At 38.9% G+C, this 144,179-nt stretch overlaps 2 protein-coding genes across 4 annotated transcripts; one reads left to right on the plus strand and one right to left on the minus strand.

The window, feature by feature from the left end:
• Nucleotides 1-28,874: 28,874 nt before the first annotated feature.
• Nucleotides 28,875-53,901, minus strand: FANCB (FA complementation group B). The gene is made up of 9 exons (XM_080795729.1): nucleotides 53,809-53,901; nucleotides 46,173-47,190; nucleotides 41,603-41,755; nucleotides 40,767-40,859; nucleotides 35,023-35,151; nucleotides 32,394-32,560; nucleotides 31,307-31,764; nucleotides 30,951-31,188; nucleotides 28,875-30,415 (listed from the first exon to the last, which is right to left on the minus strand). Exons 2-9 carry the CDS (start codon nucleotides 47,118-47,120, stop codon nucleotides 30,004-30,006), a joined length of 2,598 nt encoding a protein of 865 aa, XP_080651855.1. The 5' UTR covers nucleotides 47,121-47,190; nucleotides 53,809-53,901; the 3' UTR covers nucleotides 28,875-30,003.
• A 387-nt stretch (nucleotides 53,902-54,288) lies between these two features.
• On the plus strand, nucleotides 54,289-113,241 carry MOSPD2 (motile sperm domain containing 2). 3 transcript variants are annotated; one of them, XM_080795803.1, is made up of 15 exons: nucleotides 54,289-54,381; nucleotides 54,538-54,607; nucleotides 72,037-72,192; nucleotides 73,824-73,910; nucleotides 75,578-75,732; nucleotides 79,032-79,092; nucleotides 81,740-81,778; nucleotides 94,228-94,352; nucleotides 97,120-97,296; nucleotides 98,280-98,392; nucleotides 100,425-100,521; nucleotides 101,388-101,484; nucleotides 102,016-102,145; nucleotides 110,009-110,111; nucleotides 110,688-113,241. In XM_080795803.1, the coding sequence occupies exons 1-15, from the start codon at nucleotides 54,373-54,375 to the stop codon at nucleotides 110,823-110,825; spliced, it is 1,557 nt and encodes a 518-aa protein (XP_080651929.1). In that variant the 5' UTR covers nucleotides 54,289-54,372; the 3' UTR covers nucleotides 110,826-113,241. The 3 variants fall into 3 exon arrangements, with proteins under 3 accessions (XP_080651929.1, XP_080651930.1, XP_080651931.1); XM_080795804.1 differs by having other exon boundaries at nucleotides 112,314-113,241; XM_080795805.1 differs by lacking the exon at nucleotides 110,009-110,111 and having other exon boundaries at nucleotides 112,314-113,232.
• The last annotated feature ends 30,938 nt before the right edge of the window (nucleotides 113,242-144,179 follow it).

The following is a 144,179-nucleotide window of genomic DNA, read 5'->3' on the forward strand; positions in this document are numbered from 1 at the left end:
GGAGAGAGAGGCAGAAGGAGACAAAGAGACTCTAAGTTTTAAGTTTAATATTTACCAATAAATAGATGATAGATCAAACCATTTGAGTGAGTGAGATCATCCAGGAAGGTATTTCGAGTGAAAAGACAGGGGCCACCACAGGAACAATAGATTTCCAGGGTCAGATAAGTCTTCAAAGAAATGCTTCCAACGGGCAAAGAGACTGAACCAGACAGGTTAGATTTGTTCCTTGGCCTCATTCACTCAACCAGCATTTACTGAGACAAAGGTCTAGGTGTTCACATTCTAGAGAGAAGGCAGGTGGGCTGCCCTGGAAGAGTGCACTGCTAGGCTCACAGCCAAGACTGACTCCCAGATGGCTCTGCCTGCAGCAGTGTCTCTGCCCTACACCACAGGAGTCATGTACAGTGTCACCGACAGTGCTTTTCGCCTTGGAAATAGATCAGTCTCAATCCTATCCTGTTTCCTCCAAGTTTCATTCGCCATACGTAAAAGTGCTCTTCTTACTTTTCCTAACAACAACCAAGTAATTCGATTCCCAGCTTAGAGGGAAAAGACACGTGAGCGCTGTGTGGAGTTGGTATAATGGAGACATCTTCCTCTATACAGTAGTGATGGTGCAGGAGCAGGCGAAGGGCTTTGGGAGGCCAGCTGGTGTTGGTCTCCTGCCCATGAGCTGTTGCAATGAGATGGGTAAGGGAGTACAGAAAAGCCACAAATTATGAGGCAAGAAAATTCAGAAGACATTTGGTTCAATAGAAATTGATGACACATTATACCATTTAACATTTGAAAGGAGTAGTGCTCAAATTGAATTAGGATAGAAAGGTCTAACTTTAGAACTTCTCTCCCCATAGAAATGTCACAGTATTTTCCATTAAGGATCAAAAGGACCCACCATACTTTCACCTGCTCTAACAAGAGATTTTTAATGCTACCCTGGTAAAAAACTGCACTTTTCTATTTGTTAGTTATGAAACTTCCATTTCCCCTACCTTACAATTTGAAGGAACGCGTAGTATTCTGAGTTCAAACTGTGAAATACAATAGAGATAATTACCCACTTCAGAAACATAATTCCTTCTATTGCGTAACTGACTTTAAAAAAAAGATCTTTAAAGGAAGAATTTATTCATTAAATCTAACCATTTGTACAAAACAATGTTCTCCCTCAATTCAATCTTTACCTCTCTCCTCCCAAATTTTTCATAAAAGATATAACTCAGTCTCATTAACTTTACACTTCTCTCAATGACATTCAAGACTTTGAAATGAGAGAACCATGGAACACACAATAAGGGAAAGCAGTTGCCTGGAGTGTCCATCTTTCCCCGCCACCTGACATCTCCTACGTGTCATCTATGTGCCAGTTAAAATATCCCTCTGGGAAAATGGAGCTGACTCGTGTGAATTTCTCTGGGCCCTTACAACACCTCTACTCTCTTGGAGAAATCTGCTTGCATTTTTCCTACTTATGAACACATCTGCCTGTGCCAAGCCTTCAGGGCAGGACCCATATCATGCACATCTTTGTATCTCTGGAGATTAGCCCAGTAACTGGTCTAGGAAGTACCCAATAAATACTTGTATAAGAAATAAAGAACAGGGGGCGCCTGGGTGGCTCAGTGGGTTAAAGCCTCTGCCTTTGGCTCAGGTCATGATCTCAGGTCCTGGGATCGAGCCCCGCATCGGGCTCTCTGCTCAGCAGGGAGCCTGCTTCCTCCTCTCTCTCTGCCTGCCTCTCTGCTTGCTTGTGATCTCTTTCTCTCTCTCTGTCAAATAAATAAATAAAATCTTTTTTAAAAAAAAATTAAAAAAAAAAGAAATAAAGAACAGGGGCGCCTGGATGGCTCAGTCAGTTAAGCATCTGTCTACGGCTCAGATCCAAGGGTCCTGGGACTGAGCCCTGTGTTGGGCCTTCTGCTCAACAGGGAGCCTGTTTCTCCCTCTCCCTCTGCCTGCTGCTCCCCCTGCTTGTGTTCTCTCTTTCTCTCTCTGACAAGTAAATAAATAAATCTTTAAATATATATGTATACACACACACATATATGTATGTATTTTAAAAAAAGAAATAAAGAATGGATATATAAATGAACAAGTATTCGACTAAATTATAAGAAATGGATTCAGAGCTGGAATTCTTAGCTGTATTACATTGAACAACTCATTCTACCTCTCTGAGCTTTCATTTCCTTATTATGAAAAAGAGAAATAGTGGATTGCCTGGTGGACTTCTCAGGGCACTGGAAAGCAGCACATCTGATAATATTTGTGCAAGCTCCTGACAAATGATAAAGTACTACGCAAATGTTAGTTATTGTCCAGTGTCTTGATAGAGCCATAAAAGCCTAAAGCCTGGCCAAGTGTAGAACAGGGATAGGAAATAAATTCCCTACATGTGGGAATGGTGTTATTGTGACGCAGATCCCAAAACAAAATCGTAAGAAACATCCTTGACTCCTCCTTCTGCTTACTCCTAACACCCAAATGGAGCCGGTATCACCTGTTTCACCATCACGGGGGAAATACAGACATAAGCAAGTATACATTCAAGCCTCCACCCCTCCTGGTAGCAGCAAGTCCACTTCCTCCCTTTATATCACATCTCCCCACAACTGACCAAGACCTCCAGGGATTCCTCAATCCAAGGAATGGGATCAGGCTGGGAAGGATGGTTTTGATTCTTCATGTAAGTGGGGAACCAGCTAGATAACTGGTATCTGACAGACTTCTCACACAATTTTGCTGCTGTAAACAGGTCCTGCATGGTTGACTGCTGGAACGACTGGTCAAGCACCCATCTCTGGTTTTGAGGAATGCCATATCATGCACCACCAGGAAGTTAGGCCTGAAGGAGGGTCCAGCACCAGCCACAGACTATGCCCCAACCAGACCTTCCCCATAAACTCCAAAACCCTTCTCTCAGTGGCTGCTCAGCAACCCCCTTGCTTCAGTCCTGTTTACAGGATGTCACTGCCCATGTCTACCGCTAGTTCTTGAAGAGGTATTCCTGGCCTATGTTTACAGGTCTCCTTAACTTTGAACCTTGGGAAGCAGCATGGTATTCAAGTGTCTTTTCCCACACTGAATAATGGATGCCTTCTCCTCTGGATATTTACATAACCAAAGGATTTCAGTAGGTTTTATAGAACAATAAAGATCAGTTGCAAGGACACCACCCGCCCGCCACAGGTACCCTATTCGATATCTGCCTTGACAGGCCATCTGTCATGCAGACGGTCCCAAAGTTCTGCCATTTTGATGCCAAAACATTCCTCAGCTCCATTAATTTTTCTGGCCACTACCTTGTTTGGGCCTCATCTTTCACCTGGATTACTGGGGCGGTTTCCTAACACCGCCTGCCTTTTATTACTGCTCTCCCATCTACTCTCTGGATGGCAGCCAGAGTACTCTTTCCAGACACAGAGCAGATCCTGTCCCCTCTTTGTTTACAACAAGTGCAGTGCTTCTCGTTGTCCACCTAGTAAACCCCTTGACATGTTTTTACAAGACTCTACTTCTACATGTCCTCTTTCCCTGCCTTCCCCACCGCTCACCGATCCCTTTCCTTCTCTCCTAGTCCTATCCTCTCATCTTCCAACAGGAGTTTCTTGCTGCTCCCTTAATCCCTTTGACTTATCCTTAATCCACCCTTGAAGGAGGAGAGAATGTCCCCATGAGAAAGAAAAGACAAACATCAGGATGCTCTCATGACTTCTCACTTTGAGAAATCACCTCTCTTCTCATTTTCCTAATAAATCCGTGTTTCTTCTAAAGAAGCTGGAGGTAGGTGATGGTCACTGAATCAGTCAAGATATGACTATGACACCACCTGTCTTTAGGATGACGGGACATCAGATACCCATGGACATCAGCTTTGGGGGCTTCATGGACCCCCAGGTGATAAGAAAAGCCCCATTTAATATCACTTTACATTAGTTGAACTTGGCCTGGTTATGTGACTGTATGAATTCGGAGCAGACTAAAAGAGAACTGAAATAATCATCTTTTAAAATAACTAAGTTATATATGTCATAGATTATGTTAAATATCTTGTCCTATTCTATGGAATATTTTATGCCATGTCAGATGTCAGAAAGATAAGTCAACTGTATGACAGAGGGGTAATTTGTTAGAAGGCAACATTTTATGAATATGTATTTTAAGATGTAATGAAAACATGAAATTAGACACTTTTTCTTCTGCTTTACTGGCCTTTATCAAGCTTATATCCTCACCATGGAGCTTTGCTTCCCACAAGATTTTTTTTCTCCCTCTCTTAAGGGCTTTCTGTATCGATACACATAACCTATTACCAACCTGTGGTACAATTGCAGTGTATTTCAACTACACTGATGTAGTAGTTTATTCCCTAAAAATAGTATTTTAGTTATTGTAGAGATTATGGAGTTTTGAGAATCAAAGCTGTTTTTGGTAAAACGTCTTAATTTTCCATATCTGCTTTTATCTTTACAGTAAGAAGAGAAAGTTTTAATAGACCAAACTCATCATGATGCTTTTAGTAATGCAATGGAAAGAATATTTTAGGCACTCAGAATACATCTCTGAAATCCTTAATCTGTATTAATTTCAGAAAATATTCAGATTTTCATATCTGTGGCTTGACATGTTTGTGGAATTTTTTGGGAGAGGATTAGATAGCTAAGAAGAAGAGAACACACACACAAAAAGCATATTTAAAAAATTTTTAGATCATTTTAGAGTTCTGAAGGGTTGCAAAAATAGTACAAAGTTCCTGTGTACTATTCCCCCAGTCTCCTTATGTTAACATCTTTCATAACTATAATAAAATTCATTTTAATAAAAATACTATTTTCATATAAAGATCTGTATAGCTGAGATTATTGCCATCTGTCTTTCTAGTTATCTTTTTTATTTTATTTTTTTCTAGTTATCTTTTTTAAATTTGAACTTCAAGAACGTAAAATACAGGGCTAATCAGATTTGTACCGTGGCAAAGGCTATTTATTATCACCACTCCATACTTAATAGTTCAGTTACTTGTGATATTATATTTTATTCATTTGTGTGACATTTTTATTCTGTACCTCCTACGGTGTAAACTCTTACAAAGTCCCTGCCCACAAAGAACTTCCCTTCTAGGTGGGAAACACGAAAAGACAGAACAAATGAAATGGACAATTACAATACAATATGAACATGATGGATGTTCTAATACAGTAAAATTACTTCAGTAGTTAAGGGAGCATACAAGACATGACTCTAACCTAGTCTTGGAGAATCAGCAAAGACTTTCACTGAGGTGGCTTTAAATTGTGACATGAAGAGAGTAGGAAGTATATCAGTCAAGAATAGAAGGGAGATTATTTCAGGCTGGGGAAAAAGAATGAGAAAGTCTGGGAAGTGAGAGATGGGAGAGGGAGGGAGGGGAGAGGAGAGAGAGAGAGAGAGAGAGAGAGAGAGGTTATTTGCCAGAAAGGGAAAGTAAATTAGGAAGCAAGGACTAGGAAAGGGATCGGTGAGCGGTGGGGAAGGCAGGGAAAGAGGACATGTAGAAGTAGAGTCTTGTAAAAACATGTCAAGGGGTTTACTAGGTGGACAACGAGAAGCACTGCACTTGTTGTAAACAAAGAGGGGACAGGATCTGCTCTGTGTCTGGAAAGAGTACTCTGGCTGCCATCCAGAGAGTAGATGGGAGAGCAGTAATAAAAGGCAGGCGGTGTTAGGAAACCGCCCCAGTAATCCAGGTGAAAGATGAGGCCCAAACAAGGTAGTGGCCAGAAAAATTAATGGAGCTGAGGAATGTTTTGGCATCAAAATGGCAGAACTTTGGGACCGTCTGCATGACAGATGGCCTGTCAAGGCAGATATCGAATAGGGTACCTGTGGCGGGCGGGTGGTGTCCTTGCAACTGATCTTTATTGTTCTATAAAACCTACTGAAATCCTTTGGTTATGTAAATATCCAGAGGAGAAGGCATCCATTATTCAGTGTGGGAAAAGACACTTGAATACCATGCTGCTTCCCAAGGTTCAAAAGCCAGCAGTTAAAGTGGAGTCCCAAGAAGTCATTTCTCACCCTGATCATGAAATGTGGCTGCACTAAAGCTTCCACAAAGATCTCCAAAAAGCTCACACACACAAGCTGTGAAATACAGAGCCTGCATTTAGGACCTGCTTCGGTGACAGAGGTCCCAACAGCTACCAATCCATAGGGACTGCTCTTTGCCTCGAGTCCCCATGTCAGGAGCCAGCCAGGATAGCACAGCATAGGAAGGTCCCCAGTCGAATCTATTCCCCTTCCTCGCTGCTGCTCTACAGACCTGGGGGCTGGGCCCGAACTCAGAAGAGGGGGGAAAGGTCGAATTGAATGAGATATTAACTTTTAACAGTTTATATTTTAAAATATAAATGTATTCATCTCATTTTTTTTATTAAAAAAACACCATAAAAAGATCAAAAAGATCATTGGTGAAAAATCTTCCTTCCAGCTCTACTTCAATCACCCAATTCTCCAAAGAGGTAATGACCTTTGTTAGCTTCTCAATTAGTTTCTTACGGCTACTGTAACAAAGTACCACAAACTTAGGGTTTAAAACAACAGAAGTTTATTCTCCCAAATTTCTAGTGGTCAGAAGTCTGATCTCAGTGTCACTGAAAGGAAATCAAGGTGTCAGCTGAGCCACGCTCAGTCCAGAGGCTCTAGGGGAGACCGCTCCTCGCCTCTTCCAGCTTCTGACCCCCATCGGCTGCCTTCCTGGTCACAGTGCCTTCACCTCTTCCGTGTATAATCACTCACTGCCTCTCTCTTATAAAAATGCTTGTGATGGGGGCGCCTGGGTGGCTCAGTGGGTTAAGCCTCTGCCTTCGGCTCAGGTCATGATCTCAGGGTCCTGGGATCGAGCCCCGCACCGGGCTCTCTGCTTGGCGGGGAGCCTGCTTCCCCCTCTCTCTCTGCCTGCCTCTCTGCCTACTTGTGATCTGTCTGTCAAACAAATAAATAACAAATCTTTAAAAAAAAAATGCTTGTGATGGCATTTAGAGCCCCTCTGCAACCTCCAGGATAATCTCCTTAATTAATCACATCTTTTCCAAGTAAGTACCAATCATAGACTCCAGAGATTAAGAAGTAAGTGTATCTTTAGTGGCCATTACTTAGGTTACCACAGACTCCTACTCTCCAGATAAAAGCAAATGTAAGCACATAGGAAAATCTACCCACCTTTTTTCACTTTTGACCGCAAAAGGTAATTTACCATATAAGATCTTTATCTTGCTTTACTGACTGAACAATATGTTGAGATCTTTCCCTATCACTGCATAGAGAGCAACCTCCATGTGCACATGTGCACAGAGCAGCCCCGAATACATGTATGCAACTTATTTCATCCATTCCATTCAGTTCTCTCTTTTTTTGACATTATAAACAATGGCGAAGGAAACAACTTTGTAGGTGTGTACACACATACATAAACACACATGTTTGAAAATATAACTTAGGAATTTTAGAAATTCCTAGAAGTAGAATTTCTTTGTCAAAGGGCATGGGCACTTGGGGGTTTTCTCTTTTTATTATTCAATTAACGTAGTGCTATATTAGTTTCATGTATATAATAATTCAACAGTTCTATACATTGCTCAGTGTTCATCAAGGTAAATATACTCTTATTCCTCTTCACCTCCTTCACACATCCCCCCATGGACCTCCCCAATGGCAACCACCAGCTTGTTCTCTATAGTTACGAATTAGATTTTTTGTCTCTTTTTCCTTTGTTCACTTTTTCTTCTTAAATTCCACATGAGTGAACTTATATGGTATTTGTCTTTCTGTGACTTCTTTCACTTAGCGTTATACCCTCTAGATCCACCCATGTCACTGCAAATGGCAAGATTTCATCCTTATGGCTGAGTAATATTCCACTGTATATACATATATATTATATCTTCATTATCCATTCATCTACCAGTGGACACTTGGGTTGCTTCTCTATCTTGGCTATTGTAAACAATGCTGCAATAAACATAGGGGTGCACAAATCTTTTTGAATTAGTGTTTCTGCTTTTTTTGGGTAAATATCCAGTAGTGGATTTACTAGGTTGTACGGTAATTCTATTTTTAATTTTTTGAGGAACCTCCGGACTGTTCCACAGTGGCCACGTCAGCTTGCATTCCCACCAAGAGTGCATGAGGGTTCCTTTTTCTCCATATCCTGGCCAACAATTATTTTTGTGTTTTTCATTCTCACTATTCTCACAGGTGTCAAGTAATGTCTCATTCTTGTTTTGATTTATATGTTCCTGATGACTAGTGATGTTGAACACCTTTTTGTGTGTCTGTTGGCCAACTACATGTCTTTTTGGAAAAATGTCTCTTCAGTCCTCTGCCCATTTTTAATTAGATTATTTGTAGGGTTTTGGGGGTTAAGTTCTTTATATAGTTTGGATATTGACTCTTTATTGGATACACCATTTGCAAATATCTTCTCTCATTCAGTAGGTTGTCTTGTCATTTTTTTTTTTGATGGTTTCCTTCACTGTACAAAAACTTTTATTTTGGGATAGTCCTAATAATAGTTTAATTTTGCTTTTGTTCCCTTTGTCAAAGGACACATATCTAGAAAAATGTTCCTAGAGCTGATGTCAAAGAGATTATTGCCTGTGTTTTCTTCTAGGAATTTTTCAGGTCTCACATTTAGGTCTTTAATCAATTTTGAGTTGATTTTTGTGTATGGTGTAAGAAAAGTGGTCTAGTTTCATTCTTTTCCATGTAGCTGTCTAGTTTTCCCAACATTATTTGTTGAAGAGACTGGTTTTTTTCCTGTTGTATATTTTTACCTCCTTTGTCATAGATTAGTTAACCATAAAAATGTGGGCTTATTTCTGGACTCTATTCTGTTCTATTGATCTATGTGTCATTTTTTGTGCCAGTACCATAGTGTCTTGATTATTATAGCTTTGTGTTATATTTGAAATCTAGGATTGTGATACCTCCAGTTTTGTTCTTTTTCAAGACTGCTTTGGCTATTCAGGTTCTTTGTAGTTCCATACAGATTATTTGCTCTAGTTCTCTGAAAAATGCCATTGCTATTTTAATAGGAATTGCATTAAATTTTTGATGCTTTGCAAAGTATGGACATTTTAACAATATTGGTTCTCCCAATCTATGAGCATGGCACGTCTTTCCATTTGTTTCTGTCATCTTCAATTTCTTTCATCATTGTTTTTATAGTTTTGGGCATACAGATATTTCAAACTCCTTCGTTAAGTTTATTCTTAGATATTTTATTCTTTCTGGTCCAATTGTAAATGGGACTGTTCTCCTCATTTTTCTTTGTACTACTTCATCATTAATGTATAGAAATGCAACAGATTTCTGTAGATTAATTTTATATCCTGAAAATCTACCGAATTAATTTACCTAGTAGTTTTTTGGTGAAGTCTTTAGGGTTTTCTGTATAGTATCATATCATCTGCATTCTCCCCCAAATTTCATGTATTTGCCATCCCCAGAGTTCTCTGAACTCAGTCCTTTTGGGTTTTAATGGAGGCTCTATGACATAAGCATGATTGATTAGAGCACTGGTCATTGGTAATTGAACTAAACCTACATCCCCTCTCCCTCTTCCTGGAGGTTAGTAAGTGGGACTGAAATTTCCAACCCTCTAATCATATGGTTGGCTTCACTGGCATCCTTAGGTCCAAAAGCCACCTCATCAACACAACAAAAAACACCTCATCACTTTCAACACAGGAAATTCCAAGGGGTTTAGAAGCTCCATGTGAGAAATGGGGACAAGGACCAAATATATATATTTCTGATTATGTATCACAAAATCATAACAAGGACTTTTAACTCAGAGACAATAACATTAAAATAACAATACAGACACTTATTGGGAGTTTACTATGTGTCAGTGTTTCTAAACATTTTATATGCATAATGTCATTTATGGTCTTCATTTGATCATTAAAATTGAGGAATCCAGCTTCTGGTGAAAAACCTATATGTGATTTTTCAGGCCCAACAAAGGCTTTACCTGGCAGGCCCCAAGAGGGAAAGAAAAGCTACTCTCATCACACCAGACAGTGTACAACAAATCCACTGCAACCATGTGGAGGGAGTTGCATTCCAGAACTCTCTTACATTGTTTCTGTATCTTGCCTGCTGTGAATAATGATGCAATGAACATAAGACCACACACAGATGTCTATTCAAGATAGTGATTTTACATCATTTGGATATAAATCTCCAGAGGGATTGCTAGACCCTATGATTTTTACATTTTTAATTAGTTTCCATTTTTAATTTTTTGTTGACCGTCCAAACTGTCTTCCATAGTAGATGTACTATTTATGCTCCCACCAACAGTGAACAAGATTCCCTTTTCTCTACATCCTCAACAATGCTTGTTACCTCTTATCTTTTTGGTAAAAGCCAAGCCATCTTAGCAAGTCTGAGATGCTATCTCATTGTGGTCTTGATTTGGATGTCCTTGATGATTGAAGATGTTGAACACCTTTTCATGCACTTGTTAGTCATTTGTATGTCTTATTTGGAAAAACGTCTATTCAGATCCTTTGTTCATCTTTTAATCAGTTTTTTGTTGTTTTTTTTTTTTTTTTGGCTATTGAGTGGCATGTGTTCCTTATAAATTTGTATATTAACACCTTATCAGATACATGGTTTGCAAATATTTTCATCTATTCTCTATGTTAACTTTTCATTTTATGAATGGTTTCCTTTGCTTTCCTTTTTAGTTTGATGTAGTCCCACTGGTTTATTTTTTGCTTTTGTTGCCTGTGCTTCTGATGTCAATTCCAAAAAATGATTGCTAAGACCAACGTCAACTCTTCCCCATGTTTTCTTCTAGATTTACAACTTCAGGTCTTACATTTAAGTCTTTAATTTTGAGTTGATGTTTATGTAGAGTTTAAGTGACCAATTTAATTCTCTTGCATATGCCTATCCAGTTTTCTCAGCACCATTTATTGAAGAAACTATCCTTTCCCTATTGTATATTTCTTGGCACCTTTGTTGAAAATGTCTGTTTTTCTGCTAGTATCATACAGTTTTGATTGTTGTAACTTTGTAATATAGTTTCAACTCAGGAAGGGTAATGCCTCTAGTTTTGTTCTTTCTCAAGATTGTTTTGTTGGCTGTTTGTGGGTGTTTTGTGGTTCCACACAAATTTTAGGATTTTTTTTCTGTGAAAAATGCCATTGGAATTTTGATAGGGATTGCATGGATTCTGTAAATTACTTTGGGTTGAACAGAGATTTTAACATTATTAATTCTGCCTATCCAGAACACATAATACATTTCCATTTATGATTTCATTCATTCATTAGTGTTTTATAGTTTTCAGTGTACAGATCTTTCACCTCCTTGGTTAAATTCATTCCAAAGTATTTTATTCTTTTTGTTGCTATTATAAATTGGATTTTCTTAATAATATTTTTTTGATATTTCATTGTTAGTGTATAAAAAAGCAACTGATATTTGTATGTTGATTTTGTATCCTGTAACATTACTGGATTTGTTAGTTTTAACAGTTTGTTTTTTTGTAGAGTCTTTTGAGTTTTTTATATATAAAATCATGTAACTACAAGGAGAGATAATTTGACCTTTTCCTTTTGAATTTGAATGCTGTTTATTGCTTTTTCTTGTCTAATTGCTCTGGCTAGAATTTCCAGTACTATCTTGAATAGAGGTAGTGACAGTGGAACTCTTACATTGTTCTTGATTTAGAGAAAAATCTTTCAGCCTTTCATTGTTGAGGATGATGTTAGCTGTGGCTTTGTCATGTATCTCCTTTATTATATTGAGGTCATTTATTTCTATTCATACTTTGGTGAGAGTTTTTATAATGAAAGTGTATTGAATTTAGTCAAATGCTTTCTGTGTCCATTGAGATAATCATATGATTTTTATTCATCGTTCCATTAATGTGGCATATCACATTCATTGGTTTTCATATGCTGAACCATATATTCCTTGCTTCCCAGGAAGGAATATCCTATGGTCATGGTGTATGATCCCTTACTGTGCTGCTGAATTCATTTGCTGGTATTTTCTTGAGGATTTTTGAATTTATATTCATCAGGGACACTGGCCTGTAGTTTTCTTGTGATGTCTTTGCCTGGCTTTGATATCAGAATAGTATTGGCTTCATAAAATGAGTTTGGAAATGTTCCCTTCTCTTCAATGTTTTGGAAGAATTTAAGAATGTTTGGTGTTAGTTCTTCTTTAAGTATTTGGTAGAATTCACTTATGTAGTCATCTGGTCCTGGACTTTTCTTTGTTGGGAGCGTTTTTGATTACTTAATCCTCATTGTAGCTATAGGTCTATTTGAACTTTCTATTTCTTCATGATTCAGTCTTCTTAGGTTGTATATTTTCAGGAACTTACTCATTTGTTCTACACTATCCAGTTTGTTGGCACATAATTGTTCAGAGTAAATTTTTATAATCCTTTGTTTCTGTGGCATCAGTTATCTCTTTTTTTCATTTATCATTGTATTTGAGTCTCCTCTTTTTTTCCCTTAGTCTAGCTAAAGTTTTGCCAAGTTCTTCTTTTCAAAAAACCAACTTAGTTTTACTGATCTTTTCTATTGTCTTCCTAGTCTCTATTTACCTTTGTTATTTCTTTCTTTCTACTAACTTTGGGCTTAGATTGTTTCTAAGTTTCTTAGATAATTTCTCATGGTGTAAAGTTGTTTGAGATCCTTATTTTTCTTCATGTAAACATTCATTGTTTTTCTTTTTAAAGATTTATTTATTTGACAGAGAGAGAGACAGCAAGAGAGGGAATAAAAGTGGGGCGGGGGGAGAAGGAGGCTTCCCGCTGAGCAGGGAGCCTGATGCAGGGCTTGATCCCAGGACCCTGGGATCATAACCTGAACGGAAGGCAGACACTTAACAACTGAGCCATCCAGGCACCCCTAAACATTCATTGTTATAAACTTTCTTCTTAGCATCGTTTCTCATGCACCCAAAAGTTTTGGAATATTGTGCTTCCATTTTTGTTAATCTCAAAATATTTTCTGATTTTCCTTTTGATTTCTTCTTTGACCTACTGGTCGGTCAGGAATGTGTTTTTCAATCTCCACATTTTTGTGAATTTTCCAGATTTCCTCCTGTTACTGATTTCTAGTCATACTACTGTGGTCAAAAAAGGCACGTGATATGACTTCATTCTTCTTAAATTTGTTAAGACTTGTTTTGTGGCCTAACATTTGATCTATCCTAAAGAATGCTCCATGAGCCCTTGAGAAGAATTTTATTCTGGTCCCATCATATGGAATTTTTTTTTAAGATTTTTATTTATTCATTTGACAGAGAGAGAGAAAACAAGCAAGGGGAGTGGCGGGCAGAGGGAGAGGGAGAAGCAGGCTCCCTGCTGAGCAGGGAGCCTGATGTGGGACTTGATCCCAGGACCCTGGGATCATGACCTGAGCCTAAGGCAGATGCTTAACCTACTGAGCCACCCAGGCACTCCTGCATGGAATGTTCTGTATATGTCTGTTACGTCCATTTGATCTAAAGGGTTGTTCAGGTCCAAAGTTTGGCTAATGATTTTCTATCTGGATAATCTATCAATTATTGAAAGTGGGGTACTGAAGTCCTCTGCTATTTTTGTATTACTCTCTATTTCTCCTTTTAGATTTGCAATAATTACTTTATATATTTAATTGTTCTGATGTTGGGTGCATGTATATTTGCTATTGTTATTTCCTCTTGATGAATTAACCCCTTTATCATTACATAATGACCTTTTTCTCTTATTATATATTTGACTTAAATTATACTTTATCTGACATAGTTATTACTGCTCTTTTTTGGTTTCAATTTCCAGAGTACCTTTTTTTCCATCCCTTTATTTTCAGCCTACATGTGTCCTTAGGTGAAGTGAGTCTCCTGTAGGCAGCATATAGTTGGGTCTTCTTTGTTTTTTTTATTGATTGAGCCACTCTGTCTCTTGAGAATTTAGTCCACTTACATTTAAAGTAATTCTTATTTTTTTTTAAAGATTTTATTTATTTATTTGACAGACAGAGAGCACAAGTAGGCAGAGAGTCAGGCAGAGAGAGAGAGAGAGAGAGAGAGAGGAGGAAGCAGGCTCCCTGCTGAGCAGAGAGCCCGATGTGGGGCTCGATCCCAGGAGCCTGGGATCATGACCTGAGCCGAAGGCAGAGGCTTTAACCCACTGAGCCACCCAGGCACCCCTAAAGTAATTATTGATAGATAAGGACTTACTGTTGTCATTTGGACCACTGTTTTCTGGGAGTTTTATAGATCCTTTGCTCCTTCCTCTCTTGCTTTCTTCCTTTGTGATTTGATGATTTTCTATTGTGATATGCTTTGACTCCCCCTTCTCTGTGTCTTTTTCTGTATCATAAGATTTTGCTTTTGGGTTACCATGAGGCTTACACAAAACATTTTACAACAGTCTGTTTAAAGCTTATAACAACTTAAATTTGCACACAAAAGCTCAACATTTTTTACTACCCCTCTCTCAATTTATATTTTTGGTGTCACAATTTACATATTTTTAATATTTTGTATCCATTAACAAATTACTGTAGCTACAGTTATTTTCAATACTTTTGCCCTTTCACCTTCACACTAGTTATAAGTGATTCGTACACCACAATTACAATATTAGTACATTCTGAATTTGATTATATATTTTTTACCAGTAAGTTTTACACTTCCATATGATATCATCTTACTAGTTACTATCCTCTCCTTTCAACTTGAAGAACTCCCTTTAGCATTTCTTGTAAGGTAGGTCTGTTAGTGGTGAATACCTTCAGTTTTTGTTTGTCTAGGAATGTAATGATCCACTTATATTTAGTCCATTTTTCATTTCTAGTCCAAACTTCAGTTTAGTCCAAACTTTCACTTCCGAAGGATAATTTTGCTGGGTAAAGTATTCTTGGTTTTTTCCTTTTAGCCCTTTGAATGTATCATCCCACTCTTTCCTGATCTGCAGAGTTGCTGCTGAGAAATCTGTCATAGGTCTTATAGGGAGGTTCCCTTAACCTGGGGCCGGGGTTCGTAGGTGAGAAATTTTCTTTTGCTGCTCTCAAGATGTTCTCTGTCTTTGATTTTTGACAGTTTTATTATAATGTGTCTCAGTGAATTCTTCACTAGGCTGAACCTGATTGGGGACCTTGAAGCTTCCTATACTTGTATGTCCATATCTTTCCCCAGGTCTGGGAAGTTTTCAGCCATTATTTCTTTAAATAAGCTTTTTGCTCCTTTATTTTCTTTCTAGGATCCTATAATATGAATATTACTTTGCTTAATGTTGTTTTATAGTCCCATAGGCTTTTTAAAATTCTTTTTCTTTCTTTTTTCTTTTTTCTCCGCTGACTGGATAATTTCAAATGGTGTATCTTCTAATTCACTGATTTTTTTTCCCTTTTGCTTGAGTATGCTACTACAGCTTTCTTTTGCATTTCTAAAATTTCAGTCATTTTATTCCTCTGCAAAATTTATTTGGTCTTTTTAGTGCTTTATCTCTTTGTTGAACTTCCCACTTTGTTACTTTATTATTTTCCTGATTTTTAAAAAATTTCTAAGTTCTTCTGTAACCTCTGAGCTTCTTTAGAACAATTATTTTGAATTCTTTGGCAATTTATGGCTCTCCATTTCTTTGGATCAGTTACTGAAAGCTTATTGTGTACTTGGTGTTGTCATGTTTCCCTGACTCATAGCAATCCATGTAGCCTTGTGGTATGTGTCTGCACATTTGAAACAATCACTTCTTCCAGACTTTATGAATTGACTTTTGTTAAGAAAAACCTTTGCCTGTGGGTCAGGACATGTTGGAGCATGTTGTGGCTCTTGGTCTAGTGGTATGGGACTCCAAGTTGGGGGCATGTGGTACCTCTGGGTCTGGGGAGGGGTGTGCTGTCTTATCAGCTCAGGCAGCTGTTTTCCACAATGACAACTGTATGATCCTTTGCAGTAAGACATGCAAGGTGTCTGTGATGGCTGCAATGGATGTTGGGGTAGAACCTCCAGATCCAGAGGCAAGGGACCAGAGCTGATGGTGTGCACATGCTCAGCTGTGGGAAATGGCCACAGGTGCCTGTGTGGTGGCAGGGGCCAGTTGCTAGCATATAAGCACTGGCAAGGGCCAAGGCCAATTTCAGAGGCCAGGGCCAACTGCAGACACAGAAGCGTCTGTAGGCTCCCAAGGTGTTTAGCATGCCCTTGCAAAACTGCAGGGGCTAGCCAAATGTACATGCATGGCAGCAAGGTCCAGTAAAAGGAATTAGGGCCACTAACGTGCAAGCATACATCTGCAGGGGCTAGCTGCAAGCATATATGTTGATATAGGCCTGTGACAGGGTCAGGCCCAGCCCCAGGCACCCAAGCAGTTGTGAGGCTCTTGATGTGCACTCATGCTACTATAGGAACTAGTCCCAGACACACACACACACACACACGGCAGTGAGGATCAGCGATAGGAGTTTAAGCAAGCAACATACAAGTGCACAACTACAGGGGCTAGCCACTAGTGCATGAGGTGGTGTAGGCCTATGACAGGGGTTGGGACTAGCTCCTGGCACACAAGCAGCTGTTGCTGTGCAATCATATGGCTGCAGGGGTTAGCTGTGGGCATGTCAACTGTGCGCAATGAGCAGTGGAAAGTGGTGATAGAAATGAGGCTGGCAGCATGCAGGTGAAGGGCAGCTGTATTGCTGAAGCTTCTTAAATGGACTCCTGAGCTCTTTCGGAGCTATTTTCACTTGTGGATAGCTGTCCAGTTGTTGTTCTTTGTGAGGGGATGGAGACTTTGGTATCCTACTACACCATCTTGGTGATGTCACCCTGTTGTTAGGCATTTAAGTTCTACAAATGATTTCAACTCAAGAATGACAATTACTGTTTTACGCAATATTTATTCATGTATAATTTGCTCATTATATCTTTTCCTATGGTCTTCATTCCTTCCCACATTTTTGTTTCTATATAGTTTCATTTGGGTCCTGCCTGAAGAAATCCATTTCTTCTAATATAGGCCTGCTAGCAATAAATTCTCTATGTCTTTATCTTCATTTTTGAAGCATATTTTTGCTACACATAGAATTCTAGGCTCAGTTATTTTTTTATAAGCAGTTTAAAAATGAAATTCCATTGCTTTCTGGTTTCAATTGTTTCAGCTGGCTGTCAGTTATACTGTTGTTCTGCTCTTAACTACTGTTAAGATTTTCTAATTGACTTTATCTTTGTCACAATTCACATGTGGTTTCCTACCTTTTCTTCCCCCTATCTGGAGTTTTCTGAGTTTCTTGAATCTCTTGGTTGATATCTTTTCATCAGTTTGGAACAGATTCTCAGGTCTTTTAATAATGCATTTGCCCCAATCTCTCTTTTTCTTCTTGGAATTCAATTACATGAATTTGAGTATGTTTCATCTGTCTCCTTTTTTCCACCTTTTTTCCTCTGCTTCAGTCTGAGCATTTTCTATTGGCCCATAACCCAGTTCACTAATTCCACATCCTGCTATGTCCCCTCTATTGCTAAACTCATACTTCTTAAAATTTCAGGTACTGCATTTTTCAGTTCTAATCTATTTGATTATAGATTCCAGTTGTCTTACATTTTCCATCCTTTCATATATTTTGTCTTTTTCCTCTACTTTGAGTATATTTTAGAGTTCTTATCAGCTAACTTCAGTATCAGCAACACCTGTGGATCTGTATCTTTTTTTTTCTTAATTACTATACAGTCTTGCCTCTTTGCTTATGTAGATATTATTTTACTGTGTGCCAGATAGTATGTATAGAAGAACCACCGAAGTTCCATGGAAAAGAGGGTTTCCCTTTTATTTCATTAGGCAGTTAGGTTGAGTAGTTAATCAGCTCAATCCAGTCAGAAACTGAGCTTGATCAGGGACCTGTTACAAGTTTAGTAAGATTCAATCTACTTCTGGTCTGTTCTTGTTCGTAGATTCTGGAAGTACAGATCTCAGCCCTAGAAGAGATGGTTCTGACCTTCAGAAATTTATAGCTTAGCCCTTTAAGCTTCCTAGTTCATTCAACTTCAAAACTTGGCAAATGTCTTGAAGGGGAAACCAGCCATGTGTTTGAAGCAAAGCCCCTCCCTGGAAGCAGTGTACAATTGAAAGAGATTTCAGCCTTCCTTTTAGAAGTTTTTGTGCTGGCTGCCCCCTTTCTGGTGCAGCCACAGAACTATGAAAATATCACATAATCAAAATTATGTGCATTTAACCCTCCTTAATATTTCAATTCATCACTACAGCACTATGCAACTCCTAAAAGACTGCTGACTTCTCTGTCCCTAAGCAGAACCCCTTTGTCTAGACCAAGCCTGATCAACAGGTAAACAAAAGGCTGGAAATATCAAGTCACTTTGAACCAACTTTCCTTTTTCTTTATTTTTAATCTATCCAGTCCTTGTTTCCACAGCTTTCTGAAACCTTTAAAATGTGATTTTTGTAATGTATCCAGTTTTGCCTAACAGGAGAGTGGGCCTGTGGCAACCTATTTCATTTCACTGTTACATGAAAGTCCAGTTTTTTTCAATGCTATTTTACTTTGTGCTTTGCTCACTGTGTGAAGTTGCACATGTTGTTAAATGTTTATTTGCATTTCCTTTTCTATTAATTTTATTTTAAAGTTTCTTTGCCCCCTTTTCTATTGATGTCTTTTCTTATCATTTTTCAAGACATTTTCTCTGTATTACGAATATTCACCTTTATTTTGAGAAATGTCACAAATAATGTTTTCCAATGCTGTCTTTTGACTTTTTTTTTTTTTTTTTGAAATAAAGATGTTTTGACTTTCTCTTAATGTGAACAAATTTTAGGGCTTCTGAATTTTGTGGAATACATTGATAAGTCTTCCCCCACTCCAGGTTAACCTGGAAGACATCCTTTGCTTTTCATACAATCTGCTTTTGTTTTCTTTCTTTATGCTTGAAACTTCAAACTATATCAAATTAATCCTGGTAATAGGCTCATTCTCCCCTTTCCCAGGTGGCTACTTGGATTTCCTAAGACCATATTTTCCTCACTGAAGTGGAATTATATCCTTACCTGGCAAAACAAAAAGTTGTCAAATCTATGCTGGTCACTGCAATTTCTAAAATTACACCTGCTGACGTGATCAAAGTCTAAAAACCACTGATTGAAGAATTAAGTAGAAGCCTCTCAATGTAACATGGGAACATGGAAATCCTCCCCTCTACCACACACGCACACAAACACACTCTTGGTTGGCTCTTCACTTAAATTTCTTACAACTATATTTCACTTATTTATGTTTTCTTTTTTAAAAAATTACACTAATATTAGTTAAGTACCAATTACATGCATAGTACTACACTAGACAGGATATAAAGCTGACTGAGACAGAAAATGGACTTTGCCTGTAAGGAAGTTAAGAGTATGAGGTTTTATATTTTGGAGCTAACACCCCTGATTTCAAATTGGAGTTAACCACAGTACCTGCCTATAATTACTTAGTGATTAAATTATAATTACAGTCACTGGAAAGAAGTATAGTATACTACAAAACTGTATACAGGGGGACTTGAGCTGATCTTGGAGAGTCAGAGTTCATGAAGAAGCAAATTAAGAACTGAGATCTGAAGGGTGACTGAGCATGAGGTGAAGGAGAGTAAGACTGAAGAGAAAAGCAGCACAGGTAACAGGAAAAGCACATGCACAGTTTGAGGTAGAAAGCAAAACGCTGTGTTTGAAGAAAGGATAGGACGTCAGTGATTAGTGTCCACAGGAACAGAAGCAGAATCCTAGCTAAGCGCATGAGGTAGGCTGGATGACACCATATTCCTAACATGCCACATAGAAATTCTGAGTTTATTCTAAAAGTAACATGGGAAGCTACTGAATGAACACTGAAAGAATGGAAAGATGATGAGCGGCTTTTCTGATCAGATTTGTGCTTTGACAATTGTTTACTGTTTCGAGAACAGGATTGGAAGGAAGCAAGAGTAAAACCCTGGAGACAAGTTGGAAAGCGCTGAAATAATCCAGGTGACTAATAATGGTAGCATGGAATAGAGGGGTAGCAATGCAAATGGGGGGAAAAAAACTTAGTAAAATTAAAAGATTTAGGAGGACGGACTGACCAAATCTTTAACACCAACAACCATCTGCCTTTACTCCTATACAAACATCTTGCTATTTTTTCATGGCCCTCACAATGACCCATCCACCTTCCTCCAAAATACCCTTGATTTTTTTTTAATTTTTAAACAAATGTAATGGGTAATAAGTCTGGTATTAAGTTTCCTAGAGCTGCCAAAACAAGATGCCACAAACTGAGTGGCTTAGAACAACAGAACATATTGTTTCACAGTTCTGGAAGTTAGAAGTCTGAAATCAAGTAGTAGGCAGGCTCATGCTCCCTCTAAAATCTGTAGAGGAGTCCTTAGCTTCTGATGGTTCACTGGCAATCTTTGGAAGCCCCTGGCTAGCAGTTACATAAATCCAATCTCTGCCTATGTTGTCACACTGCATTCTTCCCATGTCTTCACATCTTGCAAGTTATGGGCACCAGTCATACTGGATTAGGGACCCACCCTCCTACAATCTCATCTCAACTTAACTAATCACATCTGCAATGTGACTGCAGATGTGAAAACAAAGTCACACTCTATGGTACCAGGACGGGAGGGGTGTTAGGACGTCAATGTATCTTTTTGGGGAACACAAATTCAAGCTTTAACAAATGCTTATATAAAAACGTTTAAGTAGTAGTAAACAGTGAAACGTCTCCTTCTCATAACCCAGGCCTAAGCCAATCCATACAGGGTATTCAAATGGCCATAGACCATTTTGGGACTGAATGTGTGACTAAATGTGGGCAGTAAGACATGAGGCAAGATTTCCCTTTGGAAAAGAAGGTTCCTTGCTCTTCTGTAAGTTCTTTCTGGATAGAGTGATGTGCAGATGTATACTCTGGAAGTCTTGCAGCCTTTCTGTACTGTGTGGGGAGCCAACCTTAGAATAAAGATGAGAACATCCTTGATACCCTGCTGAGCTGCTAAACCAAACCGACTCAAGCCTGCATACCACCCACCAGTTATAACCAGGACATCTCTTTCACTCGTAAATTTGGTTTGAGTTGGGTATTCTTTCACTATAAGTCCTAATGGATAATGGGTGCCCTTAGGCATTGTACAATCATCATCTTTCCATTGTTTCAGTGTTCAGGGTAATTTTTCACTATTAGGAATTAAAGAGAAGATATCCTTCCACAATGATTATGGATAACAGGCATGGAAGATAACCTAAATTGGAAAATGTCAAAGAAGAAAGTAAGAGTCTTATGTATCCTTTGGTTTTCCCTTCATCATCAAAGATGCTGAAACACAGATAATGCAAGGCAATACTTCTGCACAGAATTTGTATCAATGGAAGCACAATGCCAGCAGAGAGGGATTACTTTGTATTTAACCATTCAAAAAAACACATCAGACTGTGAGAACATATGGAATGACAACAAAACTGTATTTTGAAAACTTGAATTTTCCCCAACATACAAGCCTTGATTTTGACAGTAAGATAGCGTGGCTTATCACCCTCGACCACAAGTGATGTCCATGAATCAGCAGCATCAACATCATCTCTGTGCTTGTTAGACCTGCAGTCTCAGGCCCCACCCTAGACCTGCTGAATCCCAATGCAGAGTTGAACAAGATCCCCAGGTGACTTATATGTACATTAAAGCTTGAGAAACAATGGGATATTACACTGTTAAGAGAAAGATGCACTGACAAAGAAAAATCTGTGAAGATATGCCCCCCTGAAATGGTCAAGTTAATTCACTGCTTCTAGTAAAGTGGTAGCTCTCAACCCTGGATGTACATCACAATCACCTGGAGCTTTTACACCTTTGCCAAGGCCCAAGGCAGAACCTAGAACAACTGGATCAGAATCTTTGGGGCGGGGCATAGGATCAGCAAATTGCTCCACGAAGTCCTCAGGAGATACCTACGTATAATAACTGCTGAGAATTATCAGTGTGGAGCAAAGGCAGAGGAGAGGAGGAGGGAGAATTAATGTTTAATGGGCACACAGTTTCAGTTTTGCAATATCAAAAACTTCTAGAGATCTCTTGCACAACAATGTGCATACACTTAACACTACTAAACTGTACAATTAAAAGTGATTGAGATGGTAAGTTTAATGTTATTCTTTACTGCAATAAAATAGATAAAATCATTCAGATAATCAATTTAAGGAAATTATTTGCTTTAACCTACATGGATATATTATTTTAATTTTCAGAACAAACTTGTTTTGTTCCTTTTGTTTCTAAAAGGGTTTTGGAGTGGTGACTGGGTGGCTCAGTCAGTTAAGCAACCAACTCTTGATTTCAATTCAGGTCATGATCTCCAGGTTGTGGGATTGAGCCCTACCTGGGGCTCTGCACTCAGTGGGGAATCTGCTTGAGATTCTCTTGCCCTCTTCCTTTCCTCCATTCACCCCCCCCAACCCACTAGCGCTCGCTCACATTCTCTCTCTCATTCAAATAAATAAATAAATCTTTAAAAAAATAAAAATAAAAAATGGTTTTGGATAAAATTATTTTATGGGTTCACCGATAAGGCCAATTTTTCAATCAATAAGTATTTCAAAACTGCATGATTTAAGTATTTTAGAGCCCTTTTCACTGAACCAAGTGCTCTGGTTTGAACTTCTTCACGTATACATTTCTCTCTGCACCTTCCTTTATGGGGTATGAACAGGTCTGGCAGATGATCCCTGATTCAGGCAAAATTCTGTTATGTTACAACAACACTTTAATCCACAGCTACTTCCAACATGAACACCTTTAGTTTTTATCAGATTCCCAAAAGTCCTGTTCCCCCAAATTAAGAACTCTTGCTCTCAGATGGTGCCCCTCATGGGCACAGTGCCTTATAAGGGTATTCCCATGGAACCCCGGTATACTTGTATGAATTATCTCAGCGTAACTCGCGACTCTATGTCACTGTCTCTCCAATTAAGTTTGCAAGCTCTTTAAAACCTAAGAAGATTTCGTATTCATCTTTATATACTCAGCACCTGCTTATACACCTGGGCATGACAATGTATTCAATAAAATGTCAATAAACACATGACTGAATGAAAATCTCTATATTCTCTTCCACTTCATACGCCACTGATATTTTGAAAGAGGTGAAATGTTTTCTAATTGGCACATCATTTGGAAGGATTAGAGCATGGCAACAATTAAAAAAGAAAATAGAATTCCACTCTTTTTCTTCTTAAGTGATGTAGTAGTCATATGGAATAAAGATCTAAGTTTTCTAGGCTAGAAAGCTTACAACTTTTCCTGGAATTCCACTCTCCACCACAGTGATTCCCTGCCAACAATAAACATTTCAGAGAATTTTAAGACCTCCTAGAGATAGCTCAAAAAGAAGTTACTTAAGGGTTAAAGAACTGACACTCTCATTTAAGGAACCCCCAAATATGACGGAGCAATGGTAAATTGCAATATTTCTGGAGAGTGATGGTTCTAACAAAGACAACTGAAAGGAAATAGGGAAGAGAGACTCAGGTATTAGATATAATTGGAGGGAAGCAGTCAAAAGATAAAACTCAGAGAGGGCTATCAATTAACTCTAAGAACTTGTCCATCACAGGACTGAAGATAACATGGACCACATTTTCCCTGATATTTCAATTATATGAACAAATTTATATTTTTGTTGTATTGTACATTTCTTTTTTTTTAAGATTTTTTATTTATTTGTCAGAGAGAGAGTACACACAAGCTGGCAGAGAGAGAGGAGGAAGCAGGCTCCCCGCTGAGCAAGGAGCCCCATGCGGGACTCGATCCCAGGACCCCAGGATCATGACCTGAGCCGAAGGCAGCCGCTTAACCCACCGAGCCACCCAGGCGTCCCTGTATTGTACATTTCTTATAATCTTTTCTTCCTCAGAGATAATTTCAATGTGATCTTCAAATCTTTTTTTTTTAAAGATTTTATTTACCCATTTAACAGGCAGAGATCACAAGCAGGCAGAGAGGCGGGCAGAGAGAGAGGAAGGGAAGCAGGCTCCCTGCTGAGCAGAGAGCCCGATGTGGGGCTCGATCCCAGGACCCCGGGACCATGACCTGAGCCAAAGGCAGAGGCCTTAACCCACTGAGCCACCCAGGCACCCCTCAAATCTTTTTTTTTTTTAATTCCTCTTTGGATATTTTGAGGCTATTTGATTTTTTTTTAAGATTTTATTTATTTATTTGACAAAGATCACAAGTAGGCAGAGAGGCAGGCAGAGAGAGAGGAGGAAGCAGGCTCCCCACCAAGCAGAGAGCCCGATGCGGGGATCGATCCCAGGACCCTGGGACCACGACCTTAGCTGAAGGCAGAGGCTTTAACCCACTGAGCCACCCAGGTCCCCTCAAATCTTTTTTTTAACAATAGTTGTGTTTTGTTCATATAAAACTGTCAGAGGACATGGCACTGTTTTATTACAAACTGGCTTTATAAGCCAAATAACTTATAATTATTTTTCCATTAGTTCCAGGCTAATTCTTTCCCCTTCCAGGTGACACGCTATAGGAAACACCAGACCATCTGTACACCAAACCCCACCACCCCTATTCTGGCCCGACACATTACTACATGTTCACTTTCTCTGAGAATTTTGCAGATTATCAAGAATACATTTGGTCCTGGCTCCCTTCAGATGCTACTGCCTGCCCCAACTCCCAAAGTTTTTACACATTTACCGGAATCTTTTGAGTATGAGAGCATATTTGTTTCCTGTTGGGATAACTGATAAGAGGATTTTATTATTGCACTTGACATAAATAAATTACTTAGTAATTCTAAACCTTAAAACATCTCATTGGGCTTACAAAAACTACACTAAAAATTTCCATTTTTTTTTTTGGTTATGAGGTTGAAATGAATGATGTTAGAAATGGTTATCTTCTGTTCCTTAGCATATGTTAAAAGGCAACTGTTCATGCTCTAGTACATTTATTTGTTACCTTTGAAAAAGCTACAAGCTCTAAATTGGTAATGCTGTGCATCTATTTGGTATAGCAGTACTACTCTATTTCCAAAACAGTCCCATCATATCAAATCTGTTTTTCCTAGCACAAAGACTCTTAGAAAGACAAAATTGATAAAGACTATTCTCTTCCTACTGGAGAGGATACAGCTAGGATTATAAACACACTAGATACGGTCCTTACATGTATAATCTTACCTTCTTGTCCACTACAATTCAATGAAAAGTTTTCTACAAATTAAAAATAAAAAGCAAAATTTGATTAAAAAATAAAACAGGAAACATGAACAAAGGTTAAATAATCTGACACAAATCTCTAACCCACTGAGGAAGGCATCATTGAGCAAGTGGCCTGGTGTAATACGAGAGGGAAGCTCAGCTAAGGAAGAGAGAAAAGATAAACAATTTTTAAAAAACTAAAGCCTATCTCAGATATAAACTACCATCCCGTGCAGACCAAAATGAGTTAAACTAAAAAAAAAAAAAAAATCAAAAAGGAAGACCAGGGAGCCACTGCCCAGAAAGCAAAGGAATAGGAAGCTCTTTCCCACTCTTCTTTCAGCAAGCCCAAGCATCCTGTTTCTGCAGTAACCTGTTCCTGTCCTGGGAGTCCACAGGTCCAACAGTCAATTCTGTTCTCTGGCATTCTTTTCCCCATGTCTAGCAGTTAGAAACGTTTTCAAGTGCAGTTAACCAAAACCTTGATTTCTGTTAGAGGGGATTTTTTTTTTTTCTGAAGTAATAAGTAGTCCCAGGAAAGGGTGGGATTTAGGTTTGATCCAGCAGCACAATAAAACAATTTTGCAGGCTGTAATATCAGATTCATTCTAAGCCTAATTTCCTGTGATTTTTAAATTAGGGCCACCCACTTCCCCACAGGACTGAAAAGCCGCTTCCTCTCCCAAAACCCAAGTTGTTTCAGGCCCTCGGTTCAATTAGGCCCAATTTAGGTCTCGTGCTCACCCCAGAGCAATCACAGTTGCCAGGCAAATATCTTACATTAACTGGCTTATACTCTTCAGGACTAACCTCTGCAACTGGGGATAGGGTCTACTTTCCCAGTCACATGAGCTGTAGAAAGAAGTTTCTTGCACAAAATGAGAGTTCCGGCACAAGAAAAGGAAGAAATCAATGTGGAAAAGGCAATCAACAGTGCACCTTACACTTCCTTCCCATTCCTGACTGATTGACTGGACATCTAGTGCTAAATGTTTTAGCTGTTCACTAATGGCATGCTTTACTGGCCCAGAACACTGCTTGTACTTTTGCGGTAAGTGACAGCTGCTGTGAGGACACGGATAACTAAAGATAAAGCTTAAGATGCTAGGGGCGCTGGGTGGCTCAGTGGGTTAAGCCTCTGCCTTCGGCTCAGGTCATGATCTCAGGATCCTGGGATCGAGTCCTGCATCAGGCTCTCTGCTCGGCAGAGAGTCTGCTTCCTCCTCTCTCTCTCTGCCTGCCTCTCTGCCTACTTGTGATCTCTCTCTGTCAAATCAATAAATAAAAATAAAATCTTTTTTAAAAAAAGCTTAAGATGCTAAATAATTTGCCTAGCTGAACTCAGGACCATTACATTGGTTTCGATGATGCACAAAAAATAGGATCAGTGAGGGCAAAGTAGATTTCTGACTTTCTGCCCTTATGACCACTCACTGTCTGATAGTGCCTGTTACCCTACTGAATAAGAAGGCAAGACAGGATTATTGAAAGAAGATCCCAGAAAGGGGCCAGACCAATGGCACAATGAAGATATTCAACACGGCAGGATTTCATAGGAGAGGGTTATTTTGCTGAGGCAGAAAGCAATTCAAGTAACAGATCCAGGCAACTCAAAAAGGGAAAACAGAACGAACCAAAGGATTCAATTAAATACAGTTTCTGGATCAGCATTCTTTCCATTACACCATACTGGCTTTGTAAGCAGAAGCCTAACTTTGTCCAGATGGGGTTACCCAAGAAATAGTTTTCACTCTCAAATTCTTAGAATGGAAAATAATGTCCCACAAGTTTGAATATAAGGAAGAGAAAGGATACCTCTCAATATTTGGTACTGTCCAAGTTTTACGCAAGAGAGAAAGCATCACATAGGTTCCTAATCCGGACAGCTGACTCTTTGCCTTTATCGGAAAGAGCAAGCAGAAAAATAAGTTCATTAGATCTCTTCTAAGACTGGGAAAACTGAGCATTCAATTTTATATAGTATAAAGAGATGTTATCAGGACAATAAAAGATTCACTTATATATTATTAGAATTCTAAAAGGATCTGCTCATTTTGAAAATCTTTGCAACAAGGGTAAATAGCATTAACTTGCTTGCGTGAACCCCCTTAATTTGGTCTAACATTTTGTTCATACTGGAGACAGTACTAATAATTACATTTTATGGGCTGCTGTAAGGATGGAGCCATACGTATGTATGGGTATGGACATTTGCGTGTATGTGTGTTTCAAGCTTACTACTGTCTGGCATATAGCTGAAATCAATAAATGTTACATTTCTTCCCCCACCCTCGACCTAGTCACCGAACAGAATAACGTCATACCTAAGCTGCCTTGCATGCATTCCTTAGTTAAGGGATTCAATTAAGGAGAACAACAGAAAGTTTTGTGTCCGAAAACTGTGGTGTGCTCTGTTCTAAAACAAAACTCATTTTCACTTCAGTGTGGATTTGGGAGAAGCACGTTTTTGAGGGGAACCTCAGAATCACGACGATGACAGTGGTCCGAGGAATGTGCTTACGGGTACACGCAAACACTACTGAACCATAAGAGAGAGGCAAGGGCAACATTTCCTCAAACTTTGGCTGTTCTTGTTGGTAGTAAGTAGGAAAAATATACTGGAGTACAAAACTCACTTGCAAAGAGGTTATTTGCCGTATATAGATGACTACTTGCTTTTATAGATAAAAAAATCAGCAACACGCTTTTTTGTATTATCCTAACTTTCCTACAGATAAACCATTACAATTAAGTTTTGTGTACTTTTTGACAGCCTCCATTTTTCAATTTAGTTCCTATATTTTACACATTGTTGTTGTTTCAGAATATGTCACAGGTGGTTTCAATGTACCTACTGACACATACTGCTTCCAGATCTCCATAATTAATCCTGAAATTACACCATTTCCATTTCCAGAAAGTCTGAAATCTTTTCTGTTGATGTTTCAAAGAACTAGAGCTCTAAGGTTCTCTCTCCATCTATAATGGACTACTAAAACAAGAGGTAGCATATTATATAGACAATCATAAAAAGCAAGACAGGAAAATAATAACCTATATTTCCTAAACCCCATCTGCAACACCAGATCATTAAGTACGAGCATTTTGAAGGCATGGCGGGAATTAGCACTTCAGAGCTGCGAGCATGAAATGCCACTTTCTATAATCATCTGTTTCTTTCAACTCAGATCAAAACTTCCATCTCACTTAAGGAGTTTAGAGCAAAAAGAATCAGAATGGATAAGGAAGATGTAGTCCATATACACTATGGAGTATTATGCCTCCATCAGAAAGGACGAATACCCAACTTTTGTAGCAACATGGACAGGACTGGAAGAGATTATGCTGAGTGAAATAAGTCAAACAGAGAGAGTTAAGTATCATACGGTTTCACTTATTTGTGGAGCATAACAAATAATATAGAGGACAAGGGTAGATGGAGAGGAGAAGGGAGTTGAGGGAAATGGGAAGGGGAGGTGAACCATGAGAGACTATGGACTCTGAAAAACAACCTGAGGGTTTTGAAGGGGCGGGGGGTGGGAGGTTGGGGGAACCAGGTGGTGGGTATTAGGGAGGGCACAGATTGCATGGAGCACTGGGTGTGGTGAAAAAACAACGAATACTGTTACGCTGAAGATAAATAAAAAATTTAATTAAAAAAAAAAAGAATCAGAAACATTCCTCTTGGCCCACTATCCTTTTGTGCCTTCCCCTCTACTGATATTCTCTTATTACTCCAGCATTCTTATTTTTCAAACAAAAGAATAGGTTACATTTTTACCCCTTTGAAATATTTCATTGGACCCCTTAAAAATCACTTTTTAAGTGTTAAGTGAATTTCCACTTATTTTTAAGTTTCTCAGTCTCTAAGGACCATCATATTCTTTAAGTTACTTTAGTTAGAATTCTATATTTTAGCTTTGCCCAGAGCTGGAATTACAAATGGCTTAAAGGCATTTTCAATTTTTTTCAAATAGTGGACCATGTGGTATGCTTAGCTTTTTGAAAGAAATAAGCTTTTCAGAGAAATGCCCTAAAATTTTCATATTCCTATAGACTTACACAATTTCAGAGAAGCTAACAAAATTTAAGTTAACAAGGGGTTCAAAGCTTTTCATTTTAACGGTCTCACCCAGACACTCTGCAATTTCAATTTCCACAGGAGCTTGATGTTTACAGAAACTTGTGAATCCTACCAACCTTGTTTATCTGTTTGAAGCTAATTTTTATATGCTAGGTTTTTACTAAACAGGACACAATAAAAGGACTAATTTAAGTTTTTTGAAGATTTAGACCAAAGTACTGTTAGATCACTTCTGCCTTCACTCAAGTGGTAACTCTAAGGCAGGACTTCTCAACCTTGGCATTACCGGCATTTTGGGCAGGATCCTTCTTTGCTGTGGGAGCTGCCCTGTGCCCAGTAGAATGTTTAGCAGCATCCCTCGTCTCCGCCTACTAGATGCAAATAGCACCCCAACCCCACCCTCCCCACTCCCAATTACTTCTCACAACTAAAAACAAATGTCTCCAGAACCTGCCAAATGCCCCTGGGTGGGGGGAGTGGAAAGAAGAAAGCAAAATGGCCCCAGTTGAGAACTGCTGCACTGAGGCATGCTATTTCTTACATCAGTACCTACAATTCTATAGGCCTCAATCTTTATTTTTGCAAAGGAGGCATATAATGTAAAATGAAAACAAATCTGGAACCAAAATATCCTGGTAGAGAAAACACATTTTAAAATATAATCAAATTAAGACTATAATTATAAACCAGCCAGTTTCTGTGCAGCAAGGTCTGATCTCAGCTGAACCTCAGCTAACTTCAAAGTCATTTCTCTATAAAGGGCACCACTCACTTTTAGGTCCGTCCCCAACGTTTGCTTCTTTTCTCTCTTTAGTTCTTTTCTGTAGGGATGGACGTTTTTCTCTCTGTCTGATAAAGCCGCCATACCACTACTCTTTTCTTTGCTTGCTTCACAACTTTGCACCAAGTTGTTTTCAACCTTAACTAAGGCAGAAGAAAGAGAACGATGGGTAACCAATTCCTTCTCCAAAGTTAACGCCAAATGATTAATTAGGAAATCAACACTTCCAAATTTTAGATTTTTGAAGAAACAGTTTATAGGGAGAGCTCTGATGAGATTATGAAGGCACTGGAACAAAACTGTTTGATTCCTGGAATAAAAAAACCAAACACAATATTACAAAACTTGGGACAGCACGTAGCAGTTGTATACAACTTACTGCAGTAATTAATACTCATTTATAAATACTCTCATTATGAATAGACCCAATAATGCATGCATGAGAACTTTGACATAATTCAGTCTGTAGCAATCAAATATACATATCCTATACCAAGTCAGTTAATGTTTATCATTTGCTTCCTGATTATTTTTTTTCTCTGAGTAATAAGATTAATATTATGCTTTTTAAAATGTCACTGAAGGGGAAAGGTAAGTGGAAATCTTAAAATAACTACCAGGCCCTAATCAACCAAAAAAAAAAAAAAAGAAGCCAAAAACAAACATCAGGATAAAACAGCTTTAGTTTCCACACGAGGCCACCTGTCTACTGAGGCTATACCAGGCAATGACCTGGACATGTCCCACAGTGACAAAGATCTCTACTGTGGAAATGGCTCTTGGACCACACGGATATGCGCTAACTTCTAGCTTCTCTGGATGTATTCCAATTAGGTATGCATTACCTGGAATAGATTATTAAAATCCCTTCAAATGGTGTTTTTTGTTTCCACTGGAAGAGTGTCCCATAGAAATTCCCTGGCATCTTGCAAAAGCAAATTTCTGGAAATTCTTTGATTTCTTCACATTTCATGTATTCTAGGAGCCACGTCTTCATTGAAGTCAGAGAATAGTTGGATGATGCGATTTGAAGACAAGTTTTTTTAAACACTGTGAGAAGTGCAAACAGATCTTCCATGTGTTCTACAAGGAAAACACGTCACAAGCTCTGTCATTAAACTGTCCATTATCAAATAAAAAGGGTTCTTAAAATATTCTAATTCAATTAGGCATATGATTAAGAAGTACCAACAAAAATTACCTATAGGTTTCTTCTTTGGAAATATCAGCAGGTATTGCCTACTTGAAAGGTCTTCTAGGCTTAAAAAAAGTCTGCCACACTGAATATAACGATCTTCAGAAGAGTTACTGTTTTCCCTCTCCCTAATTTGTAGCAGCACAGTACAACAAAAATTACTGAACGCTAAAAGTGGTGAAAGAGATGTTACAGCAGTAATGACCTGTACATGCTCTTTCTCAGATGACTGTTCACAAACAAAGCTTTCCTCTTCCTTTTCCTCTTCCTCTCCCTCTTCCTCCTCACTATCAACAGTCAACTTGATCCTTTTTGCGTCTGATCCTGTTTCACATGGCAGTGAGCATGGTGCTGGGAAAAAATCCCTACTCAACTCGATCACCCTATTTTGACACTTAATAAGCCAACAGCTGGAACTATGAGCTTGATCCAATAACAGCGATAAAGTCACATGATTCAGGGACCTGTAAAAAATCCAGAGTTGAGTTGAGTCTAAAAGCTCATTCTTTAACATCAAAGAAATGATTAAATGTTACACAAACAATAACAAAATTTCTCTTTTCCTAGGAAACATTTTAAAAGTATATTAGAAAATCAAGTATATAAACCAAACACATTTTTAAAGATCCTGTAATAGCACTTTTCTTGAAATAGGAAAGCAGAAACATTGCAAATATGTTGAACTGTAGGAAAATAATTTTCTCAAGAGGAAGGAATGGTAAAATAATGCTGGATTTTATTTTTGAGGTAGGTTCCCCCTTTTCTTTTTAAACAAGAAAAAAAGTACTCATTTTTTAAGTTTATTAAGTTTATTTTGGTAATAGTTTAGAAGGCAAATAACTCTAAAGTAAAAACTGCATTCTATACTCCCCTAAATAATTTGAATAAAATCTGCTTTTTAATATGGAACATTGTGTATCCCTCAGCAACGATACTGTTTGGGATACAATATTGTGAAAATTAATTTCACCTGTTTCTATTTACATTTTTTAATATGGCTAATTAGAGCATTTAAAATTACTTATGTGGCTTATATTGTATTTCTGTTGGGTAGTGCTATTCTAGACCATCAAGATAATGTTATGATACTTACAGCTTCAAAGAAGATGTGGTCTTCACTCCAACAACCAAGCTGTCATCTATTACACGATACCATATCTTCTCTACTAGCTGTTCTGAATCTTGAAAATTGTCTGGTATCTTTTCATCAAAGGTACAGACAGGATTTTCTTCTTTACCACAAAGAGTAAAAAGATGTGCCTTATAGAAAAATATGTTAAATAACTGATTACCAAAAATACTACCGCATGTGGCAAAACTACAAAAATAATGTAAGTCAGTTTTTAGTTAGGCCTTATAGCTTACATATCTTAAAATAAACCGCCTTCGGGGCGCCTGGGTGGCTCAGTGGGTTAACCTTCTGCCTTCGGCTCAGGTCATGGTCTCAGGGTCCTGGGATCGAGCCCTGCATCGGGCTCTCTGCTCAGCGGGGAGCCTGCTCCCCCCACCCTCTGCCTGCCTCTCTGCCTACTTGCGATCTCTGTCTGTCAAATAAATAAATAAAATCTTTAAAAAAAAATAAACTGCCTTCTATAGTATTTTACATTGCAGATTATATATAAAGCACTAAAATGAAATTTATAGAAGTTACATGTAATTAACTATCTACTCAGATCAGGAAGCATGGCCTGAATGGAAATAAGATGAGGTATCCAACACAGAGCCAGGAAAGACATAAACTTGGAATCCATTTTGAAAAAAATCTGACAGTTTGTGTCCCAGGCATGCTGAAAAAAATCCAATCATTATTAAAGTGACTTGTACTAAACCTATAACTGTAAAATTTTGTACAAATGAAACTGATTATCTTTGAACTGATGATCAATTATGGCTAAAATTGTATCCTTAAAGTCCAGGCCACACTCATTCATTTCCATGCATAGATGGATTTATAATAACAATTGAAATGGTGGGAGGAGGAGGAGTAATAATCATGATAATTCACAAAACTTACTGAATGCTTAGAATGTGTCAGGCACTGTTCTCAATGCCGTTCATGTTTCAACTTGGTTAACCTGTACAAAAAAAAAACCCCTCGTACCCTAGGTTGGTATTATTATCTACACTTTTCAGATAAGGAAAACAAGACACAAGGAAGCTAAGTACCTTGCCCAAAGTCACACAGCTAACAAGTGGCAGAGCTGGGATTTGAATGAAAACAAACTGGTTCCAGAGCCCATGTTCTATCTTAACCACTACTCTGTATTGCCCCTCTAGGTGGGCAGTAATTACTGAAAAGATAAGGGCACTTCCATTCTAGTGGACAAAGCAACTTCCTAGGAATCTGATGCTTCAGCTGGTCGCTGTGACCTGAGGCAGGCCATTCTCTGAAACCTGGGGAAATTTTTGCTACCTGCCAGAATTGTTCTTAAAATTAAACACATCAACAGCCCCAAATGGTGCCTTGCAGACAGAAGTTTCAGTGCAGTAACTTCTAAACATTTCTTCCCCTTTTCTAATATTGGCAAAGTCAGGGAGTCTGGGTGGCTTAGTCAGTTAAGCATCCAACTCATGATTTTGGCTTAGGTCATGATCTCAGAGCTGTGAAATCAAGCCCTGTGCTGGGCTATGCACTAGGCATGAGCCTGCTTAAGATTCTCTCTCTCCCACTCCCTTTGCCCTTCCTCTCTCTCTCCTGCTCAATAAAACTAATAACAACAATAATAATAATAATACTGGCAAAAGAGTTGGGGTAAGTTAGCGAAGGGAAATGAGACTTCAAAAATGATTTTCATGAGCTTTCCCAAGAGACTGGAACTGTGACACAGAAAAGCAAAACGATGTGCTTCTGTTTTGATTCTTACATTAACGGAATCATATTTTGGACCCAAGTCCTCATATTGCTAAGACTGAAATATAGACACAAGGGGTAGACTGCTATGAAGGAAATCAGAGCTAGGCACTAAGGTGACTTGAGGGAAAGAAACTTACCGGAGTAAGTTTCTCAATGCTAGCTTTTCTTGATTTAAAGGTAACTTTGCTATGCTGTCTTTCTCTGTACGGAATTAATGTGCATAAATACTATTTTTTTGTGAAGTCAAGGGAGCTTTTGCTAACTTTCCACATTACTGTACTGACATAAGCAAATGCGAGGTACTTGAAGAGGTTCCTATGCTGGCAACCACAAGGAAAATGAGAGTAAAATTATAAAAAGCAGATATAAACACTAAAAAAGCAGAGCAATTTAGGGGCATTAACCAGAGGAATAAATACCCTTAGAAATGAACATCGCAACAGACAAAAAGAACAATCAGAATACTGATGAAATTATGTATTCATTAATGAAAGGCTGAATAATACTCTGCATATTCTGTTTAAGGAGTGAGAAAATACATAATTCACTTATGGGTAATTTCTATGCAAATCATACAAACAAAAAAGTTTAATAAAATCTTTTGAACAAGAGGATTTGTTCCCCAAGGTTCCTGATAACTGAGATTTTAATATCCTACAGAATAATTAGCAAATTGGTAAAATATTAGCTCATTAATCAAATATTTTCAAGTCATAAAAGTCCAGCATTATAATCCCTGCCACTTTGCTTCTTGGATCATTGAATGGCATTTTCTAATATATCCAAATATTCCAATTAAAGCAACACTTCAATAGCTTGCAGATTTTCAATTCATAAAATGATAAAATGGTCACATGATTAATTTTACCTTCTCTGCACTTGATGTACTATCATCTTTCCCTTGAACCAGGTTTATTAAAGTTTTGTAAGATTTTGAAATAATTTTTTCCTTAAGCAAGAGATGCTGCTGCAGTTCCTGAATACAAGTGAAACCAACCTGTAAAGTAGAAAGAAAACCCATTGTCAGAGACATTTCAAATGAAATCTGACAATACCGTTAATTCAGAAAGTACTCTCTCCAAATTTGCTTATTAAATTCATTTTTCTGTAGAAAAGCAGAGAATACTTCTCAGAGCAAAACTATTTTCTTCACAAATGTTAAGTAATTATAAAGGAAATGAACACGGCAAGAAAGTGCAATAGAGTTTATGTACCCAACTGGGAGAATGCCAACGTGTTAGCATGCATTTCCCCGCTGAATTAAGTAATCAATCAATATAAATATGGATGTCTAATCAATAGGACTAAAAAATCAAGGGCTACCAACACTCCTACCCCCACAGGTAAAACTATTTTTCTTGTTGTTGAAATAGTTTCTGCTTCAAAAAGCACAGACATCATTATGAGTAGAAATGGTCACTTTCAATTTGATACTATTTAATCCTGTTCATATAACATTTATAGGAAATTTTAAAGATAACACATAGCTCCCAAACTGTCACAAGTTTATTTTTGTGCTAATAAACTCAGCGCTAAAGTGGGCTCTTAACTACAGGAAACAAAGCTTGGCTGTCAACTGGGCAGGGAGCAATCCATTCCTTTTATTACACCAGATCAAGAGATTTCACTACCAAGGACGAAACATTCATGAAATGTATTTTGCTACTGAAAATATAGTCATGTCACTGAACTAATATAAGCGATTTCATTTCAGATGGATATCTGAAACTGTTTAAGTATTAATCTAGCTTTTAATCTAACATGATTTTCTAGACTGAAAACACAAAACACATCCTGTTTCTTAATCCCTTTCTTTCAAATTACAGTTTCGGTCAGGTAAATTCCTTTACTCTTTATTGTTGAACAGAAGCATGAAAATGAAGATTGAATTATATCTTACCTCATTGCCCAAAACATGTAAAGTGTCTAACTAGTATTTTAAAACTTCACCTGTTGACCTATTTCTGCGGGCTCCCCATAATTCACACTCATTCGCTGAGTAATTTGTGACTTAGGGAAGGGAGCTGTACACATCAGAGGGGGAGAGCCAAATGGGAGAATCCTGGAGGGGCAGGGAGTAGAAGAGAGGAACATGTGGGCAGACTGACAATGGAGGCATCCTCAAAAATTATCTGTGTTCTCTCTTCCCCACTCTCCTCAAAATGCCCCCTGCCCCATTCCAGGACTAAGCGGTGAATCACTAGACTACGTAAATATTCTATGTTGTGAAGTTTTGTTATAAACTACAAAAATAACCATATGATGAAACATTTAAACAGCATAAAAATACTTCTCAACTTCTCTTTCTAGACCCTCAATTCCATTTGCATAGCCAACAGATTGTTTACCTTTACAGAACCTTTCTCTGTGTATGCTAAGGAATCCTTGCTTTCTCCTCATGACAAACAAGCAAATAAAACCTACCCCAAACCAAATACAGGAGCATACTGCACTGCAGGACAACAAATCTTGTTTTTTTGGTCTTTTTTACTGTGATCTCTCTCATACACACAGAAAAGGGCATAATACAAAAAAAAGAGTTTACAAACTACCCAGGTAGTTACCCAGGCAACCGTATGCAGTCAGCGACTTCTCTTGTTTCAATGGAAGCAACGCTACCCTAGCCTTTTATTTTTTTCAGTGGGAATAAACTTTTATTGGAACACAGCCATACTCATTCATTTGCATATTTTATGTGGGGGAGTTGTGACAGAGACTATGTGGCCTGTAAAGCCTGAGATATTTACTATCTGGCCCCTAACAGGAAAAGTTTGTTAACCCCTGGTCTTGACCCTTATCACACTCTGTACCCCATTCTTCACCTTCTCCAACTCACGTGACAAATACCTCCACAACAGTCGGCTCCTCTCCCCATCTGGTGGGACTCTAGGCTTCTGCCTACCCACACTAATGCCCTGCCCCAGGGCAGAGCGGGTCTAATAGGACCCTGACTGGCCCACACCTGTGCCCCCAGCCCTGCCAACAATGAGAATGGCTCAGGGACAGGGTGTGAGCTTTTACCCTAGCCTTTTAAGGTAACTTTCTCGTATGTCTTCATAATTTTACCATTACTATATCTCCTAAAGACTATTTTTAGGTTTTTGTGTTTTGCTTAGGAAACTTTTATGAATGAAGTTATTCTGTATGTGCTAGGTTTTTAGTCATCCCATTTGTCACTAGTAGCTGTAGTCTGTGACTTTCACTGCTTTGTAGCATAATATCATATGACCATACCAGCTCGCTTTTCCATTCTCCTGCTGATGGACACCTGGGTTATGTCCAGGCATGCATGGACTATTACAAACAGGGCTGCCGTGAACATTCCTGTACATGTGCACAAATTTCTCTAAGGTCCTGGTTTCCCCATTTCCCCTCCAATTGGTTCCCTTCCAACTTGCTGGAAAACAAATTCCACAGGGGAAAGAACAGTGAAACAGACACTGGTTCTAGCTCTGCCTGTCCCTTAACCTTTCTGGTTATTTGTTTCCTAATATGTAAAATGGGGGAGGAGGGGTAGACTTGTTAATCCCTAAAAGACCATCCAGGAGTGCCTGGTGGCTCAGTTGGTTAAGCATCTGCCTTCAGCTCAAGTCATGATCTCCAGGTCCTAGGACTGAGTCCCATGTCGGGCTCCCTGCTCAGTGGGGAGTCTGCTTCTCCCTCTCCCTCTCCCCACCCCCCATCCTGCTCATACTCCCTCTCTTTTTCTCAAATAAACAAATATCTTAAAAAATAAAATAAAAATAAAATAAAAGGCCTACTAATGTTTGGAAATATTTTTATGTGAATTGGGAGCTAGTGATAACATGTGGATACTTGAAACAAAATGGACATGAAATTCTCACTTACCCCTTCCATATGCTCCTGCCTTCTTTCTGTGTTCCTTTCTTATTTTACTTCTATGAGTCTGTGCTACCTCCTGAGTACTTTTTTTTAGGATTTTAATTTATCTTTATTTTTTTATTATGTTCAGTTAGCCATCGTATAGTACATCATTAGCTTTTGATATAGTGTTCAATTATTCATTACCTGCATGTACAACCAGTGCTCATCTCAACACATGCACTCCTAGTAATTTTTGTAACACAGTTTGGTTTGCTTCTTTGCTCTGCATCTCTTTGAGTGAACTCTTAAACTCAGCTGATGAGACTTTTTTATTTCAATGTATTTTTCGTTCATAGATAGGCTATTTGGTTATTTCCTGGGGATAACTGCTCACGATGTCTTATTTATGTGCTTAGTTATTCTGTGAGTGGTTCATTTTCTTTGAAAAATTACTTGTGAGATTTATAAGAGGCCTAGGATAAAAAGTGTATTTTGAGAGAGGATTGTATGTTTGTTTCTGCCAGCTGTCTAGAGTACTACTGCTTTCAGTTAAACACAAATGCTCCCAGGGCAAAAGTATTAATAGTGTTCTCTGGTTCTCTCTGGGTTCCAGCCTTTACAGTTTGGCCTGATAATTTATTCTTATATTTTCAGCATTTTGAAGCTTTTAGGGGAAAGTTTAAAAACATATTTCAACTATGATTTTAACTGGTTTTTATCAGAAGACTTGGTCTAAATAAATTAGGTAACACATTAGTAGAGGTGGAATTTCTGAAAGTCATACTTCATAAATTCTTTTGGCAACATTCCTAAATCAGTATAAAGATCTACTGTTTTTTGACAGCCGCACGCTATTCCATACTTCAAGTATATTATAACTGATCTACCAAACACCTAATGATGGATATTTAAAATGACTGCATTTTGTCATCCTTAAATACTACATAAACATCATCTTTTTTCATTGTACAAGTATATCCTTAGAACAGATTTCTAGAAGTAAAACTGCGAGAGTAAAAAGATATCTCCAATTCACATTTTAATTAGCAATAATAAAATGTTGAGGAGGTTGAGCCACTTTACGTTCTCAAGAATACTGTTTCAGAACACATATCTACATCAAAGAAATTCATCCTCTGTCTCTTGTTACAATTTCTATTTACACAACTTGTCTTTTTATATAATTTACTTTGTCCAGAGAATCAGTTTTTAATGTATTGGTCTTTTCCTTTATGGTTCTATGCCCACTATGATATCTTACTATCTATTGACCACATTAATACCTGTGTTCAATACGCATTTAGTAAATTCACTTTCATAATTAAAATAGTTGCAAAAAATTTCTTACAGAACCCTACAAAGTACAAATATTTACTATCTGGCCCTTTACAAAAAAAGTCTGCCTGGGATAGAGGAAAAAGTTAAATGACACACAAGGAAACAGACAAATCCACAAAAAGGGACAATTGGCCTGGCCTCCTCATTAGTATCACCGTAAGAAAGTGGGGAAAGGCATTATTCTAGATAAAAAGACCAATAAGACATATAATAATCAAGTACAAGTGTAAACCTTGACTAGATCCTGAAAAAAAGCATCTATAAAAAACATTTTTGTGGTAATTAAAGATGTCTGAATACGGAAATAGTAAATAAGAGTAAGAGATTATTATTAATTTTCTAACCGTAACAATAGTATGGTGTGTTTACGTAAGTGAATGTCCTTATTTTTTAGGCAATCCCTGCTAAAATACATAGGAGTGAAGTTATGATATTTGCAATTTTCAAATGGTTCTGCAAAAATGTACATACACACATGCGTATGTATATAAAGCACAGATGAGGAAGACAGAATTTTTTTCAAAAGTACAAATAGTTAAATCCATGTGAGGACTAGAGATAACTACAGTGCTATTCTTTGAACTTTTCGGAATACTTAAAAATTTTCATGAAAGGGGTGCCTGAGTGGCTCAGTTGTTAAGCGTCTACCTTCGGCTGAGGTCATGATTCCAGAGTCCTGGGATCAGGCCCAGAGTCGGGCTCCCTGCTCAGCAGGGAGTCTACTTCTCCCTCTCCCCCTCCCCCTGCTTGTGTTCCCTTTCCTGCTGTCTGTCAAATAAATAAATAAAACCTTTAAAAAATATTTTATGAATGAAAAAAGGCAGGTTACAAAAGAACGTGGATCTTATAATCACATTTCTATGTAAATTTGCATATATTCATTAAAAAATCTACAAGAACATACATGTCAAAGTTGTTAAAATGGGTTGTATCTCAGTAGTGGACTCGTAAATAATTATTAGCTTCTTTTTAATATTTCTTTGTACAGTCTGAGTATTCTACAGGGACTATGCATTACCTTCATACACTTTGAAAAAACCAAAAGCTCTTTTTCAGAGAGCTTTGTATGGAAAATTTGAGGGCAAACTGTTCATGTTTGGGACATGTCATGAGTCACTATATTTGATGCTCCTTTAAGAGATACTATGATCCTTAAGACCAGAAAGAAATGTGTTTTCAAAAGTGAGCTTCATATATTTTATCTTATGAGTCTTGTGAAATTTATAATCCTACTACAAAAAGGTAACATTTTTAGATAATACATTTATAAGTAATGTCATAATACTTTTTACAGAGGTATTAAAAAGGCAATGATCCTTTGAATTATCATTTTTTTCTCAATCATTGTGTTGTTTACACAGTAAGATCCTTTCTTTCAAGGTTCTTTGCATCTTTTAGAATAGCACTAACCCAAAAAAGCAAAAAGAAAAAGCAAACATAGACACTAACTTTCAATCCTCTTTCCAGAGGTGGAACCATCATATAACGATTCCGTTCTTTGTCTTCAAATGAGTCCTCTTCATTGCAATCCAATGTTTCGTTCTAAGGAATTAAAAAAAAAAACCACTAAAATGAAATTTTGAAATAAATTGAAAATTATAGGATTAACAAAATATAATTAAAGTTTATCCAGAGGGCAGTTTTCCATGTTACACACTGCTATATAAGAGACAGAAAATATGTATTTTCCCCATCACTTCTTATAACTAGAAAAAACTACTAGTACTATTACCAGTGACCTAACATTTATATACTGCTTCAAAAAGTACCAGTTTACTAAATTTTTATAAAAAATCCCACAACTAGAGAAAGTAAGAATGATCTTCATTTTATTAAGGAAAAACATAGACTCAGATATTTTATGCAGATCTGAAACTCCAGGGGTATTATTTCCTTTCTGTCCAAGATCTTAAGATGAACTATTAATTCTTTTAATAAAGCAGGTTCATTTCATTTTACTCCTTAGTTAATCCAATGTTATCATGTTTATTGGTATAAAATGTGATTTTCGAAGCAATAATAAGTTAATTTACAGTGTTACTATCACTATACTCCAAATTTACATCAAAAGCATAGTCATTTTGTATAACATTTCCTGAAAGGGGATTTGATGTATAATTTTAAAATTTCAATCTATGTATTTCTGAAGTTCAAAATGTTTACTGTAAGTATGAAATTACAAACATTGACACAGTGGGTCAAAAGCTTTAAAGCTTCAACTTTCTAAAATGGTTCTTAAAAAAATTGGTTCTTAAAGTAATATATATTAAGTATACAGAACTTACTGAATAGTTTACGTAGCCAAGATCTGTTATTGTAAATGAACTCAGGCAATCTGAATTCAAGGACTCCTGAAAAAGCAGCAGTACTTGTTCACTTCCAGTTCCTATAAAGTCATCTATCAGTACTGATCTAATTTTTTCCCACTTAGCAGCAACCTGAAAGAAAAAGAGTAGAAAAGAAAAACAAAATCAGACGTGAAATAAACTGAATCCTTTTGGTGCATGTAGGTGTGATGTGTCCTCTTCAATCTTATAAACAGTAATGAAAAATGGTAAACATTAAAAACTAAAGATATTGGGGGATCAGACAACATAGTTACAACAGTTTTACAAACAGCAAGATACTTAAATTTAATGTTCTATCAATGTTTGTCCAGGGTCTGTCATATTTCTGCTTCTATATTAAGATTTTATTATGATTTATAAATTCTAAACTTCTCATGACTATTTTGGAAACTTTAGGTAATTAGAAGGTAGTGGTAAACACTCAAAAATTCTCAAAGCAGAATAACTTTTCTTAATACACTAAACTCTGGTAGAAGAAAACAAAGCCAATATTAGGGACACAGAATGGGAGGGATCCTATTAGTGAGGCACCCAGAACCATCCTAGCCAACTGGAATGATTTGATCAGTTTATACCAGAACATGGGACCCCAAGTTTAAAACAGAAGACAACTTCATAAAGGTCCATGAAGCTGAAAGCCTCCACATTGGTCCCCTGGAGAACTAATACCATGGGAATTAGCTACCCCTTCTCCTTTAGACAGAAAAGCTAAAATTCCCACTCAGAATCCTGGCGGTAGCAGAGATAGATGATAGCGGGTGGCATGTATTAGAGCAAGACTGCAAGTAAGACTTCAATCTATATAACCCAGTATTAATCTTTCCTATATAAGGCTGATTTCCAAAGCCAGGATTTTTCATGTATGCAGGGAGAAAGCTGATTTGTATACTCATATCCTCCCTTCCTCCCACCCCACCCCCACTCCCACCATGAGGATCAGGAATACAATGAACTATGCGAAGACATTAGAGGTACGAAATGTACTCAACGGGGGCACTTGGGTGGCTCGGTTGGCTGAACGCCCAACTCTTGATTTTGGCTCAAGTCATGATTTCAGGGTCATGAGATGGAGCCTGGCATCAGCTCTGCACTCAGTGGGGAGTATGTTTGAGATTTCTTTCCCTCTACTCCTCACCCCACTCTAATAAATTTTTTTTAAGAAGAATGTGCTTGACAAGAAAACATGATAGACCTATGTGCTTCTGTATGCACACACACACACATTTATAATCTATAGCTCTAGAATAGTGCTGTCCAGACTATAGGAGAGAGACAATGCAAGGCATGTATATTTAATTTTAAATTTTCCAGGAGCCAATAAAAGAAAATTCTCTAGCGGCACTGAAAAGAAAAAGGTGAAATTTTATATTTAATTTGATGCGCTATATCCAAAAATTGCATCATTTCAATTTAATATTCTCAATTAAGCTATTAATTAGATATTTTCCTATCATTTTTTACTAAGCCTTTAAAATCTGGTGTGTATTTGACACCTATAGCACATTCCAATTCAGACCTGCCACATTCCAAATGTTGAATAACTACATGTGGCTAGATGCTATCATATTAGACAGCACACCTCTAGAACATACAAACCACTATCTGCAACATACCAATATCTGTTTTAGGTATACAAGACAATGATTCAGTTTCGAAATACCTGCTACATAGATTCTTGTCAAAACTTACAGAGATAATTTCTACTCGAGAGAGAAAGCCTAAGAGAAAAGTTAATCATGCATTTGTCTAACTCAGCTCTGTTTCAAGTTCTATCACTCTCTATCAAGTTCTATTAAACATTATACCTGGGGCTTTTATGAAGGGCTGATCTGAGAACATGCTAACCTTGATTTTTAATATTTATTCTAATTTATGCTTATTTGCACTTTACCTGTCTTTTAAGCTGCCTTAATTCTTTTATAGAACGAGGTAGTCAAAGGATGGTTGGATGAATCCATAGCCAACCCAAAGGAAGATTGTATCTATTGTTTTTTTCCCATTTTGGAGCAAAACTGCTATCAGAGACACCATTTTATTATTCAATAATGTATTCACTTTATTATTCAAAACCTCTTACATAATACCACAAACAGTAAATCCATCTCAGAACTCAATGTTAGAAAAAAAACTTTCCCTCGTCAGTATGTTCCAATCAGTTGTAAAACCTGCTGTATTTGTTTTTCTGTCCTAACTACTAAACTAAGTATAATTCCTCAAAGGCAATCACTTCCCTTAACCCAGGTTTTCTGACATGGTCATCTCTCCTCCTCCTTAGTTTGTAGATCCTTAGCCTTTATTCCTGTTTTTAAGGTAACTGCATATTTTACCCTAAGATATATATTTCTTAAGTAGGTGAATATAAATTTAACACCAAGGTTAAGGCAAGAGCTGCAAAATTCCCAGAGTAGCAAGGTTACCAAAGGAATTTATGAGCACTTAATTTGTGGATATCAGGGTGTAATTCCAGAGCTTTTGATACAGGGCATTTGAAAACAACTTAGACATACAGAATCCCTGAAGAAGTAGCTTAAGAGGTGTGTCAGTAGGGACTTAGGCAAGTAACTTGTGCAAAGGATGATGGTGCAATGTAGAGAAAGAAACCTAGAACACGGTTTCAAGGCAGCAACAGTACACAGACTCACTTACAGAGTGGCACAGTATCCCTCTTTGGGTAATGTGTTAGCAGCAGAGCTTTATAGCATCCAAGCAGGCGACCCACTTAAAGTGTATAAGGACTATATTACACTGAATTAATGAGGCACAAGGGGACTGTTTTTCCTTATCCAGGTGAATAAGGGACTTCAAAGGTCCAAGTCAATGATGACAGTCCTAGCCCTTGTATAACATAATAGCTACTTACTGAGCTTCTCCTGTGTGCCAAGCACTGTGCAAGACACTTTACAATGTCATTTTCTTTAATTCTCTGCTCTCAGAGGCAGGATGATCCCAATTTCATTAAGACAGGAAAGGAGTTCACAAAAATTCAACACATTCCTTAAGGTAAGACTAGTAAGTGGCTCAGTTGGGATTTAAACCCAGGTTAAGTGTGCTCTTTCCATTACCCGGACCCCAATAAGGATTATAGGCTATGCTAGATGTTTCCCTGCTACCATTTCTGGAAAGGAAAAGAGAGTAGAGAAAGACAGAAAATGTTACTTTCCAAATAACCTTCAAATAAAAGTACAATATGCTTTTAAAAGATCGCTTTCAAAATAAAATAGGGTACTTTTAAATTACTTTTCTTTCAAAAATTCAAATTTACTTATTTATTTTAGAAAGAGAGAGCAAGTGCACACAGGGGGAGCAGCAGTGGGAGAGGAGGGCAGAGAATCTTTTAAGCAGGCTCCATGCCCAGTGCAGAGCCCAACCCAGGGCTCAATCTCACGTCTCTGAGATCACGACCTGAGCCTAAATCAAGAGCTGCATGCTTAACTGACTAAGCCACCCAGGCACTCCTTTTGAGAATTTAAGTTCTGTATGTATTACAGAGGTTAAATATGGTTACATAACCCCTATTAACACAAAGGTGATTTACAAGGCAAAGCTTGATAAAACACAATCTCAACCTGATACTTTCATACACACAAGCAGAAACACACAAAGTAAGGATTCACCTAAAAAATGGATGTCCTGGTTGGTTAAGAGTCTGACTCTTGATTTTAGCTCCGGTCATGATCTCAGGGTCATGAGACAGAGCCTGGCATTGGATTCCACGCTCAGCACGAAGTCTGCTTGAGATTCTCTCCCTCGCCCCCTGCCCCTCCCTCCGCTCACACACTCTCTCTAAATAAATAAAATCTTGGGGCGGCTGGGTGGCTCAGTCAGTTTAGCGTCTGCCTTCGGCTCAGGTCATTATCCCAGGGTCCTGGGATCAAGCAGTGAGTCAGTCTCCCTACTCAGTGAAGGGGCTGCTTCTCCCTCTCCCTCTGCCAGCCACTCTACATGCTTGTGAGCTCGCTCTCTCTCTCTCTCTCTCTGTCAAATAAATAAATAAATAAATAAAATCTTTAAACAAATTAGAAAGTTATATTAAAAGACAAATAAATATATAATAATTGTAGCTATATATTTATATATTTCCAAACAACGCAAAGGTTTTATGACTCAAAACGGCAAGGCAAAACCTTTATCAGGTAGTATTCAGATAACTTTAAGAAACAAGAATGATGCAATATATATGATTTTAAGTGCAGCACTAAAAATTGATTTGGATAATAAGACTCCAGGATATGGGTGTGTGGGTGACTCAAGTCATTTAAGTGTCTGCCTTCAGCTCGGGTCATGATCCTAGGGTCCTGGGACTGAGCCCGCATTGGGCTCCCCACTCAGCAGGGAGTCTGCTTCACCCTTCCCCACCCCCACCCCACTGGAGCTTTCTCTTGCCATCTCTCTCCCCCCAAAATAAGTATTTTTTAAAAATACTCCAGGATACACTCTCTGAAACATATAAATGTGTAAAAGGTCTAAGGCTACACCAATGGAATGATTATAAGAATAAGTACTCTACCTGAAAGTTCTCTTTCCAAACGGCACAAGCACCACCAGACCTAAAGGATACGATGAAAAAGTCTCCTCTGCCTGAATCCATAAGTTGAACTGCACAAGGATCTCCAAATGGAAGCTGGCACACGCTTTTAGGAGTCCCATTTTGAAATAAAATTAGCTGATTCTTTCGAGTAAGGGCAATCAGAGACATTCTTAACTGATTGTTGACAATCTCAGTTGTACAGACATGCACATAAGTTATTACACTGGTATAAGCAGGAGGGATAATGTATGCATCACTTACTACTTCTTCATTTTCAAGGGAGTATACACAAAATTTGGTATTCCAAATTGCATAATCTGATTTTGAAAGCTTTTGAGTGGATCCTTCTTCAGATAAAAAATCTGTCTTCGGTCCTAATAAAACCATACCTAGATTTTCAATCTCCCCTGCCCACTCAACAGAGGAAAAATTAAGAGACACAGTAATAACTTTGCCTGTTTGGGAAGAGATACAGTAGAATGTTTTGACATGTCTCCATAAAATTAACGGGCCATTAAGGACCCTTACACCATCCTTCAGCTCATGGCTTAGTCTAAAGCTCAAACGCTTTTCGAATTTATTGGTACGGTGAAGAAATAGAATAACATATCTGAAGATGTTATTCTTTTTATTGCATTGTATCATAATATAAGGGAGATTAATTCCAGTTCTGAAATCTGACACACAGTTGCAACACATAATTTTTAAGTGAGAGTTTTCTTCCTTTAGCATAACGGATCCAGTGGACTTCTGAACAAACGCTCTTGTTCTTCTGTCAAACACCATTCTCCTGACATGTAATACAGGTGTTTTTGCAGGCCCTTTACCTGCAAAATGTCCCTCAGACAATCGAAAAATAAGGACTTCCCCATTATAACACAAGAGCATTTCTTGTGCCTTAGATGACACTGCTTGTTTGCTAGACATTCCACAATATCAAGTCTTTGTGTTGGTCCAATTTTCGAATGCAAATGGATTCCAGTTGATGCTTTTAAACCTAAAAATGTAATGAGAAAAACTACCATCAAGAAGGCAGTGGAAAACACATTTCTGCTAGAGAACTATTAAGTTTTATGAACATTTTAAAGCTTTTTATGCTATCTTAATAATGTTATACTTATCAAAAAACTACATCCCAAATATCATCTTTGTATAGTTAAAAAACAGAGTTTGCAAACCATGCAAATAACCACATCACAAAAGATAACTGAATGTGTTAACAGCATCTATTAAAAGTTGTGGGTAGTCTGCTGAAAGTGCCTGAAGACGTTTTTCTGGTTCAGGGGATTTCTTAAGGGTTCCACTTCTGTCTCTCTTTCAAACCTACCAACCTAATCTGGTTTTCCCATTTTCTTCCAACCCCGCCCCCCTGCCATTTTCTACCCTGTTGACTCAAACCTGGTTTTTTTTTTCTCTCAGCCTTACACCCTCAACAATGACAACTGAGTAGTCAACAACTCAGATTGACTGCTACCACAACCCAGGCACTTGGGGTCCTGCTTTCCTGAAACAGGAGCTCATACAGACTCTATGGCCAAAATAAAAGAAAGAAAAACAAAGGATTCTATGCTATAGTTTTTAAAAAAAATCTCCATAGGAGTAACAGAAATATTAAATCATACTCTGCAAAAACAATGCAACTTTGGGACTTTAAGTCATTATTCCTCTTACTAGAGGTATAACTTTGGCCAAGTTACTTAGTCCCTCTATGCCACATATCCACCTATAATGGGGTTGAGTACTACCCCACAAGGTATTGAAATTAACTAAAATAACCCACTTAAAATAGAACCTGAAACATATATATAAGGTGCTTGATAAAGCTTAGCTGCTACAGTTGTCCTTATCATCACCATGGCCAGCTCTGGTGTATATAGTACCTAACCTCTGAAACATCAGTACAGTTGCATACTTAAGTTTGTGAATGCTGAAAGGTCCCTCTCCACTACAGATAACTCTAACTCATATTCTTTCTTTTCTCCTACTTGTTGATCATTTACACCAGGAAATTCAACTATTTCAGAAAACTACGTCATTTGTAATTAAATAATGTTTTCCTCTGCTGAATGAGAAACAAACTGCAAAGGCTAAGGTTTTGTTCTTTTATTATAAAAATCTACCAAGAGTCCAATTAGAAAAAAGTTACCACTGAACCATCTACAAATTTAACTTAATGTAGCATTTTGTAGAAATGACTTTAATTTAGAGGCAATTCTATTAAAATGCAGACTCGATTAGTCAGCATCTACTTTCAAACTGGAGATTCTGTGGCTTATTGTCTAATTTCCAAATACATCATTTGTTGTGCTTTTTTTTATTTATTTGACAGCGAGAGAGGGAACACAAGCAGGGGGAGTGAGAGAGGGACAAGCAGGCTTCCTGCTGGGCAGGGAGACCGATGTGCGGCTCAATCCCAGGACGCTGGGATCATGACCTGAGCCAAAGGCAGATGCTTAACGACTGAGCCACCCAGATGCCCCCATTTGCTGTAGTTTTAAACGATGTTCACAAATTCTTTGAAATTCCTTCTATCAATTAATTCTTCTCTCTTTGAATGAGAGCTGGTCATTATGATTCACTTCTAGCCAACAGAATACGGCAGAAGGGACAAAGTGAGACTTCCAAGAGTGGGTCATAGAACATTGTGGCTTCCTTGTTGACTTGATCCTTGGATCACCTGCAAGGAGGAAAGCCACCTGCCATATTATTAAGACACTCGGGCAGCCCCATGGAGATGTGTACACAACAAGGAACTAGCTTCCTGCCAATGGTCAGCAAGAGACTGGGGCCTTTTAACAATAGCCATGTGAGGGAGACTTCTTGGGATCAGATCTTCTATCTCCAGTCAAGCCTGCAGATGATTCAGCCCCCTGGAGAGCTCCTGAGTCAGAAGAACCAAGCTAAGCTGCTCCCAAATTCTTGATCCTCGGTAATTCTGAGATATGTTTGTTGTTTTAAGCTGCTAAATTTGGGAATTATTTGTTATACAGTAACAGATAAATACATTTCTCTATGGTAATCTGTTTAAGTTGATGATATTGTTTTTGAGAATTTCATGAAACCTATTACTTGAAGGAACTGAAGAAACTGTATCATAATACAAACTAGCAGAAGTCACTGGCTTACTGGTTTGTTGTTAGGCAATTAATGCAAAGATCTGGGACAACAGGTATCATAAAGTAGTTTCAGCTTTATGAGTAAAGAAGATAAGTAAGTAAATCAAAGGTGTGGCTTTTACTTATGAAACTATCTTTTAGTTTAAAGGTAATATTGTATTACAACAAAATGTATGAATAATAATTTATTTAAAATTTCCCACAGATATGTCAGATCTCTTAGATTGCTAAAAGAAATTTCCTTTTTCAGCATTAAATGATACATTGTTCTTTTAGCATTAAAATGATATGATCTGGGGCACCTGGGAGGCTCAGTCAATTGAGAGTCTGTCTTCGGCCCAGGTCATGATTCCAGGGTCCTGGATTGAGCACCGCATGGGGCTCCCTGCTCAGCAGGGATCCTGCTTCTCCCTCTGCCCCTCCCCCTGCCCATGCTTTCTCCCTCTAATAAAGAAAAATCTTAAATAAAATTATATAATCTGAGGTAAATGTATAAGAACATGTCTTTTACTACCTATATGCATGAAAAGCTTTTCATATTTCTTAAGTACTAAAAACAACCAAAAGTAACCTCTATACAGAAAAGGATTTTGGAAGAAATGTGTGAGACCCTTAACAGAGAGATAAAGAATAACATAACAGAGATAAAGGGCTCAATAAACGAAATGAGAAACACACTTGACAAAATAAACAGCAGGCTGGAAGAAGCAGAGGAAAGAATTAGTGACCTAAGAAGGCAGAGTAATGGAAATTAATCAAGCTGAACAAAAGAAAGAAAAAAGAATTCTGCAAAACAAGAACAGACTTGGGGAACTCAGTGACCCCATCAAACATAATAACATTTGTTATTTTACTATCAAATGTCACAACTAATGTTTAATCAACGCAATGCTCTGGTTCACCAGTATCTGAATATGATAGAAGGAGAATCTGATTGCTAAAAGGTCAGCAGAATATCCCCCTTTACTAAACTCTAGAGTATGTACTGTTGCACCTTGATAAAGTTATGACTTAAGAAAATCAGACCCCTAACACTCTCTTCTTTCAATGCTACCAGCAAATATCTTAACTTAGAAACTACTATCTTCCAACTCTGTTCCAACTACCACTACAGTACTTCAGGCTTTCAACTCTCACTTAGACTGACGTAAAAGCTTCTTAAACTGATCTTCCTTTCTCTAGGCTCTCCCCTCCAACTTAGCAATTTATTTATGCTACCTCACTTACTGTTCTAAAACACAGACTTGATCTGGTAACTGTCCCCTACCTCAAAAACCTTGCATGGACCCTCTCCGCCTTCTCAACAGATATATATTGAATTACTTCCTGGAAAGATAAGATGCTAAACACTGTGAACTGAACATACGAATGACACAGAGACAAGAAACTGCAACCCATTGTTATAAAGTTTATCATGGCATTCAAAGCCCTGTTATAATTCTAACCCAACATACTTGCAGCATGAGCTCTAGGCAAAATGCAAACTTATTCTCATGGATTTAGGTTCAAATAGATTTAAATGACTGTTTTATGAAAGGTCTTTATTTTTAAATACGAGTGCAAAACCATGCACATTTTAAATATAAGTTATTTATAATTGATCACCTTCAGAGTTAAAAATTAGAAGTCATTAATATATTTATTTACAAAGATAAATTTTTTTCCTCAAACTTTCTATAATCTCAAGGCTTACTGAATTTGCATACCTGTGTACATTTTATTTTATACTGATGCAACATCTGTTTTAAGAGTAAGAGTTCTTAGCATATGTTCATTAAAAAAAAACCTTTAAGCCTATGGAATAAATCCTGATTTTATTTTTTTAGATAAAAAATAGTATGGAAACAAGTGAGACTAAGGTCAATTTAGAGGTTCTAAGATCACCATAAACAAGCCCTGATTAATCAAACCCTGATTATCAGGGCACCAGACTTACTATTCCAGCATATTGGTCATGTGACTTTTTACTTGTCCTTACAACAGTGACTTACACCTTTACGACAGAAAACAAACAAACAAACAGGTAACTCAAACCGGTTAAGTTTTACCTCCTATTGCAGCTAATGGGGTGGGGAAGGGGTTGGAAGATTATTTATAAAATACTACATAATTAAATTGAGTTTTTCCTGTTCTGTATTACCATACATCATAGGTGACTGTACATATTTTGTACATAAAAAGGAAATACCCAAGTATACTGGGGAAATAATACATGCTAACAGAAATATAGTAGATTGGCAATAAATCATCACTCTCATCCACTCTTCCCTACCAGCCTCCTGTCAAATAAACAATGCTCCTTTTAAATGCTAATAAATTCCTCTGGGTGTCATAAATTTCAGAACTCTTCAAATGAACTACCTGTCTGGTTGAGGAAGATCCAAAAAGAGCACTATATTATCTGCAGATAAAATCTAAAAATGTCTCTAAGAAACTGTATCAAGCGTGAGCAATAGAAAGTATCTTTGGAAAAAAAGGTAGAATTAAGATACTCAAATAAAAACTTCAAAAAAAACCTAACACCTCAAAACCTCAAAAGAAAACATAAGAATATTAAACATAATTTTATAAGCATAATACAGATAGATGTACTTTTCACAACCTTGAGGATATTATTTACCTAAGTAAGTTAACTTGGCTACAGAGTAGTCTGCTGTTAAAAACGTTTTTCTACCTATATAACTGGAAATCATTTGTTGGAGCCTACCCAGAATCAAGCTCCATTTCCCCTTTTCCAACAACACTTAGGGTATCTGAGAAGTAGGTGAACACAGGGGAATGGTGATCCACTAAGAGAATTAGGAAAGACTACGTTAAAGGTTTTCTGTGTCATCCTAAGGACTTCTCACTTTCTCTGAACAGTGATACATCACTGAAAGATTTCAAAGACAGAAATCACAGGACTGTACTTCTGAATGACAAAGATCCTGGTGACAGTGTTGAAGATCGGGGTAAGGTGAGAATGGAGGCAGAGCCCATCAATTAGGAGATAATTATGAGTTCTTAATTAAAAGGAGATGTGACTTTGGAAGGCAACTTGGCAAGTCACCTGAATACATATATCCAGCAATTTCATTTCTAGATATGAACCCAGAGAAACAATCCTACATACTAATGTACAAAGACATTGCTCTAGAATGTTCATTGCGCTGTTGTTTGTAACAGCAAAAAAGAAACTTCAATGACGATCAATAGAGGAATGAACAAATACAAATGGAATATCATACTACAGTTAAAAATGAATTAGATCTATGTATACCACCATGGCTTAATTTCAAAAATCAAATGAAAAAAAAAACTGAGTTGCAGAAAAATGTATTCTGCGGTACATTATGTATCTAAACAAAACACATAAAACAACTTTACATATTTTCTGTTTACCTACAAAGGCTACATTCCCTGAGTGCTTCTCTGCCAGGTACTATTCTAAGCACTTTGGACTCATTTATTTCTCACTACATTCTTATGCTATAGGCAATGTTATCCCATTCTACAGATGGGGAAATTGAGGCATGGAGTTTAAGAATCTTCTCAAAGGCCTAAAAATAGGAAGTGACAGAGCCAGGATTCAAACCCAGGCAGCCTTGTCCAAAATTTAAAGAGCAAAGATTCTGTAAAGATTCATGCCAAATTCCAATGACTATTTATTCTGGAGAAGGGGAGAGATATTCAGGTAGGGGAATGGAGCCAGAAGGAGACTTTAGCTAGAGCTGCAATGTTGTTTTTTTAACAATGTATTCAATTATTTTTAAACAATATGTTCATTTTCCCCCATAAAAATCTGTAGCATATTAAAAAAAAGTCTCGGCCAAAGATGCTAAAGTGTCAATCACGGTTGACTGTAGATGGTGAAAATATGGGGACTTTTCTTCCTGCAATTTCTCTGTAGTTTTCAGTATCTTCCAGTTTTTTTAAAAAGCCTGTACCGAATCGTTTGAATGCAAAACGACTACCTTTCAATATTTTAGCCAGCAACTACAAAATTGTTCCAGTGCCTTATAAACCTAAATCTTTCTGAAGTTTGGCACTTAGTGTCATTTTGCACTGGATAACTGTCAGAGGGGCCCCCCTGTGCACTGCAGGCTATTCAGCGATACCTACTAGTTGCCAGTATTAGGCCCCATCCCGGTTGTGCAAACCAAAAACATCTCCAGACACTGCCAAACGTCCCCTGCGAGACAAAATTGCCCCAAGTTGAGAACTACCCCAGTTCATAAACTTTTAAGATGCTTTACACCTTTTAACTTTATATAACTGCTTTAGTTTAAGGACTTCAAAAACATGACCCTGTTAAGCTTCTCACACTCCAAGTGGGAAAGATGAGGCGAGGGTGAAGAAAGCTTCAAGCGAAATAATCCTATACAGCAAGGACATGATGAACATAGGCCGCGGCACACTCGTTTCCATCCCCTCATTCCGCAAAGACGGGAACCAACCCAGCTCTGCCGCCCAGCCCCGCGAAGGCCAGGTAGGGGTAAGGGACGACCGGCCAGCCCTACCTCAGTGCGCGAGGCCCTGCGTCCCAGAGCCGCCACCTTCCCGACTCCCTACGCGGGCGCGAGGTCCCTCAGCTCCAAACCTCCCGCCCGCGCGCTGCATCTTGGGAGATCCGGGCTGGAGGCTGCGTCGAAAGCGGAGGAGGCGGAGCCTGCCGAACCTGCCCAGAGACGGTTGCCAAGGGAGGCTGAGGGGGCGGGGCCTCCAGGGAATGTTGTGAAAGCGAAGGGCAGGCGGAGCTTGTCCGGGCGGAGCTCCGCGCGGGAAGCTCCCGTGATCCGGCGGTAGGCGGAGGCGGGCCCGCAGTGCAGGGGACGTCGGGGGAGCGGAGCCCAAAGGAGAAGCTAATGGAAAGCCAGGCTGGAGCCTGGTTCCGCCTCCAGACCCAGGCGGCCACAGTGGATTGGACAACGCAGCGACGCTTCCGCCCGCCTCCCGGTGTCACGCGACCGTCTCCACCTCCCGCCCTTCCCTCTTTACCTCCCGGCCCGCCTGGCCAGTGATGATATATTCGGACAGGTGGAGAAGTGGCCACGGCGATCGAAATCACGTCCACGACCGCGACCATGGCCGAGGTGAGGAGGCAACCACGCCGCTGCCGGCCCTCCCGGCAGACCCGGAAGCTTCCTCGGAAGCCCGGGGGCTCTGCGCCCAGGTGTAGGTGGGTTGGGCTGAAGGGAAGCGGTGTGGTGCGCGTGGTGTCTAAGCGTCCCTTCGTGTCTCCCTTTCAGTATCACGCCCAGAATAAAGCCAAGCTCATCTCTGAGACCCGACGGAGATTCGAAGCCGAATACGTGACAGGTGGGTACCGCGTTCTCGCTGTTGAGGCAGGTGTGCATGAGCGTCCCCAACTTTCCAAAGGTGTTTGCAGGTGTCTTTGGGAGGCTTTAGGGACCATTTCGACCCTCACAGTAATGATGCCCTGCACGTTTCCAAGGTTTTCTTTAGCATAACGCGCCATGCACGCTGCTCCCAACTGGTCAGGTGATACGCCCGTTGCTTCCTAAAGGGTTAATGTAAGTTGGAAATTGGTCAGTTTCTAGCATCTCGAGTTCGTGGAACTTGCAGGACACTTTCAAGGCCCGTGGTATAGGTGACACTGCCCAGTGCACGGTTTTCTGCTGACCTTTCACCAGCAACAATAGAGAAAAAGAATCTGGAAACCACCATAATGCTATTCAGGTGTACTTAATTGGGGATACAAATTCCTTGGATATTTTGCCTAATTCCACTTCATACAACCCAGTATGCTACCCACGGACTAGGTTTTCCAGGGCTGGAACCAGTTCTCTTTTCATCCCACACTGTACCTAGACAAAGTACCTGTGAGTCTAGAATTGATTTATTGGTTGAACATTATGTGTTCATATGGTTGAACAGATGTCCCAGATACTTGAAACTGATGATTTAATCCTTGTACAGTAATTTTTTAAAACCTGCAGGATGATTTTATCATAAATATGAAATATTGAATCCTGGCCCTGCCACTTAATAGCTTAGTTGTCTTTTCTAAGCCCCGTTTCCTTATCTATGAAATATGAATAATTAGGTTAAGAGGATTAACTGAAAAAACACAGATCAAACTTTCTAGTGTGGGGTTAACCTATTGTAGGCTCTCAATGAATATTTTGTCCCAAGTTGATTTGGTTGCTGTGGAAGGGTTTAAGCTTCTGCATCTTGAATTCAGTGCCCTGTAGAGATTCTCTGCAACTTTAAACTGCCCTAGATTAAATGTCAATGATGACCTAGAACAAGTAAGGAAATGTGTTCCAAATAACCTGGTCAGTAAATCTGTTCATCCTCCCTGTCAATTTTCTTCCCATCCCAAACTTTGCACCAGAGAGTTGCAAAAGCACTTGATTCACGTTTAGCCCAGAGATCTTATTTAAATAATATAGGTGGTTCCAGTAAAAAGGTAATTCTAAGATTGCTTTCTATAGAAATGTTCTTATAGTTACGTGGTTTATAGTATTTTAAGAACCCAGAACCTGACCTAGTGGGCTAGTGTCTTCCCAGTAGTCGGGTACTCATGCCCAATGGAGGAAGCAGGATATATGTATACATGTGTGTGCGTGTGTGTGTAGTTATACAAGTTTAGCAATAGATAAGATCTTAAAAGTTATCTTGGTCCAGCCTTCTCTTTAAAATGAAGAAAGTAAGATCTAGAGAGATTAAGTGATTCACTCTGAATCCTTGGTGTTAATGGCTAGGCCTTGGGCTAGTTTTCTGAATTTCACTATAGTGAAAATCTTTCGGCAACACCATCATGTTGCCTTAGAGCATGTCACTCCCCAACTTAAAACTCTTCAATAAATTCCCACTGTGTTTAGAATAAAAATCTCAATTCTTAAAATTTTTTTAAGGATTTTATTTATTTATTTGACAGAGATCACAAGTAGGCAGAGAGGCAGGCGGAGAGAGAGGAGGAAGCAGGCTCCCTGCCTAGCAGAGAGCCCGATGCGGGACTCGATCGCAGGACTCTGAGATCATGCCCCGAGTCAAAGGCAGAGGCTTAACCCAGTGAGCCACCCAGGCGCCCCAAAATCTCAGTTCTTTAGGGTGGCCTACAGTGCAGGGCCATATATGCTGAAGCTCATGCCCACCCGTACATCCTAATTTGTAACCACTCTCTTCGCTTAGTACAGATTTCACCACTGCCCACAGTAAGAAACATATCACACATTGCAACACATAGCAATCCCTCACACACTCTCACACATGCACACATAACTGGAACAGAAGTTCCTTAAAGAATATTTATTCAGAAAACCCATGACCCCCATTGCAGTGACCCACAAAATTGACATCACATCCTACATGACCCAGGGTTTGAAAAACATGACCAGCCACACTGCTTCTTTTATGTTCTTCAAACAGACTGAATCTGTTTTTATCTTGGGACCTTTCTACTTCTCTTTGTTTGGGAGGCTCTTGCCCAGATAGTGTTCATGGCTCGGTCCTTTTTTTCTTTTCCATCTTGGTTTAAATGTATCTCAGAGGCCTTTGCTGATTACTGAATAGCCTCCCTGTCTTGTTTGTTTTGTCCCCTTTACAGCTCTTACCATAACCAGTAATTATCGTGTTCATTTGTTTACTTGCTTATTGTTCATTTCCTCCAGTAAAATGTATATGGGTCTGGGGCAGCCAGGGCAAGGACTGACTCACTTCTGTATACTTAGCACAGTTTTCAATATATACTTAATATAGCAATGCTTAAATATATACATAGGAAGATTAATCTGAGTCTGCCTTATGAGTTGTCCTAATTGGTTCCCCATCCCATCCCATCCCCCCACCCCCCGCAAAATCTGGCAAAGAGCAGCCCTCACAATATGTTTCATAAAGACAAGCATTATTCCCAAGGAGAGCACTCTATGGCATTAAGTATAGAGAGGGTTTTGTCGTTAAATATACACGCTTGGGTTCGTGTGAATGGGTTACCTGCACAGCTGTTGTAAATACTAATTTAATTAATTTAAAGACTTGAACGGGGAAGGAAAAACCTGGGAACACTTTTCTACCTTGTTTCCTGAGATACTGCATCAGGTAAAGGTAAAGTAGGAAAGTGGTAAAAAGGGATTTTTGGTCTGCCTGTGTTCACCCTTTCAAGTTTACTTTTTAGAAATTAACTCAAGTGCTTAGAGAACCTGCACTTTCCTATTTCCTCTTTCATTTCACCCTTTCTGTTGTCACTAACAATATTTTGTTTCAAAAGACGCTTAAGGCTGACTTAAGCAAACATGACGTTTTTCCTAAAAGAAAATATTATCTGCAAATACATCACTTTAAGCACTGGCTATATTCCAGAAACTCTTTTGGAGGTAGGTTCTTGGGAATTCCAAGCACATTTTTGTTTCCATAGAAATTAAGTTGCCAATTATGGATAGATTTGTAGCTGTCAGAAAGAATAAAAGTTCATAATTGTTTTATGCATTACAAGTGGTCCTTTTTTCCTCACTGTTTCTGTGAGAAATTCCATGCTGAGTTTCAAATGAGAAACGTTTCCTGTTCTCTCTTCCTCCTTCTGGCGGCCAAGGCAAGAGACTACTCCCTTGTGACAGTAATTTATTTGGTTCCTCAAATACTCATTATGTGCTTAATTCTGAGAAGCAGTGTGTCCTTATTAGAGGAAGAACTGAAGAAGGATAGAGCCCCTTCCTGAACTACTACACTCTAGTAGAGGCATTAAGACAGAGCTAACTATTAGAATTCAGGCAAATTGTATCAAGAGGAATAAGTGCTAAAATCATTTTTGTAGAAGTCAAAGACAGGGAAAAAAAATCACACGTGGTTGGGGCTATTGGTTAGCACCAAGTGAGAAAACAGAAAAGGTGGAACTTTGGAAAATGGTAGAACTTGGGCAGGTAGAGAATGTGATCCAGATGAATCAAATAGTCTGAGCTAAAGCGCTGTAGTGAGAATGCATAGGGCATGTTCAGGAAGCCATGGGAAGTCCGCTTTGATGAGCTCTAAGAGGAGGGTAAGCACACCTGCTGAAAACAGTGGGAATGTGGTGTAGAGAGCTTTGAACAAAAACGATGTTTGTACTTTAGTGAGTTTGGAGACCAGTTGAGGCATTGGTGTGTTCTCTTATTTTAGGTTTGTTTCTTGACTTTACAAGTATATGAATTCGTTTGAATAAATTTGGATGATACCAGAAAAGCTGGAAAAGTCCCCCATAAGATAACCATCCAGAGATAGCTCTGCTAACAATGGAGGCATTTTTTTTTCCATTTGGTTTTTGGTTTTATTCTTAATGGGCTCCACACCCAGCATTCAGCCCAGCAGGGGGCTTGAACTCACGATCTTGTGACTGAGACCTGAGCTGAGATCCAGCTGGGACACTTAACCAACTGAGCCCCCAGGTGCCCTCTATATGTTTTTTTTTCCCCTGTATGTTAAAAAGTACTTAAAAGACTATCGTGTATGTAATTTTAGGGCTTGCATTTTTTACTTGACACGATCAAGTTTATTTTCCCTAGATTGATGAAGTAAATAGTGTTTTACATTACTGTTTAATACTCAGCTGAGTAAAAAGAGAATTTTCTTTTAAATACTTCCTATTTGGATATTTATATTCCTTCCAGTTTTTTGTTAATACAGTTTTCTGTGCAGTAGTTCAGATTGTTTCCTTAAGATTCATGTCTAGAACCAGAATTATTGGTTTCAAGAGTGTGAATATTTTTAAGACACTTAATGTATGTGCTACCTTTTCCTCCCCAGAAGTTGCACCAAGCTTCATTCCCACCAGCACGTGTGATAGTGTTAGTCTCACCACAGCCTTACCCACGTGTGGCGTCGTCACTCCTTAACTGATGGTTCTTTGTTTTAGTTTGCATCCTGGTTGCTAGTGAGAGTAAATTTCTTTTCAGATACTTACATCGGTTTGTAGTTCACATTTTTTTTCATTACTATGGCTTTTAAAATTGGTTTGGGCTTTTCTTGTTTATGTTACTTTCACTTTTTTCATTTCTAAAATTTTTTTTTATCATGTGATGTTAGTCACCGTAAAATACATCGTTAGTTTTCAATGCCGTGTTACAAGATTCATTGTTTATGTACAACACCCAGTGCTCCATACAATCCGTATCCTCCTTAATACCCATCACCGGGCTCACCCATCACCCCACTCCCCTCCCCTCTAAAACCCTCAGTTTGTTTCTCGGAGTCCACAGTCTGTCATGCTTTGTCTCCCCCTCCAATTTCCCCCAATTCACTTTTCCTTCTCCTAAAGTCCTCCATGTTATTCCTTATGTCCACAAGTAAGTCAAAGCATATGATCATTGACTTTCTCTTCTTGACTTATTTCACTCAGCATAATCTCCTCCAGTCCCATCATGTTGATACAAAAGTTGGGTATTCATCCTTTCTGATGGCTGAGTAATACTTCATTGTATATATGGACCACATCTTCTTTATCCATTCATCTGTTGAAGGGCATCTCGGCTCTTTCCACTGTTTGGCTATTGTGGACATTGCTGGGGTACATATGGCCCTTCTTTTCACTACATCTGCATCTTTGGGGTAAATTACCCAGTAGTGCAATTGCAGGGTCATAGGGTAGCTCTGTTTTTAATTTTTTGAGGAATCTCCACACTGTTTTCTAAAGTGGCTGCAACAACTTGCATTCCCACCAACAGTGTAAGAGGGTTTCCCTTTCTCCACATCCTTTCCAACATTTGTTTCCTGCCATGTTCATCTTTGCCATTCTAATGCCTGGTGTAAGGTGGCATCTCAGTGTGGTTTTGATTTGAATCTCTCTGATGGCTAATGATGATGAACATTTTTTCATGTGTGTGTTAGCCATTTGTATGTCTTCATGGGAGAAGTGTCTGTTCATGTCTTTTGCCCATTTTTGACATGATTCTCTGTTTTTGAGGTGTTGAGTTTGAGAAGTTCTTTATAGATCTTGAATATCAGCCCTTTGTAGTGTCATTTGCAGATATCTCCTCCCATTCTGTGGGTTGCCTCTTTGTTTTGTTGACTGTCCTTGGCTGTGCAGAAGCTTTTGATCTTGATGACGTCCCAAAAGTTCATTTATGCTTTTGTTTCCTTTGCCTTTGGAGACATGTCTTGAAAGTTTTTTCATGTTTCCAATTTATTCAAATCTACCCATTCCTTTGTGGTTTCTTTCATTGCCATTAAATAATTTTCTCTCATTTGATAATTTCCTCTTTTAATTTTTGCTTTTTTTTGGTTTATTATTTTTTACAATTTGAAATATCTTTTAAGTACAGATTGTATGAAACACGAATAAAGTGAACACCCATGTACTTAACACTGCCATTCAGGGGCAGTGGTGTGTCCTGCATTTGGTGTTACTCATTCTCTTGCTTTTCATTAGCTTTACTGCCTATGATGTATTCTTCACCAGTACTTTATTAAGTTTAGCTATTTTTGAACTTTAAGTGAAAGCTGAATGTAGGAGCACCTGGGTGGCTCAGTGGGTTAAGCCTCTGCCTTCGGCTCAGGTCATGGTCTCAGGGTCCTGGGATCGAGCCCCACATCGGGCTCTCTGCTCAGCAGGGAGCCTGCTTCCCCCCTCTCTCTATGTCTGCCTCTCTGCCTACTTGTGATCTCTCTGTCAAATAAATAAAATCTTTTTTAAAAAAAAGCTGAATGTATTTTCCATGAATTGCTTCTGCTACTCGAGAGTCATTTGTATTGTCTAACATAAGTATAATTGATTGCTTTTGATAGCTGCATAGTAGTGCATGGAATGAAAATATTAGTTGGTGAATTTGGGGTTGTTTCTAGGCTTTGCTATTATGTGCAGTGCTGCTACAAACATTTTTAAACATGTCTGGTGCCTAGACGTTCTCTAGGGCAGTGGTTCTCAAAGTTGGTCCAGGAACTGTAGTTCCTTGATACGATTTCAAGGAGCTTGAGAGGTCAAAACAACTTTTATAACACCAAAGCATCATTTTCCTTTTTCACTGTCATTCTCTCACAAGCATACAATAGCATTTTCCAGAGGTCACATGGCATGTGGTGATGTCATTGCTCTGACAGCCGTTAGGATATGTGCTTATGTGTTCTCATGTTTAAAACTTTCCTTAGTTCTAATACCCAATAGAATAACTACTGGTAAATATAACCCATATAAACAAACAAACAAACAAACAAAAAAACCCTTTGGAGTCTTCAGTTATTTTTAAGAGTGTAAAAGGGGTCCTGAGAACAAGAAGTTTGAGGACTGCTGCCTTCGGGTTTGCACCCAACAGTGAAATGTGTGGATCATTGATGAGGCACGTGTTCAACTTTACTAGGTAATGCTGAACTGGTTCCCAAAGTGATTATACCAGCTTTCATTTTAACCAGCGGTCCTTGTTTTTCCATACTCTAAAATTTGGTGGTGCTGGTGTTTCATTTTTTTTTTTTTATTTTTGCCCATCTGATTAAGGTGTAGGGATAACTCATTATGGTTTTAATTTGCATTGCTTTGAGTACCAGCGAGACTGAGCATTTCTTCATATCTTTATGGACCATTTGGCTTCTGCTTCCGTGAAAATCACTCCTTCAACAGGCTATTGGCCCGTTGTTCCTCCATATAAATTATAGGATCAGCTTATCATGTTTCTGCAAAAAACCAACTGTTGTTGGAATTTTGAATGGAATTGTATTAAATCAGAAGACCACTTCTGGGAGGCTTGACATCATCAGGGTTGTGTCTTCCTAACCAAGAATCTGGGATATCTTTGCTAAACTCTTCCTTATAGAAAGATTTATAGTTTTCTCCATAAAGGTTAACTCACTTTTGTTAAATTCATTCCCAGGTACTTACATGTTTTATTTTTGTGGTGGTTTAAATGGTATCTGTTCAGAAATTATTTTCTGATTATTCGTGGTTAACAGAAAGTACATTTGACTCTTTTACATTAATATTGAATCAAAAACCTTACCAGCTCTTACTAATTTTGATAATTTATCTCTAGATTAGTTTGGAATTTCTCTGTAGGCACTGACATCAGCTTGAAATAATGACAGTTTTCTATCTTCCCAGTTCTTACAACTTTAAATGCTTTTACTTTACACTGGCTGGACTTTAGAACACTGTTGAATTGAAGCAGTGAGAAAAGCCCACTTGTCTTATTCCTGATCTTAGAAAGATAGCCCCAAACATGTCACCATCAAGTATGATCTCTGTCGATATCCTTTATGAAAATGAAGAAGTTTCCGTCTACTTCTGGTTTGTTCGTTTGGGTTTTTGTTTGTTGTTTTGTTCCCATCGCTACTGATGGTTGAATTTTATTTACTAAATGTATTTTCTTCATCTATTGAACACATTTATTGTATCTGATGAGACATTCACTTGTTTTTTTCTTTTTTAATCTGTTAATATAGTAGCCTCTATTAATCAGATTTTTAAAATACATTGCTGTTTTCAGTTAGCTGACATTTTGTCTAGGAGTTTTACATCTGTATTCATAAGTTAGCCTATAATTTTCCTTTCTTATACATCTCTTGTGCAGTTTTGACATCAAGATCATGCAGTCTTCATAAAATGAGTTAAGAGTTTTTCCTCTTTTCTACTCCATGAAAAATAGAGTCATTGTGTAGTTCTGACCTCATTCTCCATTGTCACCTCTCCCCCCATTTCTTACTGTTTTATATGTTAGTGTTTGTCTACTTACCATATAGTTACTAGTATCTTTATTTACCATTCCTTCTTGAGTTTTGGATCTTGTATCTGGGATCATAATATTGTTTCATCTGAAGTATAACCTTTAGGTTATTCTTTGATGTCTTTCTTCTGTCTTCTTTTTTTTCCCATTAAGCAATTAACCTTGAAGAGTGCCTTCATTTTATTAGGATGAAGGAGACAAAGTGATTAGAGAAATAGAAGAACCAGGATGATCTCAGAGAATTTCAGGGACAGGATGATTAGCAGTGATGGGAGGGAACCTCTGTAGGTAAAGGGTGCATAAAACGGGGATTGTCCTTATCAGCTGCCCTCTCTGGAGAGGTAGAATAGAAGGGAAATGACATTCACTAAAAATAGTGTAACTACACTATTGAATGTTTCACATAAGCTCTCTAGATCCACTCAGGCTTTATTCCTCTTTGTATCTGCAATACCTGTCTCCATTTTGAGCTAGCATATAGTGGGAGATCATAAGTTAGTCCTCAAAGCTAATGAGTTATGTATTATCCTCCAATAATGGAAGCCTTTAAAAGATATGTAAACAGACACTTGCATTTTTTTAAAATTTTGTTCCATCTTTAACATTCTCACAGTTAACCTTTTAAAGTTGTCATGATCAGAGAAAGAGGAGGAGATTTTAAGAGTTTACCAATTTTTGTCCTTATTTTACATATCTAAAAATACCAGGCCTCTGTCATAGAGACTATAAGGTTATAACTTTTTAATATTGTATTTTATTTTTTATTTAAATTCCATTAGTTAACATATAGTGTATTATTAGTTTCAGAGGTAGAGTTCAGTGATCCGTCAGTATTATACCCAGTGCTCATTACATCACCCGGGTACCCTATCTCTTTACCCCCCTCCCCTCCAGCAACCCTCATTTGTTTCCTATGATGAAGAGTCTCCTATGTTTTGTCTCCCGCTCTGATTTTGTCTTGTTTTATTTTTCCCTCCCTTCCCCTGTGATCCTTTGTTTTGTTTCTTTAATTCCACAGATGAGTGAGATCATATGATCATTGTCTTTCCCTGATTGACTTATTTTGCTTAGCATAATACCCTCTCTTTCCTCCGTGACATTGCAGATGGTAAGATTTCATTTTTTGATGGTTGAATAGTATTCAGTTGTGTATATATACCACATCTTTATCCATTCATGTAAGATTGTAACTTTACATGGTGACTTGAGTGGTAAATTGGTGATGGGATAGAGAATTGGTAGACCTGCTTATTTTTGAATCTTTATTCTCAGTAATGACTTTTATCAGTGCCTGGCAAATATTTTTTTTACTTACCTCTTTAAATTGTTGATACCTATTCTTCATATATGTTCATCCTGAATGTTAAGTGAGATATGCAACTTTAAAGAGTCTGTCACTAGTATACTGTCACTTCTAGGATATCAGCTTGTATTTAGTCAAGTTTTATTTAAACACAATGGAATATTACTCAGCCATCAAAAAGAATGAAATCTTGCCATTTGCTACAACGTGGATAAAACTAGAATGTATTATGTTGAGTGAAATAAGTCAGACAAAGACAAATATCATATGATTTCACTCATATATGGAATTTAAGAAACAAAACAGATGGGGGCTCCTAGGGGGCTCAGTCAGTTAAGTATCTGCCTTCAGCTCAGGTCATAATCCCAGAATCCTGGGATTGTGTCCCACATCGGAATAAGACAGCTGAAATAATCCCAACTTTATCAAGTTACCATAAATATGGACAAATTTAATACTTATTAACAGAGCAGATTTTTTAAAATCTTAATTGCATTCTACCTACAAGACACTAATGTAGAAAGGTTGAAAATAAGGAGATGGGGAAAAAGTGTACAAAACAAAGTGTATTAACCAAAAGTGATAAATGTCTTGGCTGCACTTTTGTTAGACAAAATATTTAGAGTGTAAAACAGTACATTTAAAAAGGAATTTTACTGTTGATTAATGGAACTCTGAAAAGGTATAACATTTAGAACGAACAACATGAGTATCTCACCGTATAGCCTTCACATATATAAAGCAAAAGCTCCCAAAATTATGAGAGAAATTCAAGAAATACACAAACATGTTGAAGATTTTAACAGACCTCTTTCAGAAATACATAGAGCAAGCAGGGAAGAGATCCTTAAAATTTTGTTTTGTTAAGTAAACTGTACCCCCAACATGGGGCTCAAACTCGGGACCCTGAAGAGTCTCCTGCTCTACTGACTGAGCCAACCAGGCTTCCCAAGATTTTAGATTCTAACACAATGAACAGAGTTGATCAAAGATATATATGTATGTGTATATATGAATGTATAGTGCCTTCTCAACAAATTGGGAATATATATACTTTAGAAAATATATTTGTGCTCTTGGAACTTTTGCAAACATTCACCACATTATTAAGTCATAAAAGAAGTCTCAAATTCCAGAGCAGCTACATCATACAAACTCATGTTTTCACACCATTAAGCAACCATATTAAAACCATAAAAAAACAATCCTGAGTTTTGGCACCAGAAAACAAAAACAAGTCAACCAGGTACTTAAATCAAATATTAGGAAACTAAAATAACACACCTCTGAATAAGCCACAGGTTAACTTCCTTATATTGTGTGTAATTCTTAGCTCTGCTAAATAACAGTTGGGTTAAAGAGGATACCACAATGGAAATTACTAGTTAAAGCTGAGCGACAGAATATCTGTGGTTTTACATTCATTGATTAGAAAACAAGGCCCAAATTAAAATCAGCTAGAGATTGAATTCAAGGAGCTGCAAAATGAACATGAGTAAATACAGAGAAAGTAGAAGGAAACAAATAGGAGCGGATATTCATGATATAGAAAGAAGCTAGTCAATGTAATAAACATAAACTGGTTTTTTTAAAGAACTAGTGAAACAGACAAGCCTAGGATGACTGATTAAGTGCAAAGGGAAAATGCAAAGACACAAGGAGCAAAAAAGCAGACATAATTAAAGATGTGGTAGAGATTATAAAAATCATAAAAGAATATAATCACCAGCTTTATCACAGAAGTTATAAAGCTTAGATGAAGTGGAAAACTTAATGGAGAAGAGAAAAATCATCTCACATTGTCTCAATGAGAAGTAAGAAGCCTACCTGGATCAGTAACCATTAAAGAGACTGAGTCGGCAGCCATAGGTCCCTACCACTGTCCCCGTTGCAGAAAGACGTGCACACAAATAAGGCCCAGGCAGGACACAAAAATGATCATTAGAAAATGTAGCAGAGGAGCTTACTACCTTAATAACATGCTTCTCAATGACATTTCTGAATAGGGCTGGTTCAACAATCAAAGCCACATAAAAAAAAGTAAACACTGAGAAGTCTTGCATCTCATGTGTCTCTTCTCCCCTTTCTCTTTTCTCTTTAGCTAACCATATTTGTTTTCTCTTTCTTTTTTCTATACTTACTTGAGCAAGTAGAAATATATATGCGTTAACAAAATTAAATGAGGAAAAGCTTTTATTTCAACGAGGAAACCACACTGGCTATAATTCAACGTTGTGTAAAGCAAACAAAACTTGGTGCAAACAAGGAAAACTTTCTTTGCTCTAAGTATATCTTCTAAAAACCTACAACAAATGTTACGTCTAACTGAAACTTCAAAATAACTCCCATAAAGTCAAGGGAAAGACAGTGATCTCCACTATTATTTCTAAAATTCTACAGTATATAAAATAACCTAGTTACCAATATGGCAAGGAAAATAAAAGGTATAAGGTTTGCCACTCATGTTATTATTGGCTCTTATAGCAACACAATCTCTAAACTGCTTCAATCTAATAGAAGAAATTTACAACATTTTTTTCTTTTATCAAGACAGTTGTGTTCCTAAAGAACACTGAAAGAAGATCTGTATAAATAAATGAAGATACGTATCATCTAAGATAGAAGGCACCTCCCCTCTCTAAACAAATCATGGGTCAGCAAAGTTTTCTTCTGGTACAGCCCTTGTACTAAGAATGGTTTTTGTATTTTTAAAGGATGGCTTAAAAAAAAGAAGAATCAACAACGGCAGCCATCTTTGCCTTCAAAGTCTAAGACATTTAGATATTTACCATCTGGCCCTTTGCGGAAACTTTTTCAACACCTGTAATACTCCGGTGGTTCTCTAAGTGTGATCCCTGGACCGGCACCCATCAACATCCTGTAGGAGCTTGTTACAAATGCAGATTTTTTGTTCCCATCCGTGAATTAAGCACTCTGGGAGTGGGGTTGCATAATCCCCTTTTAAACAAGCCCTCCTGGTGATTCTAACAGGTGCTCAAGTTTGAGAATCACTGCTATAGCCTACTGGCTTCATCCCATCTTAAAAGAGCACCTGCCTCTCAGTCTTTCGCCAGATGACGTCACAGGAAAGTGGAGGTTTAGGGTAGGTTGTGGCCTACTACCATTCCCTTAAGGATGTCCTTAAGGGAATATTTTCTTATTTCAGCCTGATCACTCCTGACAGTAACATGGTCCAGCCGATAGAAATGGTCCAGCCGGTACAGATGCTCTTCCAGGGCCCTGCCAGGACTTGAAGTGGATCAGTGCTCAAAGTCCTGGAGAAATAAGAGGGTTTAGGAGGTTTTAAATTACTATAATGTTTGATAGTTGTATATTTGCTGCTTTCGAACATCACTACATTGTCTTAGGAACTGTTCTTTAGTTTTCATTATCAGAATACTTTTGTATTTTTTCCAAACTTGATCTGAATTTTATTTAGGCACATTTATAATAACTACAGTATACTTCTAAGACGTTCTCAACGGATTAGTAGGTCAATTAGAATTTAATCTTACAGGGGCGCCTGGGTGGCTCAGTAGGTTAAAGCCTCTGTCTTCGGCTCAGGTCATGATCCCAGGGTCCTGGGATCGAGCCCCGAGTCGGGCTCTCTGCTCAGCAGGGAGCCTGCTTCTCCCTCTCTCTCTGCCTGCCTCTCTGCCTACTTGTAATCTCTGTCTGTCAAATAAATAAATAAAATCTTAAAAAAAAAGAATTTAATCTTACATTCATGGATAGCATTCTACCTTATGTTAACGAAAATTCATTTATATAGTATTTAAAATTTTCAGAATGTTCTTGATATTCATAAAGCTGTGGGTAGGCAGACCTTATCTCCATTTTACAGAGAAGAGAATCAGGCCTAGAGTGACTTGCTCAGTCCCTATAGTTAGTAGCATGGGTCTTCTGATTCCATCACTCTGCCCCATATCCTGAATTTGTCTAGACATTTTTTTCATATTCATTACCTTTAAAATGCAGTTCTGACCTGTTGGTAATTTCACCAGCTGACAAATATGGGGGAGAAAAAGTTAATAGTAGAATTCACCGTTTTACAAATAAAAACTGTATTTATCCTGCAAAACTTAAAAATTTTTTGGAGTGTATATGTGAGAGAGTATGAAGGGGTGCGAATGAGGGTGTGTGTGTGTGTGTGTGTGTACACACAAAAGAGAAAGAGATGAGAAGCTGAGAAAGAGAAGTCATCTTTACCCTGAAACATGTAGTACTGTCTGTCTGAGAGCTCAACCTCCACTGCCATTTATCTTTAGTTCTTTCTCTGCCAAATTCTAAACTTGAGTAAGTGTTTGGTGGTTATCTACTGTATAAGTATAGGACCTAGCTACACAGCAAAATTCGTGTAAGAAATAAATAATGGAAAGACACAGTGAACCATAGGTGAACCATTAAGGTTTCTTACAAAGGAGTGGCCAAAATGACCGTTGAGCTCTTTGGAAGAACTGCAAAGTTCAGGCTTAAAAAGCCATTACTTGAGATTAGTGTTGGTTTGCGATGAAGTTTTCACTGGTTTTCGGCAAGACAAAAGTAGTGAGGATGAGGTATTACGAGAATGTAGGCGTTTAAATACATGTCTCTGTATACAACTGATCTCTTCCTCGTTTTTATGCTTTAATTATTGGAGAGGTAAAGTCTTTCAAAATGATGTCTTGAGTAGGTGGGAAGGGCAGAGGTATACATGCACAAATGTGTGTTTGAAAGCTCTAGTTACCTTTCGAGTGACCTCTTTAGTTTATTCCTATAATATCTGCATTTACCAGAGGACAGGTTTTCTGAAAACCACCTCACACTTTTGAGGGTTAAGTTGCCTGGGGGCCGTGCTTGAAAGCAGCAAATTGTGTTTTCATTGGCCAAGCTTTCCTTGCCTTGAATGTTCAGTTGACTCTCTTTTTCTCTGTCTCTGTCTCTCTTCCTTTCTCCCCTCTCTCCTCCTCTCTCCTCCTCCTTCTGCCCCGCTTCAGCCCTCCTCTCTGTCCTGACTTTCTTCCTGCCTCCCTCCCTCCCCACCACCATAGGGGACCTCCTCTCCAATCCTCTCCTTCCCTGTCTTTTCCCCGCTCTCTCTTTCCCTGTCTATCTGTAGAGGGGTAAATGTTGAACAGGCATTTCATATATAAGCACAGGTCCTGACAATAACAGTAATTAGTCATTTTGATATAAATGGAGATTTCTAATTTCAAAGATATGCATCCCTAAAAGCTATCCAAAAGTAGTGCGCTTTACATTTCGTAGTAATGGGCACTGTCTCTTTTATGGTATCCCTAGTCGTAATACCAGCGGTGGTTATAATGATAGTAACAACAGTCATGGTTTATTCTTCTTACTATGGCTAATATTTATTTTTTTACCACTTGCCATACATTGGTCCAGGTAAGTTGTTCTCAGTTTCGTCTTTGGACCCTGTGGGTTGCCCAGAATTCTGCAAGAGCCCGTGAGGTCAAAACTATTTTCATAATAATGCTAATAAGCCATTTGCCTTTTTTTTTTAATAATGCTGACATTTGAGCTGATTGCACAGAAACCAGGATGGGCAAAACTGCCGGCTCATCAGCCCAAATCAAGGCTAGTGGTCATTGTAGTCTTCACTGTGGCCACTCTCAGTTTAAAACAACAAAAAAAGAAGCCGGTTTTATTTTAGAAAGCCCCTGATGAAGCAGTAAATTTTATTAAACCCTGACCCTTTATTACATGTCCTTGGAATGTTCTGTGTGACAGAATCGGGCAGTATACATGAAACATTTCTGTATGCTTGAATTGCCAACTGAATTAGTCATGTTCTTTGTGGCCAGCACACTGCGCTTATTCAGACTTCGGCATTTGGCAGAAATGTTCTTGAAAATGAAGGAGGCTAGTCTGTAAGTCCCAAGGACAGCAGTGTATTGGCAGAGCGGAGAGCGGCCAGACTGGAGGGTGCTTTCCCAGGGCGCAGGTGCTCTCACGGGCCCTCCTGATGTGAAACAGTATCAGCTCTTTCCTATCCAACTCATGTTTATAAATTAAAGAAAATTTTTACTTTGTATACTGATGAACTTTTGAGGAACAGAGCCGAAAAATATTTTCCAGGGTTTACCTGCTATAGAATCAGTCATCATATAGATTAGAAAAGTAGAGCCCAGATATCCAAGGTAACACAATGCCAAATGCATGATTCATGGTCTAATCTTTTATTTTATCGTGCTTTAAACATCCAAGTACTTTCATATATACCTTTCATATATACCTTTTCATCTGATCTTCACACAGCCCTGTGATTATCTAAAGCAGTTTAAAGATAAGGAAATTGAGGCTCAATGAGGCGTCTTTGCAGTTTATATTTTCCTGCCTTCTTGGCTGTTATCTCTGATGGCTTGAAATAAGGCGGAGCAAATAGGAGATAAAATCTATAAAACTTGGCATCTAACGAGATGCAAAAAAAAAGATGAAGGAGCCAGGGAATTTTCTAAAGTTCCCACTTGAGCCCCTGGGAGGGTCCCATTAACTGAGACAATGAAAATAGAGAAGGATTAGATCCAGTGATCCTGCAGGCCTTTTCACTGGCACTAGTATAACCTGCTTTGAAGGAGTCCTGCATTGTATGTAGGCTGTGCTGTTACACATCGTCCCTACATGGGAAGTTCTGGCACTCTGATTGAGGGGAAGACATGTGAAGTGCCTTAAGAAAGGCTTAGTTTATGTCCTGTAGCTGGTCACAGGAGGGAAGGAATTCCTTCTGGGCTGAGGGGAATTTTTGTGGAAGAGGAAGCATTTGAAAGAAGTCTTGCAGAATGGTAGAATTTGGATGTGCAGGGGTGCTTGTGACAAAACCAAGCTCCCTTACAGAAAAATAAAGCAACATGTGGAAAGAGGAGTATCAAGTACCATAGCTTATGTGTAAGCAGATAAGAAATTACTATTGGAAACAGTTATTCCAATAAGTTATGGGAAATATTGACTACTACACATATGGTCAGTTTTCCATTTTGTATTTCATTTTTTTAAAATGACCTTGCCAGGGGCATCTGGGTGGCACAATCAGTTGAGCCTCTGACTCTTGGTTTTGGCTCAAGGTCGTGAGATTGAGCCCCAGGTCAGGCTCTGCACTCAGTGCAGAGTCTGCTTAAGACTCTCCCTGCCCCACGCTCCTAAAATAAATAAATCTTTTTTTTTTTGAAAATTAAGATGATTTTGCCAAACAGATGTCTTCTCAAGTACAACTTTTTTCTTTACATATAAAACTTCATTTTTTCGTTGACGAGGGTAAGGGTTTCCAGTTGAGGCAACACAATCTTCCTAGATGTTGGTTTATAGTTTTAGTTAGGGTCATGCAAAATATTCTACTGTGGTCTTGGCGTGCCTGAGTGGCTCACATGGTTAAGTGTCTGCCTTTGGCTCAGGTTGTGATCTCCTGGGCCTAGAATCAAGCCCCACGTGGTAGGACTCCTAGCTCATCGGGAAGTCTGCTCCCTCTCCCTCTGCTCTTCCACCGTGTTCGTGCTCGCTCTGTCTCTCTCAAATAAACAAATAAAAATTTAAAAAAAATTTTACTGTGGTCTCATGTTTTAATTCTACTGTGGCTTATTTAAAGTAAGCTTGCCATCCTTGGATGACTTTATTCTCCTCTCAGTTAGAAATCCCATCAGTCCTTTACATTGTATTTTTGTCTGAACTGCATCCTTCAAGTAGCTCTCTTCTGTAGCTTTGCTTTGTCTTGCCTGAATTTTTCTCTCCTGGCATTGGTGTTACTGTTCACTGCAGAATTTATCTGACCTGGCTGTTTATTACTGTTTACTATTACTGTTTTCCCCCAGATAAGCCAGATAAATATGATCCACGTGATGTTGAAAGGCTACAACAAGATGATAACTGGGTTGAAAGTTACTTAGTTTGGAGACATAATATTGTCGATGAAGCACTGAAGATGCTTGATGAGAGTTTTCAGTGGAGGAAAGAAATGTGCGTCAACGGTAAGACATTCAATTTAACCTTGACAGTATACGGTCCCTTGCATAAATGTTAGTTTTACATTTATCAAATAGTGTGTTTACAGATATTCTTGGTAATCATCATAAACACCAAAATATAATGTTTTACAAAAACCCACTAACCCTTTGAAAGGAGCATCTTACAAATGTCTTCAAAGTGGTATCATTCATAGGGAAATGAGATCACCAGGGAGCAGCAGAATTACATTCAGACTCTTTCACTCAGAGTAGAGTCTCTAATCTGTGCGTGCTTATTAGTTCAGTACCATTAAGCCATAGCAGAACTGCATCATCTCTACTTGTTTTGTTCTGTTTTTCAGTTGTTGCCTTATGTCTTTCTCTATCCTCACAGTTCCTTGTGCTCATAGGTGCCCCCTGTAGCATTATGAAATAATTGGGGGTCCCTAAAAAAGCAGGCTTATCCCCAAGGATGCCTATGGAAGCCTCTGCTTAACTTACTGATTTCAAGACCCAATTCTAGATTGACATTTTCCCCCAAAATGGGAGTTTTAAATCTTGGAAGTGTTTTGTTTTTTTTTTAATAGTCTTCAAGTATATGAAGAACCCTTGACAGGAAAGGTTACCCATTATCTCTCTTCTAAATATTTAACAGGCGGAATCTGACATAACTACTGGTTTTGATGAAGTACAAAGAAGGATTTCTTGACTTTGAGGGTTACAAACCCTGGAGTGAGTGAGTCTGGAGACTTAAGACAAAAAAGTCAACAAATAAATCCAGAGCAGATACTCTCCCCAGTCTTCATACTTAGAGAAAGAATCCATGAGAAGGGGAGTATTTAAGAAATAATTTGATTGGAAATGTAAAAACCATAGATCATTTCAACAAATGGTGAAGCATTTATTAATCAAGCAAAGAAATGTAAATCATTTAACTAGAGAATGAACTTGAAAGCTCAACAGTAGTTTTTCCTTATATGGAATTGCTAGTTTCCAGTGACACGTGGCCAAGATACGGTAAAGGGGTGGTGCAGAAAGGTAAAGAACCTTCGAAAGTTCTCGGGGAACTACTGGTGAATGAAACAAAAGCCTTGGCATTTGCTGCCTTGCTGTGTTCTCACTAGAGACTGGGCAGACCCTTGTTTTGTTCCTCCTGCTAAAGGATCTAACTTTTTTTTTTTCCCCGAAGTATTTTCCACTTGCCCCAAGATTATAAAATGTGTTAGACTCTATTGGATATCAGTCTTCGTAGAAAAATATTTTACTAGAGAAACCGTAAGTGATTTTTAAATCAATCCTGAGGCTGTAATGTGAATATTTACTAGCACGTTATCTTGAAATTGTCCAATAGTGATAGTATTTGTTGAAAGTTACTATGTGAGACACAGCCAAGACATGGGAATGTGTCCACATAATAATAGCTGATGTGTCAAGGGAAATGGATTTTTTCTCATTTCTTTCATCCATGTCTTTATGTAATATGTTTATTTAGTAAGAAACACCATTTTTTTATTGCCAGAGGTTCTTTCCAGATATTTGAATAAGCTTATCTTTTTTAATATCAGACCTACTGTATAACATCACCTTTCCACTCTAAGTTTTCTTTTTAAAAGGCCCCCGAGTTACAACTACTCATCATGTTTATCCTTTTTTAGACCTGACTGAATCCTCCATTCCCAGATGGTTATTGGAAATTGGTGGTATTTATCTCCACGGTTATGACAAAGAAGGCAACAAGTTGTGTAAGTATATTTAATTGATGTACTGGCTTTTCACGATTTTGAGATGCATTTATCTCAGCTGAATTATTAATAGGCAGAACCTTCTTCATATGTACCACACATTAAGTTTCCCACAATTGGGGACCATTAGGGCCATCTTGATGGAGTGTCAAACACTTAGTTGTGTGTACTGTTTGCATTATGATAAAGTAGGCGGTGAAGGCGAATGCCGCATCCTGTAACATAGCCAAAATAATGTAATTCAGAGCCGTTATCTTCTTTGTAATTTAGTGATATTAAAATTCAACACAGTATTCTCGTGGAAAATCTTTTCAATGGTTGCTAAGGGTTTTTCAACTTCAAAGTCTGTCCCTGTCCTGTCCGTGCCCCCCTAACCCCGACCAGTCTTCTCCCCTTAACTTCTTGTGAAATCTGCCATAGCTTCTGCTATGTAGAAGAATACTTCCTGCTATGTGTGGTTGGACCAGTAACAACCATCCCTACGATTCTGATGACTACCGTGTTACTCCTCTCTCCCCTTTGTCCAGAATCCAGCTTGGTTTGTACCAAGGCTGTGGCTGGGCCGGAGCGTCTGAGCCACACCCCGAGCACTTGCTTGCCTGCCCTCCCTCTCTGCGGCTTGTGCTCCACTCCTGTTTTAGCAGTATTCTGGCAGTTCTCGCCTGTCACCGGCTCTCCTTCCCCGTCCCTTACATGCGCTTCCCAGGCTTCCTTCCTTTCTTGGCTGCTTTTCCTTCCCAGCTGACACGGTCCCCTTGGGTGATCTCAAGGACCTTGCCTCCCCACAGACGGGGATGACCCCACACGGTTCCCAGGGGCCGTGCATCTGTATACCCCGCTACCCACTTGACCGGTCCCACTGGACTGATGGCCGGCCACCTTCCCCACAAAAGCCCCACTGGGCCGCATCCACCGCCTGCCCTCGTTCCGCGCCACCCAGCTCAGGCCCACAGCCTCTGTCCCTTCCCCACCTCCTCTCCCGCCACAGCTTCCGTGGAGCCCCTTCCCCGTTTCGGTCATCACTTCCTCAGTTCAGACCCTAACCGCCTTCCCAGGGCACAGCCTGTTGGGTTTCCTTCTTTGCCTCTTCCATTCTCCCCTCCGTGCTGCTGCCCCCGAGGGATGTCTTAAGTAGGAAAAGCACACCTTAGCGTATGACTTGGAGTCCTTCCAGCCCAGCCCTTGTCTCTTGAGCTTCTTGTCTCAGCACTGGCCACATTTTGCCTTAGCTGCCGTGCGCTGTGCTTTGTGGCACTGTGCCCGCCCCGACTTGTGCCACCCTTGTGCCTCTGTCCGGGCTGCTTCTCCGCGTGGGATGTTGTTCTAGTCTTCTCAGCACCACTGGCTTGCTTTCTGGTCATGCACAGTGAACAGTACTTTTAGGTTATTACCCAATATTGTTTGTTCACCTGTATTTTCTTTTCCCTCTTACTAGAGAAGTTTGCTTATTTCCCAAGGCGGGGGAGAAGACTTTCCCCTCCTACTCCTCTCTAAGTTCCCAAGCGCACGCTATTTCTTATTTAAAAGAAGGAAGAGATGTTTTTATTCTGAGCAAGCAAATGAATTGTAAATGAAGAAAAATGTCAAGGCAAAAGAATGGTCTATGTGTATAATCATATTCTAATGACAGATATTTTTCTTATTTTTATCCTGTGTTCTGTTGAAAGTCTGGATCAGGGTGAAGTATCACGTAAAAGACCATAAAACCATGTTGGACAAAAAGAAGCTTATTGCATTCTGGCTGGAACGTTATGCTAAAAGAGAAAATGGGAAACCCGTAACAGTGATGTTCGACCTGTCAGAAACTGGCATAAATAGCATAGTAAGCATTTCCTTAATTCGCAAGCGTTATTTATCGTCATGTCCTCCCCGGCCCTCCTCCCAACCAAATATCGCTGTATGTTTGAGCCGACCAAGGTCTGTTTGGGATTTGTTTTCCTTGTGTATTGTGAGTCAAGTCGAGCATCAAATAGGATTGCAAAGAAAGAAATTTGCTTTGGTAGTTGGCATGGAAAACTGTGTTTCCTAGAAATGTTCTTCGTGTGACATACAAGATGTCAGTGTGGGCCGTGGAAGCCGGCAGGGTAATGAGTAGCTGTGGTAGTAGCTGTGGTAACACTGAACTCTTCTGTCAGAACTAATATCCCGCAGCACCTAGCCCCGTGCCTGGCACAGAGTAGTGGCTCAGGAAACACTCGGGGAAGTGATACATGCTCTCCGTAGTACCATTAGACTCATACCGTGTTTGGCAATCGGGAGATGTTCACCTGACTTCTGCACCTACGGCACTTGGTCATTTTGTTGGCGATTTTTGTTTGCTTGATTTGGTTAGCTTTGGACACCGGCTTTCTTCAGATAATTTTGTCCAGCTTAAAAAATAAGGAAAACCCAGCAGACTTTAATTTGGGCCCTCGTGACCTCAGTAACTACAGACCCTTCAGCAGCAATGAGGATCCTTTGGCACACTGATTACAGCCGTTGTCTCTTACGGTCAGACCTTAGCTACTTCTGGTGGCGGTGAAGAGGCCTTCACGCACCTCTCTGGGGCAGTAACGAAACCTTTTTGCAGATCCGCTCGGCAACATATGTTAAGAATCTTAAGGTGTCTGTATTCATATTCTTTGGCCTGGTAACAAAGTTCTGGAAATCTCTTTTAAAGAAACAATCCTGAGTACAGAAAAAAGCATTGTGTGCCAAGTGTTTTTTTCAGAGTGTCATTTAAAATAGTGAAAACTTAGAAAAAATTTTTAAAAATTAAAAAATAAGATCGGGAAAACTTAGAAAAAATGTAAATGTCAGCATGGCCAAATGGTAAATTATGGTGTATTAATTGATAGAGTATATGTAGCTATATAAAATGATGTTTATAAATAAGTTCTAGTAATACTGGAAAATACTTTTTTTTTTAGATTATTAATGAGCAGCACTGGGTGTTTTATGCAAACAATGAATCATGGAACACTACATCAAAAAAATAAAAAAATTTTAAAAATAAAAATGAATAGTGAAAAAGGTGACAGGATTATGTGCTAGTGATACCTAGCCTCCAAAAAAGGAACTCTTAGACATCAACAACAACAAAAACCTAGACAGAACAAGAGGTTATTTTGGGTGGTGGAAGCACACATTTTTATTTTCATCTTTATGTATATTTTAGGAGTCCATTGCCCTGGATCTTTTCAATCTTGTTTCCATTTCAGTGAGTTGTAGATACAGAGTAAATTGTTTTATACCCAAAAGTCTAAATCAAAATACCTAGATAAATAGGTATTCCATAAAAATAAATCATGATTCTGTCATCCTTTGTATATGATGGTTTCTAATTGTTAACCCAGAATCATAAACAAATGCTAATGTTTTTTATTGCCAAACATAGGGGCAAGGAATTGACTTGAACGGTCTGTTTTTTTTTCAAACTACTTATATGCTGTCTCTTTATCTTTAATTTATAAATAAGGTTTATTTGCATTACTAAGTATTTAAATCATTATTAATGTTTTAAAATACTGAATCCTAATTGTGTTATTTTTATATATGACTCCCTCATGATTCACAGAGGATTTAAGTTGGCTTATAAACAGTATGCAGAATTGCAAGGCAAAAAAAATTAAAAGCTGTTTGTTAGAGTTGGGCCACTAATTGGAGTCCAGTCTTTCATCTGCCTGCCTGAAAGAAATGGAATCATTTAAAATTATTTCAGTGGCCATACTTTAAAACCAGTGTCTTAGGAGAACTTTATTCATTACTGATACTTGAACTGGAGAGAAAAGTATTTCATGTGTCCCCAAAGGGAGGACATTTTACAAGATAATAAGTAGTCCTTGAAGACATCCTCACAGAATGCACAGCAATAGATTTCATGGAACTTTTTCAGGTAGTACCCACTAATATACTTAAAACCAGTGGTATCCTACCAAATCCACATGAATTAGCAGTAACTTGGGATTTGATAAATAAGGCTATTCAGTTAAAAGATGAAAACAAGAATATTGGATGAAGACTTTTTAGGCAAAGTCTCTGGGGGCCACAGATCATATACTAGGTAACCAAATTTTTATACAGCTAGTTATTGTGAGATATTTCTTTGACTCATAAATTATTAAATTCGGTGCCCAGTGGATATAATGATCAGTTGTAAAGGTACTATTATATGCTAGGATTTATTCCATAAAAAATACGTAAGACAATTAAGGATGCTTACTTTCAGTTTACTGAAATTAAAGATGCTCCATTCGTATCCTAGAAATGACTTTATAGACTCATCTCTGGACAACACACCTTTCAATAATTGATGGGTTTAACTTTGCATGATTATCTTTCATCCTACAGTCCTTATGAGACAGCTGATCAGGATTAGTAAATCGGCTTGCAGCCATGGAATAACAGGGAGTGAAATGATCCATGTGAATGAATAGTGACTATCATAACCTAATTTCATGTTGCTGTGTTCAGTGCGGTAGAACCAACAGATAGTTATGTTCATAAAGTTTCCCAGGAATTAGGCTCAATGAACAACACTCAGATACAAACTAAAAAATTCTTACTCTAATTTGAGTTCCCTAAATAAGAGGAAAGAAGCTAAAAGTGAAGTAGATACAGCACACCAGTATGTTCAGATTAGCTGTTGCAGAAAAGATTGATAAAACGTATTTTATTGTAACTATTACAAGTGGTAGAAATCAGGTTTCAAAAGCAAATATACCAGGATTGATGTTACATGTATTATCATTCCAAGTAGTGAGATTGGAAACTGTATACATGTTTCAGTAATTCCTTAACTGTTTAACAGATTTTTAGAATTTCTCTATAGGCATTGCTCTTAGCTCCACTTTGTAATGTCATGTTACTTAAGCAGCCTGAAGTATCTCACTAGTTACAGGTAACGGGAATGATGTTTAAGCATCTGGTTTCTTTTACTTGATTTTAGGACTGATTGTTGTAAGTAGCTTAATGACTTAAAACCTTAATCCCTGGCAATATAGGTAGGTATTTATATATGAGCTTATTTTTTAAAGAATTGTCTCATTTGTATTTAATAGTTTATCACCTTTAGAAATGTGCAATATAAAATCCTCTAATGTAGATAGTCTTAAAGATTTAAATGTATAATCTTTGTTTTAGGACATGGACTTTGTACGCTTTATCATCAACTGCTTTAAGGTTTATTATCCTAAATACCTCTGTAAGTAACTTACTCCTTTATAAAAATACAATATATAGAAGCTATAAACAATGGCTGAGACTGCTTTATATTATTATAGACTTTAATTCATGAAGTGTTATTTTCTGATGAGGAGCTTAAATGGGTGCATACAAGTTTAAGTGTGTTATCCTAGTAGATATAAAGAAAAATTTTCATAATCATTGTCCTTTATAGTTTTAAGAAGTTAAGTTCTAAACTGCATCAATGGCATCCTTTAACACACACACACACACACAAGTACATAAAAATACCTTTATTTCGAAGATTATTCCATTTTTACTCAACTCATTTAAAATAATATTTATTATATGAAACTTCTTAAGTTCTTCCATGGAAGAAACAGGAAAGCAGTATTGATAAAATACGCCGTGTGATAAGCAGTACTCATATATAAAATAAAATGTGTTACTAATTGTTATTTTTAAATTGTCACTAAGAAAACATTAGACTTGGGTGCCTGGGTAGCTCAGTGGGTTAAGCATTTGCCTTTGGCTCAGGTCATGATCCCAGGGTCCTGGGATCGAGTCCCACATCAAGCTTCCTGCTCAACGGGGAGTCTGCTTCTCCCTCTCCCTCTGCCCGTCCCCCTGCTCATGCACACACACTCTCTCAAATAAATAAATAAAATCTTTTAAAAAATTAGACTAGCATACACTACATTTAAATCTGGCATTTAGAGCTTTTTTTTTTTTTTTAAGATATTATTTATTTATTTGACAGAGACACAGCAAGAGAGGGAACACAAGCAGGGGGAGTGAGAGAGGCAGAAGCAGGCTTCCACTGAGCAGGGAGCCTGATGCGGGGCTCGATCCCAGGACTCTGGGATCATGACCTGAGCCAAAGACAGACACTTAACGACTGAGCCACCTAGGTGCCCCTTAGAGCTTATTTTTAATTGATTCTTGCATTAATTACCTGAATGAAGAACTCCTAAATCTTATGTATTCATTTTTGATTTATTGGATTTATATGACGGTTTCCCAGTGGAGAAGTCAAGATGCTGTCCCACATAGAAAAAGTCATATATTTTAACTCCAGTGGACTAAAATTGAGAAAAGCAGAAGAAAGACAACAGGGATATCAGAAAATGGAAACTCACAGGTCTGCCTGGGCACAGCCCTGGCCAGTACCACAATTAGGGTCTTTTGCGACTCCTGACTTGGGTGATATTAAAGCTTAAAATCCCTAACTCCTCTTACTTTAGCATGCTTTCACATTATTATTCCTGTGAAGTAAGGAACAGAGAGCAGGCATGATGGATCTCAAGAATCAGTGCCATCACTACCGCTGTGCTCTCATGTCTTCAGAGGGCGTACTCATGAACCTTTTTAGGTAAAGAGAATGTCTGGTTGGGAAACCTGAAGGATCCGCTGTTCCCTCTGAATTCATCCTGGATCCACCATGTACCCTGATTCATTAAGTTTTGTAGTACTAGTCAAGTGGCCAGTAGGGAATCTCAACCCCATATGACTAGCTTGTTCCTTTTATATACAAAATGAAAATAAAATATCCACTTGTTTATTGAAATATCTAAAAGTTTGTGAAGAGCCATTTATAACTAGTATAGATATCATTATTACCTTATAAAACATATCTAAGATTCTTTTGAGAGAACTATTAATACATTCATAGGTCTATATAAAGATGAATTAGAACCCTATTCATTCCAATGAACTAGAGATCGTGTGACTATATCCTGCCTACATAATGCAGTTTTGCAGACATTAAATTTGTAGAATCTTAAACTGATTATGCCTCAAAATCTGTCATGAAACAACCATTATTTCATAAAACCTTAAGTCCACGTCTTTTTAGGCATATCATAGATGAAGACTGAGGTCTTAAGCACCAGGCTACCTCTGTGAAGATAACCTTATTTCTTACACATACTTTATTTGTCCTACATTAGTATAATCATTCCAGGAGGTTCTCTGCTCAGAGCAGAATGAAATTACATTTTGATTCATTTGGAGTAGAACAATGAACTGGATATCAAAACTTCCTTTGTGATTTCTGGTTCTTTCTCATAATTGTTAATAGGGCTATTCAAGTCTTCATCTAAATATGCAAATAATATTTCTGTATACTTGGGAATTATTGGCTTCCTGGGGCTTATAGAATGAAGAAAAGTATAAATTCTGTTTCTTAAAAACATAATAGTGTATTAAAGTTGGGGTGAGGGGAAAATATGCAAGTGGTTTAACAATATAATCTCTAGAAAATTATCAAAACCAATAAATTAGACATTGAAATCATTTTAAAGTTCACAGAGCTTCAGCACTAATAAGACATGCCACATCCAAAGACACCACTTACCCAGTTAACTGTTTTCTTTCATACCTTTCTGCAAACAGCAAAAGCAATAATTGAACAAGAGAATAGACTATTTGCCAAAGGACAGTGATAAGGCAGGGGTCATTTCCAAAAAGCTGCTCTGGGTGGGCCCCTCATCAGTGTGAGAAGTTAACTTGGTTCAAGCACCACTCACACTTCACTGAATTAGAATGGAGTCAACTAGCTCAGTTTTTAGTTAGGTTTAGATCACCAGCTTTTTCTAGACCAGGTATAAGTGTGATACTACTATATTGTACTAAATCACATTCAATGAACTTTTTTTGTCTTTCAGCAAAGATGGTGATCTTTGATATGCCTTGGATAATGAATGGTGAGTGTATTACTTATAATTTGCTAAAACAAAACCTGATTCCTTTTTTCCAATTTAGTCATATTTCTGTGGTGGTTTAAAAAAATGTTTATCTTGTACTTGGTGTGTCCTCTTAAGAGGCTGGAGCTAGAACACTCAAAGGCTGTTCCTAAGCAAACCCAGTTGACATTCTACCCCCAGTTCTGGACAGGACATGCATTAGCCTTCTCTAAAAACAGTGTCAAGATGTTCAGCCCATTCAGGTACAACTAGAGCTGGATGCCTCAGTTTGTCACCCACAGATGGGCATGTCACAGAACATAGGCATTGGCTAGATTTTCTCAAGGGCTTCTGGTGTTGAGGAAGAAAGTGGGATGAATCTAAAATGTACTCCAAATCTCTGTAGGCACATTATCCTTCCATAAGACAGTCATGATACATTTTTTGGTTAAAAAAAAATCATTGAAAGAGTGGAAAAACACTCTTTACCAGCTTTAACATGATCATAAATTTAATGTTATTTTCAGAATGTACATTTTTATTTGTGTTTGCCAGAGTCAATTGTTATATAGAAAGCAGTAGAGAAAACCGGTGAAACTAAACCTTGGTTCTTTGAAAAGTTAAATAAAATTGACAAAACTTTAGCTAAGCCGATAAAGGACAAAAAGATTCCAGTGATGAAAACCAGGAATGAAATAAGAGACATCACTGCTGACCTTACAGAAATTAAAAGGTTTATAAGGAAATACTGTAAACGCTTGTATGCCAAGAACTTAGATGATATAGATGAAATGGACAACTTCCTAGAAAGACAACATACAGAAATAATTCAAGAAAAATCTGAATAGAAATATAACAAAAGACCTTGAATTAGTAATCAAAAAACTTCCCACAAAGAAAAGTCCAGGCCTAAATGACTTCACCAGTAAATTCTAGCAAACACATAAAGAAGAATCAACACGAAACCTTGGCAAACTTCCAAGATAGAAGAGGGACCACTCCCCAACTCGTTGCATGAGGCAAGTATATTCTAGTAACAGCACAGAAAAAGAAAACTAGAGACCATTATTCCTTACGAATACAGGTGGACCAACCCACAATAAAGTACTAACTGAGCCTAGCAGCATATAAAAAGGATTATACACCATGACCAAGCAGGATTTATCTCAGGAATGCAAAGTTGGTTCAACATATGAAAATCAATCCATGTTATTGAGCGTATTCATAGACTAGAGGAAAGAAAGCATGTGATCATCTCAGACACAGGAAAAGCATTTGACAAAACCTAGTACATTCCCATGATAAAAGCACTCAAGAAACTAGGAATAAAAGGTGCAAAGAGTTGTGATATCTGCAGAGTTAGGGAGACCACAGTTGTCCACGCAAGACTACTCTCACTTCTGACACCACCTGTAAGTTCAAGGGGTTCCCCAAATCACCCTCAAGTCCACTAGAATTACTCATAGACCTCACTGAAAGCTGTTAATACTCACAGTTATGGTTTACTACAGGAAAAGGATTCAGATTTGAATCAGCCAAGGGAAGAAAAAGAGGATGGAATGCAGGGAAGTACCAAATGTGGAACACATTTGTTTCCCAGCATTGCCAACCAGGGAAGCTCACCCAGACCCGCAGTTCAGAGTTTGTATTAGGGCCCACTACATAGACCTGACTGATTAATAACATGCTTGAGGTCAGTCTCCATTCACTCCAGAGCTCTACTCATACCGTGTGACCAAAGTCCCCACCCTAAATCATACTGTTTCAGTGTGACCCGAGGCCCTCAGGGAAACAAGGACACTCCTGTCAGGCCTGAAGATGACCTTCCAAAAGCTGAGGGCAAAGGGCAGACCTCTCTTTGGGTAGAGTTAATTCTTGAATATATAGAAGAGAACTTTCTCAGCCTGATAAAGGGCATTTATATAAAAATTGCATCTGTGGAAGCTCAGAGCTAACATCATACATAGCAATGAAAGAAGGAATGATTCCCCCCCCTAAGATCAGGAACAAGACAGAGTAGTCTGCTCTCACCACTTACATTACCAGGGCACTTAGGCAAGAAAGTGAAATAAAAGGCATCCATATTGGAAAAGAAGTAATGCTTTTTATATTTGCAGGTGACATAGTCTTGTATATGGACAATTTTAAGGAATACACACACCAAAAAAAAAATCCCTATTAGAAGAACGAGTAAGTTCAACAAGATGGCATGATACAAATCAATATACAGACTCAACTGTATTTCTACACATTAGCAATGAATAATCCAAAAATGAAATTAGGAAAAAAAATCCATCTATAATAGCATCACAAAGAATAAAATACTTAGAAGTAAAAATTAATAAAAGAAGTTCAAGACTCATACATTGAAAACTACAAAACACCACTGAAGGAAATTCAAGACCTCGGTAATCAGACATCTCTTGTTCATGGACTGGAAGATGAAATATGGTTAAGATGGCAGTACTTCCTGAATTGATCTACCAATTCACTGCAGTCCCTGTCAAAATCCCAACTGCCTTTTTTTTTTTTTTTTTTTACAGAAATTGACAAGCTTGTTCTTAAGTGCACATGGATGTGCAGGAGACCCAAGAGTAGTAAAGATAGTCTTGAAAAAGAACAATGAAATTAAAAAACTGACACTTCTGGTTTCAAAACTCTGTATAAAGCTACAGTAATTAAGATGTGGTATAGACAAGGATAAACATATAGATCAGTAAAATAGTGTTAAGAATTGAGAAATAAACCCTAATATTTATGAATAATTGCTTTTTTTGACAGTAGTACTAAGACATTTCACTGGAGACAGAACAGTCTTTTTTAAGTTTTTATTTTAATCAAGCAGTGCTCATCATGACAAGTGCATACCTTAATCCCCATCACCTATTTAACCCACTCTTTCCCCTCTGGTAACCATCAGTTCTCTGTAATTAAGAATCTGTTTCTTGATTTGACTCTCTTTTTTTTCCCTTTGTTCATTTCTTTCTTTTTTTTTTTTTTAAAGATTTTATTTATTTATTTGTCAGAGAGAGAGAGAGAGAGAGAGAGAGAGAGCGAGCACAGGCAGACAGAGTGACAGAGGGAGAAGCAGGCTCCCTGCGGAGCAAGGAGCCCGATGTGGGACTCGATCCCAGGACGCCGGGACCATGACCTGAGCCGAAGGCAGCTGCTTAACCAACTGAGCCACCCAGGCGTCCCTGTTCATTTATTTCTTAAATTCCACATAGGAGTGAAATCATATAGTATTTGTCTTTCTCTGACTCACTTCACTTAGCATAATACTCTTCTAGCTCTATCCATGTCATTGCAAATGGCAAGATTTAATTATTTCTCACGGCTGCGTAATATTCCGGTGTGTATGTACCACATGTTCTCTATTCATTCATTAATTGATGGACACCTGGACCGCTTCCATAACTTGGCTGTTGTAAATAATGCTGCTATCAACATAAGGGGGAATGTATCCCTTTGAATTAGCATTTTTGTATTCTTTGGGTAAATACCCAGTAGTGCAGTTGCTGGATCATAGTGTAGTTTTATTTTTAACCTTTTGAAGAACCTCCATACTGGGTTTCGTTTTTTTTTTTTACAGTGGCTGCACCCGTTTGCATTCCCACCAATGGTGCATGAGGGTTCCCCCTCTCTCTGCATCCTCGCCAACACCTGTTGTTTCTTGTGTTGTTGATCTTAGCCATTCTGACAGGTTTGAAGTGAGGCAGGTTTGAAGTGATGTCTCACTGTAGTTTTGATTTCCATTTCCCTGATGATGAGTGATGATGGGCATCTTTTCATGTGTCAGTTGGCCATCTGGATGTCTTCTTTGGAGAAATGTCTATTCATGTCTTCTGCCCATTTTTAGTTGGATTATTTTTTGGGTGTTGAGTTTTAGAAGTTCTTTATATATTTTGGATACTAACCCTTTATCAGATACATCATTTGCAGGGTGCCTGGGTGGCTCAGTTAGTTAAGTGTCCAACTCTTGATTTCAGCTCAGGTCGTGATATCAAGCCCCGAGTTGGGCTCCATGTTCAGCAGGGAGTCTGCATGAAATTCTCTCTCTCCCTTTCCCTCTGCCCCTCCCCCCACATGTTCTGTCACACATTCTTTCCCTTCCTTCCTCCCTCTCCCAAATAAATAAATCTTTAAAAAAAAAGATAATGTCATTTGCAAATATCTTCTCCCATTCGTTACGTTGCCTTTCAGTTTTGTTGATTGTTTCCTTCACTCTCAAGAAGATTTTTTGGGGGGGGCTGTAGTCTTAGTAGTTTATTTTTTCTTCTCTTTCCCTTGCCTCCACAGGACCTATCTAGAAAGAAGTTGTTACAGACAATGTCAGAGACGTTAACTGCCTGTACTCTATTCTAGGATTCTTGTGCTTCCAAGTCTCACATTTAAGTCTTTAATCCATTTTGAATTTATTCTTGTGTGTGGTGTTAGAAAGTGATCCCATTTCATTCTTCTGCATGTAGCTATCCAGTTTTCCCAGCACCATTTGTTGAAGAGACCATCTTTTTCCCATTGGATATTCTTTCCTGGTTTGTCAAAGATTAACTGACCATATAATTATGGGTTTATTTCTGAATTTTCTGTTCTGTTCTGTTGAACAGTGTTTGTGTTTTTATGCCAGCACTATACTGTTTTGTTCACTGTATCTTTGTAATATAACTTGAAGCCTGCAATTATGATGCCTTCCACCTTTGACTTTTCTTTTTTGAGATTGCTTTGGCTATTCAGGGCTTTTTGTCATTCCACACAAATGTAGTTTTTTTTCTAGTTCTGTGAAAAATGCTGTTGGTACTTTGATTAGAGATTGCATTAATTGTGTAGATTGCTTTGGGTAGTATAGACATTTTAACAATACTACTTCTTCCAATCCATGAGCATGGAATGTCTTTCCATTTCTTTGTGTTGTCTCGAATTTCTTCCATCAGTGTCTTTATAGTTTTCAGGGTACAGGTCTTTCACCTCTTTGGTTAAGCTTATTCCTAGTTATCATATTATTTTTGGTGTAATTGTAAATGGGATTGTTACCTTTAATTTCTCTTTCTGCTGATGCATTATTGGTGTATGAATTGCAACAGATTTGTCTACGTTGATTTTGTATCCTGTGACTTTACTGAATTCGTTTCTTAGTCCTAGCAGTTTTTTGTGGAGTCTTTCAGGTTTTCTACATGTAGTATCATGTCATCTGCAAATAGTGAAAGTTTTACTTTTTCCTTGCCACTTTGGATGCCTTTTATTTCTTTTAGATGTCTGATTGCATGTGGCTAGGGCTTCTAGTACTCTGTCAAATAAAAGTGGTAAGAGTGGACATCCTTGTCTTGTTTCCAACCTTAGGGGAAAGGCTCTTCCCCACTGAGGATGATATTAGCTGTGGTTTTCCAAATATGGCCTTTATTATGTTGAGGTGTTCTCTCTAAACCTGCTGTGTTGAGGATTTTTATCATGAATGGATGTTGTACCTTGTCAAGCACTTTTCCTGCATCTATTGAAATGATCACATGGTTCTGTTCTTTTCTCTTATTGATGTATCACATTGATTTGCAAATATAGAACCACCCTTGCAACCCAAGAATAAATCCCACTTGATTGTGGTGAATGATTTTTTTAATGCATTGTTGAATTTGGTTTGCTAATGTTTTGTTAAGGATTTTTGCATCTATGTTCATCAGAGATATTGGACTGTAGTTCTCTCTTTTGTGGTATCTTTATCTGGTTTTGGTATCTGGGGAAGTACTGGCTTCATAGGATGAATTTGGAAGTTTTCCTTCTGTTTTTTGGAATAGGTTGAGAAGAATATGTATTAACTCTTCTTTAAATGTTTGGTAGGATTTGCCTGTGCAGCTGTCTGGTCCTAGACTTTTGTTTATTGGGAGTTTTTTGATTACTGATTCAATTTCTTTGTTGATAATTGGTCTGTTCACATTTTCTATTTCTTCCTGTTTCAGGCTTGTTCATTTTTATGTTTCTAGGAATGTTCTTCTGGGTTGTCCAATTTGTTAACATGTAGTTTTCATAATATTCTCTTATAATTGTTTATTTCTGTGGTGTTTGTTGTTATTTCTCCTCTTTTATTTGTGATTTTATTTATTTGGGTCCTTTCTCTTTTCTTTTTGATAAGTCTGGCTATTTTATGGGTTTTCTCCAAGAATCAGCTTCGGGTTTCATTGATCTGTTCTGCTGCTTTAGTTTCTATATCATTTGTTTCTGCTCTGATCTTTATTATTTCCTTCCTTCTGTTGGTTTTAGGTTTTGTTTATTGTTCTTTTTCTAGCTCCTTTAGGTGTAAGGTCAGGTTGTTTATTTGTGATTTTTTTGCTTCTTGAGGTGGGCCTGTATGGCTATAAACTTCCCTCTTAGAACGGTTTCTGCTGCATCCGAAAGGTATTGAATCATTGTGTTTTCATTTTCATTTGTTTCCACATACTTTATTTCTTTGATTTCCTGGTTGACCCATTCATTGTTTAGTATCATGTTATTTGACCTCCATGTATTTGTGCTCTTTCCAGATTTTTTTCCTCTGGTTGACTTCTGGTTTCATAGCATTGTGGTCAGAAAAGATGCATAATATGACTTTGATCTTTTTAAATTTGTTGAGGCATGTTTTGTGGCCTAATATGTGATCCGTTCTGGAGACTGTTTCATGCGCATTTGACAAAAAATGTGTATTCTGCTGTCTTTGGATGGAATGTTCTGAATATATCTGTTCAATTCATCTGGTCCAGTGTGTCACTCAAAGCCATTGTTTCCTTGTTTATTATCTGTTTGAGTGATCTGTCCATTGATGTAAAGGGGTGTTAAAGTCTTACACTATTGTATTGATTAATTCCTTTATGTTTCTTATTAACTTTTTTGTGTATTTGGGTGCTCCCACGCTGGGCGCATAAATATTTATAATTGTTATTTCTTCCAATTGTTATTTCTACCAATTGTTATTTCCTCCTTTGTGATTATTTAGTGTCCTCCTTTGTCTCTTGTTAAACTTGACTTTAAAACAAAGATTGTCCAATATAAGTATTGCTACTCTGGCTTTTTTTTTTTTTGACAACCATTTGCATGATAAATATTTCTGCATCACCTCACTTTCAATCTGCAGGTGTCTTTAGATCTAAAATGAGTCTCTTATAGGCAGCATATACATGGCCCTTGCTTTTTACTCATTCTGTCACCTTGAGTCTTTTGATTGGAGCATTTAGTCCATTTAATAATAGTAATTACTGATAGATATGTATTTATTGCCATTTTATTACTTGTTTTGTGGTTGCTTCTGAAGATTTTCTCTAATCCTTTTTTTGTCTTTCATGGTTTGCTGATTTTCTTTAGTGGTATACTTGGATTTCTTTGTCTTTATTCTTTTGCATTAGTGGTTTTTGATTTGTGGTTACCATTATGTTTGTATGTAAATAACCTTTTCTCCATATAGCAGTCTATATTAAGTTGATGGTCTTTTAAGTTTGAACCCATTCTTTGTTCCTCTATCCCCCCATTTTAAGTGTAGGGTGTCATATTTTACATCCTTTTATTTTGTGCATTCCTTGACTGATTTCTTACAGAAATACTCATTTTTACTGCTTCAGTGTTTCCTACCTTTTACTATCACTTTTGGTCTCTCCTTTCCACTTAGGATCCCCTTTAATATTTCTCCCAGGGCTGTGTTATTAGCAGTCTTGACTCCTTTAGTTTTTGTTCGTCTGGGAAGCTCTTTATTTCTCCTTCTATTCTGAATGATAGCCTTGCTGGATAGAGTATTCTTGCCTTCAGGGTTTTCCCATTTTGCATTTTGAATATATCATACCATTCGTTTCTGGCTTATAAAGTTTCTGCTAAAAAATCCACTGATAGCCTTATGGGGTTCTCTTTGTATGTAACTGTTTTCTTTTGCCTTGCTACTTTTTATATTTTTTCTTTAATAACCATATTTTGCCATCTTAATTATAAATATGTCTTTTTTTAAAGATTTTATTTATTTGAGAGTGGGGAAGAGGGACAAGCAGACTCTGCAAAGTGCAGAGCCTGATGTGGGACTTAGTCTCATGACCCTGAGATCATGACCTGAAGCAAAACTAAGAGTTGAATGCTTAACTGATGGAGCCACCCAGGCACCCCTACAATATATCTTGATGTGGATCTGCTTCTGTTAATTTTGTTAGGGGATCTCTGTGCCACCTGGATCTGAGTATCTTTTTCCTTCCCAGATTAGGGAAGTTTTCAGCCACTGTTTCTTCAAATAAATTCCCTGCCCCTCTTCCTCTTTATTCTTCTTCTGGGACTCCTATAATATGAATGTTAACTATGTTTGATAGAGCCACTGAGTTCCCTAAATCTGTTCTCATTTTGCATAGTTCTTTTTTTTCTCTTTTGTTCATCTTGATTATTTTCCATTTCTGTCTTCTAGGTCACTAATTCATTCCTTTGCTTCTTTCAGCCTATTGTTCATTCTATCAAGTGTGTTTCTCATTTTGTTTATTGAGCCCTTTGTCTCTGCTTTGTTATTCCTTATCTCTGTGATAATGGTCTCATGGATGCCTTCCACTCTTTTCTTAAGTCCAGTGAGTATCCTTGTGATCATTGCTTTAAATTCTCCATCAGAGGGCTCCTGTATGGCTCAGTCAGTTGAGCATCTGACTCTTGGTTTCTGCTTGGATTGTGGCCTCAAGGTCATGGGATCAAGCGCCTTGTTGGGTTCCATGCTCGGCGTGGAGTCTGCTGGGATTCTCTCTCTCTCTCTCTCTCCCTCTGCTCCTACCCCTGCTCACACTGTCTCTCTAAAATAAATAAATCTTTTTTAAAAATAAAAATAATTAAATAAAAATAAATTCTCCACTGGACATGTTACTTATATCTGTTTCACTTAAATCTCTGGCTGGGGCCTTGTCCTATTCCTTCATTTGGGGCAAATTCCTCTGTCTCCTTATTTCCACGTCTTCTGTGCCCTTTTCTGTATCTTAGGAGAGGCAGCTCTATCTCCTATTCTTGAGGGTAATGGCTTTGTGAAGAAGAGGTCCTGTAGTGGCCTGCTGTGTAGTATCTCCTGTTCTCCAGGGCTGGCACTTCTGGGAGTGTCTCCAGTGTGTGCTGTGTGGGCTCCACTCTTGTGTCCTGCCCACTTTATCCTTCAGGCCAGTCATCTGCAGAGGCTCTCTTTGCCTGCTGTGGGCAGTGTTTGGTGCCTGGCCTGAATGTGGCCCATTGTAACTAGATGGGCTCCGGTCTGTTTGTGAAGTGAGACCTGTTGGTGTTGCCACAGGATCCGAGGCCTCACAAAACTCCTGGCTCAGGAGACACAGTGTTGGCAAGAGTTTGGGCCAGTCTTCTCGGAGAGGGGGCCTGCAGACCTGGGGCTAAGGCAACTGTGACTGGGAAGGGCCTTTCTTCTAGAGCGTATGGGTGTGGAAGAGCTTGGGTGTAAGCAAGTTAGGTAGCAGGTGTCCCTGCTATGCTGGTTCCTGCAGGTGGCCCTGGGCTTATGCTGAGAGGTGGGCAAGTGAAATAGTATCGGCCAGTTTCTTTGTTACCTGAGGGGTCTCTCCATGAATGCTGCCTGTCTGGGACATGCTCCCAAGGTGAGCAAATAACCTCCATACTGTGTGCCCTGGGCACTCTTGAGATCTCTGTTTCCACACTGTGTATCAGTGGGCTCTTGGTCCTTCCCTCTCCCCAAGAGCAGCCCCAGTGTCCTCTGAGCTCTCTCAGAGTCAAGCACACTGACATTTAAAACTCTAGGCTTTGGGGCACCTGCATGGCACAGTCATTAAGCGTCGGCCTTTGGCTCAGGTCATGATCCCAGGGTTCTGAGATTGAGCTCCAGATCAGGCTCCCTGCTCCATGGGAAGCCTGCTTCTCCCTCTCCCACTCCCCCTGCTTGTGTTCCCTCTCTTGCTGTGTCTTTCTCTGTCAAATAAAGAAATAAAATCTTTAAAAAAAAATTAAACTCTAGGCTTTAAGCCCTACTGATTGCAAGACCTCACGAAATTCAGGCCCTCTCGCTTTCCAAGCCAGTTGCTAGGGGGGATTTGTTGTCCCCACATGCGCCCCTGTGTGCTAGTCTGTCTCTTGCCCTTCTCCATGACCAAGGCTCCATCCCCACTGTAGCAGCCATAATCTGTTTCTTTCCCAAGCCAAGTCTCTGTATTGCCTACCCTCTTCAGTGTGGCTTCTTCTCTACCTTTACTTGTAGAGTTTGTTCTACCAGTCTTCAGAGAAGTTTCTGGGGCATTTTAGGATGATTTGATAGTTATCTAGTTGTATTTGTGGGACGAGGCAAGCCTTAGGCTTCTTCTACTCTGCCACTGTCTTCCAAGATCTCTCGAGAAAGAATAGTCTCTTTAATGAATGATACTGGATAATTGAATATCCATATTCAAAAGAATGAAGTTAGATCTCTGCCTCCCTTCATATGCAAAAAGAAGCTCAAAGTGGATCAGAGACCTGAACGTAAGGGTTAGAATTACAAAACTCAGAAGAAACCATAGGAGTAAATCTTTGTGGCCTTGGATTAGGCAGTGGTTTCTTGATACGACACCAAAAAAGCACAAGCAACAAAAGAACAGATAGACTGGACTTCATTAAATTTAAAATTGTGTACTCCAAAGGACACCATCCAAAAGGTGAAAATACAACCCTCAGAATAGAATAAAATATTTATAAATCCTGCATCTGATAGGGGACTTACATCTAGAATATATAAGTAGCTTTTACAGCACAACAATAAAAAGACAAATGGCCCAATTAAAAGGGACAAAAGATTAGAATAGACATTTTTCCAAAGAAGATATGCAAATGGGCAATAAACACATAAAAAGATGCTCAACATCATTAGTTATTAGAGAACTACAAGTCAAAACCAAATGAGGTATTACTTCATACCAGCTAGGGTGAGTCTAATCAAAACATCAGTAACAGGTGTTGAGGATATGGAGAAATTGGAATCCTCATACGTTACTGGTGAGAATGTAAAATGGTGCAGCCACTCTGGAAAGGAGTTTGGCAGTTCCTCAAAAAGTTAGATAGAATTACTGTATAATCCTGCAATTCCATTTGTAAGTATATTCCCAAGAGAATTGAACAGATATGTCTACATCAAAACTTGTACACAGATTTTCATAGCAGTACCAGCCATAACAGTAAAAAATGGAAACTACTGAAATGTTTATCAGTTGATGAATAGATAAACAAATGTTGTAGATCCATAAAATGGGAAATTATTCAGCCATAAAAAGGAATTAAATATTGATACATGCAACATTATCGATGACCCTTGAAAGCATGCTGAGTGAACAAAGCTAGTAAAAAAGCCCCACCTGTTGTATGATGGCATTTATATGGAATATCCAAAATAGGCAAATCCAGAAAGTAGATTAGTGGTTGCCAGGGAATGGGGTAGGGAGGATAAGGAGAGATTGCTTATAGGCAGGGGTTTCTTTTTGGTGTTAGAAACATGTTCCAAAATTAGATTGTGGTGATGGTTATACAACCCTCTGAATATACTAAAAACCTTTGATGGGCATACTTTAAAAGGGTGAATTTTATGATATGTAAATTATATCTCAACAAAGCTGTTATAAAAAATTAGATTTAGCACTTTGGTTAATTCAAGTAGCAGAGCTTCCAACATGTCAACTCACAGACTTTTAAAATTGAAATTAATGAAAATGTAAATCTTATGTAAAATTTAAGCATAATTAGCCAAAGTAAAAATGCAGTTTTCTGAACCACTATTTAATTTTTATCATACTGTTTTATTTCCTCATTTTTTTCATTGATGCTTTTGCAAATTAATGCAGGATTCTTCTTTTAATTTCTTTAAAATGTGTTTAGAATGTCAGAATGGAAACGAGGTTTAAAGAAATTAAGTATAAATTAGAATAGCATGAAAGAACAAGATTGTTATTACTAAACAGCTGTGTTTGATAATGGTGTATTCTTGTGGATCCCAGAAATAGGATCCTCACAGTTATATAAGCTACAGGGCTTGGGAGAAAGGCCAAGAAGTTTAGGGTTAGGATGAAGTCTGAGTTTAGCTCAAACCCATGAGGAGGGCTACTTCCTTCTCTTGTTGACTTCCCATTTGGGAAGGTTTTTCAGGTTGGGGGTTGATCAGGAATATAAGGAAAAATTACTCTTTCCATTCTGTTGTGCAGTTATTCCTCAAACCACAGTGCTATTTGATTCCGTGTCTGAGAATCTTAGTAGTGGGGATCATTGACAGATTTGTACAGAGGCCAGAACCTTGATAAGTTTCTTGATGCACATCAAGGTAATTTCATCTTCCTGGATCTTCCTGGAACGCTTGAAACCCGTAACAGTCACAATGTAAATGCCTGCAGGGATTAGTGAATGTTAATTATCATACCATGGAAAGATACATATTAACAGAGTTTTGCCCAAACTAATTTCAGAAGACCTACATTAGCACATGCAGTAGATTGAGAAAGAGAATGAATTTAATGAAGCGACTGTTTTTTCTTTAGCTGCTTTCAAAATTGTGAAATCCTGGCTTGGTCCGGAAGCAGTGAGTTTGTTGAAGTTTACCAGTAAAAGTGATGTCCAGGACTATGTCAGTGTGGAGTACCTGCCTCCCCACATGGGTGGGACTGTAAGTATCGTCCTTGAAATGTGTTTCTAAAATAAGACTGCATCATGGTGCATTAGGCTGCCATTGGCACATTCCTTCCTTAAGGAAAAAGAAGCAGTATCCTAACATCCAGAGAAAGATCATAGATATTCCAAAATAACACCAATATAGACATTTTTATGTAAGTTTTCAAGTTCTGTTTTCATTTTTGAGTACGTTCTGTATTTACATGGTTCTACTCTGAAAAGTATTTGGTATTCAGTACAAATACTCAAACAATATTCCATAGAAAGGCTTTCTACTGCTATCCCAATCACTCTCTTCCTCTGCCCAGTTCCATGTCTTATATTTCCATGAATCTGTATCGCCCATGTAAGCAATGCAGGATATACGTAATACATATAAGCAAAGATGTATGTAATTCTTCCTCCCTCCCATCTCTTTTAAACAAGTAGTGTATTTTTACACCATTGTGCATCCTCCTTTTTTCTTTACAACATGTCTTAGAGATCATTCCATGTCAATATGACAAGCTGTTTTACTCTTGTTTATGGTGACATAGTATTCCTGTATCTAGAGATGAACCATAAATTATTTAATCGGTAACCATGAATTACTGAATTTTTTTCACATGCCTTTAGTTTGCTTCCATTTGTTTACTGTCGAACAGTCTTTTTAATTTAAAAGATCATATATATTAACAAGTTTTTTGAAATGGTTTTGCTACTTACAAATAAGAGACCAGGAATAAGTAGGTGTATGTTACATTTTTAATACTACATAACGGTGAAACAAACGGTGATAATGATTTTTCTTCTAAACTATGAAAGCCTGTGGATTTGGTGTGCTTTGGGTTAACTTGATTGATAATATTTCAGTTGTTTGATTTTTACAATCTACTACATACACTCTCTTACCTGGTATAATTGTATCCAACCAGAATCAAGTGACTAGCAAGATAGAAAGTTTTGGTATGTCCTTTTGTTTTCTTTGATTAGAAAAAACTTGAACCAATATTTTTACTTTGAAATTTGCAACTTTCCTATTTTGAGGCTTTGTATTTTACATCTTAATAGCACAACACAGTATGGTTCATTTCAGGTACTACCTTTAGTTAAATGAGCTAGTTGACTGATTTGTTTTTAATAATTTGCCCATAGAATTCTTGTACCTTAAAATTAATGGCATCTAGTGAAAAGTATTTTTAGGGGTAGAAAATATCTCCCTTTTCTGTCATTAATGGTGTAGTTTTTTAGGACTAATTTTTCCCCAAAGTAATACATATACACCATTTTTTAAAAAGCAGACAGTACCAAAAGACTGAAAAGTACGACAGTGTAGTGAAAAGCATGTCTCCCTCCCCACGTTACTCCCCACTGCCACTCTCCAAAGTCAGGCAGTCACTGTTTTCCAGGTTTTGTCTCCTGGAGATATTCTGTCCATTTTATTTTTTCATGTATGTTGTTTTTACTGGTTTCACCACATCATTTCTCGTCAGGCTATACCATACTGATTCTTAGAGGTCTCGTTCTTTAAACCACTACAGACTATTCCATTACACGGATGTAACATAATATATTTTAATCAGTTCTCTTTTAAGGGACTGGTCGTTGTTTCCTAACCTTGCCATTATTAATGGTGCTGCAGTGACTATCCTTGTAAATAACCCTTGGTACATGGGTACAGCAGTGTAAGTAGAAGATGAACTCCTAGAGGTAAAATCATCAGGTCAATGGGTATTCGTAGTTTAAATTTTGTTATCTGTTGCCAGTTTCCCTCTAAAGAGATTGTGCTCACTTCCCAATAGTGTGTGGCAATGCTTGAACGACTTCCGTGCCAACATCACATACTCTCATTTTTGTAATCTTTGCCAGTCTTGGGTGCAAAATATTGTGGCTTTGCATTCCTGTTATTGTAAGTGGTGTTGAGCATTTTTTCTAATTTAAAAGCGTAGTCTGTTCTTTTTCTATGAACTCTGTATCATTCCTTTATTTTTTGTTCTGTTAGGACTCTTTTCTCCTCGATTTGTATGTATTAACAAAAGCTGTCTTGTTTCTGATACATGTGGTACATAATTTTCCCAGTTGTGGCTTTAAAGAAACAAACTTCGCTTTTTAGGGGGTTTTCTTGGCAGAGGGTTGTGGGTGGCTGGTTGATTGCTGGGTTTTACTTTTTGCAATTCAGAGATGTTTCATTTTAGCGTGCTCCATTTTTATTAATATTTTTATGCCTGCTAGGTTTTGTGCTATGATTAGAAAGGTCTTCGTTACTTAGGTTTTGTGTTTTGTTTTCTTTTTTTTAAGCCTGTGTGTTGTTCTGGAGATTTTTTTGTTTTTGTTTTTTTTAAAGCTTACATGGGTTTTAAAAAATACACACTTTTGGAGTGCCTGGCTAGTTCATCGGATGAGTGTGCTACTCTTGATCTCAAGGTCATGGGCTTGAGCCCCATGTTGAGGGTAGAGATTACTAAAGACAAATAAATATAAAAAAAATACACACTTCCAAGTTTTTAATCCATCTGAAAATCTTCTGGTGCGAAGAATGAGCTAAAGATCCAACTCGATGCTTTCACAGATGGCTAGCCACTTGTCCACACTGCTTAACTGCTCTTTCCCTTTGTGTTGGGAAATGCTTCCTTTTTTAAAAATTTCACTAATTAAGTCTGGTTTTCTTTTCTGGTGGGTTTTTTTTTTTTTTTTTTGGCCAGGAGAATGGATTTTAATTTTACTTAAAGAATTCTTTCTCTACCCACCTCTTAGCAGGCTGTTATAAAATTCCTTTCTCTTAGGATCCTTTCAAGTATAGCTATCCCCCACTAGTGGATGATGACTTCCAGACACCATTGTGTGAAAATGGGCCTATTGCCAGTGAGGATGAAGCTTCAAGTAAAGAAGACCTAGAAAGTGATGGCAAAGAAACCTTGGAAACAGTTTCTAATGAAGAACAAACAACTCTTCTAAAAAAGGTAATTCTAAGAACACAATGGTTACAAAACCTGCGTCCTGTCCACCAATCTAGAACTAGTTAGGTACATGATTGTGAGTAATTCATTTAACTTGCTGTCCTTCCACATCTTTGTAAAAAAGAGGAAGGATGGTACTAGCTAACCAGTAGTGTCACTTTGGTGGTTCAAAAGGCTGCTTTCAGGGGCGCCTGGGTGGCTCAGTCATGAAGCATCTGCCTTTAGCTCAGGTCATGATCCCAAGGTCCTGGGATCGAGCCCCGCATGGGACTCCCTGCTCAGTGGGAAGCCTGCTTCTCCCTCTCCCGCTTCTCCTGCTTGTGTTCCCTCTCTCACTGTCTCCCTCTCTGTCAAATAAATAAAATCTTTAAAAAAAAAAAAAAAGGCTGATTTCATGCATTTGTATAAGAATTGACAAAATGTACTTTGAAGGAAGTTTTATTGAAAATATTTTTGATTTATCTGAGATAAAGTCAAAGTAATTCATTATTTTTTTTACTATGTTAGTCACCATCCAATACTTCATTAGTTTTTGATGTAGTGTTCCGTGATTCATTGTTGGCGTGTAACACCCAGTGCTCATTGTGATACGTGTCCTCAGTACCCCTCGCTGGGCTAGAAATCAGTTTAAAACCTTCTATTTCCTCTATTTCTGTTTTGAAAGGGCACTTAGTTATCTTTTTGAGTCATCAGGGGCTTGGTAAGAGGGATAAACATGTTATAACTTAGAGCCAATTGAAAGACTATAAGGGAAAGACCATGTTATATTTTCTGTAGCGACTTATTTAACTATGCTTTCAAATACATGTTCACGGTCATGTTAATATATGGTAAATACATAATTTAGGTGTACTAAACTTATGTTAAAGATTGTAATTTGGATTGAATCACCGTAATGTTTACTTTTTGAGCTAATGAACTTCCCAGCTATCAGGATGAAACTAAATTTTTTATCTTTTCTTTCTTCTTTTTATTTTGGTCTTTAGATTAACCTAACTGAACATACTTCCAAAGCAGAAGAAAATGAAAAGGTTGATTCCAAAATGAAAGCTTTCAAAAAACCATTGAGTGTGTTTAAAGGGCCTTTATTACACATCAGGTAATCATAGTTGATTTTATTAGCTATGCTTTTATAACCTGTCTTGATTATCTTGAAGGAACTGCAAAATTAAGAAAACTCCTGTACTGTTTTTCAAACTGTGGAAATACAAAATTAAAAGTTATCCAAAGACTCACCTTGGTTTCCAGTCATCGTAGATATTCTAGCTACCTTTTTGTTATTTATTCCATTAAATGTATTTAAAGGGTCCTCATTTCATACCAGGTAATAAAAATGAATATTCATATATTAATAGTTAATCTGAATGACACATATTTTGTCTCATTTTACTGGTCCTTTTGGCTTGTATAAGTTCAAGGATGCCAGAAATGGCATTGAACTGAGCATTTATCAGTTTGACCTTCTAAAAGCTAAAGCTGAACTAGAAAAATAGGTGTTTTACCAAAGCCGGATTTCAGTACGTCTCTATTTTTGTTTCTGGGTTATTCAACCTAAGATTCAGGGTTGTTTGTAATTAACCATTATGTAAAGATCTCTTTCTCACTACTGATTCTTTTCGTTGGTAAGTCTGTATGGCTTTATGTTAATACTGCTATAACCAACTTTTCTTAGTGATGATCTAATGTATCATTTCCCATCCCATACTTGAAATCTCTGTGTTTTAAGGTTGACTCCTACGAACAGTACAGCTAGACTTTTTAAAATCCTAAAATTCTAGTTGAGAAGTCTGGTTTGTTTACACATTTTTGATTACTGTTACATTTGGATTTATCTCTACCATCTATGTGTGTTTATGGGGAGTGCCGAGGAGGGGGACAACATATGCATATTCTGCTGGTCATGGTTTTTCTTTGCCGGTTTCCCCCCTGTGAAGTTTGTTTTCCATTCTTCCCTTTACTGGTTGAGAAATTACACACTGTTTTTTCATGGGAAGCCTGTCAAAACCACAGGTCTCAGCTCACCGGTGTGAAGGGTTGGCTGGAAGAGCTGCCTAGGGAGAAAGCCAGAGTAGAGCCAGAGCAGGGCCGCAGGTCGCAGCACTGCTCCTACACAGGCACACGGACCGACCTCCACCAACGTCCGTCTCCCTGCCATGTCTCAAGGCTTTTGAGCTGGTTACTGAGAGCGGTTTTGAGATTCATGACCTTCTCTTTTCTGTGGTCTATTTCTGATTGGGTTCTAAAAGGAAGCCAGCCACCATGCTGATTCGTCTTGTCCGGAGTTGGGCAGAGCCCTCCTCGGAAAGCACGTCTTTAAAAATGTGTGTCCTCCAGATGAATGGCTCTGATCTATGTAGACATTCCTGATAAAAACAAATCTACTTAAATATATAGTTCGAAGTGAAGGCCAGTCTGAAGAAGTCACCTTTTTATCTAAAACAAAAAAACAGCTCTGCCCATTGTTTGGAGGCACCTGTACATTATGACTAATGTAATTAAACTACACAAAGTTTGCTTCGGTCTTTTAGTTTTCCTTTTAGGTCGTGAGTACTACCAGGGCCAGTAATAGTAAAATTTGCATTTTGAGGTTCACTGATTTTACTGCTTAACCAATACTTCCCACCCCAAATTTTATTTTTGTTTTTCATATTCCATAATACTTAGAAAAAGCTGTTTTTATTAAGGAATTACATAAGGAATTGTTCTGTGACTTAAATACATCTCTAATGATCTTCCGTTTTAGGTTACACTTTTCTCTGTTGGTGTATAAAATTATGCCCCCATCTAATCTCTTTGTAATTAAAGTTGCAACAGCAGTTTCTTGTTTTAATTATCTGTAACCTTCCGAAGAATTTAAATGCACCTTAAAATAGTGCTGATTATAGGCTAATTTAGAATATTCCTAATTCTCTCTCCTTTCCTTTTCCTAGTTTGCTTTTGATTCTTGGGGGAAACCATAAAGTATAACACAAACTATATCAGGTAGTTGCTTTGTAATCTTTTCTTTCTTGATGAAATCTCTTTATACAAATGAGCAGCAAATATTAACCAAATACTTTCCTTCCAGCTAATGATTAGATTGTCATTTGTTCTGAATAATACAAATGCCTTATATTTTTGTCACCACCTAGCCCAGCAGAAGAACTGTATTTTGGAAGTACAGAATCTGGAGAGAAGAAAACTTTAATAGTGTTGACAAATGTAACAAAAAACATCGTGGCTTTTAAGGTAAATATCAGAAAGATATAAATTCTATGGGGAAATCTGATCTGGGAAGTGATTTCAGACATTTTAATTGAACAGTTGAGAATTTTTTAATTTGCACAGTGTTTTTATGACATTTGTAGGCATGTTATACTGCCTTCTAGTTTTAACCACATGGCATAGCTTATCTACAGTTTTCCCCGGGATCTGTATGTCAGTCTTTAATGAGCTGTAATAGGCTAATGTCCAAATTAATTCCAGGCCTTAATGTTTGTGGTAAATAAAAAGCCAAGGAAGATCACTCACTATATAGATAATTCATATTAATGGTGAAAAATAAAACTATAAAATCAAAAGTGCATTTTCCCCCGAGTGTGATATAGTTTGGAATGTACTTTATACTAGATACTAACCCAATGATTGAGTTTACCACTGCCCCATAATGTAAGTGTTATTTCCTTAAATCTTTTTAATTTAACCACTAAGATGTTCTGGATGTTCTTTGAATATCTAATGTGTTTTAATGTACGAATGCTATTAAAACTTGTCCTGATCCACAGGTTTTTAAAATTTTTAATTTGCATTAAAGTTAAGAAATCACTAGACACAAGATATTTCATAGATTTTTTTTTTATTTAAAAGGAAGGCTAAGTGAGACTAGATTGAGATACTGTTTTCCTGTTGATGGGGAAAGATACATTCTATGCCTAACCACCGTGGTTGTTTTGTAGACTTTATTAACTGTTAACTTTTTCCATCTCATTTTTAAGCCATTTATCCCCAAGAAGCACTTTTCTTATGTTACTAGTTACTATAGGACTAGTATAATTGTAAAAATACAATTGTAATTATAAATGTATAATTGTAAATATAATTGTAATTACAAACAGGTGAGAACAACTGCTCCAGAAAAATACAGAGTCAAGCCGAGCAACAGCAGCTGTGACCCTGGCGCATCAGTTGATATAGTTGTGTCTCCCCACGGGGGTGAGTGGTGGCTCGATGGCCTCAGAGGGTGTGCTGGGGGGTACCTGGGCCGGGTGGGGATCAGTAGAGCCAGACTAGAATCTAGAAGTCACCTCATTGCACTCTAGGCATCTATTTTCTCATGTGTAAAATGAGATAGGTCCATGGGTCTCGTTAAAATTTTTGTAATTATTTTATTTCTCTGACAGAATAAGCGTAAGCAGGGGGAGCAGCAGGTAGAGAGGGAGAAACAGAGAGCCCAGTGCAGGACTCGATCCCAGGACCCTGAGATCGTGACCTGAGCCAAAGGCAGATGCTTATCCAACTGACCCCCCCAGGTGCCCCTAAAGTTGTTTGTTGAAACTGATGCCAGTTTAAATTGAATTTTTTAGAAAGTCCCCCTTTTTAGAAAAATATTTTCTTTAAGGTACTTCCATACTATTTTTCCATTGTGTTCAAGAATATAATGCCTTAAACCCTGTGTCCAACCCTTTGTAAAGGTTCTTGTTTATATAATAAGTTAATATAATAAGTTATCCTTTTGGAATGCAGGTTTAACAGTCTCTGCCCAAGACCGTTTTCTGATAATGGCTGCAGAAATGGAACAGTCATCTGGCACGGGCCCAGCAGAACTGACTCAGTTCTGGAAAGAAGTTCCCAGAACCAAAGTGATGGAGCATAGGTATGCTTTTCACTCACAGACTCTCAAATGTGATGGGAAGAATCAGAGAGAGAGAGAACTGCCTGCATGGACGAGGCAGGGGTCTCTTCTCGCAATTGGCAGACATTGAGGCTTCTGGGGTGACCTCAGGCTCTACAGAGCTCTGGGGTGCCCAGGTGAAGGTGAGCACAGTTTCTCAAGGAGCTCGCTTATAGCAGCCTTGCTTCCAGGCCAGTGCAGGAATCTGGATGTGTCAGAATTACAAACATAGATCGCTCTGTCCCAGCAGTTCCTTGGTAGGCACACTTGCCTTGGGTACTAGAATGTGTGTGTTGCAGCATTGTTTGTACTAGCGAAAAATGGGAAAGAACGAACCTAATAAACCCCAGTAAGGTAACAGGAAAATGCACTTGAATCTGTAGCTGTTCAAAAGAGTGTGGTAAATCTGTATGTCATGCTGTGGAAAAATTCCTAGGATACATTAGGAGGAAAAGCCTGTGGGGTGGTTTTATTTTGGAGTGTACCCGTTCTGCCTCCCAGGGGGGCCACTTGTCAGTGTCTGGGAATGTTGTTCATTATCACAGCTGGGCAGTGGGGGACTGTGGCATCCAGCAGTTAGAGACCAGAGACGCTGCTAAGCATCCCCCAAGACAAAGATCTGGCTCAAAATGTCAATAGTGCCTAGATAGAGGATTCTCGATGGTGGGTGGTTTTTGTAGGACCTGAAGGATACAAGAGAGTAAGCCATGTCAATAACCGGAAAAAGTGCTTTCCAGGTAGAAGGAACCACAACTGAAACAGGAGTGTGCTTGGCCTGTGTAAGTTACAGCAAGGAGGTAAATGTAGCTTGAATCTTGTAAGGGGACCTGGGGGAGACAGTGTGGGAGATGAGGTCAAAGAGGTAGTAGGTAACCAGAGTGCAGACGTCTGATTTTGAGAGGAATATCTATTAGTTGGTGCTAAGCAGAGTCAGGAAGTGATTTGGCTTTTTCTTTAAGGGCTTATTCTGGGGACCGTGTTGAAAACAGACTCTAGGCAGACACAGGTGAAACTGTGATACTGAGTTAACACGAATAGCTTGTGCTGCCAGCCTGCACCGTCCTAAGTGCTTTACTCTGATTTATTCACTCTGTCATTCAAATGACCCTAGGAGGTAGGTACTTCTTTGTCCCCCTTGATAAATGAGAAGCTGGGAAACCTTGTTAACAGTCGTGGCCGAGTTAAATCTTCAAAAGGAATTTAAATACAGATGTAGCTGGCACACACAGGTGAAAGGATCCAGGGTAAGAAGAAAGCTGGAGAGGCAGGCAGGGCCCAGAGGAGGAGCTCGGTCACCATGGTGAGACCCATGGGAGAGCGGCAGCCGGACCTGATTCACCTTTGTCAAGATCACTGCAGGCTTGTTCAGACAGGAGGAGGACAGGCATGGGCCTGGGAAGACGAGCTTTATGTCAGTTGCCCCAGCCTGGAGGTATAGTTAGTGGCCAGAGGAAGACAGTCGAGCAGGGACTCAGGAGGGAAACCAGTAGGTGAGCTGTGTCCTCAAAGTCTAGGAAAGCATGTTGGACAAAAAAGGAAGGGACCAGTGCTACTAAGTACTGCCATCCGGCCAAGAAGGATGAGGTGTGAGCAGCGGCCATTGGTGACATCACAGAGGTCATCACTGACATCAGAGGGAGCATTTTCAGTTGGCAGGAGCCAGGTTCTCAAGAAATGAAGGCAAGGAGACGATCCTAGAGGTTTGGCTTGTTGGCGGAAGGAAGAACGTGGTGTTGACAAAGGGTCTGTTTGGCCCAGGTCTGTCAATGGGAGAAGCCGACTCCACAAGGTAAATCATTGACAGGTCCCGTCCCTTCAGCTTTCTCGGGAGTTTCACTCAAGCCAAGGTAGGGATCAGTTTTAGTCCAGAAAAAGGAAGGAACACAGATACACATTAAGGCTCGTGGTGGGCTTGACTTGTTTTTAGATAGTTACATATCTACGTGTCCATATTGTAACAGGGTCTACTTTCTCCTTATCAAGAGCTCATTTTTCTCAAAGGCATGGCTATGAAAACAAATGGAAAGAATAAGTAACACTGGTATAAAAGACAGATTAATTTGAAGTTCTTATCAGACAGTCTCTCAGAAGCGGGTTTGGGGTTTTTTTTAAATCAATTCCTCCTGGTTTGGTTTTCTGTAAGTCAGGAGAGGGTGACTTACCTCACAGAGGGAGCCTCGGTGGTTTGGTACTGAAGGCCCACATAAAGCACCGACTCCCATCTAGAAAGGGTGGTTTCCTTCAAGTAGTAAGACGGGATGAATTCTACTGAACACCGTAAAAAAAAAAAAAAAAAAAGTTTCCCTGAGTTATGGAGTGGTATCTATAATTGCTTGTGTTGTTATACATACATTAAGAAGAAGAAGAGGTAGGGAATGGAAAATAATTTTGCCTCTTCCCACCTTAAACACCATCTCCAGCAAAAGACAAAAGAAAAGGGGCGGGGGGAGCCAGTTAGGAGAGGTTATCAGGAAAAGCACAGTAAACAAGGGTAAGGTTATTATACAGATTTAGATGAATTCCTGTCTTCTCGAAGATCATGAGCCGGCCAAGGTAAGGGACCTGCCTTACTCACCTGGTAAGGCTGTCCAAAATCCTATAAGCAAGGTTACAGGTCCATTTTTCCTTTCCAAGGGGCTTTATTGGTTCCATAAAGTCAACCTTAGTTCCTTAAAGTTGTCTGGTCATACCTGATTTTATGCGTATTATTTTCAAATATGACACTCCAGTCAAAGCCTTGGTAATACAACCATGCTTCCAACTGTGTCCTAATACAATGAGAACAGATGCTTATGCAAAAACAAAACAAAACAACTGTTTCCATGAAAGAACACTAAGTTTCTGAATTCTGGAGTAAGTTTCAATTCTCATAAATGTATAGTTCACCAAATTGCTGTCAATCATAGATAGCTTAGGAGAAAAGAAAAAACATAGATAGCTTAAATCTGGAAAAAACCAAACATTAAAGAACCAGCAGTAAAAAAAGTAGTCATCAGTTCATTAAACCGCATGTTATTCATTCCTGATCTGTTTGAATCCTCCTTTTTTATTAGTTCGGAAGTTCTTGCCCAGTTCAGTTTTATGATCTGAAAGTTATTAGAAACCTGTTCTCTGGAGTACTTGTCAGAGTCCTTTCCCTGAATCTCTGAACATGAAGCACATTTGCAAAAGGATCCGAGTCAAACCATAGCTTCTCTAAGTGACAAAAAGGCTTAAAAATGGCCATTGTTACAGCTCTGACGAGAGTTCGTTGTAATGCTTCTGACAAGGAAATTTGGTTATTTCTGTGACATACAGCAGTGTAGATACTAACTGGAATTACAAACCATAACGTTATTCCAGGATATATCCGATTTCTAGGAGTTTTATACAATTTCTGGAACACTTACGTTAATAATATATCTATACAAATATAATCTGAAGAAGGTATAGTATCACTTGTCTGACAGTGCTTCCCATGTAATTTAACACAGCAAATAAGCCTAATTAGTTTTATATCTCTTTTTATAAGAAGAGAGAACAAATCTTTGGACATGTTCCAGTGGCCCTCGGAAAAATTTCAGAGATAGATCAAGGTCAGAAAGACTTCATTTAGAATTTGAGCTGGGGGTTGTCAAAAACGTCAGAAGGTTTTAGACACTTGACTAAATGGGATCGTCATCATGAAATAATACGTAATTGTCCATTTAACCATAGTGACGATAAAATATCAAAGGCAAATACAGAAAGTTGCAGAGTTGTGAATAAAACATGGGGAAATCGTCTTCTAAAGATTCGAAGAGCTGAGCTATTGATGAAGATAACGTGGAGCACAGGAAATTATTCTCATAAAACGCCCCATCTTTGCTTTCTAGGCAGATTACTTAAAAGCTAAAGAAAAGCCTTTTGCAATCTCTTATCAGTAGCTGACTGATAGTCCAAGAAAAGGTTGTCCTTTTAGCAGATGAAATTAATTTTTAGTTTTACATAAGTACACAATTGATACGGAAGCTTATTTGTATAACCCTTACAACAAATTCATTCCGTTTTAGCCAGCTCGACTACACAAAGTGAAATTTTCTGTCTCTTTCCAACTGCCTATATCCATTTAGTTTGTCCTTTATTATCTTCCCTATTCTGAAATAACCAGCTTTGATGTAGGAGAAAATTACTTTCATTCCACTTAACAAAAATACATGTCCGTACTTCATACCTTTCCTCGGCCAAAAACATTCTATTTTCGCTGCACATTGAGTTAGTTGCTTCTATTATTTCTAGTAATTACATACATGAATTAGAATTCTTAACCCTTAGAACCCATCATTTCTAGTGACAACTAAGTGGTAAGCAGTTCTGATCTGTTAACACCAGCATTCTATAGATTGGTAAATCTATGAATAGGTCATTTCTAGAAGCGCATGCTTCCCCACAGTACAGTTTTTCAGTGTGGCACAAGATATATTTACTAACAGACTCAGTATTTGTAGTTCCTCTGTAGTAAGAAGCCAAAAGTAGATAAACCGATGTTCAGTAATTAATGTTTCAGTATTTTATCTTACTTGGAAATGATCTAGTCAGTCCGTGAATTTCCTGTTTAACTTAGCAAAACTAAAGTTTCGAGTTACCAGTGAGATTGGAGAACCTGTTTTTAAGTAGACTTCACCTAAAAACTCTTACCAGCTTATGTCTAAATCACTTGCTTCCAACAATTATGCTTGAATACTCACGCCAGCTTCGTGAAACATCAGTCGGCCAGCATCCCAGGCTGTTTTTCATGCTGACAAATTATGTACCCAACATAACATGAACCTTTTTGAGCAGGTTAATTCCAGAAGAAAAAAAAAGTTGCCTGTCTGCATTACATCTAATACTGATGACTTTGAAGACATGCCTATTTTAATTAAACCAACAAACTTAGCTTTTATTTTACCTAGGATTAATCTATATCACATGAACTTGAAAGACACTTAGGTTAGTTTCTATATTTCTAAGAGGTTTAGGAATACTTAATTTGGTAAATGCTTATTTTTCTTTAAGCCAATCAAAGAGCACTTTTACAAATTCATTTTTGCAGTACCATCCCGAGTTGGAAAAATATTACACATCTATAACATACATATGTAGACACACATAAACATACAGACACAGAGACCTTTTAGCTATAGCTCTAAAATTTTAGCCATGAATCAGGCACAATAACATAAAACTCGCTAGTTTATATAAAAGAACATTTAGGTTTAGATTGTGTTTCTGGCAGTTGGAATCCATTTACCTGCTCAGGTGGCTAAAAGCTTGTTTTGTTTTTTCATTTGCCCAAATCCCAAATAACTCCCTTTTTTCCTTCCAGTGAAAATCCCTTCCCTAACATCTGTATTTCAGAGAGGTAGCAGACAGGTCCTAGAGAAGATAGGGTAGAAAATCTGTCCCTCAAAGGCACAGAGAAAGTGTCAAGGATTTTTTTTCTAGGAATTCGGGGGATATATATTTGCCTATTATCAGATGTCTAAAGTAATTTGTTTCTGTGTTCCTTCTTTTTCTTAAGCACAGGACAGTTCTGTTTCCAACATCCTGATCTTTTACAGTACCTACAGGTATTTTGAGAGGACTGGGGGAGGTTTCAGCATTGGTAAGGTTAGGTGGACTTTGGATGGCTTCAGTGTTGCATTTAAAAAGTTTTTTTCCCCCCTTAAAGGCCTTTGTGGAATACTTGATAGAAACTTTTTAAAAGTATTCCACAGCGGCCTTTAAGGGGGGAAAAAAACCTGTACTATTGCTTCTAACAGCTCCCAAACATCAGCCTTCAGCCAGTCTACTTCCTGAACATTTGTAGGAGGGCCTAGGAGAAATTCTGCTCATGTTGTCAGTGAGGACAGTCTTCCACAGGGGAGCAAAGTGGCTTGTCTGACAACTACAGTATAATCATGGGTGGGAAGAACAACCCTTCGCAGCCAGTCACGGTCCCTGTGAGTGGTGAATGAGTGGCCATTGATCCCTGTACCTCTTCTCTATGTTTGGTACATATCTTCTGAACATGGAGGTGAAAAGAGCTTCATAATGTCCTCTAAGGGAGTCCCTCAGGCTAGTGGCCATACTCCTTCATATTCTCCTTTCAACTTGGTCTTTCCAGAGCTAGCACTAAGACCGTTGTTTAGGGTGAGAGCTCTCTCAAAGTGTTTCGAGAAGCTCTTCCAATTCAAAAGATCCATCATCTAGCATTGACAAGTAGACTCTTCTATTAATCGCTGTCGTGACTCAAGCCAATAGGCCATTCTGTGGTTTAACCACGGACCCAAGAGGCATCCCCAGAGACGGTGCCAAAGATGCTGTCATCACAGGACCCCCGGAGTTAGCATAAGAAAGCAAAGACCTCCCTTGCCCCAAGTGGTAAGAATGGTCCAGCGAAGATGCTAATCTCCAGTTTTCCATAAGAATGTGAGAGGCCTAAGACCCTCTTATCTCCACCATCAGGGAAGGACTTACTGGATTGGACTTTTCCAGAACTAGTGACCACAAAAGCTGAGAGGACAAAGGCCCCTCACAGACTGGGGCCCCTAATGACAAACTGCCCTGAGACCTGGCACAGCTGGATGGAGAGGATGCTGCCTGTCCCTTAGTGCCTCAGATCCCCGGCCTGTTCTGCTCGCTGCCACACACCTGTGTACACATGCATCCTCCAGCTGACAGAGACCAAAAAGAATATTCTCGCTGTTCCCAAAGCCAAGCTCTCAAGACCCAGAGCAAGATGAAAGGAAGACCTCATTTGACCTATTCTCTTCTGCTCATCTAAATTTGGAAAGGAAGGGACAAGGTCAAATTTTGACCTCTCTCTCTCGACCTGGCACCAGAGAGTAGATCCAGGAAAGCGGGCTTAGGTAAGAATTCTTACCTTCGCCAGCTTCTGCCAGTTTTCCAGGCTCCCATCTGTAGGCTCCCAGGCGAGTACGGTGTCTCAGCGGGTCCCAGCATAGGCTGCCAAAATAGAGGAGAGGAATTATAATTTTTCGTCTACTGTGCTCGGTTCTTGGCTGAGGCCCCCACCCCTTGTAATAAAAGACAGATTAATAGAAAAGCAGAAGTTTAATACCACGTGTACCTCCTGTATATATGGGAGAGACCTAGGAATACAGGAAAACTCCCCAAAGTGGCTCAAGACACCACCTTAAATACCATCTCCAGCTCAAGACAAGAGGTTGGGGGTAAGGGAGTGCGTTATGGGGGGCTGTCAGGAAGATCACAGTCAACAAGGGTAAGGTTGTTCGGATGTGAATTGGTCCCTTCTCCATTAAGAGTTCTTAGAGGGGTGCCTGGGTGGCTCAGTGGGTTAAAGCCTCTGCCTTCGGCTCAGGTCATGATCCCAGGATCCTGGGATCGAGCCCCACATCGGGCTCTCTGCTCCGCGGGGAGCCTGCTTCCTCCTCTCTCTCTCCCTGCCTCTCTGCCTACTTGTGATCTGTGTGTGTCAGATAAATAAATAAAATCTTAAAAAAAAAAAAAAGAGTTCTTAGAGATCTCAGTCATCCCCTCGTCCTGGCATGGAGAGGAAGACACCCTTACAGGGGGACATTTCCTTCCCTTATTGATGTCAATGACCCTGAAAAAGGTTTTCAAAACTTTTCTCAGGCCTGCTGTTTCTTAAGCAATAAGCAGCCCCAGATAATCCTCAAGTCAGGGAAGCGTTTTTGGGGGCGGCTAGTCGGGCTCCCCTTCCAAGGTAGGTCCACCGGACGTGTATCTGGGGAAGAAGCAGGAGTACTTTCTTCTCAGTTCCGTCAACTTCTGTGTTTGACTTTTCTCACATTATAGTTTACTTTTATACAAAATTTCATTAAAAATTTTAATAAGTTCTGTGTCCTTGGATTTTCATAGGTTAAGATGCCATATTGTCGAGAGCAGTAAACCAACCACTCTGACATTGAAAGACAGTGCTCTTGCCATGTCTGATAAAACCAGTGAAGATCTTTATCTACAAGTAAGTGTTCTTTCTCCCTAACTAAAACAGAGTTGGTAATGCTAACCAGTGTTCGAAATCCACCGTTTCCCCACCGATATAAGGAAGATCTTTGGCATAGACATGACAGGAAGGCTCTTTTCTTTGTGAGGGGAAGCCAAATCTGAAATCCTAAGTGGTGAGTTCCTTTTGGAGATCCATTAACTTTTGAAAAGCTCTGGCCCATTTTAATTTGGACAAGGTGGCTGGTGCCTTGGGGGGCGCCCAAGAATCGGAGCTCACGAGAGGGGCACCATTTCAACTTGAAAAAGAAGGAGGGGCTCTCTTTCTGAGCAGCTGGTTTCAGAACCTCCAGGAAAGGACTTGCTTTGCTCCTCCTCCACTGGAAAAGCCGACCTTTCCCAAACAAGAGTAAGCAGGCGCACAGCTGTTCACCAAACCAATGTAACCCCTCGTTGCGTTTCCAGCTCCCAGCTGCTTAGAGCAGATGGACCCCATCCTGTAAATGTTTGGATTTCTAATATTCCTGTTTGTCATGCCCATGATTCACGTGCTGTTTTACTGATATCAATCTTTCATCCTTTTTTCCCTCCGTAGCTCAATCGTTTACTAGAAAGCAATAGGAAGCTTGAAGACCAAGTTCAGCGTTGTATCTGGTTCCAGCAGCTGCTGCTTTCCTTAACAATGCTCTTGCTTGCTTTCGTCATCTCTTTCTTCTATTTGTTGTACAGTTAAAGAAGTGGCGTTCAGTAGGAAACATGGCTCTCTCGATCATTAGTTGGAAAAAGACCCAGAACTTCAGGCTACTGCAAGTGTCGCACATCTGTGCTTCCTGAAAGGAAATGTGCAACACTTAGAGGGAGACAAATACATATCTTGAAAATAAAGTCTGTTAGCATAAGGAAACACTGGAGACATTCATTATAAGAGACTACAGCTAGAGGCAGCCCAGTCAAGGCACAGCCGTGTGTAAATTAATACTTTAGATATAATTTATTTTTTCCCTTTGATTTGAAGACTTCTAAAGTTTTAAGTTTTATTATATATATACATTAGCTGAACTGAAAAGTGTACGTAACAAGCTTTGTCGCAGCCAAATAATGTCATCTGCTTTTTTTTTTTTTATGACAAAATCATTATCGCTGAGCCAACTTACTAGCTTTTCTATACTGTGTATATAGAACATGTATATTGAAAAAAACCATACTTATACAGAGTAATTTCTGTAAACATGACTTTGTAATTTTGAGAATTCCTTCCAGATGCTAGTCAATATTCTTTGGGTATGTAAAACTATTTAATGCCAAACCACCTGTAGCCTTTGTTTCTTATCTGTCTTCCTTAACTTAAAGTCTGCCTTTTATTAATCCCGGACTTTTTAATGAACACTCACGTTTAGGTAGAATTTGGGAAACTAAGTTGGGTTGGGTTTTCCTTCCGTTCTGTCGGTGGCATGGAGAAGAAAAGTCCTTTCGGTCTCACTTCCCAGTCTTTTTTATTCGGTGTCACATTGCTTACGGTGGCTGGACACTGACCCATTTGCTTCAGTTATTAGAAAGGCCTGCTCCCAACCCTGTACCACCTACACCCTCTTTTCTAAGCGAGTTAAAATTTCTTTGAAAAGTTAGTTTTTGAGAGGCATAGCCGAGTTCATTTACATTTCAGTTCCTTGTTAGAATCAGCCACAAGAAGGAAACTTGACAAAAAGACTAGAGGACGTAGAAGTTTTGGGGGGAAAAAAAAAATCAAAACTCAAGTGTCAAATCTCCATTTCTGAGTAAAAAGTAGAACTCATGGTCCACTTGTGCCACCTCCAGAGTGGGGCTGATGGGCTTGCTGGATCCTCTCCCCTTGTCACGGTAATCCCAGGGGTGGGTCCTGAGTTCCTAAGAGGATACAGCTCGCAGAGGTGGATGAAATGAGTTGGCTTTCTCATTTATACAGCCAGTTTCAGTCCGTGTTGGTTCACGTGTAAATCTACTTGCTATGAAAGAAAAAAAGAGTCTGCCTGTTAAATAAATGTTGAGTTTTGATGGAGCCATGCTTGGAGAATGTTCTCTTCTAAAGTGTGGTGTTGGCAGCTTTCATCTGGAGAAGCGGAGGATTCCAGAGCTGAGTTGTAAAGCACGATACGATAGAGTCCCCTCAAAAATGGCCTAGAAATAAAACCTTAAAAGGACACTGGTCTGATGCTTTGTCTTAATTTGGGTTTTTCTGTTGCAGTTTGCCAACTCCAGACGTGAAAGTGACTTCAGTACACCCTAAGTACTGGCCATAGTATCTCTGTGTGTGTGTGCACAGCGGTGTCCCCTTCTGTGTCACATCCCCGGCCTGACTAGCTTCTAACCCCAAAGTATCTGTGTATGTTTTCTGTTCCTCAGCAAAGACGTGAGGAACTCACTGGTCAGAATTGGAAGCGTGCTGTCCTAACAGTGTCCCTTTAATGTTTCCAGTGAAAATGACATTGACTCACCAAGTTGTTCTTCCCCAATGTCTGGCGGGTTCAATTGAATAACCTATCTTGTTAATGTTTGTGTGTCTATTCAGTGTGACTATGCAAGATGACTGAAAATTAACCATAAAATCAAAGGCTTCTAAACTTTTGGTCTTGTCTTAACTAATCACATATTTACATTTGATTTTCTTCTGTCTCCTTTTATTTCATCACACTTTGTATGATTATTACTCTAAGGACTCTGATGATAATTTTTTTATCTTGTCATTGGCTATTCATGAGCAAATTACCAAGGATCAACACCGAGATTTAGATTGTTTTCACTTGAGAATGGAAATTAATAGACTTTCCACGAAAACATTAATAAACTATCATTAGCTTGATCTGAAAGTAGCCTAAAAATGCAGTTGCGGTTAAACCTAGCCTCAAATTTCATAATACTACCATAACTGTTTTTATATCTTGCCACTAATTTTGACTGGATTTAATAGCACTTTATTGTACAATTGCAAAAAAAAATATATTCCTAGAATTGTTGCCAGTGTAATTTCTCTAATATTCTGGTGCTTTTCATATATTTTCAGTATTTTTATTACTATATTGGTATTTTCTTTGTATAATTGATCAAAAGAACATGTTTTCTATTTTAATATGTTTTAGAAAAATAATTACATTTATGAAATAAATATCATCAGGAAAAACCTCTGGTCTCTAATTGATAAAGCATCTTAAAATCAATGTTCAGGCACACTCTGACCTTTCAAATATCGCATTAATTTCTTTTGGACCTGCTTTGCATTTTTATAAGGACAGTGCCGTGAGCTTCCAGAATTACAATTGTGTTATCAGGTGAACCTGTCCTTCGTGTGTCCCATTTCTCCTCAACCTGGGTCAGGGTCAGGCTACTCTTCAGTAGAGCTCTCTGTAACACTGGACTTACTGTCAGGACCATGGGCTCCGTCATGGAACCTTCTCTAGGCTGCCCCACGTGAGCCAGAACCACCCAACGTCCTCTCAGTCCTAGTACACCTTCCTGCCTGACAGGAACCAGCAGGAAGCAGGCTGTGGAGAGACAGCCCTACCTGGCTCCTGGGTCTCATGGGTGTGGCTGGGAGGGGCCTGAGGATTATTGGTGTGGTCCCCTCACCCCTGGAAGATAACCCCCACGTGGCAGCTACCCCTCCATAAAAAAATAGAATGAATAGGACAGACCCATCTTCTAAACTGAAAAGGAGGTGAAAACACAAAATGATGAGAGAAATTCAGAACAGAGCTACAACAAAGACAAAATGGTGACCTACCAAGAAGGAGCACATCTACGTAGGACTGTGAGGCCATGCCCTGCTTTCCTAAAAGATACAATTTTCTAGGAAACAAAAGCTCCCCCATGAGGAAAGTTCAGCTAAGGAAGGGCTGGTTCCTTTACAACCATCATCTGCTTTGTTCCCTAAGTTTTCACCAACAACTCAAAGTCCTTGATGTCCGAACAACATCAGCCCCCAGAAGCACTGGGCTCCCTTTCTCTCCCCACCCCGGGAAGACAGAATGGAAGTTGTCCCATCTGTTCCATTGGAGGCAAAGGTGGTTAGGAGCGAGGGCTCTGCAGTCAGGCTAGCTGGGTACAGCTGCCCTCTGTGCCACCTGCTGCCTGTGTGACAGCAATGTTGACTGACTTCCTTGGGCCTCAGTTTCCTCGTCTCTGAGGCTGATAATCCTAGTGCCGCTATGCAGGACGAGTGTGACAAGGAGGGAAAAGAACGCACTTAAAGCAGCCCTGGAGAGGCCGGCCTTGCTTTTGCTGCTGTTGCCCCCACCACCTTCCATCCCATCTTCCTAGAACCTTCCACACTTGGGTTGATCTTACTGAATATCCCACCTCATTCAAAGCCAATCATCAGTTCTCTGAACTTTTCCCTCCTTTGCACTCCTACCCTTGCCCTCTTGCTACCCCACTCTTAATTCTAGTGCCCAGGTCAAGGGACACGCTTTAGAAGGGTAATGATGACTGGCTGCCTTGAATCCTCTGAAGGAGTATCCCTTCCCCAAAATACTTTAGTCAGATGTTTCCTTCCACCACTGCACCCACACCCCTTCAAAACAACACACACACACACACACACGCACACGCACGCACGCGCGTGCGCACACACAAACACAGAATTGATCTTGCAATAGTCCATCCCTAAGTTTCCCTTGAATTTGTAACAGTTCAATAAAAATATTACATAGGCTCTTCCACATCTTCGTAATTTTGTCCTTCCGTGAATAAAATTACCTCCCTGTATTGTCTAAAGATTCTCTTCCTGTCCGTACCCACTGGTGTCCCCTGCCATGCAAAAAAAAAAAAAAAAAAACAACAACTGATGATCTACACATGTCAAAGTATTTGAGACAACTGATTCAACAGGCAAGAATATAGAGGAACATCTCCTTGACACAGAGGGACAAAATAGGTGCACATTTCCAAGTCTTTCTAAAGGGAGAATTTGAGTGGTTCTTGAAACTCTAGCAGCTGGTCCACGCTCCATCGTCCTCAGCAGTCTGGGAATACAAAATAAGGTCTTATGTTTTACACAGAAGGAAACCCAGGGCCAGAGAAATAGTTCTCTGTCCCAAGGTCATGTGGCTAGTTGCCTTCAGAGCCAAGAACCTGAACTAGTCTCCCAGGTCTAATGCCTATCTGTTTTACAACCACCCAGAGCCCGTCTGAGTAAGAGCCTAAAATGTTCAGAGAATAGATCCAAGAACTTTACCTTCACCAAACAGCAGGAGGGGAAAGGAGAAGATAAACTACTCAAAGAGAAGCAGAGATGACAAGACAGAATTGCCGCTCAAGACCCTTGGCTGGAAAAGTAAGTTTCTTGGTATTCTAAGCTATGGACCGTATCTTGAAAAAGGTTTGAAACCTACAGGTCAATGTACTATTTACTTGGATGGAGGGTTCTGGCTTGTACCCTCAGCCTTGTCAGTGGTTTATCTAGCATTCCAGAGAAGGGCTCTCCTATCCGTGTGGCTCACAGTTGTCTCAGCCAGTCTAGTGACCTCAAGGAGTCTTGTGTTCAATAAAATCAGAGCATTTAAGTTTTCTGTTTCCATGTAACAAATGACCACAAATCTACCATCTGAAAACCAACATGAATTATCTCATGGTTTGCATGTGTTGAGCCTGGCATAGCAGGGCTGTATTGTTCTTCTTGGCTCAAGGTCTTACAACACTACAACGATGCTGTCACCCAACTGCATCCTCCCTGGAGGCTCAGCTGGATCAAGATCTACTTCCAAGTGCCTTCAGGTTTTTGATAGAATCCCTTTTCTGGGGGCTGTAGGACTAGGGTCCTCAAGTTCTTGCTGGCTATCAGCCATGGACTGCTCTCAACTCCTAGAGTCACTCCCACGTCTTTTCTAAACAGCCTCCTGGATAGGCAGTTCACAACATGGCTGTTCTCACTTCAAATCTTTTCTTTCAGGGAGGGCCTGGCCCAGTTAAGGGCTCACCTGATTAGGTCAGGCCCACCGAGGACAATCTCCCTCCTGATGAGCTGAGAGGTAACTGATGAAGAATCTTTTTTTTTTTTTAAGATTTTATTTATTTACTTGTCAGAGAGAGATAGAGTGTGTGTGCGAGCACAGGCAGACAGAGTGGCAGAGGGAGAAGCAGGCTCCCTGCGGAGCAAGGAGCCCGATGTGGGACTCGATCCCAGGACGCTGGGATCATGACCTGAGCCGAAGGCAGCCGCTTAACCAACTGAGCCACCCACGCGTCCCTGATGAAGAATCTTAATGACATCTGCAAGATCCCTTCTGCTCTATAAGCTAACTTGGATTCTGAGAGTGCTATCCCATCATACACTAGCTCTGCCCCCCCACTCAAGGGGGGAGGGTTACACAGGCTGTATTGGGTAGGATCTGCAAGCACATCCAATCTGGTCCCCCCGTTTTGCAGATCAGAGACAGAGGCTCAGAAAGCTAAACCAAGCCTACCCAGCCTGACTGACTGCTTTGAATTCACAGATTCCTGCACATGAAAAAAAAAAAAATAGCCTCGAATTGTGTTAGGCACCGAATGACAGGCATGGGGACAGGAGGTCTCTATCCCAGTTGGCTTTCTCCGATCTCACAGCTTCAGTGCACACACATATTAAGGAAAAGTATGTAACCAGTATTTTCAACATTTGTTCATTATACACCCCAGATACATTCTTACAATGGATTAACATGCTAGGCCAAAGGGGACTTCCAGTAATTGTGTGCTTCTGTAAACAAAGCTCTAGTGAAAAACGGTTTTTCAACTTTCCCTTTCAGAATAACCCACTCACTTCAATTAGTTTAATTACATTAGTTTTCTTAGACATAAATATGCTCTGTGGAGGTAGCTACATGAGAAGGTTTAAAACTAGGAAAGGGGGAAAATTCTTTTCTTACAGAAACTTAACATCATGATTCCCAGCATTTGTACTGTCCAACTGACTTTGGATCAAATTCCAGCACACTGAATTCTACTATTCCAGAAAGTTCCCTGCAAATTTCCAGGTCACACTAGAGGGGTGTGTATGTGTGTTGAAAAATCTCACTAGTTTTTAGAAGTCCTCCAGAACTATCCTGCATTGACTCACTATTGCCTCAAAATTCAGAGTTGCTCTCCCCTTCTCTCTATGTAGGACTTCTTGTTTCTGACTGCAAGAATCCACCAAACTCTTAATATTATGCCTGTCCCCTGTTGCTGGAACTGGGACAATGACAAAGAAGGGAATCATTTGTCTTTCCCACTCCAATAATCCTCTACTTTTTTGGCACCAGATCCTTGCATACAGACTCATTCAGTACGATTACTATTTGTAGTTCAATTTGCCCTGAATTGCTTTTGCCTGCTGATAGGCAAATGTGCTTGAACAACTTGAGTCAAATACCAAATCACTCTTCTCTGTCATAAACTAAATGTCAAAAATGTGTTTGGGGCACTTTTCCAATATTCTAACTCTATGACTCAAGCTGCTTCCTTTTAAGGGAGTGAAGTGAGGTTATTATTGGGAGCAATAACAAAAGTATGACTGTCGAGCAAAATTTAACTGTTTTTGTTTTTTTTAATGTGGCTGAACTAGTAAGTTGCTAAAAAGATAAGGTAAAAGGAAATGGATATAAAAAGCAAAGCTTCCTTTCAAATATTTACTACTCTGGGATCACTTAACCTACTTAAGAGCTTAGTCATTAAAGGTAAGGGTGTATCTTATAGAGGAATTACATCTAAAGTTATATCTAAATTCTGAGTCTACTCAGAATTTCCCCCTGAGAATTCATTAGAAAGTTGCCACAAGAGAGATGGAGATAGTAACTCTACCTTGGTGAGTCCAAACCTTCATTTTAATACCGGATAAAGTATTTAGTTGGCTTTATTTGGGAAGGGGATATAGTACCATAAATATACATATTGTGTCTTCAGAACTAGAACCACCATCAAGAGTGTCTTAAGAGGCACAAGAGAAATGAGGATGAACAAGAAAAAAAAATTCACATCTATCATGCTACACTGAGTGGAACAGACCCCTTTGATTCTATGAGTTGAGGGCCAGATATAAGTGAGGTTGATCCCATAGGTGAGGCCAAAATCAGAACTGGAATCTGGCCTCGCTCTTCAACAAACACCTTTAGGAAGTGTCCTCACCACATCTCCACTTCCCTCTTGCTCCCTGTGATGTGACTCCATTTTAGTGTCTATTCCCATCACTCCAGAAAAACACTACTTGCTAAGGTCCAACAATGACCTCCTTGTCACTTCATCCAATGGACCTGCTTCAGTTGGAATTTGAAGTGAGTTCTTCCAAAGCAGCATTTGGCTATACCAACTACCAGGTTTCTGCTTTTTCTTCTCGCATTAACACTCTTGAGTGTCCTTTACTGGCTTATCTTCCTCCACTAAGTCTTTAAGATGTTAATACAGACCTGGGCTCCTTTCCCTTTCTCCTCATAGGTGATCTCCTCAATACCCAGGGCTGCAATTAGCATTGGTAAGCCATTAACCCTTGGACATTCTAACTAGATAAACCTCCTATTCTAAGTCTAGACATATGTATCCATTGTCAGCTTAGCAGTTCCAGATGTCCGTCACCGAATGTCAAAACCAACTCCTGATCTTCCCCTAGACCTGGTCTTCTAGGCCCCTTCTCAATGAATGGTACCACTTCCTATTCATTTATACCAGTTAGAAACTTGACCTTCAGCCTTGACCCCACAGGGCCCCTCTACTCTCCACTTCTCTCTCCCTCTCCACTGCCACCTCCCTTCTTTAAACCACAGCATCTCTCACGTGACTTCTGCAACAATCTCAGGGACTATCTGGACATCCACTTTGACTCTCTATAGTCCTTTCTCCATATGGCATTCAAGGATATTCATGACTCACTGAAAATGCATATCCTATCATACCACTCCCTAGATCAAAACCCTCAAATGGCTTCCATGGCTCAGCCCATTAGTACAGTTCCTAATTTGGCCTACCAGCTCCTGGAAGATCTGGCCCTTGCCTAACTTCACACTTTCACCTTCCCTCGTCTTCCTCCCTCTTTATGGTTTGGTCCTGTATGAACCAGACTAATGCCATCTTGATCAAATCCTCCATGATGACCACTCTGACCTAAAACCTTCTAGAGAGCAGCCCCACTCCCACATTCTTTCCTTTATTTATCCACATCCTTAAGTATACCCTTGGGGCATAATGTCCTTGATCTGCCTTGGAGATATGACTATGACACTCACATAGTCTCAAACATTCTCCTCCTGTGTGGTCTCTTAGCACCTACTCCACAGCTTCTAGGGCTATAAAAGCAGGTCTTATGGGAGGTGAGGCGGTGGAGATCTACTTGTCTTGCTGCCACCCAACACACGCTTCTATCTATAAGTCTCCTTAGTAAACGATTTCTTGTCAAGCTGGACTTGTCGGCCTTTTTCTTCAGTCTTCCTGCTCCTTCAGCCTTTGGAGGTCATTTTTCACATAGCTCCCTTTCATGGAACAGGTCCCATCTCTGCCTAGAATTCTCTATCCCAACCTTCCCACCTCACCTCCTCACAGTGGCTCTCAGCTCATCATTTGGTCCGAAAAGTTCTCTCTCAGGGGCGCCTGGGTAGCTCAGTCAGTTAAGCATCCCACTCTTGTTTTCACTCAGGTCATGGTCTCAGGGTCGTGAGATTGGCTGGTGCCAGATGTGGAGCCTGCTTAAGATTCTCTCTCTCTCTCCATCTGCACCCCCTCCCCCGCCTGTAGACACATGCATGCACACGCACACACTCTCTCTCTAAAAAAAAGGGGGGGGGGGCGCCTGGGTGGCTCAGTGGGTTAAAAAAAAGGGGGGTATCTCTTTGCCCACTCTTGTCACTTTCATTCAACATAGCATTTTAGGTCCTAGCCAGAGCGAGAAAGAAAAGCAAGGAAAAAGTAAAGGGTATTCAAATTGGGAAGGAAGAAGTAAAAGTGTTACTATTTGTAGACTTGACGGTGTGTCTGCATATGACATTATATACAGAAAGTCTGAAAGACTTCATTAAAACTGTTAGAACTGATCAACAAATTTAATAAAGTTGCCGGATACAAAATCAATATACAGAAATCTCTTCTGTTTTTATATGTTGGTAATGAACTATCAGAAAGAGAAATGAGAACAACTGATATACAACTGCATCACAAAAATACCTAGGAAAAAACCTAACAAAGGAAGAGAAAAACCCACACGCTAATAACTATAAGGCACTAATGAAAAAAAAAAAATCAAAGATGCAAGTAAATGAAAGCATGTTGTATTCATCATTTGGAAGAATTGTGTTAAGATGCTGATACTACCCAAAGCAATCTACAGATTGAATGCAATTCCTACCAAAACTCCAATGGCATCTTTTCATAGAACAAACAATCCTAAAATTTGTGTGGAACCACAAAGGACCCTGAATAGCCAAACCAATCCTGAGAAAGAAGAACGAAAGCTGGAGGCACCAGGCTTTTGATTCCAAACTATACTACAAAGCTATAGCAATCAAATCTTTACGGTACTGGTAAAGAAACAGACACATAAATCAATGACACAGACTAGATAGCCCAGAAATAAACACACACACAGACCATCAATTAAGTTACAACAAAGGAGCCAAGAATAAAAAATGAGGAAAGAACAGTCTTGTCAATAAATGGTGCTGGGAATGCCATATATAAAAATTAACTAAAAATGGATTAATGACTGGAATGTAAGAATTGAAATCATAAAACCCCTAGAAGAAAACATAGGCAGTAAGTTTCTAGACATTGGTGTCGGCAGTGATTTTTCTTTTGGATTTGACACCAAAGGTAAAAATACCCAAGTGGGACTACATCAAACTGAGAAGCTTCTGCACAGCAAAAAAAGCCATCGACAAAATGAAAAGGCAACCTACAGAAAGGGAGAAAATATTTGCAAATAGTGTATCTGGTAAGGGGCAAATATCCGAAATATATGAAGAACTCATACAACTCAATAGCAAAACAAACAAACAAAAAACAAACCCCAAACCATCAGATTTTAAAAATAGACAAGACATGTCTATTCGGATTGTCTATTTTTTTTTTCAAAAAAGCATTCAGATGCCCAACAGGTACATAAAAAGGTGCTCAACAACACTCATCATCAGGGAAATGCAAATCACAACCATAATGATACCACCTGATAGCCGTTAGAATAGCTAGTATCAAAATGATAAGAGATAACAAGCTTTGGCAAGGATGGGGAAATAAGGGAACCCCTGTTCACTCTTGGTAGAAATGTAACAGGGTGCAGCCACTATGGAAAGCAGTACGGAGGTTCCTCAAAAAATCAAAACTAGAACCACCATTTGATGCAGCAATTCCACAAGCACAAACACTCATTTGGAAAGATAGCTGCCCCCAGTATGCTCCATCGCGGCACTATTTACAATAGCCAAGACATGGAAACGACTTAAACGTCCATCAACAGAAGAATGTGGTGGGTATATAATGCAATATTATCCAGCTGTAAAATAACGGAAATGACATCTTGCCAATTATGGCAACATGGCTGGACCTCGAGAGCCTAATTCTAAGCGAAATAGGTCAAAGACAAATACCTTAAGATCTCACTTATGTGTGGAATCTAAAAACAAAACAGAAGGAGAAAACAACAGAGAAAAACTGACCTCCTAGATAACAGAGCACAAACTCTATGGTTGCCAGAGGTGGATGACCGGGGGGGCGGGGCGGGGGGCTGTTTGAAAGGTACAAATTTCCAGTTATAAAATAAATATCATGGGGATATAATATAGCATAGTGACTATACTTGATAACACTGAACTGCAGATTTGAAAGTCACTAAAAGAACCCTTGAAACAAATAATATGTTAATTTAAAAAAATAAAAATACAAATAAATTTTTAAAAGTTACTGAGAGAGAAAATCTTAAAAGTACTCATCACAAGAAAATAAATTGTAACTGTGTGATAATGTTAACCAGACTTACTGCGGTGATCATTTTGCTATATACACAAATATGCAATCACTATGTTGTACACCTGAAACTAGTATGTTTTATGTCAATTATACATCAATAAAAAATAGACAAAGTTCTAGGCGAGCCTTCCCCTCTCTCATTTCTCAATTTGTCCCCCATACACATCAATGAATTAACATTTACCAAATACAGCTTAGGCAAAGCAAATAACCTGACGCTATCAGGAAAATATCAAATAAAAGAGACAGTGACAGTTCGCAAAGAACCCAGAATACCTGGTCTGCAGCCCTGCTGGGAACTGTACGTCAGAAGGGCCATTTTCTCTTCAAGCCTCACAAAGACATTCCTTCTGTCATTTGCCACGGACTCACTGGAGCAGGGTGGCTTTTGGGATCACTCAAATGTTGATGAGGGAGGGAGCTTCCCCCAGCTTTTCTTACCCGACTTACATCACAGCCAAGAGGACTACAGCTCCATGAATACCAGTGGTTCTTGGGTGCTGTCTTCTAGGTCTACAGCTCTGCATTTCCCCAGGGAGATCCCGTAACACTACTCATTCCACCATTTACTCTGGGCCAAAAGGTCTCCATCATCTTATAATCTTGAGAAACGCTGCATTAAACAAAACCAGGGTTTTCCTCCATAGAATTTCTCAGAATCTTCAGTGTACTAATGTGCATAACAAATCTATCTATTGCCCAAATTTTTGAAACCAATGGAATCCTCTTTTGAAGCAATATATTTTGGGACTGAGTAGCCTAAGAACACACTTCGGAAAATGCTGTGCTGGGAGTTTTAACGGACATTGCACAGACTGCAAGTGAAATTTCAGTTGGAGCCAAAGGTGATGTTTCAAAGTTAAAACGCTGTGACCCCCTTATAAGTAAAGGAGGGGACATTTTTTGATAAAGCCCCCGTATAGCCCCTCATAGTCTCACTTTCTAACTTCCATTTGTAAATTAAACATGGCGGAGTGTGCACTGTAACTAAAAGCTGCCTTCAATCTCAGAGACCTTTCTGTGGATTTACATTTCCACATTCCATTTTAGTCTTTACAGCTAGTTTATATTTTACTCATGGCCAGCTTGCATAGGTCTGACTCTCCCTTCCTTCTTACCCCTATCTGCACCAATATTTGCCTGTTACCTTTCTGTAGATCAGTTAAGGATGTGAAACGTGTCTGCAACTCACTCAGACGGCAGCTCGCGAGAGCCTGCCAGCTCTCTGCTCAGCAGGATTTTAGCCAACCCACACACAGCTTTGGGTCTAGCTCATGCCCCATTGGCAGTTATCACCTCCAGGAAATACATCTGCCTTTGTTGGCTTTCCCTCACTAAGGGTAAATCCAAGAAGACCTCAAGGGCGTTATGAGAATCCTAATTTAGGGGAGTCTATTATAGACACTAAATGTAAGTATGTTTAAAATTAATGGCATTTCCTAAGTGCTGGCAGACTTGGATATAAGTGCATATAATCCTTTTCATCTCAGCCTGCTTCTCTGTGTTAATGGCATTGCCTTTTTGAGTCTTCTCTTCCATCTTGATGTTTCTCTGAAGACAGAAATTCTATGGAGTATCTCACTTCATGCCAGTAGCATTTTCTTCTTCACTTACATCTTTGAATTTCAGTGGTGCTGGTACTGGTCTTTGGCAACTTGTACCTGTTAACCCTTCCATTGCATGGCTTAAAATCAATACACATTTTTGTTAAAGATTCTCAGGGGACAGAAAAAGAGGTGACTCTGTGAGTTACCTATATGTAAATGCATTTTATTTACTCCTCTCACATCTTTCTATAACTACTGAATCTAGTATTTTGACTTCATTATAGGTGAAATTTCCACATTCCTTTTCTTGTCCACAGGATTCATTATTCAGTATTGTACTTTCCTGCCCTCCAGTAAACAGCCTGCATAATTGTATTAGACGATTTACCAGGCAGTCCCTAAACAAACACGGCTTGAGTCGAATGGATTGGAAGTTCAAAGTTTGATGGTTTCAGAAAGGTACAAGGGATAGAAATCTGCTTGGCTGCCCCTTAGCAATGAGCTTAGAAAAGCCAGTTGATTATGATGGAGACATAGAGGCACCAGAAAAAATAGCACTTCTGAAGTAGAGCCTGGGAACCTTAGGGGGAAATCAATAAATAGTCGTTGGACCTTTTCAAAGAGTATGTTCAAAGGAATCAGGAATCTGATGAAAAAGGAGCCAAAATCTGGTTAGGAAAGGCTGGGGCAGGACCAAAGATTCTGCATTTCAAACAGCTTAGGTCATGCTGATGCTGCAACGCCCAGACCATAGTTCAGCTAACAAGACTTTAGGAATGTTAGAAAAGACCATCTCAAGTTCCATCCTAGATTTGCTGCATCAGAAGTTGCATGTAGACAAGATCCCAGGTCCCCAGGTGATTCATAGGCACATTAAAGTTTCAAAAGCCCTGATCTAAAGGACTCCTGCCATTTATTCCAAAGTCCTTTTTCCTAAGGGCCTCCCCATTTTTATTTTGACTATTCATCATCCCTTTGGCTCCAACAGTTGTGATTAGGAGCTGTATGATCTTTTCAGATTTTTGCTAGGTAACTGGCTTGTGGCCATCTGTGTTATGTATGTATATTCTTTAACATGAATTAAATATGTACTGAGTGTTCTGCAGGTGCCATACACTGTGCTGGGCACAATACTACAAAGAGGAATAAGATGTGCTCTCTAGCCTCAAGGACTCACAGCTTTCAATGGGGGTAGCCCTGGCCCAGACTTAATACACAAAGCATCACTTACACAAAAGGAGATAGTTTTGTCCCGAAACTTCTTCATTTTATGCTTTGATAAGTAAAAAGATAACATGGCCATTTTCTAGCTGATCATGTCCCAGAAATCCATAAATTCCAGATACAGTTACCATAAGTAATCCTACATGAACCTGGTACATCCTGATAAAAACATTCCATAGGTAAGGACTCCCCGTTAGCCAACACCATCAAGAATTCCAACTAGCAAACCTATAAGATTTGCTCAGGTCATTTCTCCTTGATGAGTCCCCAGGGTGGGAAAAGCTGGATTGCAGATCAGCTGATCAGTCTTTTCCTCCCACTTGCATAGATGGGTCATGTTGGGAACTGGCTGATGAAGCACACTGTTTAAAGTGTGGGCTTTTCAGACTTGAGGTGATAGGGGAGACAAATTTCTAAGAGGCTTATGTGGAATATAACCAATATTCTAACAAAACTCATCCTGGAAATGTAGCATCTGAAGCAGGGGAGGCACTCAATAAATATTTGTTAAATAAATGAAAAAGCAAATATGCCTAAGGGCAAACAGCTTCCAACACTAACCACGAACACATCCCTACGTGGGTCTTGAAGACATTAATGATTAACCCACTTCCATCCTGCTGGGAGCATACCCCTGTGCAGGGTTCATCTTCCACACTCAGAAATGCAGGGTCTCTCCTGACCTCTACTTGGCGGAGTTCGGTTGTTAGAACTGCTGGTGTGATCCGTAGTAATGAATGGCTCTATGTTTATTCTCATTTCAAAAATCACTTTGATATTTAGCTTTGCAAAACTAATTCAGATGTTTAAAGTTCCACCAAGAATTAATGGATTCACTTACTGTTTGAAACCCATTAACACGAGATGGTTTATTCTGGGGACCAATTATTCAACATCCTGAGACTCTCCAGAGCACATGTAAAAAAAAGACTTCAACAGGTACTTTTTATGACTTCCTCCCATTAGGGGATGGTCCTTGGAATCCAAAAATACTACCCAAACTCTCCCCTAGCAATCATTCCTATTAAGTTAGTTTCACTTGGGTATGAATTAAATGGATTTTGCTTTGTTGGATCTGTGAAATCACTGGTTTTTTTTTGTTTGTTTAGCTCCTTTAGATAAACCATAACTCTACTATAACTTGTTTTCTTCTAGTTTCTATTAAAAAAAAAAGACTCTTAAAACTAGGGCTAACTACCAAGTATTCCCAGGATGAGAGAAAAGGGCAAGGCTTATAGATTATGATTGGGCCCAAAAAAATGTCACTGGGAAGCAGATGGGGAAAGAAGAGTTGTTTTGTGTAGTATAACAACTCTGCCTGCCATTCGTAGAGTGAGAGTAAAAGGGCAAGTTTGCATCTACAAATAGGTTCTACAAATAGTCACTGAACAAAGGCAGCAACCCTCAGGCTCTGCTGCCAACACAAAGATTAGATTCCCTCTTCTCAAATGACAAAAGTGCTGGGTTGTGCTGGAAAGGCCTCTTGGCTCAAAAAGCCCTTTGAGTCGACAGTGGGATGTACAGAATATTATGTCAGAAATTCATCTGTTCAGATGAGGAAATATGGGATCTTTGAAATTCACACACGCCTGCAAATCCAGGCATCTCCCCAAAATACTCAGAATGGTTTTGAACTGTTAAAAATAAGACAACAGAACCAAAATGGAGTTGCTCATGCTAAGCCCCATATAACCAAACCAAGACTTAATTACAACTTGGGTTCTCCCAGAAATGGAATCTTAAACCAGGCAATCAGGAATTGCCTGATCAGCACTAGGTAGGTAAACTTCCTGATAGACCCCTCTGTCATCCCCTAAATGAAAGTAAACTTGCAATAACCAATCCACTTTTTCACCTAATATAACTTCCTGTTCCTACTCCTGTCACCAGCTAGACCCCAAGACCTGACCTTTACTGCTCACCGTCTTACACTCACCAACCTTTGCCACACATTTTTCCTTAAGCTCTTTTATACAACTTCTCTCTTAACTTGGGCAAATGGAAATCAAAACCACCCCTCAAGCAACAGTGACTGCTCTGACAAAGACCTCCAGTCGGCCCAGACCAACTAGACCAGTTTGAGTGCGACCCGTGAACCCGTGACTACATAGATGGGCCACGGAGTGACCTCTAGAATGACCAACAATTACCTTCACCCCATTATAATACTAAAATCGCCACCCAATGAGGAGCACAAGCCTCATTTACATAATATGCAATGTATCTATAGTATGTTTCCTTAAGGCACATGTGCAACCTTACACCTGCCTCCACATATGATGACAGGACTCCCCATTTAAATAGTCATCCATCCTAACCCTAAATAAAAGGAACTCACCCATTGCTGCTGAGGGAGTCATTGCTTTGGAAGTTATTGCCAGTAATCTCCTTATTTGCTGTGAATAAAGTTTACTTTGTGCCAAAATTCTGGTATATCTGTGACTCGCCAAGGAACCCACTCATGTTGGTTCAGTAACCAATTCTGTGACCCTGATGAGACTGTTGTCCTCCTGGGGTTCTGACCCCTGGTTTTCAATGGCTGGAGCAATGGGCAGTGGCAGCTTACCCAGGCTATCCCATTCAGGCTAATGGGGCTAGGGGCACATTCTTTGGAGGGAACACTCCCTTCTTGGTACTTCTGATTGCCAGCTTGGCATTCTGTCCTCACTTGAAATCCAGTGGCCACTCTGATTACTTTTACTCAGAAGGATTTCTGTTGGGATAAGTTATGCCAGGTCTGTGGCACAGCTTTTAGAGGTAAAACTAGAGTTGTCTAATAAAGTCTAGGCAAGTTGGCATAACAGAACACTCTGGAGAATTGACAGGGCCTCTGGTAAACACTCTGGGGGACAGAACACTCAATTAGAGTCAGATCTAGACATCCCCAGGTGATGGAAGGATCCAGCTCTCCAGAGGCGTGGATGCTCCAATCTGGCGAAATGGGAGTGATCTAACAGAGATGAGTCTAGGCTGTGGGACATTGAAAGAAATCTTCCCGCCTGGTTGTTTGGTCTGTTTGTTGTTGTTCCCTCTTTAAATCTCCGCCCTGGCTGGTTGGCCCTTGTGCACCTCCTCCTTCCCTTACAACCCTGGACAAAGGAGGCAGCAGCAATGTGGGTCAATGAAAGCATGTACTGGGAGCAGACAAGACCTCTATTTAATCGGAGTGCTTGTAAAAATTGGTCATTCCAAAAATGAGAAAGATAAAAACTAGCCCCAGTGTTTGTCAAGTTCACATGATCTGGGATAATCTTTGGTAAATTAAAATAGACATGTCTTTTGGAGTTATCAACATCAAATATACTAGTAAACTTTTATTCCACCTGAATGTATTAGTTACATTCATATTATATCTACTGTAATTTGTCAGCAAAAGTGACTAAAAAGGATGGTTGATTTTCTCTGTCTCGTGAAGTTTTCATCGATAATTGTTAAGAACAAGTACGTTGAATAGATAAAAAGGTTTATAGGGGGGCACCTGGGTGGCTCAGTGGGTTAAAGCCTCTGCCTTCGGCTCAGGTCATGATCCCAGGGTCCTGGGATCGAGCCCCACATCGGGCTCTCTGCTCAGCAGGAAGCCTGCTTCCCCCTCTGTTTCTCTGCCTGCCTCTCTGCCTACTTGTGATCTCTGTCTGTCAAATAAATAAAAAAAAAATCTAAAAAAAAAAGGCTTATAGGTAAACTTCTGAATAGCTTTCAAAATCTTTGGTAATCTGAGACTGTGAAGTTTTGCTAAGTAAAAGGATATATTGGTTTGATTTCATTAGATACTTAAGTCTTCTCCAAATAAGACAGCATTGATTACTGAATGGAGGTTTGTCTGCTTCTGGCTTCTTGTTGCAGAGAAACTGAGGACACTTGATTTTCTCAGTGAACTTACACTTAATTGAAAGTTGCCCTATGGAAAAAACATTGTTTCTAGAAATTGTAAAATACATTCATAAATTCGTCAATCTAAAGAATTCTGGTGTAACAGGCAGTTCACTTAGTTTTCACTTGAAACTAAGGTTTCTAAAAGTAAAAATTCCAATAAATGTAATTTAGGCTGCTACAAATAAGGGAAACAACTCTGTATGTAAGAAAAGTAAGATGTGTTTTTGATAAGATATAAGGAAAGGGAATACATTTTTGTTGAGGGAAAAGAACATAATTTTGTCCTACAATGAAACTGATTTCTTAGACAAAGGAGGCTTAAGACAAAATCTGAATGTGAAAAGAAAGTTGTAGGTTTGTGAACAAAAAACTTAAGAATTTTATGTGTGGTCAGGACTAAGATTGAAGTGAATGGATTTTAAAAGTACGCCGGTATAAGATTGAAATTTGTCTCTTCTCTTTATTAAAAAGATAAAGTTTTCTTGGACTACTGGTGTGCCCTTAATAAGAAATTGAAAAGAAAGTTTTCCTTTTTCCTATTCAGTATCTGCCCAGAAAGCCAAAGTTTCTATGCTTTGTCTTTATCAGGTCTTTGATGACTTAAGAACGCTGAAACTTTTTAATATCAAAGGAGCTGTTTTGCTAACAACTATGTAACTTTCTGTAATACCTCTTATTGCCATCTTGATTAAATATAAAGTTTATGATACCCTTTAATCCTATTTAGGCATTCCCTTTAAAACTTTCTGAGGTTTTTAATGAACTTCCCAAGATTTGAATTCAAAATCAAGTTTTTTGACAGTTCTTTTTTTTTAAGATTTTATTTATTTTTTTGACAGAGAGAGATCACAAGTAGGCAGAGAGGCAGGCAGAGAGAGAAGGGGAAGCAGGCTCCCTGCTGAGCAGAGAGCCTGATGTGGGGCTCAATCCCAGGACCCTGGGATCATGACCTGAGCTGAAAGCAGAGTCTTTAACCCACTGAGCCACCCAGGTGCCCCTTAACAGTTCTAAGAGGGAAGTTTATAGCAATACAGGCCTACCTTAAGAAGGAAGAAAAAATGTCAAATATACAACCTAACCTTATACCAGAAGAGCTAGAAAAAGAACAACAAACAAAATCCAAAACCAGAAGAAGGAAGAAAATAGTAAAAATTAGAGCCAAAATAAATGGTATAGAAACTAAAAAACCAATAGAACAGATCAATGAAACCAGAAGCTGGTTCTTTGAAAAGATAACAAAACAGATAAATCTCTAACCAGAGTCAGGAGAGAGAGAGAGAGAGAGAGAGAGAGAGAGAGAGAGAGAGAGAGAAAAGACCCAAATAAACAAAATCACAAATGAGAGAGAAGAAATAACAACTGACACCACAGAAATACAATTATAAGAGAGAATTATGAAAAAATACATGCCAACAAATTGGACAAACTGGAAGAAATGAATTCCTAGAAATATATAACCAACCAAAACTGAAGCAGAAAGAAATAGAACATTTGAACAGACCAATTACCAGCAATGAGATTGAATCAGTCATCAAAAAAATCTCAACAAACAAAACTCCAGGACAGACAGCTTCACAGGTGAATTCTACCAAATATTTAAGGAAGTGTCAATACCCGTTCTTTTTAAACTATTTCAAAAAACAGAAAAGGAAGGAAAACTTACAAATTCATTCCATGAAGCCAGTATCACCCTGACACCAAAACCAGATAAAGACACCACAAAAAAAAAAAAAAGGAGAATTAAAGGCCAATATTTCTGATGAATATACATGCAAAAATCCTCAACAAAATATTAGCAAACCAAATTCATTAATACCTTAAACAAATAATTCGCCATGATCAAGTGGGATTTATTCTCAGGATACAAGTATGGTTCAATATTCACAAATCAATCAACATGATACACTATATCAATAAGGGTAAAAACCATATGATCACGTGAAGAGATGCAGAAAAAGCATTTGACAAAGTACAACTTCCATTCATGATCAAAATCCTCAACCAAGTACGTCTAGAGGAAACATACCTCAACATAATTAAGGCCTTATATGAAATATCCACAGCAAAATCATACTCAATGGCCAAAAACTGAGAAGTCTTCCCCTAATGGCAGGAACAAGACTCAGCACTTTTCTTCAACAAGTACTGGAAGTCCTAGCCACAGGAATCAGACAACAAAAAGAAATAAAAGGAATCCAAATTGGCAAGGAAAAAGTAAAACTTTCACTATTTGCCAGTGACATGATACTATGTATAAAAATCCCTAAAGACTCCACCAGAAAACTACTAATAGAACTAATAAATGAATTCAGTACGTTTGCAGGATACAAAATCAATGTACACGAATCCGCTGCATTCCTATACACTAATAATCAAGCAGCACAAAGAGAAATTAAGAAGCAATCCCATTTACAATTGCACCAAAAATAATAAAACATCTAGGAATAAATTTCCAACCAAAGAGGTGAAAGACCTGTACTCTGAAAACTATAAAACATTTGATGAGGGGCACCTGGGTGGCTCAGTAAGTTAAGCCTCTGCCTTCAGCTCAGGTTATGACCTCAAGGTCCTGGGATTGAGCCCCGCATGGCATCGGGCTCTCTGCTCAGTGGGGAGCCTGCTTCCCCCCGCCCCCCGCCGCCTGCCTCTCTGCCTAGTTGTGATCTCTCTCTGTCAAATAAATAAAATATTTAAAAAGAATTTTAAAAATTGATGAAAGAAATTCAAGACATTACAAAGAAATGGAAAGACATTCTGTGCTCGTGGATTGGAATAACAAATATTGTTAAAATGTCTATACTCTCCAAAGCAATCTACAGCTTTAATGCAATCCTCATCAAAATACCATCAGCTTTTTTTTTTTTAACAGACTAGAATAAACACTCTTAATATCTGTATCGAACCACAAAAGACCCTGAATAGCCAAAGCAATCTTGAAAAAGAAAAACAAAACTGGAAGCATCACAATTCCAGACTTTAAGTTACATAACAAAGCTGTATTAATCAAAACAGTACCATACTGGCATAAAATAGACACATAGGATAGAGCATGTGACTCATGGTTTCAGAGTTAGGAGTTTGAGCCCCACTTGGGGTGCAGAGAGATTACTTTTAAAAAATTTAAAAAATAGACACATGGATCAATGGAACAGAATGGAAAACCCAGAAATAAACCTACAATTTTATGGTCAATTAATCTCTGACAAAGGAGGAAAATACACAGAATGGGGAAAAGTCTCTTCAGCAAATGGTGCTGGGAATACTGGACAACTACATGCAAAAGAATGAAGCTGGACCACTTTCTTACACCATATGCAAAAATGAACTTAAAATGGATTAAAGACCTAAGTGTGAGACCTGAAACTATAAAAATCCTAGAAGACAGCAGGGGCAGTAATTTTTTTTTTTTTTTACATCAGCCATAACAACATTTTTCTAGATCTCCTGAAGAAAGGGAAACAAAAGCAAAAGTAAACTATCAGGACTACACCAAAACAAAAAGCTCTGTATAGCAAAATAATCAATAAAACTAAAAGGCAAGCAACCTACTGGATGGGAGAAGATATCTGCAAATGACATATGTGATAAAAGGTTACTATGCAAAACAATACAAACAATACAAACAATAAATATAATAAATAATTATTTATTTATTTTATTTATTATAATAAATAATCCTAAAATTTATATGGAACCAGAAAAGACCCCAAATAGCCAGAGGAATGTTCATAAAGAAAGCCAAAGTTGGTGGTATCACAATTCCAGACTTCAAGCTCTATTACAAAGCTGTCATCATCAAGACAGTATGGGACTGGCACAAAAACAGATACATAGATCCATGGAACAGAATAGAGAGCCCAGAAATGGACCCTCAACTCCATGGTCAACTAATCTTTGACAAAGCAGGAACGAATGTCCAATGGAAAAAAAGACAGTCTCTTCAATAAACGGTGTTGGGAAAATTGGACAGCCACATGCAGGAGAACGAAACTGGACCATTTTCTTACACCACACACAAAAATAGACTTAAGATGGATGAAAGACCTCAATGTGAGAAAGGAATCCATCCAAATCCTTGAGAACACAGGCAGCAACGTTTTTTACCTCAGCCACAGCAATTTCTTCCTAGAAACATCGCCAAAGGCAAGGGAAGCAAGAGCAAAATGAACTATTGGGACTTCATCAAGATTGAAAGCTTTTGCACAACAAAGGAAACAGTCAACAAAACCAAAAGACAACTGACAGAATGGGAGAAGACATTCGCAAATGACATACCAGATAAAGGGCTAGTATCCAAAATCTATAAAGAACTTATCAAACTCAACACCCAAAGAACAAATAATCCAATGAAAAAATGGGCAGAAGACATGAACAGACATTTGTCCAAAGACAACATACAGATGGTCAACAGACACATGAAGAGATGCTCAACATCACTCAGCATCAGGGAAATGCAAATCAAAATGTCAGAACGGCTAAAATCAAAAATACAAGAGGGGCGCCTGGGTGGCTCGGTGGGTTAAGGCCTCTGCCTTCGGCTCAGGTCACGATCCCAAAGTCCTGGGATCGAGCCCCGCATTGGGCTCTCTGCTCGGTAGGGAGCCTGCTTCCTCCTCTCTCTCTCTGCCTGCCACTCTGCCTACTTGTGATCTCTGTCAAATAAATAAATTAATTTTAAAAAATACAAGAAATAAGTGTCGACAAGGATGTGGAGAAAAAGGAAGCTTTGTGAATTGGTGGGAATGCAAATGGGTGCAGCCACTGTGGAAAATGGCATGGAGTCTCCTCAAAAAATTAAAAATAGAACTACTCTATGATTCAGTAATCACACTAATGGGTATTTACCACCCCCCCCCAAAATACAAAAACACTAATTCAAAGGGATACATTCACTCCTATGTTTATAGCAGCATTATTTACAATAGCCAAACTATGGAGCAGCCCTAGTATCCACTGATAGATGAATAGATAAAAAAGATGTGGTGTATATACACAATGGAATATAGCTCAGCCATAAGAATGAAATCTTGCCATTTGCAACAATATGGATGGAGCTAGACAGTATAATAGAAAGTGAAGTAAGTCAGAGAAAGACAAACATAATATGATTTCATTCCTATGTAGAATTTAAGAAACAAAGCAAATGAATAAAGGAAAAAAAAAAAACAGACCAAGAAATAGACTCTTAACTCTAGAGAACAAACTGATGGTTACCAGAGGGAAGATGGGTGGGGGGTATGGGTGAAATAGGTGATGGGGATGAAGAGTGAACTCATCATGATGAGCACTGAGAAATGTATAGAATTGTTGAATCACTACCCTGTACACCTGAGACTAATATAACACTATGTTTTAACTATACTGGAATTAAAATTAAAAACTTAATAAAAAATGGAAAAATACATGAAGTCTTCTGACTAGGTTTGTCTACTTGGTATGTTAGATTACATGGGAAACATTGTCAAATGATGACATGCCTTAGGTTGTCTTGTCTGGGTAAATGCTATAGCTATTCCAGAAATTATATGAAATTCCTAAAGTTTTAATATGTTCTGGTATAAAGCCATCAATTGACACTCTAATTATTGAAATGTTGTATGTCACAGATGCAACTGGATTTCCTTGTCAACTGCATTATAATGAGTTCTCATCAGATCTTTAACCATGTCCATTTTTGAGTTTTTCTTTGTCATTTATAATTATTGTTCTGATGCTCTTGCAAAATGTGTTTTGTCTTCCATGAGATTCATGAAAAGAACTTTGTAACAAACATGTTTTTTATATCTTTAAGATCATAAAACTAAGAATTTTCAGAACTAATGGAAAAGCTGCATTCAAATGGAACAAGAATTAGCAACATAGGACTGACTGAATTGAGGAAGATGATTATAGTTCTTATGACTTATTTGGAACACTGCTGGTTCTCTAATGCTTGCTCTTCCAGATTTAAGGAAGTTTTCTCTTAAGATAGCTATGATTTATAGAAATATTGACCAAATATTCCTCTGTGAACAAATGAAAACATTTAACTTTTCTCCCTACCTGAACCCTCCAGAATTCTGAAACTCTCAGTCAGTATTCTTCCTTTGATGGCAATTACAATTATTTGCATCAATTCAATGAGAATCTGTTCTTCTTTTGAAGGAAACTATTGGAAACAGATTATATTATCAAATTTTTGACTGAAATATCATATTTTTTAAAAGATTTATTTATTTATTTATTTGAGAGAGAGAGAGAGAGAGAGAGAGAATGAGAGAGAGAGCACGAGAAGGGGGAGGGTCAGAGGGAGAAGCAGATTCCCCACTGAGCAGGGAGCCCAATGCGGGACTCGATCCCGGGACTCCAAGATCATGACCTGAGCCGAAGGCAGCCGCTTAGCCAAGTGAGCCACCCAGGTGTCCTTGAAATATCATATTTGACAGAGATATGCATAGATTCAGATATGACCAAACAGCTTTAAGGAACTAAGGTTGACTTTATGAAGCCAATAAAGTCCTTGGAAATGTTGTCCTGATACCTTGCTTACAGAGTTCCTAGCAGCCCTACCAGGTGTGTAAAGAATGTCAGTTCCTAGCAAGTACAGAAAACTCAGGATATCTTGGGGACGCTGAGAAGAGGAATTTACCCAAATCTACAGGTACTGTAGGCAAATCTGATGGGCAGGTATTTAGTTTGGCTTCTGGACTTGAGCTTATTACATGTTCAATCTGAAATTCCTTATAAAAGTTCCAGCAAGGGGCGCCTGGGGGGGGCGGCTCAGTCGGTTAAGCATCTGCCTTCAGCTCAGGTCCTGGGATCAAGTCCCACATTGGGCTCCTTGCTCAGCGGGGAGCCTGCTTCTCCCTCTGCCGGCAGCTCTCCCTGCTTGTGCTCACTCTCTGTCAAATAAATAAATAAAATCTTTTTTAAAAAGTTCCAGCAAAGCAGATTAGGAAAACTTATATGGTCAATCACTACTCTTGCTGAGCTTATGCCAATAATTAGGCTATGTTTGCTAAGACTGGACTTGTTTTACCAACAAATTAGTCTTGATCTGGCTATCTTTGATGGAAATGAGGGTGATTTTAGAGAAAAATTATGTTTCAGTAACATGCCTTAGTGGATGTTAGATTCTAGTTCTGATTATCTGTTTGTTATTTGCCTATGAAACTGGGCTAGAGCCTGAATTCTTCTGGTTTCCTTGAATATCTAACCATGACTCCCCAGACTAAGGTTTCTAATTTTCTTTCATTTTCTTGACTTGGAATCATTGGGAACTAAAACTGCCCTTTTTCCTGAAGTCCTGCAAACTGAAGCTGGGCAAATTAATTCTTTACTTATGAAGGCTCCAGGCTTAGCATTACCTGATTTTGATAAGCTATCTGATTTCTACGTACAGGAAAGGCAAGGAAGAGCTGTAGTCATGTTAACCCAAATGCTGAGGCCCTGAAAAACAATGGCAGCTTATTTTTCTAAACAACTGGACTTGGACGTGGTGGCTAAAGGTTGAGACAACCTATGACTGTTTGGACCCCACATGAGATTTCTAGTTTTCTGGAAACCTAGGGATATCTGTGGCTATCCCAAAACAGAGTGTTAACGACATCAGGTCAAGCTAATAGGTACCTCTCGGATATAGCTGCTGTCCTGCTCCCCAATTGTGAAACACTCGATCAGATTTACTCTAGCAGCAAAGATCTCCAGAGTGAACTTTTGTCCAATGCAGAAGCTCTCTGACTTATAGATGGAAGCAGTTTTATAGGAAATGGACTAAAAAGGACAAGAAATGCAGTAGTATCCCTAGATGCTCTTGTAAAGGTTAAAAGACTGGCCCCAGGCACCCCAGCCAAAAAAGGCAGAAATAACTGCACCAACCAGACTTTTAAAATTGGGTAAAGACAAGGCGTTAACCATTTACCCAGATTCTAAATATGCCTTCTCTATAATTCATGCCCACGGAGCCACATGGAGGGAAAGAGTACTGCTAAATAGCAAGAATAGAGATATTAAATATGGCAAGGGAATCCACAAGCTACTAGAAGCTGTACATAAGCCTAAAGAAGTGGTCGTGGTTCATTGTAGAGGCCATCAAAAAGGAAATTCAAAAGTAACAAAGGGAAATAATCTGATGCAGTCGCAAAAAGCACTGCCAAGTCTGGGGAGATTTTGTAATTACCAGTAATACACTCTCTACCACTCTGTAAGTTTATTCCATTTTACTCCCAGGAGGAGATAGCAGAGGCTGTAAAATTGGGCTATCCATGGTCTCTGGTAATCAGAGAATGGATGATAAACAACAATGGGAGAATCTGGGTTCCTAATCAGACTGCACACGACTCAACCCATTATGGTAAAGAAGCTTTATACCTATGGTTAATAAGGATTATGAGCACCCCAGGGATGAAGAAATTATTGAGAAAATGACAAACCAGTGTGCCTTTTGCCAGACAAATATTGTACAAACCAGACCTCCACTACCCCCTCTCGTTAGAGTAACTCAAATCCAGGGGAGAAGGCCAGGGGAGGATTGAAAAGCAGAATTTACTATAATGCCAGTGGGCCCTGGAGAGTGTAAATACCTTTTGATGTTTGTAGATACATTTACTATATGGATTGAGGTCTTTCCTTGTAGGACAGAAAGAGTTAATAATGTAATGAAGACCTTAAAAAAAAAGACATAATTCCTCGATTTAGATTGCCAAAGTCAATCCAAAATGATAACAGGCCAATCTTCATACCAAAAATTATTTCTGAGGTAGCCAGTGCCTTAAATATCAAGTTGAGATTACAGCCTGCTAGAGGCCTCAGTCTTCTGGGAAGACATAATGTACTAACAGAACCCTGGAAAAGACCCTGGCAAAGTTGTGCCAGGAAACACTGGCAAATTGGTTAAAGTTATTGCCAAGAGCTCTTACGAGAATGAGAGTTGCCTCAAAGGGCAAACTAAAAGCTCAGCCCATTTGAAATGACTTATGTGAGGCCCTTTCCAAAAGTCCCTGACTCCTTCTTACCTCCACAGATTCCTCTAATGTCAAGCGTGTATTAATCTCCAACAGGGGGTGGGTACACTCACAAATATGAAAATTTTTTGCCTCCTGAAATTAAGCTTCACCTGTGCGGACATGGGGATTGGGTGTACAGTGAAATTTGGAAAAATGGATCACCCCAGGATCAACTACACCCTGTGTGGACAGGGCCCTACCTAGTACTACTAACCACACACTCTTCCTTAAAATTACAGAGAGTTGTAGCCTGGATCCACCGACTAGAGTAAAAAGGCATAAGCACCAGGGGCCCAGGAAGGAACACCACCACTACCAGATGACAACAAACATTCCTGTGAGCCACTCACTGACCTGAAAATTCTGTTTCAGAGACACTCACAAGGTAAGTAGAGCCTCATTAAGTAAGTGTTCTCAAATTTAAATTACAATAATCTTTATCTGTAGAATACTAGTTCTGCTCTTCTAGTCTTATCATTTCTTCCACCTTATTGTTTGCTGCCAGGCCCTTTAAATATATTAAATCATTCTCTCTGTGACTTTTCAGTAATAAATGCCACAGCTTATTGTTAGTATATGGCAAAATAGATAATGTTCTAATCTCTACCTTAGTCTGATTTTAAAATGAACACCTTCTTGGGGCACGTGGGTGGCTCAGTCAGCTGAGCGTCCAACTCTTGGTTTTGGCTCAGGTCATGGTCTCAGAGTCCTGGGATCGAGCCCCATGTCAGGTTCTGCGCTCAAGGAGGAGTCTGTTCAAGGATTCTCTCTCTCTCCCTCTCCCTCCGCCCCTCCCCTGTGCTCACTCACCCTCTCCCTAAAATAAATAAATCTTTAAATTAAAAAGAGTAAAAACAAACACCTTCTTGATGTTAGTCCAGTCACTATTATCCTAGAGATGCGAGAAACTATAAACACATTAAAGCATCCCTGGAAGCCAAATTCCCTGGTAAATATCGGTAGGATCATAGCAAAGCAACAAACTCAAGAACTGTTGGATATGTCACCAGCACCTGCAAACCAAAACTGGGTGGCCTATATTCCATCTGATGCAAAATGACCATAGCATTAACCGCATTTTGAGCTTCCCTAAATCCTTTGAAAACTCTCCTTCCATAACTATCTAAATAAGCCATTCCCAGAGAGAAATTCAGTGGGTCCATCTTACTCTAGTTATTAATGATATAGAGGAAAAGAATAGGATAATTAAATTGCACCTCAAAGCAACAGCTGTTCTATCCATGCACTCCTGAGATAGGGAATGATAGCCAAGACCCAACTCCTATAATTCCTCTTACATTTAATATTAATGATAATTTCTTTCCAAATGAAACTCATCTGTATCCAGTAAAGAAATGCCACAGTACTTCTGAGACGTGGGAAAAATCAATGTAGCGCATGAACAAGACTGGCCAAACTTAGGGGATTACTGAAAACTGTTTCACTTACCACCCAAGGCATTCAGAAAGATGGCCTGGGATCAAGTAAATGGCACAGTTACATGGAATGGACCCTTGTCTCCTGCATACAAAGACACTCCAAGCTGGGGCCCCACACTGCTTAACTGGCTTAATTCAAAAGACGCCCACATAGCCTGTGCTCCACCAGGGTATGTTCTTTACTTGTGGATCGCCCCATCGTAAACCCCCAAGGGACTCATCCCCAGCTGGAACTTTTCTTTCCCCACATCTTGTTGTGACTCGTGTATTCATTGATAATGTCCAGTTTGTTCGACAACGCGTTTTGGGTCTAATGAGCCCCAGAGGAACTACCATAGATAATCATACTCAGTCTTTCCATCAGAAAATAAGAGCCCTAAGACTGATTCTAGCTGGTGTTGGATTGGCTATTGGACCAGCTGCCCCTTGGGGAGGTTTTACATAACATAAAGTCACTCTAAGGAACCTAACTGATGCCAGAGAAACTTCAGCTAAAAACATGGGAAATGCTCTCAAAACCTTCAAAATTTCCCAAAATCTTTAGCCAACATAGTGCTACACAACTCATTAGCTCTCGATCACCTATTAGCAGAATAAGGAGGGGTATGTGCAGTAATGAATACTTCATGCCACAACTGGATTAATACTTGAAATGAAATGGAAATAGATATTTAAAAAATCTTCAACCAGAAAGCATGGCTATTTACATTCAACCAAAAAAGAAGATCCCCTGATGAGGTCTGGCAGGATATCAAAACAGCCTTACCTAGTATTACATGGTTTCTCCCCTTCCTGGACCCACTAATAACCTACTGCTCTTATTGCCATTTGGACCTTACAAATTGTACCAGACAGTTAAGCATGCATGTATCATGTATCCAAATCCATGGAGGCTATAAAACTACAAATGGTAGAAACACAAGGATATGAGCAGCTTGGGGTTAAACCTGGTAACCCAGAGACATCTAAAACTAGCTGAGGTAAAATTCTGACTTCAGTCAATCCCTATGACTATGCCCATGTCCAGCAGGAAGTAGTCACAGAAGACAGACCTTCATGCTATACCCCATGAGAATGAGACTAATAAAACTAGAGGATGGATTTGTCACCAGCTAGACTTCAAGACCTGACCTGTATTGCCCCCCTGCTTACATTCCCTGACTTTTGTCTCACATTCTTCTGTAAGCTTTTCTTCACAGCTTCTCTCTTCACTCAAGCAAAGGGAAATCAAAACCACCTGTCAAGCCATAGTGACTACTCTGACAAGTGACAAGACCTCCAGCCAGCCCAGACCACCCAGACTGGTTTGAGCATAATACCCAACTGCAAAGATGGACCATGGGGTGACCTCAAGAATGAATGACAATTACCTTCACCCCATTATAATACTAAAATCTTGGATAGAGGAGTTAAGATGACCAAGTAGCAGGGGGATCTTATGTTTGCTTCATCCCTTGAACACAGCTAGATAAGTATCAAATCATTCTGAACACCCAAGAAGTCAATCTGAGGACTGAGAGAACAAACTGCCCAACTAGAAGGAAAAAAAGAGGCAACATCATGGAAGGTAGGAGGAGCAGAGACATAATGTGGGGGAGAACAGAACTGCAGGTGCTATCGAGGGGGCCCTGACCATGGAGAGAGGGAGCAGCACACGGGGGCTTGCACAAGAAAAACACTTCTCCAAAACCACTTACTGGCGAAAAGAGAGGGACTGATTATTGCAAGTTTCTACAAGCAATGGGACTCAAAGACTGAAGCTTTAAAAGTTTGCACTAAGGTAGGTGTGGAGCTTGACAGACATAGCAGTGCTCCTGTGGAGAAGGAGGGCAGAGGCTTGGGAGCGGACAGCTTGGTCTGAGGATTCCCTGGGTTGCACTGGGAGAGACAGTTCCCATTCTTGGAGTGCATTTGGGAGAGGTGGTACTGTCTCTCCTGAGACAGAAGAGCTGGCAAACACCATTGTTCTGCCCTGTTCACTAGTGCGGTGGACTCTGGCTTTTTTCTGTGTTCTTCTATGAACTCCAAGTCCTTGCATATATGTGCAACCTCCCTTCTGGGACAAATCAGCACCAGCCACAGTGTGGCAAGACCCTCCCCAGAGGATCAGCACAGGCCTGTGCTGCACCAGGTCCCCAAAATTTGGAATATTGAAACTCAGCTGGCATGCCTGAGATAAAACACAGAAGCACTGTGCTGCCGAGTAGGCAGACAGCCCAGACACAAACAGGGTGAAAGCAGGGATCTGAGGGAGGCCTGGGACACATGAGGGGAGATTGTTTGCTCTCCTGTGAGGACTTCCTGGACAGTGATGGGTACAAACTCCCCTCTTCAGGGAAGAAAGAGTGGGCTTACACCATTTTTACCCCCGACTCATTAGCAAAGACCGACTTCAGTGAGTAGCACAGTGCCCCATTGGAGGCTTCAGCCACTTACACCAAACCCCCCACCCCTTTGCTCTGCAGGAGCTTTTTTTTTTCCCCCACTAGTATGCCTGAGAGCCAGAGCTAGCAACAGGCCCCTCTCCCAAAAGACCAGCACAAACTCCACACACGCACCAAGTCTACTGACCACAGATTATTGCAAAGCTTCAGTTCTAGTGGAAACAGGATCTGGCTTCTTTTCACAAGCAGACCAAAGCACACCTACTTAAAGCTTGCCACACACTTTACAAGGTCCAAACACTTCCCACTGCAGGCAAGGAGAAACTTTGCAGAGGACTGACCTGAGAGAATAACAGCCAAAACATAATAGCAGAGCCCACACAGCATATACCAGAACACTTCCTCAAGTGCCTCAAGTGCCTGGACAGTATATGACCTCTTCTTAATAAAGCCATTACTCTTAGAAGCCAGGAAACATAACATGCCTTCCTAACACAAAGAAGACAGAGACTTAGAAAAAATACCAAGATGGAGGAATTCATCCCAAAAGAAAGAACAAGGAAAGGTCATGGCCAAGGATTTAATCAAAACAGATTTAAGTAATATGCCTATCCAGGATTTAAAACAACAATCATAAGGATACTAGCTGGGCTAAAGAAAAGCATAGAAGACACCAGGGAATCTTTTACTGCAAAGAAAAGACCTAAAAAACTAGTCAGGCTGAAATTAAAAAATGCTGTAACTGAGATGCAAAACCAACTGATGTAATAACCACACGATGGAAAAGGAGAACAAATAAGTAATACAGAAAATAAAATTATGGAAAATAACAAAGCTGATAAGAAGAGGGAAAAAAATATTGGATCACAAAGGTAGACCTAGGGAACTCAGCATCTCTGTAAAGCATAATAACATTTGTATCATAGGAGTCTCAGAAGAAGAGAGGTAAAAGGGGGCAGAAGGTTTATTTGAGCAAATTATAGCTGAAAACTTCCTTAATTTGAAGAAGGAACCACTCATCCAAATCCAGGAATCACAGAAAATTCCCATTAAATTCAACAAAAGCCAGCCAACACCAAGATATAGTGTAGTAAAATTTGCAAGTTATAGAGATAAGGGGGAAAATCCTAAAAAGCAGCAAGAGAAAAGAAATTCCTAACTTAGAAGGAAAGATAAATAATGTTTGCAACAGATCTATTCACAGAAATTTGGCAGGCCAGAGAAAGTGGCATGATATATTCAATGTTGTAAGTGGGAAAAATACATAGCCAAGAATACTTTATCCAGTGAGGCTATCACTCAGAATAGAAGAGATAAAAATATTCCCAGACAACCAAAAACTAAAGGAGTTTGTGAGCACAAAACCAGCCCTGCAAGAAATACTAAAGGGGACTCTTTGAGTGGGAAAGAAAGACCAAAAGCAACAAAGACTGGAAAGGAAAAAGACCAGAAATAAATAATATAGAAACAACAACAAAGGGGCACCTGGGTGGGTCATTCAGTTAAGTGGTTGACTCCTGATTTTGGCTTATGTCATGATCTCAGTGTCCTGGGATTGAACACTGCATCAGGCTCTGCGCTCAGTGGAAAGTCTGCTTCAGGATTCTCTCTCTCCCCCTGACCCTCTCTCTGCTTGCTCTCTCTCTAAAATCAATCAATCAATCTTTTTTTTTTTTTTAAAGAAATAACAATAAAAACACCAAAACAAAAAACCCCAGTAGAACATATCAATGAAACTAGGAGCTGGTTCTTTGAAAGAATAAATTGATAAACCCCTGGCCAGACTTATCAAAAATAAAAGAGAAAAGACCCAAATAAAGTCATGAATGAGAGTGATCACAACCAACACCACAGAAATACAAACAATTATGAGGATATTATGAAAAATTATACACCAACAAATTGGGCAATCTGGAAGAAATGGGTAAATTCCTAAAAACATATAAACAATCAAAACTGAAAAAGGAAGAAATAGAAAATTTGAACAAACCCATAACCAGCAAAGACATTGAATCAATAATCAAAAATTTCCCAACAAAAATCCAGAGCCAGATGGCTTCCCAGGGGAGTTCTATCAAACAATTAAAGGATTAATACCTATTCTTCTCAAACTGTTCCAAAAAATAGAAATGGAAGAAAAACTCCCAAACTCATTCTATAAGGCCAACATTACCTTGATTCCAAAACCAGACAAAGATCCCACAACAAAGGAGAATTACAGGCCAATATGCCTGATAAACATGGATGCAAATATTCTCAACAAGATACTAGCAACAGAATACAGTAAAAGAATTATTCACCATTATCAAATGGGATTTATTCCTGGGCTGCAGGGTGGTTCAAGATTTGCAAATCTATCAACGTGACACACTACATTAATAAAAGAAAGGATAAGAGCCACATGATCCTCTCAATAGATGCAGAAAAAGCATTTGACAAAGTATAGCATCCATTCTTGATTAAAAAAAAAAAACCCTCAACAAAGTAGGCACAGAGGGAAAACACCTAAACATCATAAAGGCCACATACAAAAGACCCACAGCTAGTATCAATGCAGAAGAACTGAGAGTTTTTCCTCTATGATCCAGAACAAGACAGGGATGTCCACTCTCACCATTGTTATTCAACACAGTACTAGAAGTCCTAGCCTCAGGAATCAGACAACAAAAAGAAATAAAAGGCATCCAAATTGGCAAGGAAGAGAT

Source organism: Martes martes, assembly GCF_963455335.1.
Source record: "Martes martes genome assembly, chromosome: X".
Classification (NCBI taxonomy): Eukaryota; Metazoa; Chordata; class Mammalia; order Carnivora; family Mustelidae; genus Martes; species Martes martes.

Coding starts and splice junctions, on each gene's coding strand:
- FANCB (XM_080795729.1), bottom strand. CDS start 47,120: ATGTCTAGCAAACAAGCAGTGTCATCTAAGGCACAAGAAATGCTCTTG. Junction 31,765..32,393: donor ACCACATCTTCTTTGAAGCT/GTAAGTATCATA, acceptor GATTTTTTACAG/GTCCCTGAATCATGTGACTT. Junction 30,416..30,950: donor ATTTTAATAATCTATTCCAG/GTAATGCATACC, acceptor TTTTTATTCCAG/GAATCAAACAGTTTTGTTCC.
- MOSPD2 (XM_080795803.1), top strand. Junction 79,093..81,739: donor TTATTATCCTAAATACCTCT/GTAAGTAACTTA, acceptor TTTGTCTTTCAG/CAAAGATGGTGATCTTTGAT. Junction 100,522..101,387: donor AAAACATCGTGGCTTTTAAG/GTAAATATCAGA, acceptor AATTACAAACAG/GTGAGAACAACTGCTCCAGA.